General features: G+C 43.9%; 1 protein-coding gene and 1 long non-coding RNA gene across 32 annotated transcripts; one reads left to right on the forward strand and one right to left on the reverse strand.

Moving 5' to 3' along the window:
* The first annotated feature begins 3,906 nt into the window (after positions 1-3,906).
* On the forward strand, positions 3,907-117,282 carry ST6GAL1 (ST6 beta-galactoside alpha-2,6-sialyltransferase 1). Of its 31 annotated transcripts, none has more exons than XR_011529388.1 (10): positions 4,063-4,544; positions 5,997-6,193; positions 30,089-30,218; positions 90,182-90,317; positions 94,084-94,740; positions 97,662-97,759; positions 110,180-110,278; positions 111,482-111,656; positions 114,332-116,611; positions 116,681-117,282. XR_011529388.1 is itself a non-coding variant. In XM_070583384.1 (10 exons), exons 6-10 carry the CDS (start codon positions 94,134-94,136, stop codon positions 114,571-114,573), a joined length of 1,221 nt encoding a protein of 406 aa, XP_070439485.1. In that variant the 5' UTR covers positions 4,063-4,544; positions 5,997-6,193; positions 30,089-30,218; positions 47,448-47,557; positions 90,182-90,317; positions 94,084-94,133; the 3' UTR covers positions 114,574-117,282. The 31 variants fall into 31 exon arrangements, 20 of the variants coding, with proteins under 20 accessions (XP_070439476.1, XP_070439477.1, XP_070439490.1 ...); XM_070583384.1 differs by adding an exon at positions 47,448-47,557 and having other exon boundaries at positions 114,332-117,282; XR_011529395.1 differs by lacking the exons at positions 4,063-4,544; positions 5,997-6,193 and adding exons at positions 4,849-5,144; positions 47,448-47,557.
* Positions 20,770-48,673, reverse strand: LOC139077107 (uncharacterized). Its single transcript, XR_011529398.1, has 3 exons — positions 48,540-48,673; positions 44,486-44,649; positions 20,770-22,294 (listed from the first exon to the last, which is right to left on the reverse strand). It is a non-coding gene; the product is annotated as an uncharacterized lncRNA (long non-coding RNA).
* Positions 117,283-133,771: the final 16,489 nt, after the last annotated feature.

Raw genomic sequence — 133,771 nt, forward strand, 5'->3', positions numbered from 1 at the left:
AAAGCCTGACCCTTACTGCAGGTTATTCTGGCAGTCATCCTCAGGTCATAAATACTCAGGAGGCAGCTTCCACTTAGGTTCTGAAAGAAGTCTCTTAAAAGAATCCAATTTCCTGAATCTTTTTGAGAAAATTTATTACAAGGATCTTTGATTTCTCTGTATTGCCCCTGTATTTCCTGCCATTGCTGGTGCATCTGGTCTTCTGGACATAGCTTATGAGTCCTGCCCCCAGGCAGCAGGGCAGCAGTGGCCTGTGAAGTGTCACTGACAGTTTGATGGGCTTGTCCAGCCTTTTGCAGCCCTGGGTACAGACACTGTACAAAGGAAAGAGGCCTGGGTTTCAAGGCACAGCTCAACACTTACTAATAGACTTCAAGCAAGTCACTTTACCTCTGAGCCTCAGCGTTCTCGTCTGTCGATGGAGATGATAAAGAGTCATACCTACCTCACAGGTTATTGTGAGTCTGAAGAGGGCTCAGGTGGGATAAAGTCTGTGCCAGCTGTTTGTAAACGTAAAGATCTATAGTCATGTCAACTGTCTTTCTTTAATTTTTGTAGCTTCCCATTTTGTTTCTCACATCTTTTTGAGTTACTGACAGAGGCTAATTAAAATTACTTAAAATTAAAATTAATTAATGTTAAAATTAAGGGAGACATCTAGAGGAAGGACCTGGGACGGGGAGGGAGCTGGAGGAGCATCTCGGGAGGGCGAGGGATGTTGAGGAGGGAGTGTAGAAACGTGAGACAGTGACTGTCAGGAGCAGAACTTTGGAGAAAGGGGTGTTGTAAGCAGGGATCCAGGAAGCCTTGTCTCTGGGTGTTTGGTGTCACGCCATCTTGTCTCCTTGAGAAACTTTCTGTAGGGACCTCTCTCACTTTTTAACGTTCTTGGACTGAGATTTGTAGTCGAGCTCTTGCTCTGTATGCATTAATCTCACGCTGAGATGAGCGTTAAGGCAAGAACAGGAAGAGTAGCTAAGGATGATTTACTATGCTAGAGTTCCAGAATAATCCCCTTCCCCCAAGTGAGGATTATGCAAGAACATTCACATAGACTGCCTCGCACCCAGCAGATGTCCAGTGCACGGAAATTATTATTATTACTGAGAACCAAGCGATATTTTGCTAAACCATGGGTGATTGGAGAATGGAGACTCGGTTTCTCCTCGTATCTCCTAGGACAGGGCTGACAGTGAAGTTGATTGGGTGAAGTGCAGTCCAGCCACACATGTGCCCACACAGTATGTCCCTTCTCTGACCCACCCTGATCACACCACACCCATACTCTACTCTGAGGTCCTGGAGCCACCAGGCCACTGCTTGCTGTACTAGGGGCTGTGTGGCCAGCCATTTCCCCTGTCGTGTGGCTGTGGGCTTCCCATGAGGCCTCTTTAGTGTCTAGCCTCCGCCCTCTAGTGTTCCTCGGCCTCGCCCTCACTCCAGGCTCCACTGGCCCATCTGTGCAGGGACTGCAGGAGCAGTCCCTGGGTGCTTAACTTAGAGATGCTGTTACTCCATTTCTATTTTCTGTCTTGGGTTCTATACACTTAGCTGTCCATAAGTATCTTTATCCTTGAAGCTGGCAGCACTGAGGCCCAAGGTAGAGGGCACAGACAACCCACAGAGCAGTTCCTTTAACCCCCAGCCCACCCTTATATTGGACAACAGTGCTGACAGTAAGCAGAGAAGAACTGTGAGAGCTGGTTAAGGGTCTCGATGAGCATCTATAGTAGGGTGAGAAAGAAGGGTTTGGGAGGATATTTTCAACTGCCTGTGCCTCCTTTTCCCTCCACAAGACTTCATAATAACACCACCTCTAATTCAAGAATGTTATGAAAATATTGTTTGCGAGTGGATCACTGCAAATGTTATAAAGTAGGGCATTATTTGTATTAGCCAGTAAACTGCCTAAAATGATGACCAAGAAAGGCATTACCTAAAATATTATTCATGGACAAAGGCTGAGGTCATGGAGGATGGGGTCGGGCAGGGGGTTAAGACGGTGTCCAGAGGGAAATATGTATCTGGACTTCTAAGGAAAACAAACTGTCAAGGCAGGGGCCCAGAGACAATGGGTAGACAAGCCTCATAAACAGGTTGGGGAGGACGGGACTGTCCCCCACCTAATGGTCCAGGCTCCTGCCTCTCACTTACAGGTCAGAAGGCCCCAACTGGCGAGGGAGGAACAGCCCCCAACAAGAGTAACTCCACAGCTGGAAATTTGCCAGGGACACTCCTACTTGCCTGCTCATCTGCCCGGAGACCCAGAAACTTCTTGGGCTTATCATGTTGTCTGTGGTCATGTCAGTCCTGCAAGCTAAGAATACAGAGTGAATTTCTTCCCCTGTTTTCTCCATAATTTGGTTGGAGTTCTTCTGGTAAAGAGAACTGTGGAGTGGGGACTGGAGCACCTTCTAAGAAAGCCTCTCCTCTGTTTCTTGTTCTTGGTTCTTAAGCAGTGTTGACAGAAAAGTGATGCTGAGGAAGGAAATGATTAAGGCTTTTAATGAATGTGGAAATTCTGGCTCTTTCATTTCCAAGGTGACTTCAATTTCCTCATCCACACAATGTGGCTAAGGCCACCACCTATTTTATGACCAGGAGAGACGATATAATAAGCAAAGGGCTTTTGCTAGCATTATTTGGATGTCCTTTTTCATTCTCTCTGTCCTTGCCACAGCTCCTACTATATCTCCACTGACGGCAGCTTCCAAGCTGGTCTGTGCACTCCGTGCTTGCAGTCTCCGCACCCGCCATCCATTTCCCAGGAACCTGCCAGAGAAATCAGTGTAAAACGCAAAGACACATGTCATGCCCCTGCACAAAAATCTTTTAATAGCTTCCAATTTTTTGCAGAATAAAGTCTAAAATCTTCATCGTAGCATCCTCCCAGAAATAGTCTTCAGAGTTTGTCTGCTTCCACTCATTCACTCATATACTTTACTGTTACGAGCGCCTTCTAAATGCTGGACACTAAGCTAAGCACTTCACAGAGATCATTTCACACAATCCTGAAAACAGCACTATCTTTACTATCCATCATACAGAAGAGGAAAGGGAGGCTCAGAGAGGTTGAGGAACTCACACAAGAGCGCACAACTAGTTGGTCAGAGAGATTCGAATTCACTGTGTTTGGCATCCCCTCCAACTGGAGCTCTTTGTACTGAGCAATAATGCCTTCTCAGGGGCTGGGGAAGGCCAGCAGGACGGCAGGAGACATCCTGGGGGAGGATCTGGGGAGGGAGGAAACAGCACCTGGAAGAAGGGTGTTGGGGATGAGAGGGGGGTGCCATCTCCGCTTTCGCAGGTTGTTGGTAGGGAGCGGCCACCTCCATTTGGAGAGAGAGTTTTGGACCTGGGCTTCATGCCCTCTCAGTGTGCACCTGACCTTGTGTTTCGGGAGGACGCAGGCTACCTTCCACTCTCCAGGTCTCCTCTCCCCCGCCTCAACCCCTTCCCTTCAAACAGGGAGCCTGGTGCTAAGTGGGTGCTCAATAGACACGATCTTTGCCTCTGGCAGACACATCCTCTCTACAGGGACTGGAGCGGTGGCTTTCGGCCGCTTGTGACCCTCCTTTGGGGGATCTTCTGTCTTGGGGAAGTGGCCCGGGGCTACCAGGAGCGGTCAGTACGCGCTCAACAAGCAGTTTCCTCACCTTTCGCTGGAGCCCCGGGGAAAGGAAGGAATCTGCTCCCTTCACCACCCTCCCTGAGCTCTCCTGCCCCCGCCTGCAGACAGCCTGGGTGGAAGTCTCTGCGAGCAGGCTCGCCGACACTCCCTCTCTTCTGTGATTGCCCTTCGAGAGCACTTAGTACTGTCACGCCCGAGGTTGAGAGGTTCTTGCCAAACCCTGTGATGTTGTTTCACATTCTATAGAAGAATTCGAGGCTTCAGAGAGGTTAAGTGATTTGCTCAGAGTCATGCAGTCAGTAGCAGAGCCAGGATTTATGGTTCCCGCTTGTTAGGACAAAAAGCCCGAGAGTGCTGAATTCAACCCTCTGGGGTGTGGAGCAGGGCCAGCATTTGGGGATCCTTGCCCCGCCCCGCTGCCCCTCCCCCTCGTCCCTCGGTCAGCCTTCCTTGAGAGGAAGCAGGGTCCCAGCATCACGCTGTACTCTAACCAGGGACCCCTGTAGGCCCGAGGCCGGCTCGCTAGCAACCTCCACAGGGCCCGGCCGGTTTGGGGCGCGGTGTGCCGGGGACCCACCCCGTCTTCCCGACTATTTGCATAACGGAGGCGACTCGCTTCCCCCGTCCCGCCGCCGCGCTCTTATTCCTTCCTTCCCGGGTGTCCTCCACCCCTCGTCTCCTGTGCCCTGCTCCATCCCAGCAGACCCCTCCTCCCGGGACTCCCGCGCGGGGCTCCCAGCTCCTGGGCTCTCCGGAGCCCGGAGGCACCTGGGGGAGGGGAGTTCTGGGCAAGGCCGGGCTGAGGAAGACGCCGGGGGCACTGCCCGGCGCTAACAAAGGGAGCCGGCTGCCGGGCGGCTCGGGCGCGGAGCGGGCGGAGCAGCCGCAGCCTTGGCGGCCGAGAACGCGGCGAGTGAGTAGGGGAGCGGCGGGCGGCGGCGCGGCCCGGGCCCCCGGGAGGAGTGATGTGGAGGGGCGCAGGAGGGGAGCGGAGAGGCGGGGCCCGCGGCGCGCCTAGGGCGCAGGGAATCAGTGTCCAACGCCGCCTCAGCCGCCTTTGCCGCGAGGGCTGGCCACGTTTTGGCTGGAGATGGCTGTGTATTTGTCCCGGCCGAGGGGTCGCCCTGGCCTCTTCCGGGCTCCGCGAGCCTGAGGACCCACAACAAACCCACGTGCGCGCGGCCCTCCAGGACCCCCGCTTTCTCAATGGCACCGTCAGTATGGGGGGTGGGGGTGGTAGGGAGAGGGGAGGAAATTGCACAGTCCTGGTTGCTTCAGAGCCCGCCGGCTGGATTTACAGACCCGGAAACTGAGGCCCGCGGCGGGGGTGGGCACAGGCACCACAACAAACGCACAGGCACCACAACAAACGCACGTGCGCCCAGCCCTGGGAACTGGGCGCGCCGGAAGCCCTTTGGAGCAGCCCTGCGGAACTGGGCTTTTATCTCCGCGAGGGAGGGAGCGGCCCAGGGGGCGCCACTTGCTGGCGGAGGACGACAGAGACATCTAAAAGGTACCACTTGGGCATCAGACCAAACTGCCAGACTTAAAAAGACAAAAACGAAAAACGAAAGCAGCTACAAAAAGATTACCCAAGGCCGAGAGTCTGTCCCCGGCCAAGGTGCATTACTTGATGTAACCTGGACAACCCTTCACTTCCACTTCACGGAGATTTCTTGGAGATGGGAATTGAATTAAGGGTCTGTGGGTCTCCCTCCGGAAAGAGACTGCGCCTAGCGCACCATTGTCCCTGCACTCCGGCGCCGGCCTCTGTTGGCGGATTGTGAGCGCCTCCGCAGTCCGATTTAAACTGCGCCCTGCGCAGTCTTGGGTCTGGCTTGCGCTTTACCTTGTAGGTCCACACGCCTAGGCAGCCCGGGTGTCATTGGCCCCTTTTGGCTTGTTATGTATTTTTACAAGCAAGGCCAGCCGAGGCCTCTTGTTGTAGGTGGGGATGCTATTATTTTCAGTTTTATCAGAGTTTATTTGAGAGAAATGCCAAGGTCCAGAAAGGCCTCTTGTTTGTTTTGCTTTTTCTTTGCTTACATATGCTCAGCTCAGCTTTGCAGATTTTAGTTAATCAGACCTGTTCAGGCAGCCGTGAGATGGTTGGGGGATGATCTGGCCTCTTAGGTGACGGTGTTGGTGCAGGAGCGCGCCCCTAAGCTGGAGGCAGTGGGTGGGTGGTGTGCGCACGGAAGGAGGTGCCCCTGCCTGATGTGCTTGCTGAGCTGGGGCTGCGGCTTCACCTTGGTCAGCACCGCTGGAGATTAACCTGTCCCTGGGGAGAAATGGAGGGGCGCCAGCTCTATACCACTGACACTGAGAATCCAGAGGGCATACGGTGAACTCTCTTATTTTACAGGTGGGAAACCAAGGCCTGGAGAGTTCAGCCACTTGTCCAAGTTTAAACCGAGTGAAATCAGCAAGAGAGAGAGGACGTGAGCATGGGTCTCCCAACTCCCACGCTGCACCACCGTGCCAGCAGCTGAGGCAAAACCAGGGTTCTGTGGTTGGCTTGAAAGGCAGTGGCCTTAGGCAGAATAGAGTTAAACAAAGAAGGTAATTCAGATTGAAGGCTGCACCCTTCCATTATCCCTTTCAGGAGTTCTTTATTCATTTGAGAAAAGATAGATTTAATAATTCCTTACTCTCCTTCTAACCTTTCATAACTTTAGTTATTTTTCTCCCCTGACTGCGCCCTTCCCCTCAAATGGGAATAGGTCCAGCTGTGGAGCCGTAGATGTTTTGCCTCTCATTCCTGGGCTAGGAGGCCTTTGTTTGGGCATAAGCAGGGGCTGTTGACATCAGGCCAACTGAGAAGAAAGTGTCTCTTAGTGGGCTACTCCTGAGCCACTTGTGTGAGAACAAAGCATTGTTTTCATCGATTTTATTAATTTATTTTTAATGAGAGTTCCACAGAAGTACCTGCTTATTTTTGTATTTGGCAGAGGAAAAGTGGAAAAACCAAAAGAACACTTCAAGTCCTGGCTTCCCCAAAGCTGATGTGCTGTTTCACCCTGTGCTTATCTCCTCGCTACACTTGTTTCTTTTCTCAGAGTTTCTAGGGTGTTTCATCACCCTCCCCCCACCTCCCCCCCCCCCCCCAGGAAACTTAGCCCTGAGGTAACATCTGCTGCCAATCCTCTTCTTTTTGCTGAGGAAGATTGGCCCTGAGCTAACATCTGTTCCTGTCTTCCTCTGTTTTATACATGGGATGCCTGCCCCATCATGGCTTGATAAGTGGTGTTGGTCTGTGCCTGGGATCCAAACCAGGGAACCTGGGACACCGAAGCAGAGTGTGTGAACTTAACTGCTGTGCCACCTGGCGGGCCCCCAGGATGTTTCATTTTTGTGGTAATTCCGCGTGGCACTTGAGTATAGTTTTCTCATCAGGATGCTTGCCCTGTAAGGAACTTCAGAAATTGGCCACACTCTTTTATTTTTCCAGTTGGGAAAACTGAGGCCCAGAGAGAAGAAATTACTTGCCTAAGGACACACAGTGAGGTGTCTGCTCTTAGTGCCTGTTTTTGTGTGAAAGGGAAACTGTTGCATCAAGCCAGCTGTTGTTGGCACCCCAGAGTAAAGTCAAAGTTATGATGGTTGTTATAACAACACCCTTTAAGTCAGAGAATGAATTCCTTAAGGATTTAAATAGGTTTTGGTTATTAAACAAAGCTGTGGATCCCAATGGTAGATATGGTGAGGAGTATTATAGTTATCATGGGGGATCAGTTTTCTTTGGTATTTACGAAATGGTCCGCTTTCCACTTGCCCTGGGCTCCCACATATTCCTCTGCCTTGTGCTTCCCCAGTAAGGAGCTGCTTTGTATCATGATCAAGCGAAAGGCAGCGAGAAGTCAGAAGAGAGAGACTCCACTGAGCCCTTTATGCTACTTACTCTTGGGCTCCAGTTTCCTTCTGTGTACATCAAGGGTCCCTCCTGCCCGGTCTGTGCACAGGCTGTTCTAGTGGAGTGGAAGATGCTCAGGTCAGAGTCAGAGGAGCGGGTTTGGGTCCTCTCTCCTCTCTCTTGTGTTCCTTGAGAACCAGCTGTCTGTGTCCATGTTGTGTAATGTGAGGGGAAGAATGTGTATGTATCTCCTGGTGGTGTTGTGGGTTTTAAGTCACGTGATACATGCGGAGGACAGTTCAGACCTCTGGGCAAGCTTTGGGTGCTCACCAGCTTTTTAAGGGGTAGAGAAGGATGGTGGGAGAATAGCAACCCCACAGGGTAACCCTGTGCTCACATTAGGAGACCCTACCTGGCTACAAAGAGGTGTGTATGTCTCCCAAATTGTAAAGGGGGCCTTTGGATAGTTGTGAAGTGTGTGTGACTCTGAGGTAAACAAACCTATTAAAAAACAAGTCAAAAACAAAACCAGACCTTTCAAAGCCCAAGAGTGTGCAATCTAAAGTCGTTCCATTCATTCATTCCATGTTTACTGACAAGCAGGCAGGCTGGGAGTCGGGGGGAGCCTGTGCGTGGCCTGGAGTTACAAAGAACCAGACACATTCTTCGCCCCACTACCCTTGCTCAGAGCACATTTGGATCACCCCTTAGAAATTGCTGTCAGGAGCCCACAGAGAATAGATCTAATTTATCTCAATACTGACCTCTGGGGGGAGAGTCCCCTTTTCTTCATGAGTGAAGTCAAGAGCAGGTGGTAAATGAGAGAGTGGGAGAAGGAAGGCTTCAAAGAGAATGTGGCTCTCTACAGTGTGAGGATGTGGTTGTTTAAAAAAATGACAGGAATAGTTCATTAATGAAATTCACAGTACTCTTCTGGAACATCTGAGAATTTGCTCAGACCTGGTATCAGTGGTTTGTTCAGTAAGAACTGAATTGGGGAAAAATAACATTTTTCTGGCCTGTCTGCTTGTATGCTGAAACTACATGATGGCATTCTGGCTCCGATAGATGTAGTTTTTATAGGCTTATCTGTATGAGTAACATAGCAATGCAGTTTCATCACATTAAAATACTGGGGTGATTTTCTAAGTCGTTACTAAAAGGGTCAGGTTAGTCTTCAGAATCAATTTGGTGATTTAAATTTTATTTATCATTCTGATTATAAAAATACAGCATGCTCATTTAGAACAATTTGGAAAGTACAAAAAAGTACAGAGAAACAGAAAAAACTTCTGTTATTCAAAGGCAACCACTGTTAACATTTGGCATTTTTCCCTCTGACTTTTTTTTTTTAAATGGATTTATTTTCTCTGAATGGTTGAGAATAAACTGTATGTGCAGTTATCTCTATCCTTTCTTGTGTAAGATTCTCTTATATACATATCATAGTTGACATTCGAATTAAAGCTGCATCTTTTCATTCATCACCAATATCAGCCGCTCAGCATCTCCAAGGTCACGTGGTCCATGGGATCTGATCCCTTCAGTGATCATTTCGGATGAGGGCCTGTAGAGGAAGGAGCCTTCAACTTCCTCCCCCTTTCCCACTCCTGCTCAAGTGTTCCAACACCAGCCATTTTTATTTTATTTTAGAAGAAATCTAAAGTCTAAGGTGGAGGGAGAAGGGCCCTGCATGTGGCCTTGGGTTCTAATCCTGCCCGTGTGACCTCCAGCAACTTTACATTAACAGTTTCCGTCTGTATTAAATAAGCAACTCCAGGATCATTTATTAATCCAGTGCTCACATATTCGAGTGCCCACTCTAAACCAAAGATGCATAAGAAGAGTTCAGCTTTTAAGGAGCTCACAGTCCAGTGGAGGAGGCAAGGCTAACAAGAGACTAGTGCAGAATGTGGGACCACGGAGGAGGGCAGCCGCCCAGGACTGGAGCAGGGGGGATGTCTTCCTAGATGAGGGCCACCGTGGGAGACTCCAACCACTTCTGATTTTTCCCTATTGTAATCAACACCGTGATTAACACGTTTGTGAACAAATCTCTGCCCGTATTCCAGATAATTTCCATAGGAGAGCAAGTGACTTCTGAATTTCTTTGAGACCATTTATAAAAATTTGGCGAGTATCAAATGAGGTAATCCATGTGACAGCCCAAGCAGCTCAGCATTAGTTGGACCTGAATCAGGACTTGAATCCAGCCTTCCCTCCCCGAAAGGCAGAGTTTCCATGTGGAATTAAGGTCACAGACTGACAGCCCCACTGCGCCAGGATTCATTCAGGGAGTGTGGCCACCAGTCTCTCATTCCCAAGATGTGGTTATTGCTTAGAAGAACACCGAGTGCACAGAGCACCCCAAGCTTTGGATCTCTCCCTCTCCCCTCGCACTTAGTCCCTTCCCTCTGATTGATGGATGAGGGTGAGGAAGTCTGGAGAAGCGAGGGCCCTGCCAGCTGTGTCTGAGTAACAGGCCCTCTCTGAGGCCCCTTTTCTTCCTGGGAATAGGTGGATTTCCCTTTCCGCTTCTAATTTTGATGAGTCTTGGTCTCTTCTAACTACCTATTGCAGCCATGGAGAAATTTTTGACTCAACTACAAGGGGAAAGTTGATTTAATTAAGTTAAAGCCCTCTCTTTAATCCGCTGGAACTCCCATTATGCCAGAGCCTGCTCTGTGACTTGTGGTCTCAGGCTGTCACTAGCTAGCTGTGTGGCCTTGGGCAGGATGTATTCCACCCTGGATGTGCCACCTCAGGGACTCACTCAGCTCTCTAGGCCCCTTCTGGCTCTGAGATCATCAAGTTGCAAGGGGGAAAAGGTATATATAAGGTCAGGGGGCTTCTTCACCCAAATAAGAAATGGAATCTGTTTGGTTTTAGAGTATTCAAATAGGGTAAGAAATTGACCCCCTCACCTTTTGCTGTTTCCCTCAATCCCCCTTCTCTCCGGAGTACTGTTTGCAGTTTGTGGTGATCCTTCAGCCCCTTTTGTATGCATTTATGTATGTGTTCATGGTTATATGCGGATGCATTTTAAAAACTTAGTAAATGCATTACATTATAACTGCCACAAACCAGTCTTTTCCAGTTTACTATATTAGTTGGTGTTCTTTCCAATCAATATGTATCTTACTCTTTTTTCATAGCTGCATCGCATTCTATATTATGGATGTGTTTACTTACCCAGCCTTCTGTTGATGGATATTTATCTGTTTTCATAAAAATATATTTCTAAGTGTATTTAGAACTTGGATATATAGAGCAATGGTTGTAAAATGTCAGTGGTTAAATGCAGCCAGTCTATCAAGCTCTGGAAAGGGTGGTGAGAGAATGGGCCCAGGGACGGAGGACCACACCCTGGAAGGCTGGATTGAAGGGCTCCTGGGAAGCTACTAAGAGGCTGATTGTTTGGATGGAAGGTTATTTTTGCACAGAGCCTGCCTCGTTGGGTGCCCTCGGCTGCAGATGCTGCATCGTCACCGTCTCCTATTCCTTCCACCACCCCTGGCACTTCCAAGTTTGTTTCTGTTCCCAGGGTCAGTGGGGACCTAGTGGGAGGACTGGAACTTGAGTGATAGTGAGGGAGGAGAGAGAAGCAAAGGAGTATTTGATCTCAGGCTCCGGAGGAGGGAATGTGCCGGTCTGCTCCACTCTGTCTGGTTGTTCAGAACCATCTGGAGTGTTACATCGCCCTGGGTCTGATACTGATCATGATAAAATGAAGCAAAGCCAGAAATGAGCTACTTGGAAGACAGAGGTTTAGGGCACCGTATTGGAGGTGGAATAAATGTGGAAACTGGGGCTTTCTAGCCTACAGGAGATAAAATAAGAAGCCTCTTCTTCATGTGGAAGAAGGATTTGAGTCACACTGAGTGGCTGCTGTGGAGGGGGAGAACCAATTTAGGGTGGGGGAAATGTTGCAAGAGGGCAGTTAAGGAAGAACTTACTAAACAGAATCGTGTAACGAGCTATGGCAGGAGGCAGCAAACTCGCTGTCATGCAGGTATCTGAGCACAAGTTGCAAGTGGACTTCCTTGCCATCAGAGGCTTCCTGCTTTGCAGAGAGGTTGACCTAAATGCCTGCTAAGGCCCCTCCCAACTTTGAAAGCCTGTGACTGTAGGGCAAGAAGCAGAGAGATACAAAATAGGACTGAAAGGCTGGGACAAGTGACGGACGATGACTGGAGCAGTTTCACCTGCTCTGCAAAGGTGGAATAAAATGGAAACCTTCAAAGGAGGCCTAACCATTGTTTTCCCTGGATCTTGGCAACCCTCCTCCTGTTCTGTCCTTGGCTTCAGCTCTGCTTGACTTTATATTCATAAATTATTTCCACAAGAATAAATATATCACATACACTTTAGATGACCAGGAAGTCTGGCAACCAGAAAAGAACTACATGTCCCAGGAGGATGATTGTAAATTTTTTTCATTACAGTCTTTCTAAATTTGTATCCGTCTCCTGGTTTCCCTAGCACAGTGCTGAGACGTCACTCAGCTTTAATTTTAGGAACACTCTACCCTTTGCAGCCTGTGGAAGGTCCTGTGAGCTGGAGTTGACAGCGCCTGTGAGCTGGAGTTGACAGCGCGCACCATGTTTAATGCTTGTCCTTTTCTTTCCTCCGGATGAGGACTTAGTCACAACCAAGTCTTGGTGAGGGAAACATGGCAAGTTTACCGTCTTCTGGACTTTGACTGTGCACCTGGGCCTGATGAGGCACTACGTATGTTCTCTCCTCCAGTCCTCATGGCAACGCTTGGGGTCTTGGTTTCATTAGCTTCATTTTGCAGATGAGAAAACTGAGCTTCAGAGACGAGGAGAGACTCACCCAAAGATTCACGGCTGCTAAGTAGTGAAGCTGGCGTTGGGTGTGGCTCTTTCCCTACATCGTGTTACAGGTTTTCCCACTGCTAGTAATTCTCAGTCCTTTGGGTTTGAGAAGTGCTTCATCTTCGTGTTTCATTGGGGGCTTGGCTGAATTTCTCCTTACAGGGGCTGATGGAAACTTTCTACCATTCCCCTAAGAACATATGAATGAAAGACTCCTGGGACAGTCATGTGTGACTGGCTTGGCATTTGGATCCAGCTTGCGTTTGCTCATTGCCTTTTTAGTAAGAGTTGTTTGCATCAAGCCTGGAGTTGTTTACATCAAGCCTGGTTTTTTGTTTTTTTGTTTTTGCTTGCCCTTTAAAGCTATGATATCCACCTGTACTCGTTATCTGGTTATGGCTGGGAACAAGCACACTGGTAGTGAGCATGGCCACAGATTGGTGAGCACTACTGCTTGGCCACCGTAACTGCCTTTAGCTTATAAATGGAACTCACTATCGGCGTTGTTAAGGGCTTATCTTGCAGCTGTGCTTCTAGGCAATTAAACAGTTTCTTCTCTTATAAAGTTTATTCAATGTTAATTTGCTCATTAAATATTTGTTGAATGGCTATTATGTGCTAGGCGTTGGAAATATATACATAAAAAACACACATTGTAGATATGTACACACATATTCAGTGTGACTAGCGAGGCCTTGGAAGTAAGTGGCAGACAAACTTCCTCTGTCACCCTCTTCCTCTTTTCTGAGTCCTTGCTTTGTTCATGCATTCAACAAACATTGAGTGCTTGCTGTAGCCCAGGCACAATGCTCATATTTTTCTTTTTAAAGATTGGCGCCTGAGCTAACAACTGTTGCCAATCTTTTTTTTTTTTCCTTGCTTTTTTTCCCTAAATCCCCCCGGTACGTAGTTGTATATTTTAGATGTGGGTCCTTCTACTTGTAGCATGTGGGATGCTGCCTCAACATGGCCTGATGAGCGGTGCCATGTCAGCGCCCAGGATCCAAACTGGTGAAACCCTGGGCCGCCAAAGTGGAGCTTGTAAACTTAACCACTTGGCCACGGGGTCGGCCCCTCAGTTTTAGAACATAGACTTAACTATTCCTATAGTTCTGTTCCTTCAAGAACATAGCTGGAGGTGGACACGCAGGTATTAATTACAACATAGTGTGATGAATATTATGATTTGGCTGTACACAGAGGTTGGGAAGAAGGTACAGTGAATTTGGGAAAGCTTTCTGCAGGAGGTGATACCTAAGCTGGGTCCTAGAGGGCAGTAGCTGTTAGCCTCTGGGAAAAGGGCATTTGAAGGAGAAGGGGCTGTAGGAGCGAAGGTGTGGTGTGAAGAATGGCTCGCTGCGTGTACGAGGGAACCACTAGCAGGTTGATGTTCCCGGAGAAGAACACATAAGGCAGGAAGTAGTGGGAGATGGGGCTGGAACCATTACACACCTTATCTCATGTAATTGTCATAACGTCCCTATGTGGCATGTGCTGTTATCACCACCATTTGATAAATGAGGAAACCAAAGGCAGAAGGAGGTTTGGTGACTTATTCGCAGTCTGATGGCAAGTCAGTTGAGGTGCTTGGACTTGAATGTGGGCCTGCTCAGCCCCCACAACAGTACCTGCAGGGACAGGTTGGGAAGGTCTGGCTTGCTGGCTAAGGTGCTTGTTCCTTCTCTATTAATCTTTCAAGGGTAATACCCTGGCTGAATCCTCTTCCTTTCAGCTGACTCATGGCTTACATTGGGACCATGGATCTGGTGTTGAAGGCCTCTTCTGAGTCTTGGTTCTCGTTTTTGCCCTCCTTTTTATTCAGAAAATCAGTAGTCCAGAAATCTTCAAAGAAAACCTTTATGTGCCCAATCGTGTGTGACAAGGGAGAAGGAGAAGATTCATCCCCTTTCTCAAGAGTCCCAGGTTCCTTTAGTAGCTCAGGCATTACCTATGAATCCTTTAGTTCAGAGAAGCCCTTTGGGGAGTGGAGAGGGAGCTATCAGTGTGGGCTGGAAGAGTCTGGAGCAGGTGGGCCTGGAGCTGTCCCTTTGAGGATGAGTGGCATCGGGAAAGTAGAAGTCATGATATATGAGTAAAATTATTCTGTCCCACCCAATGATAAATGAGATACCTTTGATCTACTCTCCTCACACCCCTCCCCCCGCAAAGGGAATTTCTGGGTCAGAGTTCGTTCTTGGGTTGGAGAGGCAGTAAGGGTATCGTTCATTCACTCAAAATAAAGTTTGTTGAAAATCATCAATTGAGCGCTCAAAGACAAGATGATGAAACTACAGAATGAAATAAAAAGGGCAATTACAGAGCTAAGGAAAAAATTGAGGATACAAATATCATTAGAGAAAAAGTTAATAAAGGAACAAAGTAGAATCCATTGAAAATTAGATTACTAACAGAGAGGGAAGGCTCAAGGAAAATCACAGTACGTGCTGAGAAAAAAAGATAAAGAAATTAATCAGAGATCTAAAGGTCCTAGAAACATAATCCCTCAGAAGGGTAACTGGGGTATCTGTGGAGGCCCCAAGTCACTTCTCCTCATGCTCCGTTGACCGAAACTCAGTCACATGGACACACCTGGCTGCAAAGGAGGCTGGGAAGATGTCTCCAGCTGGGTGCCTGTGTGCCCTCTTACAACTCCGGTTTGGGGAAGGCCTTGTGTTACCAAAAGGAAGATGAAGAAAATGGATATTGGGAGCCATTCATCTCCAAATGGCATGGGAAAAGGTCATGTTGGCCTCAGACATCATCTGCAGCAGAAGAAAAACTTGAGAACATACAGAGTTTTGAGGGAAAGGCAGAGTGACTGGAGACTTTTATGCTCAGTTAAATCACTCTGCAAGGATAAGGCAGGTAGCCATTCTCATATGTGCAAGAACTCAGGGAATATAGCACATATGAGCCCTTCTGGAAAACTTGTTTGATGATGAAAAAGATTAATCAAAAGCACACTTAATGAGGCGTGGTTGAAGGTCATTTGGTGAGCCCTTGAGCCACTCAAATAGAGAAAAGCTAAGCAAGGGTGGGCAGTGAGGCTAAGGAATAGAATGTGATGAAGTGAAAAGAATGTATCGGGGATGGAGAGCTGATGGGAGAGGTGGGAGGAGCTTTCCCTCTCAGACTGTCTAAATGGTGTTAAAGTGAGGGCTTCAACCTTTCAATTAATTTTTTTCTTAAACTTGGTGGGATCTTTAAGGAAATAATATCTGTTTTGGTGGAAAACATTTATTCAAAGTTCATCTTTGTTTTACTTTTATGAGAAAGTAACATAAAATAAAATTTAAAAATAAAGAATACTTATTATATTAAACAATTCCATGCATCCTGCTTTCATGCTTTCTTTTATCCTCCACACTTGTATCCATACGTTAATGTAGAGACGTGAAGAAGGGAGGGATCTTGGGTGACTTTTAGCTCTATATAATTTTTTGCATTGATTGATCTTTTAAAAAAAATAATGAGCTGATCTTAGTGAACAAAACCAGTAAGGCTAATCTAGTAGGTGTTATTAGAGGCCTGCCTCGTGGCCGAGTGGTTAAGTTCGCGCGCTCCATTTTGGTGGCCCAGGGTTTCGCCGGTTCGGATGCTGGGCGTGGACGTGGCACTGCTCATCTAGGCCAAGCTGAGGCGGTGTCCCACATGCCACAACTGGAAGGACCCACAACTAAAAAAATATACAACTGTGTACTGGGGGGCTTTGGGGAGAAAAAGGAAAAATAAAATCTTTAAAAACAAAATAAAATAAAAGGTCTCATTAAATACTAATCCTCAGAGTGTGGAGAGCGAGATGGGAGATAGAAATAGATGAGCAAGACGTTGGTTTTTCATGGGGAAGTTGGTGAGTCAGTTATGTAAACACTGGACTCTAGGAGCAACAAAACACTTGTCAATCAGATGACCAATGGGGTGTTGGGGCCCAGAGGACAATGGGGAAGCTTTCACAGAGGAGACAAATTTGAACTGGATTTTGAAGGATGAGAAGAATTCTGATAGGTCAAGAAAGGACATTCCTGGCGTACGGGGCAGCGGGAACACAAACTTGGAGGAGTGAAAGTATGCGGCACATCTGGGTAACCGTGAGTCATTTGTTATGGTTGGACAACAAAGGATGAATGAAAGAGTAGCTAGAGTTCCTTAAGTGCCCATCGTGTTCCAGGGATGACACACACATATCCATAGGCTGCCCAACAACCCTGTAGAATGGGTAAAATGATCCCTTCTGGACAGATGGGGAAACTGAAGTTAAGAGAGAGATTTATCTGCCCAAATTCACACAGTGGTGAGACTATGATTTGAACCCCCCGAGCTGCTTGCACGCCAAAGCCCATGGTTTCTCTGCTGTGCTATGGTTTGCAGTGCACAGAAGACCTGAACTAGCCACCTTTGTGAAACGTAAAATATAAAAATACAAATAAATACAAAAATATTTTCATAGGTAAATGTTTTATATATTTACATATATATGGACCTATGAAATGTAAATATGTTTTACATGTAAATTTTATAGGTAAGCTTTTAGGGAAATACGAAAGGCTAAATTATGGTTCATACTCTGCTGTCCAGCAGCTGTGGGGCCCCGAGCTACTTAATCCTAATTTGAATTTCTTTATCCATGAAAGGGGATCATAATCGTGGGACTGGCTACCTTCAGATTTGTTTTTATGTTCAAATTAGATCATAGATGTGAAAAGATGAGAGAGTATAAAAGAGCCACACAGAAGGGTTTGTTGTTGCTGACAGAGCCCTTGCTCTTCTGAGAACTTACAGACATCTGTTAGAGCACCCACAGGTGTCTGTAAAAACTCCCACAGGCGTGGACGGGGTCCCTGCAGGCTTGCAACAAACAACTTGGTCAACAGGCAAGAAGCTGTGCTCTCCTGACTCAGATAACCAGCTGGGGGCTGTGGTGGGAGGCAGTGGAGTGGGAGGGAGGCAGGCACTCGGGCTGGCTTCATCACCGCCGGGCTAGAGAAGGCTCCTGCCTGCCTTCCTGGTTGCTGGGAAAGTCTGGGCCAGAGAGTTGAGTCGGGACAGCTGTCAACAGCTTGGTGAGTTATACTGGGCAGAGGAGGGTGTTCCAGACGTGCTAGGCTACAGGAAGGAATGTCGAGCTGCCAGGCGAGCAGGCCTCTGCCAGGTCTGTCTGGTACAGGCTCATGGTCTGGAAAAGGGACAGGAGAGACAGAGTTGTCAGGGACTCTGGAGCAGTCTTTATTCTCCAGGAGTACTGATGAGGACACGGCAGGGCCTGGCCTCTAAGGAAGTGGGCTCTGACACAGCACATCACCATGGGCTGGCAGCCAGACCTCAGCCCTGAGCTAGAGTGGCCTGGGGCGACTTACCTTGGCTCCAGGAAGGATCTGGATTGTTCTGGGTCTGGATAGGGCCTGATGTGCCACTAGGGATCCAAAAGCCCTGTGATGTGTGTGTGTGGTGTGTGTGGTGGATGAGTGGGGTTTTAGAGAGCCAAGCTTCTCCTTACTGCTGAAGAGATCAGTCATTCTTCATCCCGCTGGTCTCTGCTATGATGACACAGCCTTAGCTCAGCATCACTCGGGATGAGCCCCTCAAATTCATAGCACCTGGAGGAAAGAGAAGACCTTCTGTCTCTTACCCTGTGCTTACTATGTTATATGGAGTTAGCCATGTTCGACAGTAGCCTCCTGGATGGCAAGATGCTGACTGGCTTCTCTGCACAGCCGGGGCCCAGTGCAGTGCCCAGCCCTTCGGAGGCCTCATGGAGTGAGCTCAGCCTTCCCGATGCTCGCCATCTGCCCACTGAGACCAGGACGCATTCCACCACCAGTGAGCATGAGCACTGCTCTCCAGGGAGGGTCAAGGTGTGTGAGCACAGTGGGGGCTTCAGGAGCCTGTAGTGGGGAACACTCTGCCCTCCTGCCCCACTGGACAGTTCTTTTTCTACTTGTCACTTCCAGTCTTGGGAGTAAGAGCCAAGAAGAAGATGAAACAGGGAATATTCTCTCCACTGCTCCGTGGAGCTGAGCCCTGGCGGGGAGGCAGATTTGGCACTTGGCTCTTCTTTTCATTATCCTCTTGGGAACTAGGGTCATAGGGCTTTGTCCCAGGTAAGAGAGGGAGGACAGCCTTGAGGGAGCTCCCACAAAAGCAGTTAGGCTGAATCATCCTGTATCTGAGCTTTGTCAATTGTTTGGTGTTGGGAGGATGTTGGCCCAGGGCCTGGGCTGGGGGTGGTTAATGACAGTGTGAGGAATAATTCTCCAGAAGATGCTGCCTGCCAGAGGGCTTGTGGCAGTTCCTTTTATGCTCTACACAATGAACATCTTATTTTGGCCTGTAAATTTGGAGGACAGGAAAGAACAGGTAGGGAGGAGGTGGATGGAAGGCACCTCCCAGGGAAATGCTTCTGCACAAGTCCTATCCTTGTCTCCCTAGCCAGTCCAGGTGACTCACAGTGGAGGCAACTCTCTGCCTTCCCCGTCACCATCTACAGGGTCACCTTTCTCAGAGAGCGCTTGTCATATGGGAGAAAAAAGCCATACGCTTTGCAGCCAGACAGACTTGAGTTTCATTCCAGATGTGCCACTTCTCAGCTTTGAGAACTTGGGAACTTAACTTCTCGCACTCTCAGGTTCTCATCTGTCACCTGTATTAATCATTCCTATCTCACAGCATTAGTGTGAGGACCGTATAGTGCTTCTTCACCTGGTACTGGCGCAGAATTAGTGAGCAATACATGGTAGCTATTTTTAATATCATAGCACTTGTTAATGGTCATTCTCAGTTATGGGTCACCTAGTGGGCCAGCCACTCTGCTAGAAGATACGGGAGCTCCAGCCTCTCCCTGGAGGAGCCCCGTCCAGGAGGAGAGACGGGCGTGTGTGATCAGGGCCCAGATGAAGGGGAGCTGCATGAGTTGCTGCCCGGGCAAGAGGCAGGGGCAGTGCGGGGTCAGGGAAGAAGAAGTGAGACCCCTGAGGGAGGAGTTTTCCAGCCAGTTAGGGTGGGGAGGGGTGGGGAGAACAGCAGGGGCAGATAGAAAGAGGCTTACAACTGAGATATGGCATTAGATCCATCCATTAGTGGGGGGCAGGAGCTGACAGTAGGGGCTCCCGCAACAGGTGAGCCCACGGGGTTTACACCCTCTGCCGGCATTCAAGCCCACGCGGTTTAGCTCAGGATGGAGTCTGCAGTCTTTTTCCAGCAGGTGGGTGGACATGGACAGGAACCCCGCCAGGCTTGCTTGGGGAACAGGGTGTTGAGGTGGCACTTGTCATCACAGAGATCTCTCCAAGCTCAGGGCTAGGATCCGGGGTGGACCTCCCCAGAGGGAGTAGTACAGATTACCAGACAGGAATTACCTGGTAATTGTGGAACCTAATAAAATGCAGGCTCCAGGTAGTGTCGACTGGAGAAGCCTTCACAAAACACTGGCACAGAACGGTGGTTATTAAATTGAGACATGGGGAGAGTGGGTGGGAGGGGTGACCAGCGAATTCTGCAGTTGTTAGGAAGCCCAGTGATGCCATGTGCAGTGCTCAATGTCACAAAAGAAAGAACTAGACGAGACCTCCTTGATATTCAAAGATACACATTTGTGGTTTCAGTTGTCTGCAAACGACTTCAAAACCCTATGATGTACACAAATTGGATGAATCATCTGGATGAGATAAAAACAAAGTTATATTTTCTAGAAAGATGGTGTATGTCACTTAGCTGGTGATAAAAATAAATATAGCAGCTTTCATTTACTTAACTCTTACCACGTCCACACATGTTATGTGCTGCACAGGTGTCTCATTTAACTGTGGCTAAATCCAACTGTCTCTCTCCACCGTGCCTGCTCCACACAGCTGACTCTGGCCGTGGAAAAGCATGACCATCCTGACTGGTCCCGCCCTAGTTCAGGATCGTGATCCTTGTGTGGACTTTGGGGTTGTCCGTCAGATCATCTTTCTCCATTTCCTTGGTCCAGTGGTTCTCAGCTTTGGCTCCTGTTAGCATTACCAGGGGGACATTAAAAAAAGTTCTGCTGTCTGAATTCCACCCAAAACTAATGAAATCAGAGTCTTTGTGGAGTGGACCTGGGCATCAGTATCCTTTTTGAAAGCCCTGCAGTTGGTTCCAACGGGGCAGCCTTCATTGGGAACCCCTGCAGTTCTCTCTCATCTAGATGACTGTTCCACATCTTCTTTCTCTTCAAACCTTGAACTCCTCCTTTCCCATCCTGACTCTCGGTCAGAACCTTGTTTCTCACCTACCTGAAAAAATAATGGCAATCAGAGGAGAACTTTCACACCTTTCCACCACCAAATCTATGCCCATATATTCTGCTTTCTGCCTATTACTGTGGATGATGAATTGTGTCTACTCCTATTAAGACCAACCCCTCCACTTGTGCACTGTATCCTATTCCCTTACTTAATTTAGGGCACGACTCCAGCAATTCTCCCTTCTTTTTCCCATGTTTCTCTCTCTCTTCCCATCTATCTACAGCTGTTGTTTCTCCCATTGCTACCCATCCACACGCATATGCACCTGCACATCTTCTCCTGACCTCATCTACCCCTCCAGCTATTGACTCATTTCCCTGCTCTTTGAAAGAATCGTCTGCACTTGCTCCCTGCAGTTCCTCTCCTCTGATTGTTTAAACCCAGCCTAATTAGTGTTTTGCCTCCATCACTCCACAGAAACTACCCCTGTCTGGTTCACCAGTGACTTCTGTATTGTCAAATCCAATGGTCAAATCTCAGCCCTTGTCTTGATTTATCAGCAGCATTTGATGTAGTTGCTTCTTCCATTCCCCTTGAAAAAGTTTCTTCTATTGGCTTCTGGAATCTCTCTCTCTTTGGTTCTCTTCTTCTCTCACTGGCATGTCCTTCTCAGTTTATCTTGTCAGCTCCTCTTTATTTGTTCACGTTGGAGAGCCCCACGGAGTAGCCCTCGGCCTCGGCCTCTCTGTCTCCTCAATGCCTGGTGATCTCCTCATATGCTGACAACCCTCCATTGTATCTCCATCCCAGGCCTTTTGAATGCCGCTCCCACATCTCCAATCATCTACACAACAAGTTTCCTTAGTGTCTAACGACGTCTCAATGATGATGAAGTCAAGACTGAATGGCTGCTTCTCTCTCTCAAACAGCCATTGCTCTTTAGTAAACGACAACTTCTGTTTCCAGTTGCTAGGGCTTAAAACTCTAGCATCACTTTTGACTCTCATTCTCTCGTGCTGCAGCTGTTTGTCAGCAAACCATGTCAGCCGTCCTTGCAAAATAGATCAAGAAATGGACTTCTTGTTTGAACCACCAAATTCATGCTGGTCCAACTAGATCCATCTCTGCCTTTAATTTTTAGAACAGCTTCAAAACTGGGCCTCCTGCTTCCATTCTTGCTCCCAGGGTCTCTGCTCGGAACAGCAACTAGAGTGATCATTTTGGAAGATGTAGTATCATGTCATTTTTCTGCTCAAAAACCAACAAAGGCTTCCCATTTCACTCAAAGTCAAAGTTCTTAGAAAGGCCTACGAGGTTCTGCGTGATCTGGCCCTCAGGTCCTCACAGACTTTGTCTCCTAGTCTCCTCTGCCTCTTTCATTTTGTTTCATTTCACTAACCTGGCTCTGTAAACATACAGCACATTATTACCTCAGAGCCTTTGCATTTGCTGTTCCCTTCAGTTGGAACACATTTTCTTCATATATTCTCATTGTTTTCTCCTTCTCTTCCTTCAGGTTTCTATTTAAATGTCGCCTCCTGAGAAAGGCTATTGTGACCACTTCATGCGAGATAATAATCGGGCACCTGCCTGCTCCTGAGTCACACCTGGCTCTCTCTTTCCGTTTTATCTTGCTTTTTTGTTATTCAGTAGCACATGTGGCCATCTGACTTATTTACTCTGTGTCTCTTCTCACTAGGAAGTTATTTCCATAAGAGCAGGAATTTCATCTCTTTTGTTCATATTTTCCTAGGACCCAGAGCAATGCCTGAGGAATAAAAAACACAATACATAATTGTTGGCTGAATTTAACTAAATCCTCACAACACTTTAAAATTAGTTGGAATCACCCACGATTTATAGGTGAGGAAATTGAGGCTCAGAGAGGTTAAGTAACTTTTTCAACATATCACAGCTCACTGGCATAGAACTGGAAGTCAAACCTTCCAAGTGCCTATGCCAGTTCACTGTCTCCCTGTTGAGCTGGGCCTCCCGCCAGCACCCACATCTCGACCTGCCTCATTTTGTCCACATCTCATTGCAAGCAAGCGGCCCCAGAGTAACAAAATCCCTGTGAAAATGCCCCCAGTGTGACTGGAGGTGTGGGAGGTGCACGGGAAATGCATGCACACACTCCCTTATCTGCAATTTCCAAATCCAAGAATCTGTGAAAACCAAGGTTTATTCTTACCCTACTTGGTGGCAAGACCTGACCTGGATTGATGTGAGGCTATTTATAAATCTTTATTTAACCTACTTAGTATAAATATTTGTTTTGCTGCAGAAATATGAATTCCGATAATTATGAAGAGCCACCCTGACCGTGCTGCAGGCGTTACTTCATGTATAGTTTAGGCAATATATTACTTTTGTAAAATACAAAGAATTCCGAATTCTGATGCTTACCAGGCCCCTTAAATTCCTGATAAGCGATTGTGAACCTGTGTTAATGCTTTCCTAAATGTCTGGCATTTGAAACTATGGCTATAAAAAATTTTTTTTTTCCTGGTAGCTAAAATTTCTTTTAAAGGATCTTTCCAGGAACATGCTCAACTGTAAGATCTGATTAAGATCAGGCACAGTGGGCCAAGCTGAGGAAGGCATGCGTGAGATGCCTTTCTAAAACCAAGCGAATGAATTGAAGTCTGCATGCTGAACCGTGAGGCCACCCCTCCTCCACCTTCTTTTTCTGTTGGTTCCCACAGTGCCGGCAAGCTAGCCTTATATGCCCCTTTTCCCCAGTCATGAGATTAGAGGACTCTCTGCATGAATTTAGCAGCCCAAGAGAAAAGGCCTGTAGATGTTGACTTTAGAGTTCTTCAAATAAAATGGACACATTGCTCTCAGTCTGCCCCTGGTAAGATCCACCCATCCAGCACCTCTGCCAACGCATAGGGAGCTTCCACTCAGCCTTCAGTGTCTCACTTCAAAATTTAAAAAGACAGCTAAGTATCATCGGATATTTGAGAAAAGTTTAAAACGTGAATAACAAAACCCAACAGGGATGAACAATAACAACAACTTAAAAAGAAACTCACAAGAAATAGAGACAATGTAGGGAGCAGAAGAAAACTTCACAAAAACTGTAATTATTAGTGTCATAGAGACAAGAGAAGATATCACATTAATAAAATAAAGACCATGTGCAACAAAAGGAGTATTCAGAGAATAAGAAAGAGCTCCTGGACATTAAAAGTAGGATAGCAGAAATAAATGAATCAGTAAAGGGTTTGGAATATAAAGTTGAAAAAATCTTATAGAAAGTCAAACAATAAAAGGCTATAAAATGAAATATAAGAAAGGGTCATTCTAAGACATTCAACATCTGGATAGCAGGACTTATAGAAAAAGAAAATAGAGACAGTGGAGGGGAATAATTATCAAAGAAATAATACAAGAAAAATTGTGAGAACCAAAGGATGTAGGCTTCTAGATTGAAAAACTCACTTGAGTGTCTAGGGCTATAAGTGAAAAAAGACACACACAAAAGCATATCATTGTGGGGGCGGGGAAAAAAGAAACCTAGACGAAAAGCTTATAGACACAAGAAAAGAATCAAAACAAACCTCAAACTGATTACAAATAAGAATAGAAATCTGATTGTATGGCAACACCAGAAACTGGAAGACAGTGGAGCCATACCTTTAAAATTCTGAGAGGAATTTATTTCCAACTGAGAATTTATATCTAGACAAATTATTAATCAAATGTGAAGGTAGAATAATGTTGTTTTGGTGACGTAGTGGTTAAGTTCGTATGCTCTGCTTTGGTGGCCTGGGGTTCGCAGGTTTGGATCCTGGGCATGGACCTACATACCACTCATGAAGCCATGCTGTGGCAGCATCCCACATACAAAATACGGGAAGATTGGCACAGATGTTAGCTCAGGGCCAATCTTCCTCACCAAAAAAAAAAAGAAAGAATAATGTTTTCAGATATGAGAAGTCTCAGCTATTTTACCTCCCTTACATCCTTTCTGAGGAAGTTACTATAGACATGTTCTTCCAAAATTAGGGAGTAAATTAAGACAGAAGAAACAGGTTCTTCCCTTAAGCCCAGAGAACAACCAGCTCAGGTTGGAGTAGGAGGACAGAGGGTTCCAGGAGGGAGAGCTTCAAGAAATTAAAAAAAGGAACTAGAGGCCAGCCCCCTAGCCGAGTAGTTAAGTTCACGTGCTCCATTTTGGCGGCCCAGGGTTTCACCAGTTTGGATCCTTGGCGTGGACCTAGCACCGCTCATCAAGTTATGCTGAGGTGGAATCCCACATAGCACAACCAGAAGGACTTGCAATTAGAATATGCAACTACTTACTGGGGGGCTTTGGGGAGAAGAAGAAGAAGAAGAAGAAAAAAGAAGATTGGCAACAGATGTTAGCTCAGGTGCCAATCTTTGGGAAAAAAAAAGAACTATTGGAAAGTCGAAGGCTGAATTAGTGACAGGCACATAAAAAATTAAGCAAACAAACAAAAGAGGCAGTCACGGACTCCAGAAATGACAACTAAGGAATATATGTGAAAGGAATTAATCATAACACACTATATGGCTCAGCCGTGAGCAATCATTTATCTGGTCATAATAAAGTAATTTCTAGGGGCCGGCCCTGTGGCCGAGTGGTTAAGTTCCCGCGCTTTGCTTGGCGGCCCAGGGTTTCGCTGGTTCGGATCCTGGGTGCGGACATAGCACCACTCGTCAGGCCATGCTGAGGTGGCGTCGCACATGCCACAACTAGAAGGATGCAGAACTGAAATATACAACTATGTGCTGGGGGGATTTGGGGAGAAAAAGGAGGGGAAAAAAAAGATCGGCAAGTTAGTTCAGGTGCCAATCTTTAAAAAAAAAAAGAAAAGTAATTTCTAGTGTTGACTTAATAAGAAATGGTATAACTATATTAGGAGAATGTGGGAAGTAGAAGAGGTATGTCGGATGGTGGTAAAAGAGCCAAATCCTCATTTTCTGTAGTAGGAAGTCCTTGAAAAATATCGAACATTGAAGAAAAACAGCCATTTAAGCATGCTGTGTAGATACGCTCAAGTCACTCTAGAATTAGATGAGTTGCAAGTTATCGCATTGGGCAGCAGGGGGCAAGGAGGGGCAGGGCATATGGCAGTCACAGAAGAGCTTCTCTTACCTGGTTCTCTGAAAATAGATTCTTACATCATTTCTCTTGTTGTCAGAACTCGTGTGTTCAGTGCTCAATTCATCTTTAATTTCAGCTCTTTTATTGAAAGGGCTTGGCCTGGCTCTACCCTAACGCTGGAGGGAAGAAAGGCCTCAGGGAGACAGGCCACTGTGTGGAATTGTGGCTTGTCCCTTACCAGCTTTGTGCCTTAAGCTCGGTTTCCTTACCTGAAAATGGAGAAAACACTCCTTGCCTCATTGGATTGTGTGAGGAGTAAATAAATAACTTAGTACATAAAGTGCCCTGCACAAACTACTTGCTAAAAAAATTTAGAGAAAAATAATAATAAAGCAACACTGTGGTGTAGGACAGGAGCCCCATAATGTTGGGGCTGGACCCCACAGAGGAACCATCCAGAAGAGGGGAGAGTTCTGGGAGAGGAGGGGAGGGCAGAAGTAATCCAGGAAGTCTCCAGATTTTAGCAGAAGTTCTCATTGTATTTTGAGTGCAGCGTCTTCTGATCTGACTGCAGGGCTCAGCAAAGTTGTGGAGACCCAGATCCTGGGATGTTTTATGCACAAGGATCGATAAAAGCTCTTAGCTGATTTAGCTTCCATATCCAAAGACGATCAGCACAACTGCTCACACCCCAGATCATGTGGAATAATTGGTCGGGGTTATCTTTTACCCCAGGGCTCCTGTGTGCCTTGTGGTGATTGCTTATTTAAGCCAGGGACCTGGGGCCAGAGACTTACCCCTGTGACAGGCTAACCCATTCTCTTACTCACAACCAGCCCTTTAGTAATGGTCCGGGGGGTGCTGGGCCATGAAATTCTTAGGGTGTGTGTTCTTAGCTCATTTTATGGAACTTTTTGGGGTTCTTTGGTTCTTGGTGGGCTCTCTAAATCCTGGCTCTGGTCTGTGGTCCCTGCCTCACACATTATTCACCTGAAGGAAACTCTTGCTAGAGGTATGAGGGAGTTAATGAGGCCAAGGCAGCCTCTCATTTATCTGCTGTCTTCCTGATAATCATCTTCTGAAGCTTCTGGGTCTGACTGAGGGTGGAGGAGAAAGGGGATTAGCTGAGGAGCTGCCAGGTGGGGGACAATGCAGGCAGCAGTGAGGGCAGGAAGAGAGAAAGCAGAGAATAGGCTCCGAGCGCGAGGAAGGAGTTGAGCCAACCTTTGGCTGGTTAGGCCTGTGGAGAAAAGTAATGAAACTAAAATTTAGATGTCAAGCCAGTGACCCTTGTGGGATAGGAGGTAGGTCAGGGAGCAGGAGACACACAGATTACAGTGAGGTCATGAATTAAATGGGCACCGTATTAAAACTGCAAGAAAGCACGTGAGGATATAGGTGGCTCCGGAGCAAGGAGGATGCAAGGGGACCCTGTGATCAGCTGATTTGTAACACTGATAAGGTGATAGGAGGACTTAGTATGCATCTCTGTTATTATTTATTTCTCATGTTACTACAAAGTACAATTTATACTTGCAATCCAGGATTGGGACATTTAGTTGTCTTATCTGTCAAAAGCCCAGCCACAAACTTTGGAAGGAAGTTTAAAAAAAAAGGCTTTGAGCAGCCATCATGGATGTCCAGAGCCCTACCACGAAGCCGTCCTTGGGTGATGGGACAGACCCTCTGCTCTCACTCAGCTCCATTAGATTTCAGTGTGGCAGGGCTGGCTGGGACCCCAGAGCCTCGTTAATCAGGCTCTTCAGGGGTTTATTGGTGGGACTCCTGGGGAAGCTAACAGAAATAAAAAGTAGGAACTACAGATGAGCCTCACTGCCACTAGGAAGTCACCAAGTATCTGTTCTCTCTAGGGCTGCACAGTTTCCTGTCTGCCTCTCTCTGGGCCTCTGCTCTTCTCTTTGTAGGCCAACTTCCTCTCCTTCTGCAGGGCCCCACCATCCCGTCACTTGATCTTGTGCACGGCATTTGCTTCTCATGGTGCCCCTACTATTTTTCCTTAAAGCTCCTGGGTCTACCACCAGCTGACTTTAGTCTTTTTTCATAGTTGCATTTTAAAAGTGTTTGATTGTTCCAACTCCCTTATTTATGGGTGAGTTGCTTTTAAGTCAAAGTTCCACTCTTTGTCCATCAGGGGAGTCCCAAGCGTGTGAGTGGGTGGGGAACAGGGTAGGCAGGTAGAATGACTTGCCTATTTTAGTAATGTTGGAAGTCTGCAAGCCATCTTCCAAAGGATTTAAAAAGCACTAATGGAACCCCACATTCCCATACTGGTCTGCAGATTGCCGTGGCTGGAGTGCAGGGTGCCTGGGGTGGAGTGGCAAGGGTCCTCAGGGTCTTTGCCTGGGTCACAGGGCCACAGAAATCTATTAAGTCTGTTTAGACAGATTTCTTGGTGAATTATCCATCTCCCACTGAAGGTTTGGCCTGACTAAAAGGAGGGATATGAGAGGCTGGCTAGAGAGAGATGGATAGTGGGGGCCTCCTTCCTGTTAAGGAGGCAGGTGAGTCTGCAGTCCGGTAGTCTTTCTACCCCCGGAGTACCTTGCTCCTGTTCCCTCGGGAATGCTCCTTACTGGCAGGCTCCCAGGCGGCCACCAGTTCAGCTGTGTTTACAGCTAGACATCTCTTCCTGGATTGGCCCACTTTCCCCACAGTGACTCTGGTTCCTGGTGTTTTGTTGGCATTAATTATAAAAAGCAGCAAAGTGCCCAGTTGCCGCAAGTGACTTTTTATTTTTCCATCTCACCTGACGCCTTTGTCATTTGCACTGTTCTGCCCTGAATCTTTGTGAGACCTTGACATTTCCACCCCTTCCACCTTCAGCTTCAGTTTCATCTGATGTTAGTTCCTATCAGCATCTGCCCTCTCACGGGATGACTCTTGTTTGTCTTAGGATCTCAGAGTCTTTTCCTCCTGGACACCGTCCTTGTGTATTACCACTCCTTCTTTGTTCCACAGTGGATTTATCACTTTTTTCCTCACCAATTCTTACTCATGCACCCCCTAACCCCATGCTTGATTAGGGGACCTCATTTTATCATCATAGATCTGATCTTAGACTTGGGCTGAGCTGAAGGGGAGTGAGAAATGAAAACCCAGATTCCTGGAACTCCACACTCATTTCCACTAGAAATGTTACACATGGTGACCAAGGATGTGGGTGAGGGAGGGACTAGGGGGCTGGGGAGAGGAGTGTTGGAGGAACGGGCACATTTCTCCATTGCTGGGAGGAGTTTAGATGGTACAGTAATCCTGGAGGCAGCCTGCCAAGACGGTTCAAAAGCCTGAGAAATTTGGAATCTCTTTGACCCAGCAGTTTGTCTTCTAAGACTGTGCATTAAGGAAATAACCAGGGATTTCACCAAAGATTTAGTTTTAAGCACTATTTGTAACTAGCAAAAAAAGTTGGAAATGATTTAAATGTCCAGTCTTTGGGGGCAGGGTACAATTTATGCTACAGTCACGTAAGGACATCTTATGTAGCCATTAAAATGATGCTGCAGATGACTGCCGATGACACAGCCCTAAACCATGCCCAGCTTTATTTAATCTCTGTAAAATATCCAGATAATAAAATAAAACCAGGAAGGGTGTGTAATCTGTAGTTATCTTGGGTGGAGAAAAAACAGTTAACATTTTTCCTTCTTTTGACTTAATTATATTTTCTTAAATTTCTTTGGCACTAGGAAAAACAATAACTACTTTAAAAACAAATACTACCCACCCAGGCAGCTATAATAACTTTATGGGCTGGAAATTTAGGCTCAGTTAAAAATGCTCCCCAAATGAATTAGAAATTGAATTCACATTTGTAACATTATTATTATTATTTTTTTGCTGAGGAAGATTTGTGCTGAACTAACATCCATGCCAGTCTTCCTCTATTTTTTAGTATGTGGGTTGCCAGAACAGCATGGCTGCTAACAGCAGTGTAGGTCTGTGCCCGGGAACCGAACCCAGACCACTGAAGCAGAGCATGCTGAACTTAACCACTAGGCTACCGGGGCTGACCCCACATTTGTAGCATTATAAATGACATCCTGTAGATCAAAGGGAGACTGTGAGCAAGTTTGATGTATTTGTTGATGGAAATCAGTGGTCCACAAGCCTTATCTAAACAGAAGACTTGGGGCTGGAATGGTAGTTTTCTTATTCCTGCTTTTATTATGAGCAAAAGCAAGTGGCACAAGGATTCAGTGACTACAGTAGTTTGCTTTGCTTAATCCACAGCTCACTCTGAAATTGCCCAGGAGTAGGTCTGGGTGAACAGACGGCTAGGTTGAGCCCTGGGAAGGAGGCTGGCTCCTTCAGGTGAGGGGTGTAGTTCCAGAGGCTCTGAAGTGGCAGGAGTGACCGGGGCTGGGAGTGGGAGGAGCAAGGGTGCACAGCCTCCTGCCTGGATCGACATTTGTGTCTCTGGTGCTCAACCCGTAACTTTGCTTTGTTTTTTTTTTACCCCTGCAGGCAGGGTAGAGCCCGCTGTGCAGAGCTCTGTGGTGAGCAGCCCAGAGAAGAAGCAGGGTAGCCATGGAGCCCAGCTGAAATGAACTGGCCTCCCTGAGCCTTCTCAAGCCCTGGTCTGTCCAGCGCTGAGGTAAGACCCCTGGAATCACAGCTTGGGGACAGAGAGAGCAGAATGCCTCGTGTGGTGAGGTGGTGTACACCTCCTCTAAGGCTTAGGAAAGAAGGAGCAGTTGTTTCTGGTTCAACGCACCGGGAGACAAGGCCATTTGGTGGCCAAAGAGGCTTTGAGTTTTCTGAGCTGGTCTGTTGGAATCTTAATTGGGAGTTGTATTTTCTTAGTTGCTTGTGAAATGTGATCTCCAAAGGGAATAAGTTTCTCCTCCAGGTAAGACTGCACCAGATTCAGGTGAATGCATAACTTAGGTGTGCCTGCTCTGTTCTGCAAGGGAAGTCGAGCTGTTGGGAAACACACTCTCTCTCCCTCTCTCCCTTCAACCAAAGGAGACAGTGACAGAAATTATGTGACGAGGTTATTGCAAAACATTCCACTAAGCTCACTAAAAAGACTTTCCTTACCTAGATATGTTCTGATTTTAAAGGTAGTATGTGTTCCTACGACATTTGAGATAATATTGATGTGGAAGAAAACAAAACATGTTTGAAATCCTACCCCTGTTAACAATCGTTCAGGTAGTTCTCATTAACATTGCTCTTGAATCTTCCACAGCACATGGACTTCTCTAGCATGCGACGAGAGAGGTGAGGCAGAAAGAGCACTCAAATAGGAGCCACGAGAACTTGCCTCTAGTCTGGAGGTTTTTCAGAGCCGGTTTTCAAATAGGAATTTTGCAAACTGGCTTTTAAAGATTGTTGGCAGCTTGAAATTGGCCATGGTGGGAAAATTTGCACTATGGAAATTAACCATTGCTGCAAACCAGGGCTTGTTTATTTGGAAGGATCAGATTACCAGCACACCACCTGTCCAGGTGCTTGCTCCACCACCAACAGGCTGGGGGGGTTGGGGTAAGTCACTTCACTTGTGCATCCTTCTGCTTCCTCTTCTGTGATCAGTATGTGCTCTATAAGCATTAGTTGAATGAATGAATGAATGAGATTTCCGTCCTTATCTTACATAACATGGTTGTAAGGGTCCTGTAAGACAGTGACGACGAAATGTTTTGCATACTGTGAGGCTTCCTGCCCCCGTAGGAGGTTTAGTTGATTGGGAAACCTTTGGTTTATTGACAGAGAGAAGTCAGCTGGCTTCTTGGGGAGTCTGTGAATTACTGACACCCTTTGATAAAGGCAGATGAAAACTCTCCATTTACAGACTGACATCTGGGGCAAATTTCCTTCCTGGAATAATCAAGAAGTTAGAGCAGTGTGAAAAGAAAGCCCCAGTGCTGCTAGATGTAAGAGCCAGGACTGAAATGAGAGCTTTTGACTCATGAGCTTTAAGGGGTGGTGATGGTGGGGCGGGTGTCGAGGGGTGAGAGAGGGGAGGAGGAGGAGAAGGGGCACTTCCTGCCAAATGTGAAATTTAAACAAAAGCCTTTTTCTTCAAGGCCCTGCTGTCAGCAGATTAGAGCTAATTAAATTAGCGGAATGGAGCTGCAGCCTCTGCCCTTCACCCTCTACTTTCTGAACCTCTTGGCCCCCTCTCCGCACCTCCTTCCTGTATCCTGAAGGAGGGGATGGGCGCAGGTGGGGCATCAGTTAAGCACCAGTTTATCTTTGTAGAATTGTAGTTCAGAAAATTATAAAGGTGGCGAGGACTATAGAAGCCATCTGGTCTCACACCCTTATCTTAAGAAGTCAGGTCGCATAGCTGATTATCGCTGTCTGAAGTGTATTATGTGCTCCTAGGGAGGCTGGCAACCAGGCTAGGGGCCATAGAACACTGCTCCTGAGCCCACCTGATCACTGAGCCCTTGCGTGGGACTGGCAAGGGGACTTGGTAGATGGTTCCCAGGTGCTAGCCCTGCCTATACCCATCTCAGCCGCTCCCCTGTATCTGCTGCCGCAGCCCCAGGACTCTTCATGAGTACACTTCATGAGTGCTTCTGTGGTGTGCTTGGAATTAAGCCCTCTTGCTCCTCTGGGGTTTGGCCTTCCAGGTAAGTGAAACCAGCTGAGAAGTTCTTCCCTGAGGACCTTTATGTGTATGTATGAGGAAGGGAAGGGAAGGGTGTTGACTGAGCTCAGGAGGGCTCCAGACACTATGCTTTGTGCTCTATTTGTATGAGCTCATTTAATTCTGCCACGACCTAACAACGTAGGTATTTCTATCCCCATGTGGCAGATGTGGAAATTGAGTCTCGCAGAGGTTCAGAGACTTGCCCAAGATTTCACAGCTCACAAGCAACAGGGATGTAAGCTACGCTTGCCTGTGACTGCCACAGCTTCTGAAAGTTAGTGAATGCTCTTTACAGCAGTACTTGCCTACGTGGGCAGGAGTTCCCAAATCCAGTTCCGACAAGCAGGGTCCCTTCCCTCGGGGAACATCTTTCCAACTCTGAAGCTATGCGAACAGCTGCAGCTCAAAGTGCTTGGAGTTTTACAAAAGACCGCACTGTTCCTTGCAAATCACAAGGGCTCTTCCTTGTATAGTAAGATAGCATCAGAGCTGGGAGCATCCATTAAAGTTCTTTAACGTCGTCCCCTCATTCATGTGACACCCCAGGAGGCGAAGTGGCGTGCTGGTGGCTCCCGGTCTCTCAGCCAGAGCTGGGGTCTTCCCAGTCTCTTGACTCTCAGAGCTCCTTCCAGGGGGACATACTGAGAGGGATGTTTGGTTTTCCTTCCTGTTTGGGTAAGAGATTATTTCTCTGGCAAGAGGGATTTAATTCAATCCCAAAGATATGCACTGAAAGCCTACTGTGTGCCCACCCAAATATCCTGGCTTGTTTGGACAAGAGATTCTGGCCCAGCCTTGGGCATACAGGTGTGACAACGGACACAGGGAGGAGCTCCTCTACGTCAAGACTGTATATGACATACATTTGCCTGCAACCACTCATCTCCAGCCTTTCCTGCAAGAATTCTAAAGGGTGAAATTATGTCTCAAATTGCCCTGTGTGTCTCAGGGTTCTCAGACTTTTCGAAATAGAGTTTTAAGTGCTCAACCTGCCAACTGGGGAACAAAGAAACAAATAGTGGGTCAGAGGAAGATCCTTGTAGAGGCTGGGGCTGAGGAGAGGAGGCAGAGTGGCAGAGGGAGCAATTTGAGTTGGTGCTGCCAGGTGGGGGAGGTGTCCTTGCCTGCAGAGTTGGAGTCGATGGGGGAGCTGAGTGTCCAGGTTCATGGATAATCAACAGTCCCTTTCATCTGTGGCAGCTTCTTAATGAGAAAAATCTCACTTCAGGGGGCTCAGAATGTGAATCAGGGCTGAAAGAGTTCCTTGGAGAGCTTGTTGGTTGGCTTTCACATCCTGCATCTGAGGAAATGGAAGCTCAGAAAAGGGTAAGGTCTTGCTTATGACACAAGTGGAACTGGAGTCTCTTTCCTAAATGTCTAGTCAGTGTCCTTCACATCAAACCCTCTGGCTGCAGAGGGAAGAATGTCCTGGGGAGCAGGTACAGCCCTCTTCCTGCCTGAGCCTGTCTGGTCTAGTACCTGGGATGGGCTGGGTTTGACTGTTGGAGGAATTTATGGTCTTGGCACCCTGGAAGGGAGAGGTCCAGAGGTCCCTTGGCTTCTCAATGATGCCAGCCTCTCACCCTCCTTTCAGATACTTCCTAGAGGTCTGGCTCAGGCCAGGGGCTATCACCTGTGACTTCATGCTGGGAATTTGCCATTGTTGGAAGGCATCACAATACAGAGAAAGTGCCCCAGCTTTGGAGATACTTGACCTGGGCTTAAGCTTGGCTTGACCATAGCTGCTTGACTGCCTGGCCTTTCTGACCCAGTTCCCTTATCTGTAAAATGGGTTGAATAATATTTACCTTGAGCGAAGATTAATAATTATTTATATAACATTCCTCCCATAAAGTAGATGTCTGTTAAGTGGTACCCACTATTATTATTTTTTTTTGCTCCTGAAACATTATGTATATTTATTATTTGAAATGAATTTTGATCTTTCTAGTCTACCTTTTTCATTAACTTTTAAAACTTTTTGTTGAGTTCATAATAGTTTAGATCATTGTGAAATTTTAGTTGTATATTATTTCTTGTCCGTCACCATGTAAGTTCTCCCCTTTCCCCCTGTGCCCACCCCTCATCCCCTTCCCCTGGTAACCACTGAACTGTTTTCTTTGTCCATGTGTTTGTTTATATTCTACATATGAGTGAAATCATATTGTGTTTGTCTTTCTCAGTCTGGCTTATTTCGCTTAGCATAGTTCCCATCAGGTCCTTCCATGTTGTTGGAAATGGGATGAATTTGTCTTTTTTATGGCTGAGTAGTATTCCATTGAATATATACACCACATCTTCTTTATCTAATCATCAGTCGACAGGCACTTGGATTGCTTCCATGTCTTGGCTATTGTGAATAGTGCTGATATGAACATAGGGGTGCATATGTTACTTTGGATTGTTGATTTCAACTTGTTTCGGTAGACACCCAGTAGTGCGATAGCTGGGTCATATGATAGTTCCATTTTTAGTTTTTTGAGGAATCTCCATACTGTTTTCCATAGTGGCTGCACCAGTTTGCATTCCCACCAGCATTGTATGAGGGTTCCCTTTTCTCCAACCTCTCCAACATTTGTTGTTTTCAGTCTTAGCGATTATAGCCATTTTAACAAGCGTAAGGTGGTATCTTAGTGTAGTTTTGATTTGCATTTCCATGATGATTAGTGATGTTGAACATCTTTTCATGTGCTTATTGGCCATCTGTATCTTCTTTGGAAAAATGTGTGTTCATATCCTCCACCTATTTTTTGGTTAGGCCATTTGTTCTTTTGTTGTTCAGTTGTGAGTTCCTTATATATTATGGAGATTAATCCCTTGTCAGATATATGATTTGCAAATATTTTCTCTCACTTGGTGGGTTGTCTTTTTGTTTTGAGCCTAGTTTCTTTTGCCTTGCAGAAGCTCTTTGGTCTGATGAACTCCCACTTGTTTATTTTTTCTTTTGTTTCCCTTTTCTGAGAAGACATGATATTTGAAAAGATTCTTTTAAATTCGATGTCAGAGTGTACTACCCATGTTATCTTCCAGGAGTTTTATGGTTTCAGGACTTATCTTCAAGTCTTTGATCCATTTTGAGTTTATTTTTGTGTATGGCATGAGATAATGGTCTACTTTCATTCTTTTGCATGAGGTTGTCCAGATTTCTCAACGCCATTTTTTGAAGAGACTATCTTTTCTCCATTGTATGTTCTTGGCACCTTTATCAAAGATTAGCTGTCTGTAGATGTGCAGTTTTATTTCTGGGCTTTCAGTTCTGTTCCACTGATCTTTGTGCCTGTTTTTGTATCAGTACCATGCTGTTTTGATCACTATGGCTTTGTAGTTCATTTTGAAGTCAGGGATTGTGATGCCTCCAGCTTAGTTCTTTTTTCTCACTATTGCTTTAGCAGTTCAGGGTCTTTGGTTGCCCCATATGAATTTTAGGGTTCTTTGTTCTATTTCCGTGAAGAATGTCATTGGGATTCTGATTGGGATTGCATTGAATCTGTAGATTGCTTTGGGTAGTATGGACATTTTAACTGTGTTTATTCTTCCAATCCATGTTCTTGGAATCTCTTTCCATCTCTTTATGTCATCATCTATTTCTTTCAATAATGTCTTATAGTTTTCATTGTATAAGTCTTTGACCTCCTTGGTTAAATTTATTCCTAGATATTTTATTCTTTTTGTTGTGATTGTAAATGGAATTGTGTCCTTGAGTTCTCTTTCTGTAAGTTTGTTATTAGAGTATAGAAGTGCAACTGATTTTTGTTAGTTAATTTTGTACCCTGCAAGTTTACTGTAGTTGTTAATTATTTCTAATAGTTTTCTGATGGTTTCTTTAGGGTTTTGTATATGTAAGATCATGTTGTCTGCAAACAGCAAGAGTTTCACTTCTTCACTCCCTATTTGCATTCCTTTTATTCCTTTCTCTTGCCTAATTGCTCTGGCCAAAACCTCCAGTACTATGTTGAATAAGAGAGGTAATAGTGGGCATCCTTGTCTTGTTCCTGTTCTCAGAGGGATGGCATTCAGTTTTTCCCCATTGAGTATGATGTTTACTGTGGGTTTGTCATATATGGCCTTTATTATGTTGAGGTAATTTCCTTCTATCCCCATTTTGTTAAGAATTTTTACCCTAAATGGCTGTTGGATCTTGTCAAATGCTTTCTCTGTGTCTATTGAGATGATCATGTGGTTTTTATTCCTCATTTTGTTATTGTGGTGTGTCACAGTGATTGATTTGCAGATGTTGAACCATGCTGGTGTCCCTGGTAGAAATCCCACTTGATTATGATGTATGATTTTTTTGATGTTTTGCTATATTCAGGTTGCCAATATTTTGTTGAGGATTTTTGCATCTATGTTTGTTTGTTTGTTTTTGTTTTTAGTAATGATATTTTTGTTATAGAATAATTTTGCAAGAATGTCTTATTTTTCTAACTTTACACTTCATATATCTTTGAATTAATATTAAAAGACTCAATTTGAGATTATTAAAAAAATAGCCAAGTATTGTCTCATAGTAACATTCTTTTGTTCTTTGAATGGTGGAGAGGTTGAAGCAGTAAGTGATTTATACATACTTAGAACAGTGCCTCCCAAACTTTGATATGCATATGAATCACTTGGGAATTTTGTTAAAAGGCAGTATGTGATTCTTTCTGTTTGGGGTGGGGCCTGAGAGTCTGCATTTCTTTCTTTTTTATTGCAGTAACATTGGATTATAACATTATATAGCTTTCAGATGTGCATCATAATATATTTCGAATTCTGTGTAGATTACATCATGTTCACCACCCAAAAACTAATTATAGTGCATCCCCTCACATGTGAGCCTAATCACCCCTTTTGCCCTCCCTCCTCACCCTTCCCCTCTGGTAACCACCAATCCAATCTCCATTGCTATGTGTTTGTTTGTTGTTGTTTTTATCTTCTACTTATGAGTGAGATCATATGGTATTTGACTTTCTCCCTCTGACTTATTTCACTTAGCATAATACCCCCAAGGTCCATCCATGTTGTCACAAATGGTCGGATTTCATCATTTCTTATGGCTGAGTAGTATTCCATTATGTGTATATACCACATCTTCTTTATCTGTTCGTCCCTTGGTGGGCACCTAGGTTGCTTCCAAGTCTTGGCTATTGTGAATAATGCTGCAGTGAACATAGGGGTGCATGTATCTTTATGCATTTGTGTTTTCAAGTTCTTTGGATAAATACCCAGCAGTGGAATACCTGGATCATTTGGTAGATCTATTCTTAATTTTCTGAGGATACTCCATACTGCTTTCCATAGTGGTTGCACCAGTTTGCACTGCCACCAGCAGTATATGAGGGCTCCCTTCTCTCCACATCCTCTCCAACACTTGTTGTTTCCTGTCTTGTTAATTATAGCCATTCTGACTGGAGTGAGGTGATACCTCATTGTAGTTTTGATTTGCATTTCCCTGATAGCTAATGATGTTGAGCATCTTTTCATATGCCTGTTGGCCATTTGTATATCTTCTTTGGAGAAATCTCTGTTCAGATCCTTTGCCCATTTTTTAATTGTGTTGTTGGTGTTTTTGTTGTTGAGCTGTATGAGTTCTTTGTATATTTTGGATATTAACCCCTTATCTGATATACGGTTTGCAAATATCTTTTCCCATTTTGTTGATAGTTTCCTTTGCTGTGCAGAAGCTTTTTAGTTTGATGTCATTTGTTCATTTTTTCTTTTGTTTCCCTTGCCCAGTCAGACATGGTACTTGAAAATATGCTGCTAAGACTGATGTCAAGCAGCGTACTGGCTATGTTTTCTTCTAGAAGTTTCATGGTTTTGGGTCTAACATTCAAGTCTTTAATCCATTTTGAGTTGATTTTTGTACATGGTGTAAGGTCATGGCCTACTTTCATTCTTTTGCATGTGGCTGTCCAGTTTTCCCAACACCATTTATTGAAGAGACTCTCCTTTCTCCATTGTATACTCTTGGCTCCCTTGTCAAATATTAGCTGTCCATAGATGTGTAGGTTTATTTCTGGGCTCTCAATTCTGTTCCATTGGTCTGTGTGTCTGTTTTTGTCACCGTACCATGCTGTTTTGTTTACCATGGCTTTGTAGTATATTTTGAAATCAGGGAGTATGATACCTCCAGCTTTGTTCTTTTTTCTCAGGAATCCTTTGGCTATTTGGGGACTTTTGTTGTTCCATATGCATCTATGTTCATCAGCAATATTGGCCTATAGTTTTCCTTTTTTGTGTGGCCCTTGTCAGACTTTGGTATCAGAGTGATGTTGGCCTCATAGGATGTGTGGATGTGTTAGGAAGCATTCCATGTTCCCTAATTTTTTGGAATAGCTTGAGAAGGATAGATATTAAACCCTCTCTGAAAGGTTGGCAGAATTCTCCAGGGAAGCCGTCTGGTCCTGGGCTTTTATTTTTTGGGGTGCTTTTGATTACTGTTTCAATCTCTTTCCTTGTGATTGGTTTATTCAGATTATCTGTTTCTTCTTGATTCAGCTTTGGGAGATTGTAAGAGTCTAAGAATTTAACCATTTCCTCTAGATTGTCCATTTTGTTGGCATATAGCTTTCGTAGTATTCTCTTATAATCCTTTGTATTTCTGTGATATCTGTTGTTATTTCTCCTCTTTCACTTCTAATTTTATTTATCTGAGCTTTCTCTTTTTTTTTCTTTGTAAGTCTGTCTAGGGGTCTGTCAATTTTGTTTATCCTCTCAAAGAATCAGCTCTTTGTTTTGCTGATCCTTTCTACTACCTTTTTTTGTTTCAATTGCATTTATTTCTGCTCTGCTTTTTATTATTTCTCTCCTGCTGACTTTGGGCTTCATTTGTTCTTCTTTTTCTAATTCACCTAGGTGTAGTTTGAGATCACCTATTTGGGATTTTTCTTGTTAAGGTGAGCCTGTATTGCAATGAATTTCCCTCTTAGTACTGCTTTTGCTGCATTCCATATGAGTTGGTATGGTACATTTTCATTTTCATTTGTCTCTAGATGTTTTTTGATTTCTCCTTTAATTTCTTCAATGATCCATTTGTTGTTCACAAGCATGTCGTTTAGTCTCCACATCTTTGTCCCTTTCTCAGCTTTTTTCTTGTAATTAATTTCTAGCTTTATAGCATTGTGATTGGAAAAGATGCTTGTTTTATCATTTCAATCTTTAATTTATTGAAGCTTGCCTTGTTTCCCAACATATGGTCTATCTTTGACAATGTTCCATGTGCACTTGGGAAGAACGTATATTCTGCTGTTTTTGGATGGAGTGTTCTGTATATGTCTATTGGGTCCAACTAGTCTGGCTTTTCATTTAATTACACTGTTTCCTTGTTGATTTTCTGTCTGGGTGATTTACCCATTGATGTGAGTGGAGTGTTGAGGTCCCCTACTATTACTGTGTTATTTTGAATATCTCCTTTTAGGTTTGTTAATAGTTGCTTTATGTACTTTGGTGCTCCTGTGTTGGATGCCTAGATATTTATAAGTGTTACATCTTCTTGCCAGAGTGTCCCTTTGATCATTATATACTGCCCCTCTTTGTCTCTCTTGTCTTATCTTGAAGTCTACTTTGTCTGATATAAGTATTGTGACACCTGCTTTCTTTTGTTTGCCATTAGTATCATCTTCCATCCCTTCACTCTGAGCCTGTGTTTGTCGTTGGAGCTGAGATGGGTTTCCTGGAGGCAGGATATTGTTGGGTCTTGTTCTTTAATCTATCTCACCACTCTGTGTCTTTTTATTGGAGAATTCAATCCATTTACATTTAGGGTGATTATCAATATATGAGGGTTTAACGCTGCCATTTTATCACTTGTTTTCTAGTTCTCCTGCATTTCCTTTGTTTCTTGTCCCATGTGTTTTGGTCTACCAATTGAGTTACGTAGTTTTTTATGTTGGTTTCTTTGTTTTCTCCTTATTTATTATGTGTGTCTTCATTTTTTTTTTGTTTAATGGTTACCATGGGGTTTGTATGCAAAATCTTGTAGATAAGATAGTACACTTTCTGATGGCCTCTTATTTCCTTAGACTAACTGATTTAGACCCTTTCCTCTTCCCCTCCTTTGTTGTTTTGGTCACATCTCATTCCATCCTGTGTTGTGAGTTTGTGGTTAAAAGGACAAGATTATCTTTGTTTTTGTTGTTTTCCTTCCCTTTATCTTTAATGTTATACTTGAGTATTTGCTAACTTGTTCTACTGTATAGCTACAATTTTCTGATTTTTCTACCTCTTTATCACCTTACTCCATGCTTTGTAACCCCTTACTCCCTTTTTTTACCCCCCAGGTATGAGGGCTTTCTTGAGGATTTCTTGTAGGGTGTGTCTCATGGATATGAACTCCCTTAGCTTTTGTTTATCTGGGAAAGCTTTTAGTTTTCCATCATATCTGAAGGATATTTTGAATGGATAGAGTATTCTTGGCTGAAAGTTTTTGTCCTTCAAATATTTGAATATGTAACTCCAGTCTCTCCTAGCCTGTAAGGTTTCTGCAGAGAAATCTGCTGAAAGCCTGATAGGGGTTCCTTTGTAAGTTATTTTCTTCTGCCTTGCTGCCTTTAGTATTTTTTCTTTGTCGTTTACTTTTGCCAGTTTCACTACTATATGCTTTGCAGTAGGTCTTTCTACATTGACATTCTTAGGAGATCTGGTAGCTTCTTTCACATTGATTTCCATCTCTTTCCCCAGGTTTGGGAAGTTCTCTGCTATTATTTCTTTGAACAAGCTTTCTGCTCCATTCTCCTCTTCTTCCTCTTGAATACCTATAATTTCTACGTTGCATTTCCTAATTGAGTCAGATATTTCTCAGAGACTTTCTTCATTTCTTTTTAGTCTTACTTCTTTCTCCTCCTCTATCTGGAGTGTTTCAATATGTCTGTCCTTGCTTATGCTGATTTACTCCTCTATTCAAGCATTCAGGGAATCCATATTTTGTTTTGTCTCATCCACTGTGTCTTTCATCTCTAATATTTCCAATTGGTTCTTCTTTGTAGTTTCAATCTCTTTTGTGAAGTAGCTCCTGATCTCATTGAATTGTTTCTCTACATTCTCTTTTAACTTGTTGAGATTTTTGATGATACCTATTTTAAATTCTCTGTCATTTAGATTACATATTTCTCTGTCTTCAGGACTGATTTCTAGGTACTTGTCATTTCTCTCTGGTCTGGAGATTTAATATAATTTTTGATACTGCTAGAGGGCATGGCTCTGTTTTTCTGCATTCTTTTATTATTGATTGCTGTTACTACCTATCACCACTGGGTGGGGGAAAGAGCTGCATATTCTGAGCCCCTGTGTTCCACCAAGATCCTAGGTGCTGGAGCTAGCGCTGACGAGTGGGGGAAAAGGGCACTTTCTTCTGCATGCTCTGATGGGCTGGCTCGCTCTGCCCTCGCTGTCTGTTCTCTTGGAGTGTTGGCTTGATGAAGTCACCCCCACAATAGTTTCTACCTCAGTAGGGGGCTTCCCCCTAGGCTGTGAGGGACCCTGGGGATCGTTGATGTTCCTGCTAATGGGGGGTCCCTCCCCACTTCCTCCCCTCTTGGAGGCCACGTGCAGTCCCAGATTGCAATCTTTTGAGTGGGGAGTGAAGTTTTCTCTTACCCTATCCCACCTTCTCCGAGGGGGGCTCCCGCCTCTCCACCCTCTAATGTATGGCTGCGTGGGTCTCTCAGATGTTTTTTCTGTTGCATAGATGTCCTCTCTTGGAGTATGAATGTCTTTTTCATTGTATCATGGAGGGGAGAGATCACTGGTAGAGCTCACTCCGCCATATCTTCCAACTTTGAGGTATAATTGACAGACAAAAATCTGCACGTATTTAAATTGCACAATTTGATGAGTTTTGACTTATTTATACGCTCATGGAATGCCCCCCCGCTGTCAAGTTAATGAACATAATTATTACACTCCAAAGTTTCCTCCTTTACCTTATCCCTCTCTCCTGCTTCTCTCTATGCCCTTCCCCCATTCCCAGGCAACCACTAATCTGCTTTCTATCACTATAGCTTAGTTTGCATTTTCTAGAACTTTCCATAAATAATATGATACAGCATGTGCTCTTCTTACATTAGCGTAATTATTTTGGTATTTGTGTGTATCAATAGTTCATTCCTTTATTGCTGAATAGTGTCCCATTGTATGGAAAGACCACAATTTATTTATCCATTCATCTGTAGCCAGACGTTTGGATTATTTCCAATTTTTGGCTATTAAAATAAAGCCACTATAAGCATTTGTGAAAAAATGTTTGTGGGGACATATGCATTCTTTTCTCTTGGGTAAATCCCTAGGAGTAGAATGACTGGGTTATATAGTAGGTATATGTGTAACTTGTTAAGCTACCACCTGTTTTCTAGAGTGATTGTACCATTTTCCATTGCCACCAGCAGTGTGTGAGAGTTCCAGGTGCCCCACTTCTTTGCCAACACTTGATACGCTTGGTCTTTATAATTCTAGCTATTATAATAGGTGTGTGGTGATATCCTGTTGCTTTATTTGCATTTCCCTAAAGATTAATGATGTTAATCATCTTTTCATGAGCTTACTTGCCATCTGCATATCTCCTTTGGTGAAATGTCTGTTCAGATATTTTGCCCATTTTATAAAAATTTGGGATTGTCTTCTTATGACTGAGTTGTAAGAGTTCTTTATATATTCTACAAACTAATCCTTTATTGTAGATGTTTGCAAATATATTTTCCAATTCTGTGGCTTGCATGTGGAGATAGTACCAAGTAAACTGATAGTTAAATTCAGTTGAATAAGTGTTATGCACAGGAAGTACAAAGGAAGATCAGTAATCTTAGGATAGGAAGTTAGGGAAGCTTCTTGGAAGAGAACATATGTGAATTGAGTCTTAAAGAAAATTAAAAGCTAGCTAGGTAGTGGAAGGGCAATCTAGGTAGAAGTTTGTGCAAAGGCACCGAGATATAGAATGTCATTGTTCATGCAAAATTGGAAGTAATTTGATTGGAATGCTGGGATTTTGGAGTAGAAGGATGTGGACTGGAATCCCAGCTGCCCTGCTTACTGGCTGTGCAGCTCTCATTTTTTTTTAACCTTTTTATTTTGAAACAATTATAGATTCTCTGGTAGTTGCAAAGATAGTACAGAGGTGTCCAGTGCATCTGTCATTTAGTTTCTTCCACTGGTTTCATCTTACATAATTATAGTACAATATCAAAACCAGGAATAGGAGACTGGTACGATGTATATATAGTTCTTTGTAATTTTCTCACATGTGTAGATTAGTGGAGCCACCACTGCAATCAAGATATAGAACTGTCCCCATCACCACAAAGATCTCCATTATGCCACCCCTTCATTATTACACCAGCCCGGCCCCTCCCCTGTTTTTCATCTCTATAATTTTGTCATTTTGAGAATGTTCTATAAACAGAATCATACAATATGCAACCTTCTGAGAGTGGCTTGTTTTCACTCATCATAATGTATTTTGGGTCTACCCAGGTCGCTGAGAGTGTCGGCAGTTTGCTCTTTTTTATTGCTGAGTGGTATTCCATGGTATGGATGTACCACATTTTCACTATGGACCTATTGAAGGACATTTTGGTGGTTTTCAGTTTTTGACTATTACAAATAAAGCTGCTATGAACAACTGTGTACAGGTTTTTGTGTAGACATAAATTCTTGTTTTTATGGGATAAATTCCCAGGGCTGTAATTGCTGAGTTGTATGGAAAGTATGTTAATTTTTTAAGAAACTGCAAAACTATTTTCTAGAGTGGCTGTACCATTTTCCACTCCCACCAGCGAAGTAGGAGAGATCCACTTTCTCCACTTCCTTGTCAGCATTTGGTGGTGTCATATTTTTATTTTAGCCCTTGTAATAGGTGGGCAGTGGTATCTCATTATGGTCTTAAATTGCTTTTCTCTAGTAGCTAATTGTGTGACTGTTAACCATTTCTGCTCCTTAAGTCTGGCTCTGTGAATCTAGACCCCAGCCTGTACTTTTTAAGTGTGAGAAGCAAGGGGACATAGTGCTGTCGGTCTCCTGCCCCTGTTTCTGGAGCTGCCCCAGAAGTCTGACTTCTTTTGTCCTTTGGCCCAGCTGGCCAGTTTCAGGAGATCCTTCTTCATTGTCCTGGGTGACTCCTGGAAAGTGATATTTTGTAGATCTGCATAATTTTCCAGGGAGGATTTTTTTTTTCCCTATAGATGAGCAAAGAACCTGTAAATGTTGATTTTTTTACTGTGCTGTGGGGTAAGTTCTCTCTCTACCCTGTCCCTCCCTGGTGTCAGTGTGCCAGCATCTGTACTTACTGGCAGTTGAGATGAAGAAACCTCTGGAGCTGGCCCAGGAGGACTGTTTTCTCAATGTTTGGAAGTCCAAAGTGCCAAGGGAAGCTGCCATGGCCTCAGGCTCTCTCTACACTCAGCATCTTCTTATTCTTTCTGCTTTTAGGTAGAGAGGCAAATTTAATGCTCTGGAAAAAATAATAATAGTAGCTAACAATTGTATAGGACTTATTATATACCAGGTACTAAGTACTTTATATATATTAACTCATTTAATCCCCACAACAACCCTAAGAATTAAGTAGTATTAATATTTCCATTTTATAAAAAAGGAAACTGAGGCCCAGAGAGGTCTCATAGCTAGTAAGTGGCTAAGTTGGGATTGGCACCCAGACAGTCTGACACCCAAGTCCATCCTCTTAGTCATTACGCTATACCGTCTGTGTGCCAGGGTAGATAGAAGCTTGTGTGGTATGCACCTTGCTATGTGAACCTGAAGGGCCTCAGGCTCTCCCCTGAGAAGCATGTGGGAGGAGGAGGAGGGCTTGCCATGGGTGTTCCCTGGGGCATCAGCACTTTGTGATGTTGAAATGGGAAACAGAGTAGGTGAGAGGTGCTTTCCCAGCAGGAATGGGCGTTCTTTGGAAGCCTGCACTGGGCATGGGCTGTCCAGGTGTGAGTGGGGCTCAGCCTCTGAAGACACAGATCTGTTCCCTGAGCCTGCTGTGCACTCAGGACTGGCTCACACACACTATGGGAAGAGGCTAGAGGAGGATGACATGGAGGCCCTGACCTTGGGGGACAGGACAGCACATGACCACACTGGCCCCCAGACTCTGAACCACCTGCCTGTGCAATAGTAACCTTGTCCTTGCACTGTAGGGACCCCCGCCTCACTCCCACCCATCAGGGATAACTGGGAAGGAGTGTTGGCTTTCTAGCCTGACAGATCTGGGTTCCAGTTGCAAAGCCTGAGTTTCCTCACCTGTAAACAGGGCAATAACAATACCTGGCCTATAGACTGTTGTGGGGGCTGAGTGTGGGTGGTGTAGTGAATTGCCCTAAAGAACTGTAGTTCCCTCTACTTTCCACGGGGCTCTTTACAATCATCAATACCCAGCTGCATGGCAGTGCTGCACTGCAAGGAAGCAGGGTGTCTCTGTACCTTGCCCCAATTCAATCAGTGAACAGTGTCCATTCACTCATTCAGCATTCAACCAACTTTTAAAATGAGCACCTGCTGTGTGTTTGCTTCTGTACCAGTCATGATGAACACAAGAGTCATGGGTCTTGACTCAAGTAGCATATGGTACACAGAGGTAAATATTAGTTAAATAGTAACACAACCAAGTAATAAAATCATGAGTTGTAGGATGCTGTGAAGGAAGTTCCGGGGTGCCATGTGAGCGAACCACAGTCTGAGGCCAACGATGCCACCTCAGGGAGATGATTCTGACCTGAGTTCTGATTCCTCAGCCTTGAACTGCTTAAGAGGCCCATGTGGAACATTCTGTAGGATCAGTTCACTTTATAGACTGGCCTGATGCCTGGCCACCCCAGAGCTCTCCCCAACCCAACAACCCAGACTATTCTGTGAGATTACCCGTATTCAACCGTTCACAGCTGCTGCTGATCTCATGGGGACTGAGACTTAGCTCAGAGCCACACATTACAGGGCTGGGTCATCTTTTTTTGCTGTTTGTTTGTTTTGAGTTGTGCTCATGACTTAGTCAACTTATGACCCAACTGGACACAGTGCACCATTGTGGTAGTTATGATCATCACACAGATGTTTTTTAAAACAACTTTACTGAGGTAGAGTCTATATCCTATGAAATTAACTTGCTTTAAGTGTAAATTCCATGATTTTTTTTTAGTAAATTGAGTTGTGCAACCATTCCCACAACCTAGTTTTAGAATATTTCCATCATTGGTAGGGTCATCTTTACATGGAAAAGGCCAGAAAATTATTTTTCATGGAAATACTTCCATAATTATTTTTTCTGGAATTAGTTCTGTGATCCCAACAGGAGGATCTTATTAATTAATTCAGTTAGTATTTACTGAGAGCCTGCTGGAGCCCACAGCTGGGCTAGGGGCAAAAGGGAATAAAGAGAGAAGCAAGTGGAGATTTTTGCTTCCCTGCAGCTGACAAGCTTCCTACTGAACATACTGTCAAATGGAAGGACTCGCATGAATGGGTCTCCTGGCAGCTGCAGGGCAGGTGTTTATTGTCTACCCTGTGGTTCTTAATTGAGGGAAAGGCAAGCACCTTTCTTTTGTAATACCTGGTATTGCATTGAAATTGTTGGCCAAGCAGAAAGAGGGAAGTGTACTCACCAACATCTGCAAACAGCTCCAGGCTTCGGCAAGCCTGGATGCAGGATCTGGGAAGACGGGAGAGTGGGTGTATTGTTTACAGTGCAATCGACAGGGGGAATTGGGGTGAGGGTGTGCCGACGGAAGAAAGGAGCACGAGCATTTGCACACGCATTTGCGTGTGGTGGGGTGTTGCTTGGACGCTTTGGGGGTATGGTTGGGAGTGCAATCTTGTATGCTAGACTGAGGAATTTGGACTTAGTGGAGCAAACACAGAAGACACCATTTTAAGTCTCCAAGGAGGGGTGTGATCATTCAGAGCTGGACTTGGGAGAGTAATCTTGCATGAGGAGAGAGAGGGGAAGTGGGCCTGGGTTAGGAGGCTTTGGTGAGCATCCTAATATTAGGTGATATGGACATGATATGGGCAGGACAGTAGGGCAAAGGAGGAAGAACTGGGTGGGAGAGAAGATTCTGCCAGGAGACAGGAGAAAATCTCTCTGTCCCAACTTTCCTGGGTCCATACCTGCCTGCCCACCTGCCTATTGCACTTCAACCATCCCCTCAAACTTGGCCTGTCCAAAGCCAGACTCAGGTGGCCTCCCCACACCATGGTTTCCCCTTGCCTGACAGGCTTTTCTCTCCCCATCCCACTCCTCGTGCCCAGGAGGAAAGGGGGAAGCCAGAGAGAAGCAGAACATGGTGCCCATGGAAGGCTGTGCCAGAGGAGGTAGTGGAGAGAGATTTCCAGAGAGGGAGGTGCCAGATGCTGAAGAGGTGAGTGAGGATGGGCACTGAAGCAGGGCTGGCGTCTCAGGGCTGGTACTAGTGGGAGGCAAGCGAGGTGCCTGGGGTGCAAAATTGAAGGAGGCCCTCACATTCAGGTGCCAACCCAGTGCTTGCACAATCCTGAGAGTGAGGGCCTCCTCCAGTTTTGCACCCCAGGGGCCTCCCTGGCCTTGCCTAGTCCCGGGCTAGGTTCCTGGAGAGAACTGGGAGGTTGCTGGTGACCTTGGAGAAAGCAATAGCTTTCAAAGGGTTAAGGACCGAGGGTGGGGCTGTTTCTTCAGAAGAAAGCTTTCCATAGGAAGCTTCCTGGAGGTGCTGGCAGCCCACTTGTCTCCCTCCTCCCCACCCCAAGACAGCCCCTTAGAGTTTCCACACACTCTCTAGGATTCCTGGAGCACAGTTTGAAGACCACCAATCAAATCCGACCTCCCCTCTTCCCGCAGAGAATTCTGAGACCCAGAGAAGTACATGACTTGTCCAGTGTGACCTTAGAGGTCTTCCTTTAATTTCCCTTGATTGATCATCTTCAATTGTTTTACATTCTGTTTTTAGTCTTCCTCCAGTCTTCCCCCCACCGTAACTATGAGAAATGGAAGCCAAGTTGATCCTCAGGGTCTCATCTGTATTTGAAGACAGAGATCTAACTCTGAGAAGTCCATTTATTGAGTGCCTGCTATGTCCGAGCATTATTTTAGTTGCCTTTTTAGGTATATAGATTATTTAATTTTAATAAGAATTTTCCAAAGTATATGTCATTACTACATTTTCCTGATGGGGAGACTGAGGCTCAGAGAGAACAAATGGCTTGCTTAAATTTGCATGGCTACTAACTGGTGCTGCTGGATCTGATGCCTGTGTTCTCCCTCCACACCACATATTTCTCTGTCTCTCCTATTGACTGAGTGCCTTGGGGCCAGGCCCTATTTTTGGTGCTGATACAGATAAACACAAAAATCCTGCTGAGACCTACCCCGCTTGTCCTCCTGCTTGTGAGGGGAGATCAGCTTGCTCCTCATAAGGTCTCCTGTCGCAGGTGGCTCTGGGCTGCCTGTGGTGCTGCTGTGTTTTTTGGCTTTTGCTGAGATGAAATCCGTGGCCCAGTTCACTCCTCAGCCAACAGGTCACGTGGACTCCTTTCTCTCTGCCTCTGGGTCTCCGAAACATTCCACTGAAACTACCCATAGGCAATATAGGCAGTTTATTCTACAAAGAGCTTGACCATCCTCCCTGCCAACACACACATGGTTTTTCCTGCCTTTCTTAGCTTTTATCACCAGCAGTTTCCGTCAGCCATCACCCCCTAGCAGAACTCTATTTCAGTTCCATGATTTAGCCCTGATAAAGGCAAGTTATCTTGGCCTCCTCTGCCCTAAGCTCCAGTGAGAATTTGGACCCAGTGTTTTCACTTGTCACTTTAGGCTGTTTGCCAGAGTTTGTGGAAAAAGGCCTGTATTATTAATGCCCTTGCTGGGAACAGCTGCGCCCTGCCAGCTTGTCATGCGAGCCCTCTGAAAAGCCCCGGGCTACAAGACCCACAGCTCTCTGGGGCCCACAGCTCTCCAGTGGGAAATATGATCCTATCCTACAGAAACTGCCAACTCGGAAGGCACTGGTCAGGTCTCACCTAGGAATTCACAGCAGCCCAGTGAGTATCTTGTTGGGCTGATTCCATCCTGGTGTCGTAGTGGGACCCGCTATTTATGGAGGTCTTTTAGTCTGATGTCCCCCTCCCCCAGAAGACAAAAATGAGGATATTAATAATCAGTTTAATATTGAGAGACCCATTATTCCTTGTGTGGACACTATGCTGGCCACTTGAAATAAATTAATCCTCAGAACTAGTCTTTGGGGTGGGGCTTATCTCTATTTGATAGATGAGAAAATAGCCCCCAAGAGATCAAGTGAATTACCCAAGGTCATGCAGGGAGCAAAGGGTGGGGGTGGGATTTGAACTCAGGTTGATCTCACGCTCCTTTCGTGACATTGTGAGCCACTAGACACAAAATATTTCCCCGGCTCCCCTTCAGGTTGTCCTTGCAGCTGGTCCCAACTCCTCCATCTTTCATCTTTGTCTCTTTCCAGCACTCTGAAAACATTTCCTGGAGCTTGGTATTCCAGTGGGTACTTGACTAGAGTTCAATATCAGCCAGACCAGAGGTTGGGGAGTAAGATGGTGGGGCTGCAGGCCAGACCTGGGATGAGGAAAAATGGTCTCTGGCACCTTCTCCATCAACTGACATGTCTCCTTTTCACCTCTTCATGCCTCATCAAAGCTCCTTTTTGGTGCCAGGAGCTCAACAATGAGTTTAGAGAAAATAATCCAATAACGTCCGTTGCATGCTTAGCAAACCTCCACCAGTCCCAGTTTCTTGCAGGACAAACTGGAACTAGAAACACTTATGTCTGGAGCAGATAATCCAGTTGAACCCCGTTTCCCATCGCTGCAGCCCTTATAGCCTCACAGCTTCCCATGGCTCATGGTTGGCCCTCAATAACTATTAGTGGTAAGTATTATGGTATGAATTGATTGAAAGGATATCTTATTATGCAACCATTTTCATCTTTTGAAAGTTCATTAGTCTTAGAACTAGATCTTCAAGATAGAAGTCAAGAGAAGTAGATTCTGGGTCAGTGAATCTATATTCTAAAACTCTACATTTAGAACAATCTGCAAATGGAATGAGTTGCCCTCAAAGGTCCCTGTTGCTTGTAGTCAACAGTAGGTGACACCACATATCAGGTGTGCTGGTGGAGGGGTCGGTTCTTCAAGGACCCAGTGCTGGATCAGAGTCTGCCTTATGCATGCACTGAGAAGGCCCTCGGCATGTTAAGGTTCCAGCAGAGGTGGAGTGGAGCAGCTATGCAAAGTCGGGAAGGATCCCAACCTGGGGAGGGAAAGCAGGAAGGAGGGATGGCAGGGGCCGAAGTGAGTAGATATTTTGGGGCCACCGCTCCCTGCTTTGTGTCCTGGGCAACCTGTACTGCAGTCTCCTCAGTAGCTTCTGAGCCTCTAGACTTCCAGTTCTGTCACCAGGGTGCTGAGCACTTTGTGTTCCTCAGGGACTGATGATGGGCAGATGTCTTTCTATCTCTTATCAGTATCCCTTGGTCTTCCTTGTCTTTGTTTTTAAGTTCTCAAGGTGCATCCTGTGAGCATGGAAATTATAGAATGTATTCGGGGAATTTTGTCCCATTGGAACCCAGAGAAAGGGTTGACTGCTACCCTGGTCCATTAACCTTGTGTTTCCAACCTCAGCCTGGATGACAAAACTCAGCACAAGCTTTCTTATAGACTGAGAGCAATCCATCTATAAGACCCTGATAGAAGCTGAAGGAAACCTACTGAATGATTGCCTTGGCTACTTCCATTCTAAGACCCATGATAATCACTGCCACTTTGAACACTGATTGTGTGCTGGGTGTTTTACATATCTTGTTTAATCCTCCTAATAACCCTATGATGTAGTTAACACTATCCCTGTTTTACAGATTAATAAACTGAAGCCTAGAGAATTCAACTAAGTCGCCCTAGGTGACAGAGCTAACAAGCAATGGAGTTGGACTTCAAACCTAGATCTACGTGACTCACAAATTAAAACTTAATGTGCCCATATTATTTTGCCTCATTGGAATAATAGGAAGTTTTGCTTCCCTGGATGAGGAAGAAACTTAAGGATTGGTCACTCTGACTGGTGGTAGAAAGCCAAGCTATGTATAGAGTGTATCAAAGGGATGGCAGCTCCTACATTCACATTTGAAGTCATCCCTAACCCTTATTAATGTGAATAACCGTGACCTTCCTCAAGTCATCTTTTGGTGATTGCAGCAGAGACGGATTTCTGCTTACTGCTGACTCTCACTGAGGCTCCAATAATGCTAAGAATGGTGGCTGACTATGTTGGGGAACATATGTTTACAACAGGCTGGGGCTCTGTGGCCAGGATGTTGAGGGCGAGGAATTTGACTGGTCTTGAGGAGTGATGACAGCTGGGAAGATGAAGTGAGAGGAAAGGAGTGTGAGCTGCGCACCACTTAATCAACCTTGAGCTTGAGATCAAAGAGTACCTGTGTGTATTAACCTGGATAAGGAGACCCTCTGAGGCCCCATCTCTGTCTGCCAACACAAGGAGATTGCATCTTCTGGTATATAGATCTGATGTGTTAGGGAAACAAAAATCCTCCAAGACTGGCAGAGGGATTTGAGGGCTTTCTCCAACTCAAGCTTTATGTTCTGTAACCATGAATAGACCTTAGTTTTTGGTTTTATATCACTTGCATACTCATGTTAAGATGGAGGGTCCTCCCCTTTTTGATTGCCTGTCTGTCGTCTCTTCTTCCAGCAGCTCCTCTGGGCTTCAGTTTGAGCTGCACCTCTCACATGCTGCCATTTCTCTCCTCTGTTATCCCTGACCGCTGACAAAGCCCCAGTGGCCTGCCTCACTTCTCCACCTTCTGTTCAAAAACCCTGCTCACATCTCCTTTCCTTTTTGAAGGCTTCTGGCTGTAGCCAGCCATTCCCCTAACAGTCCCCATCTTCATTTCTAACTCTAGCCAAGATGCTGGTCTTTTTCTTGGAGCTCCTTGTGTAAATGTGGTCAATATTATGTAGCTTGCTCTTTCGTTATAGAGATCTCCTTAGATTTATGAAGCTAATTTGTTTTCTGCCTCAGGTGTACTGTTTGTTTCTCAAAACTCCTTGAGGGCATGGACTGTAGTTTATGTGGAGGTAGTGATGATTATATTTTAATTTCAGTGTCTAGCAGGTAATAGGTAGCCAATAAAATTGTTTTTTTCATTTCTTCAAATGATGTTTGTTAGATACTGACCAGGGTCTGGGCACTGGACACAGGCATTAGGTATACGGAGCTAATTATTACTTGGTGGTTGAAATGTTTACAGTTTTAAGGGAAGACAGACAGGTAGCAAATTAAACTTAGATTTTAATTTCATTTGAGCTATAGTTGAGGCTTAAGTAAAATTTATTGAGAGCTCAGATGAGAAATAATGGGAAAAGAGAAATGGAGACAGATAAAAGAAATGTTTTGAGCGTAGAAATAGTAGAACTTTGTTTCCTATTTAGTTTGATTCAAAACCTTTTAAGGGCTTGTTCTAGGGGCAATGAGGTGCCCGGATGAACAAGTAATCCAGAGCTCTCAGGGTGAAGGATGAGTTAAATATGGGGCAAGAAAGAAGGAAAAGTTGAAGATACCAAGCTTTGCAAGACAGTAGGAGACGGAGAGGGTGCGGGAGAGGATAATAGTTATTAACACACATAGGCTGCTTGTTACTACGTACAGGGTCATTCACATGAATTGCCTCATTTTTTCCTCCTTATAACCCTAAGGGGTAGGTCCTGTTATTTTCTCCATTTTCCAGGTGAAGAAACATGCTCAGAGCGGTGGAGTAACTAGTTTAAGATCACATAGCTGGGAATTGGTGGAGTCAGGTTTAAACCCAGGAGCTCTTGCTCCACAGTAAACACCCATGCAGCTGGGTGGAGAAAAACTCAAGCAGCTGATCAAGAACTTCCAAAGGGCCCTCGGTGCTGATAACTCCCCCATGTATACCTCCAGCCTGGACCTTTCTCCTGACCTCTATGATTTCCTACCAGGCTACCTATTTAACACTCCACTCAACAGTCTAATCTCAAACTCAGAATACCCAAAACTAGACTCCTGATCTCTTCCCCTCCAGATCTCTCTTCTCTCATCTTCCCCTTTCTGTTGAAAGCAGCATCATCCTTTCAGCTGCCTGGGCCCCAAACTTTGGAATCATCCTTGACCCTTTCTTTCACACCCACAGCCAATCATCAAGCTTGATTTTCGAAGGATGTGTAAAATATATCCACTTCTCACCACCTCTCCTGCAACTACCTGGTCCAAGCCATGAGCATCTTTCACTGGGATCACTCCAGTGACCTCCTGATGGTCTGCCTGCTTCTACCCTTGACCCCTATTCCCGTCCCCCCAGGGCACCCTGAGCAGTCCTAGTGACATTGAATTGGATCAGGTTGCTCCTTTGCTTAAACCCTTGCAGTAGCTCCCATTTTACTCAGAGTAAGAGCCAAAGTCCTTACCGTGACCTGTAAGGCCCCACCTGATCTCCATCCTCTGTAACCCATTGTCTCTGTTCCTCTCCAAGCCCCTCTCCTTGTACCCTCCTCTTGGTCCTTTCCTTCCAGCCAGCTCACACCAGCGCACTCCCGTCTTGGGTCTTTGCACAGAGTATTGCAGGTCTCACTCCTTCACCACCTTTTATTCTTTGCTCAAATGTCTCCTCCTCAATGAGGCTGATTCTGACTGGCCTTGTAAAAATGGAAACCTGCCTCCACCCAGCACTTCTGATCCTCCCCGTCCAGTACTCTGCTCTGCTCTGTTTCCCATCACACTTAGCATCTTTTAAGATGCTAAGTAATTTACTTACTGCATTTACTCATTGTGTCTCACTCTGCTACAATGTAAAGCTCTAAGGGTAGTGATTCTCCTCTGATTTACTGTTGTATTCCAAGTACTAAGACTTATGCTGAGCACATAGTGGTTTTGTGTTATGTAGTGGGAATGAGTAGAGTGTAAAGTTTCCATATAGGTGTCCAGTTAAAAAAATTCTTTTTGAAAATGAGGTAGTCTAGAGTCTGGGGGAGATGCCAGAGGGGACTGGACATGTGGATGCAGGAATTGTCTGCATGGAAGGGGGCACAGAATTGAGGGGAGCCTACTGCTGCGGCTGAACTGGGAATGTGGACATTTCAGGCAGGAAGCTGGCCACCAGAGGAAGCTGAGATGGGGAGGGAGGAGGGGAACTGGGAGGACACCTCTCAGACATTAGAAGGAGGAAAGCCAGAGAGGCCACCCTGAGGTAGGGACTAGAGAGGAGTCTTTAGATGTTGCAACTAGAAATTCAATTTCAGTGGAATGATGTGGGCTGACTTCAATTATTTGAGGAACAAGTGGAAAGTGGGAAGTGTAAGCAACTTAATAGGCCCTGCCATAAAGAAAGAGAGGTCAGGTTGTTATTTGAGGAAGTGACTTATTTGGGGGATTTTTTTTAGCTATAAAAAATCTCCCGGGTGTGGGCGGGTGGGTGGAGGTGGGGAAGTGCACAGTAAGTGAATACCACGCAGACTGGCAAATGGAACTTGTGCAAATTATATCTGGTCCCTGGCAAAGAGTTGTTACTGAGTCTAAGCCCCTTGCACGGTGCCTGACACACAGTAGGTCCACAATGAATGTTTATTGAATACGACATAAAATACATAGAATTTAGTGACAGGTCACTGTATCAACAGCAACAAAAGAACAAAAATGTCTAATGTAGAGAGACTACTTTTTGAACACTGACTATTGCCTAGTGGCATTTCTTCCCCACTTGTGGTTTTGAGCAGCTGTATGTGGCTGTATTTTGGTTTCCTCTTTATGGCACAGTGGTTTTAACAGGTAAATTTTCAAGTGACTGGAGTGACTAGAATGACCTTTTACTCTCGAGTTCTGTACAGATGTAAGGGACATGATGGTATCTTGGTCCGTTTGGGCTGCTATAACAAAATACCAGACTGGGTAGCCTATAAACAACAGAAATGTATTTCTCACAGTTCTGGAGCCTGGAAAGGCTGAGATCAAGGTGCCAGCATGGTGGCCCTCTGGTGAGGGCCCACTTCCTCCTTCATAGCTGGCACCTTCTTGCTGTGTCCTCACTTGGTGGAAGGGTCAGTAGAGCTCTGTGGCATCTCTTTTATAAGAGCACTAATCCCATTCATGAGGGCTCCACCCTCATGATCTAATCATCCCAAAGGCCCCCCCCCCCCCGCCCCCCACCGCCAATCCCTTCACCTCTGCGGATTAGGATTTCAAGCACAAACATTCAGACCATAGCAGATGGTAAGTCCAGGGAAACAAGGCGAACAAAAGAGTTGGCCAGGGGAGCAGAAAGACCACTCTCCATCAGAGCCTGCTGTTGAACCAGCTCCATCTCACACCAAGTCATGCCACCTCCCTGGGAACTGGATTTAAAATGATCTTAGTTTTCTTTCAGTTTTATAAATAGAATCATGTCAGGAAAGGAAGAAATAAAAAACCCATGACTTGCAAAATATATCAAGAACCAAAGTCTTTGTTCTTTTTCTTTTTAAAACAAGTGATATGTGAAGAATGCAGGCAGAATTTCCTGATTCTGGCAAATGACATAAAGTTCATGGAGGCCCTGGGAGAAAGCAGAATGGTTCGACTCCTATTTTGCTCCTTCCTGCTCTGAAAAGAGGCAGATTTGCAGACTGCATAGGAAAGAATGAAATAAAAAATCCCTAATATTTATTAAGTATCCTGTGTGCCTGGAACTATGCTGGGCATATGTGTACCCTACACCCATCCTTCTTAGGTAAAAGGTATTAGATCACTGTTTAATGGAACCTACCCAGGGCCACACAGCCAACAAATGGGAGAGAGGAGCCCATGGCTAGAGAGGAATGAATAGAAGAAATGTAGCTGCTTGAAGTCAGCCCGAGTCCCTAGCATCCAGCACAGTGTCTTATTCTCAGGAAAATCTTGAGAAATATTTATCAAAAGGAGTTGGTTGGTTGAGTGAATTACCAGGGCCCTGAGGAAACTTGCAAATATTTTTGCTGAAGTGCTACTGGAGGTCTTCAGTGCCTTCTGGAGGATGGGAGAAACCCAGGGAGAGAGAGATATTTAAATTTTAGGGAGAGATAATTACAAACCTTCAGCACGAGGCCAAAACTGAGATGAGCTATGTAAAATGCACAGCACATGGTAGTACTCAATAAGTGAGAACTGTGATACTTAAGGGAGTTATTAATTATTGTTAAATAAATCCCCGCTGCTTCTCCTCGCCCTGGGACACGAGACACGGAGTTCTACGAGCTGAGTCTTTCAATTTGAGGCTCCTATGGAAAGCACTGGAGCTTTTCTACATCCATAATGTCTTATTACATAAGATAAGATCTTTCCCAGTTGGCAGACCTACCCAGCCTCTGGTACCTCAGTTTAGCTGCTCTTTGTGATGTCTGCACAATGAAACGCACATGGCCCCATAACCTGTATTTTACCATCCCAAGTATCCCCTCAAGGGCTAGACATTTTTGGGTGATCCTAAAACAGAGAGGAACTTTAATTTATGTCGATGATGATGATAATGAACTTAGAACTCTTCTATCAGGCAGTGAACATCTCTATCCCCAATAACTGAGGATTTATAATCTTATAAACAAATGGAAAATGCAGACTGGGTGGTAGTTCAGTTGGTTTAAACGTAGTGCTTCTGTAACTGTCCCTAAAGAATGCTAACTTGTGTCACTCCACAGCATAGTGCCTATTCTCAGCTCTAACCTGTGATTTAGAGGGGTACGTAGAGAGGGCTTGCTGATCACGTTTACGGATGCTGTAAAGCCAGGAGGGGTAGCAAATGTTGTACGTGCCACGGTCAAGGCTCTCCATAAGTTCCACAGGCTAGCAGAGGGACTGAGTGTAGAAAGATAGAACACAGCAGGATATATAGAAGATAAAATGTGAGCTCCAAATACCAATGGCTCCAGTAAGGCAGCCGGGAGGTATGGCTAGAGAGTAGGACTCAAAAGGCTACGGGAGCTTGATTTCGCTGCATGCTCCACTAAGTGAGAGTCAGTATGAGGCTGAAAAGAACTAACCAGAAACTGAACTTTTGCATTGTAGCGGTGTCGTCAGTTTCCTCTTCCACCCTAGTTGGCCACACCCGGAAACTGTGTTTAGTTCTTTTAAGAGTGATGTGGACAAATGAGAGTAGGCTAGGAGGCAAGTGAACAGAGAGGTTAGGGGGTTCAGAAACTGTTACCTGAGGAATGGTTCAAAGACTGAGAATGTTTAGTTTGAAAAAAAAGAAGGTTTAGGAGGGTATGACAAACTTAAAGGATTATTTTATGGAAAAAAGAACAGACATTTGTTTATCCCTGGAGCGTAGAATTAGAACCTGCAGGTGGAAGCTGAGGGGTGTGGGGATGAGTTCAGTCCAATGTCAGGAAAAAGTTTGTCGTAATTAACATCTGGCTGTCTGGGGACAGGCCGCCTCAGAAGAGGAGGATCATGATTACATGTGTGAAAGTAGGTGCTGGCTGGCCAGCCCCTTTTTGTTGCTATTGAATGGGGAATTTGTTCATCAGGTGGTGGGTTGATCACCTGACTGTCCACTAAGGTCTTTTCCAGCTGGGAGGGTGTGTTGCGAGGCCTCGGAGAGCATTTAGGCCCCACACATCGTGCACAAGGGAACCCGGATAACAACGTTGGTGATCTGATGGGAGGCCGCAGTGTAGATGGCTTGAGCTTTGGACAAAGAGCTAATGATTCAAATCTTCCTGTATTTGACTTTCTCTGCAATTAATAGAAAATTAGAGTCCCAAAGTGCCTACGAGGTAGCATGTACTATTTGAAAAATAACAGCATAACTACTGGGCCCTTGAATTTGAGTGTCTTCTCCCACAGGATCCCAGGGACCTTGAGGACCTGCTGATGTCCTCCTAGCACTGTTCCAGCTGTCCAAATCCTACACATCCTTCCACGTCCAGGTCCAACCTTATTTCTTCACAGGAAGCCTTCCCTTACCCACCCTTATCTGTAGGGGCGGTCTTGCCTCCATGTGCGGTAGGCATGGGCTTTGGGGTTAGATGAGTTGGGTTTGAATCCCAGCTCTGTACTAGGTGCACAACCTTGGGCAAGGGGCTTAGCTCTTCATGTAAAGATACTCACCTTTATCTACAAAATGCAGGTGCATCTACCTTGCAGTGTTGTTATGATAATTGGAGAGAGACAAACTGCCAACATGGTACGAGGCACAAGGTTCATGGTCAGTCAATGGTGTTGATATTTATGATGGTTATTGATAGGCATCAGGCTCGAGAGCTGTATTCAGTCTACTCCAAGGATGGTTACCTGGAATGAAGAATTCCCTGGCCAGGGACTGTTGCAAGTGGAGTGAGGTTTACCAGCATCACCTTCTCCAGTCATTCTCTCTTAAACCATTGTTGTCCTTTCCTACAGCTTGGTCTTTTCTGATTTCCTCTAAAAAAATTTAAATAAATAATATAAACCAGATCCTGGCTTTATCTGGATCCGGCTCACTCAGATACTAGTTCCAGAGAGTTCTGCATCACTGCCTGTCATGGTTGCCTGTTTCCCACCTTCTCCATCCCTGCTTCTAGGTCACCTGCAAATAGCTGGGCAGGGTTCACAGTATTGACATGAATCACCTCGCCAGGCTCCTACCCCGTTAACCTAGTGGTAACTAATTGACTAGTTCTTTCTTTTTCTCATGTGGTCAAGACCTTTCGATTGAATTAATTTATAATAAAGGATAGGCAGGTAGGACCTAGCCAGTTGCCCTCTCCTGGACTTGCTATGATTTGACTTTGCAGTCAGGCCAGGCATTTGTACTCTGGGTGAGTGTGATTCTCCTTATAGGCACCTCGTTCATGATGCATTCATTCAGGGCACGCAGAAGTCATTGCTTAGGACCCAGCCTGTACCTAGCAGTGTGGTAGGTTCATGGGCCTCAGAGTGACTCAGAGGACTAGAGTGTTCCTGAGCTCTGGAAGATCACGCCCTCGTAGAGGAGATAGACATAGAAACTGTGAGGGGGTGCTGGGATTGCGTCTGTACAGGGAGCTGGGGGAGATGGGGGCCCTAATCAGACTGGGGGTCAGGGAGACTTTGGCTCCTTCACTAAGTTACCTTATAGTCAACACCTTCTTTATGTCAGATCAACTGGCTCTTCCCACACATATTATGTCAAAGGATGCCTGTGGCTCCTCCCTGGATGGCCTGACCTTTCACAGCGTTCCCACCCTAGGACTGTCTCCTTTGGCCTCCCCACTATCACTGATAAAGTGAATGCTCTTGTGACCTGGTTCCGTGGAAGCATGAATTAGTCACCTGATGGCCTCATCCCATACTGGACAGGGTGTGAGCTGCCCTGGTGCCTTCTGTGATGATCTGTATTCATTTCACTTCCTTTGCTCCTATCAAGGCAGGGGTTAGGGAGTTAGGGGTTAGCATTGAGCTTGTGGGCAGAAGTGAGTTCCACTGAGTCACAGAGCTTGGCCTCTTCTCATTTTCCTGCAGTAGAAGCTAGAGTGGGCTTCCATTCCCCAGCCGCCTCCCTTCCCTTCTGAGGACAGAGAGTGATCTGCCCATAATCCTTTGAGATATCAGTGGATCCCACCTATAAGCGGCCTTTTAGGTATCACTCTACCATCTCCCTCACCTGCACCTGACCTCCCATATGGCCGGATCGATTCTGAGGACAGGAACTCAGTTCCTCAAACTAAGTGCTTCAGTTTCTGCTGTGGCACCTGAGAACAGTTTCAGTATTTAGCCATAAATATCTTTTAAAACTGTAAACATAGTACATGACCATGATTTAGAACACCCACAACAAATGTTTGAGGACTACTTTCTTGAAATATAGGCAAATTTTGAATAGAAAGGCAAGTTAGACACGGTCCTTGCCCTTAAGGGGCTTACAGTCCACTATCTATCTAGGTCAGGTGGTTCCCACTGCTGGTCAGCACTTGTGAGGAGAACCCTTCCCTAAGGCCCTCCAAAACCACGCATCCCCTCTAACCCTTCCAAGGAGGATAGAGGATAGCTTCCTGTGACAGAGGATGGCTGTTTTCCTCCTTACCTGCTCCTCATGATTCCTGAAGCTGCCTATGGGCTGGGACTTGAATGTCTGTGTCCCCCACAGCATCTAGCTTGGGGTGGGGGCTCCCTTTACAGGCATTTGATAAACACCTGCATGAGGAATTGAAGTAGCAAGTTCATAAAGGCATCTATTCCAAGGTCAGTCTCCCTCTGGGGTCCCTGTGGTCCCTGCTTGACTGGCCCTTGGGCAGAGCATATCCTTTGTCAGTTCACTTTCATGAACAGCCAATCTGACTCAGCTATTAAGTTGCCATAATAAGCCAGTAGACTTGAGATCGAAAGAAAAAACACCGTCTTACAGGACCTTTTTTTTTCGGGGGGGCGGGGTGGTATGGGGTCACCTGCACTTCATTCCAAACAAAAAAGTCACTTCCTTTTCTGTTCTCTCAAGCATGTCAGATGCATCAAAGGGAAGATGAAATGATGGCTAGAGAAACTCAAAGTGAAACTAAACAGGGCTACAAACTTGCAGAAGTCATCCTACAAGATCACAGAGTGGGGATTTTTCTCTGCTTTTCACTTAGACAACTCAACAATTTTTTTTAATGTTTTAGTAATAAAGGATCTCATTCAATAACTGTGTCTTAAAGGCCTCATTTGCATGCAGGGATGGAGCATGCTAGAAAGGGTCATGGGGGGAGTGAGATTTGAATCTTTGTTCTGTCCCTTTCTAGCTGTGTGGCCTTTGGGAAATCATGCAGTTACTCTGAGCTTCAGCTTCCTCCTCTGTAAAATAATCAACCCACACTGTTATTCAGAAGATTTAAGATGAAATAGAGAAGAGCATCTAGCACAGAATAGGGGCTCAGTAAGTGACCTAATAAGAATGATGATAATGATACCAACAATTGAATACTACAGACTCTCTGCCCTCCATGTTGCTGATGGAGGTAGACATGGTTGTGCTTCCTCATCAGAGGTTGTCTTTGTGACCTGGACCACTCTGCATGCTCCTTATGGTCCACATCCTTCTATGTGTTAAGATGTGGTCATCTTCTTCCCCTAAATAGCAGCCCTAATACTGGAAGCCCAGGGAAGGTCACCTCAGGGAAGCAGCATCTGAGCACAGAGTGGCATGTCAATTCAGGTCTACAAACTCAGCACATTTTTAAAAAGGGAGAGATTGAGAAGGAAAGAGAATAACTGAAACAGTGCCCACAGGTCTGACGGCTACTCAGCTTAATTTTTATTTTATTTTATTTTTATTTATTTATTTTTTTGAGGGAGATTAGCCCTGAGCTAACATCTGCTGCCAATCCTCCTCTTTTTGCTGAGGAAGACTGGCCCTGAGCTAACATCCATGCCCATCTTCCTCTACTTTATATGTGGGACGCCTACCACAGCATGGCGTGCCAAGTGGTGCCATGTCTCCACCCGGGATCCGAACTGGTGAACCCCAGGCCACTGAAGCAGAACGTGTGCACGTAACCGCTGCACCCCTGGGCTGGCCCCCAACTCAGCTTAATTTAAGGCTTGCACAAGTTCAGGTGGAGAGACATGAAGCAGGAGTTCCTTCCGTCTCAGTGGGCTGAGTATGCTGGAAATGATCCCAGTGTTGAAATATTTGCCTTTTTCCTGCTACATGGTACTAAACTCAAGATAATGATTTCTTCTGGTACCCTGAAGAAAGAATCGTCATCTCCTCCAGGGCCGGAGGGTGACCCAGCTGTGCTGGAGTCACTGAGTGAACTTTTGCATGGTGTTCAGGGTTGTATAAACAGACTGTGTATTCTGTGTTTTATGAGTGATTCAAGGTAGGAGGACTTTCTGTGTAACTTTCATGTACTGCACGTGAATATCTGTACAAAATAAGATCTCATTTTGACTGACTTGTAATTCAGCTGTTCGTTTTTTTTTTATTTTACTGGTAAATGTTTCAATGGATATGTTTAAAAGATAGAGACTCTTTAAAAATAAAATCAATTACAATGTACTGTTATCATATTTAAATAATGAACAATTCCTTCATCATATGACGGATTTCCCCACTTGTCATATGTATGTATGTATGTGGATGTGTGTATAGATATGCATACACATATATGTATGTGCATGTATGATGTGTGTGTGTGTGTATATATATGTATATATAATTTTTAAAACTGCTCAAATCAGGATCTAAATAAAATCCCTGTAGTTCAATAGATTGGTATGACTTTTAAAATTCTGAAAATGCTTTTAATCAGTAGTTTCCTAAAGGAGGGGGACTTTTGACCCTGGTGCTGATTTTGTAACTAACCCTTGGGTAAGGTGTAGCTCCACTGTCCATTTATGCAGAGGTGGCCACAGGCCCACAGATGCCACCTCTACATAGATTCTGATCTATTCCCATCGCTCAACTGTCCCTCTCAGAAACACCCGTCTCGCAATCTTCTGTCTAGTCATTCTTAAATGAAAATATGAACTTTTGAGATTCTTCACTTCTTTAAATATTTGAATAACAATCGGAAGGACAAGTTCAGCTGCAGAAATCTCAACTTCAGATCTTCACCCAAGAGGCTTTGTGTGTTTGCTTTTCCTGCGTCATGAGGGTAGAACATTGTGTTTTTGATAAAGTGAGAGTTTGCATCTTAGCTTAAGTGGAAATAATCTGCATCTTATTTTGGAATTAAGAAGAAACACGTTATGACATAGAGGAACGCACTCTGCCACCCACCTCATGATGCAGCTTTATGATTTTCATGCTCGTTGGCCTTGGGAGGAGGTAGATAGAGCATAGATGGTAAGAGGCTATTTCCTGGCTAAAAATAGGAACAGGATGTTTTGAGACGGGGCTCCTCCCCCCTCGCGCCTCCCCCAGCCTTTCTGTGCAAATGGCTGAGGTTTACGCACTTGCCGTGGTTAGCGCTTAAGCTCCTGAGAGCTTGTTGCACACATCCCTGAGTGGACTGAGGGCTGAGCTGGGAGAACCTGAGGTGACAAGGGCAGGAAGGCAATGGTGCTCCATCTGCAGGAAGGACCTCTCAACCAGGGCCTCTCATGGTAAGATGCATGTGGTTAGGTGGCCCATTGTACATCGTATGCTGATGTTTACCTTGAATTAAATGCCATAGCATTCCATACTCGTTCATACCTTTACACCCTTCTGTTTTGCAGATGCCTCCAAGAGTCCCTCCTGTTGGCCATTTTATGCATCTCCCCCACTGCCACCATTCTCTGCTTCTCCTGAATAAGATGCACCCTCCTCTTGGTCCCTGGTGCACTTACAGCTACTTGATTCCTCCATTATAAGCGCATTCTGTGTTTTATTGTCAGTTTTTTTGCAAGGCCATCTCCACCACTGTGCTTTGAGCTCCCTAAGCTTGACGCCTGGTACGCGGGGTGCGCCCAGTTTGTGTAGTGGTTTGAGGGGTCTGCCTGCAGCGCTCTGCTTTGGCTATGTTGGGGGGCATGTGAGAAGCAAGAGGTGTGCTCGGGAAACTTGTTTTTGGAGACATGAGACATAGAAAATAGTTAAATAACAGTACAAAATGGAAGGCAGAGGCTATCAGAGGAGGCAGGCAGGACGGCCCAGCCTCCTCACTGCGCACATTATACTACCTAATCCTGGCCTATGCATTTCCTTACAGTTTATCAAACTCTTTCACACGCCTTCTCTCGTGCCCACATCCGTGGAGGGGATATCATTACCCCCTCTTTTGTAAATGACAGAAGTATGGCTCAGAGTAGTGAAATGACATGCTAAGGGTTACCCACTTTGTAATGGGAGAACCAGGACTGGAGCTCAGTCTTCTGATTTCTAAATTTAGTTTCCTTTCAACTCTTTGTTATCTGTCTCAGGCTGGTATCCTGGGGCCTGGAAAGGAGGAGGGACTCACTTGGAACAGCAGACGTGACAGAACACTTTAGACGATGCTGACAATGCCGAGCACTCTATGTGGCCCGTGAATGAGGAGGGAAAAATAGAGAAAGAACTAACGTGGAGCAGTGTTTATGTTCAACAGAAACAGAAAGCAAGCCACAAATATGGGCTGTGTATGTAATTTTAAATTTTACGATAGTCTCATTAAAAAGGTAAAAATAAACAGATGAAATTAATTTTAATAATATATTTTATTTAACTCAATATATCCAAAATATTATTTATTTTATTATGTAATCAATATAAAAATTATTAATCCAACATCTTACATTCTTTTTTTCCATATGAAATCTTCAAATTCTGGTGTGTGTTTTATATTTACAGCACACTCTATATGAATTAGCCCCATTTCTAGGGCTGGACAGCCACATGTGGGCAGCACAGTTCTAAGCATTTTACATATTTCACATATTTCACCAATATTGCAGTACTACCTAAGAGCTGAGGAAATGAAGACCAGAGAGGTTAGGTAATTTGCCTAAGGTCACAAAGCTAGAAAGTGACCAAGCTGGATTCTGACCCAGGTCTGTCCCGCCTCTTCCGGAATCTGGTGGAAAGGAGGAAAGCAGAGCTGTGTGATCTGGCCTGGAAGGGTGGTTGAATTGAATAGGTGGAAATGAGCAGCGGCCTTGATGTTGTGATGTTACCCTGAGGGTTTGAGCTGCTGCTGGTGTTGATGGTGTTGTGTGTGTGTTGGGGAAGGAGGCCCAGGGCCAAAGTAGGGGTAGCCAATTTCCAAACTGTTGATAAATTTGCCTTTGGGGACAGTGGCTCAGAGATCCTAGGGAAATACTGTAGAGGGAACCATTGTCTTCAAATGCACATGCCAAAGTGAAGGGGGTCCTTTCACTCTGTGAGCCTCTCTGGGCCGTTCACAATACTTTCCTTTTAGAAGTTGCGTGAAGATTTAGATTATAATACGCAGAGAGAGCTCAGCTAGCCCGGCCAGTCTGTGTTCGTCCTCCCCTCGGCTAAGGCAGGAGATCCTGTGGACTCGGCCCAGTTTTATCCCTTCCCAGGAAGACTAGATATTCTAGTGGGGGAGAAACTGGACTCGAAGGGCCATGTGCCTGCCCTGTGGGCAACCAAACTGGTTCTAAGTTTATTTTTCTTGTTTTATCCACAAACATTTCAATAGCAGTAAAGATACACCTTTAAAATCTTGGCATCCTGACATGTTACTGTTCATTTTACAATGTTCCCTTGTAATCATTGTCTGTTGGTGGGGAAAAAAGTTTTTAATATAATTATAATTTTCGTGTGGATGGAATTTATTTTGTTTCTCTCCTTATCATAAGCATTTTTCCATCTTTATAGTGCATGTAGTATGTCCGTGGCTTCAGAGGATATTGCTGAATTCTGTATCATAATTTGTTTATTCCTATGGCTAGATATTTAGGTTGTTTCAAAATTTCTTGACATTATATTTGGTGCTATAGCCTGTAACCTCATGTTTGTTTCTTTTCTGTTATAATTAGATTACAAACGATAAATTTATCGTTTGTAATTATAATTCTATCAATTATAATGTTATCAATTATAATTATAAATTTAAAACTATTTCTTTATAAGAAATACGCCAGCCTTTGAATTCTAGGCCAATGTCAACCTACAAAAACAGAAACCAGTTTAAGAGACAAAGCGTTTATTTGGGATCCAAGAGTTGCAATTTGGGGAGCACAGATTCAGGTAGAAACCCAAATAGTGTCTTGATTACAGGAGAGGGGCTCAGGGATTTCATGGGAAAAAGGGAAGAAGATGAAGTAAGTTGTATTAAAGAAGAGTTCATGGGTGCTAGATGAGGTCAGGCTAGGATTGAACTTCATAGATTGGCTTGAGACCCAGTTTTCAGGCAAAAGGCTAGACTTGTCCTTCATTGATTGGTTGGCAATTCAGTCTTCAGCAAAGTCCGATTTCATCAGTCCTTACAAACAGGATATTCTTGTCCTTACTGACTTCTTGGAATGTTGGTGGTTTGGTCCAGTTTGGAAGATAAAGAAAACAAGCTGTGCAAGGCAGTTCCTCTGAAATGGCTGCTCTGGCTATACATACATTTATTTTTTTCGTGAGGAAGATTGGCCCTGAGCGAACATCTGTTGCCAATTTTCCTCTCTTTGCTTGAGGAAGATTGTCACTGAGCTAACACCTGTGCCAGTCTTCCTCCGCTTTATGTGGGATGCTGTCACAGAGTGGCTTGATAAACAGTGCTAGGTCCGCGCCCGCGATCCGGGCCTGCGGGCTGCCAAGGCGAAATGCACAAACTTAACCACTACACCACTGCGCAGGCCCTGCTCTGGCTCTATTTTAATACAGCTCCACCCATGTCATCTTTCACACCAGAAAGCTAGAAACATTTTAAAATGTATTGGTTGCTCTGAGGTACTGCTTTCATTTTCCCAGCAATGAATATATGAGCTCACCAGTTTTGCTACAAAATCACCAGTTTTGGGTATGAAGATGTCCTCAAAGTTTTGTGAAATTTAACAAAGGTAAAAATGTGCCAGGCCTTTGTGTGGACTTCCCCATGTGCCTCTTAGAACCCCACTGATGTCATTGACCAGTGGGACAGGCGAGGCCACCGCCGGTGCAGGGGCGCCTTCCTCCCAGGAGGATGGGTTAAACGGTTTTCCTTTGCAGGCTGATGGTGAGAGGGAGGCCCGAATACCCACAACCTTCAAGTCTGGATGTGGCATTTCCCTGAAGCTTAGTCTCCGCTTCCTACAGCGACGCACGCAGGACAGAGCTCCATTCTGAACTGCACGCAGCCTGCAAAAAGGCTGTTTCCTTCCTGTTTCCTTCCACAACCCTGATTGCACCTGGATCTGTCACAGGCTTTGAAGTCAGAGAGATGTGTGGCGCTGGGCACACTGTTTAGTCTCTCTTTGCCTTGTGTCTTTATCTAAAATGGATATGGCAGCAGTGTCTTCCTATAAGGTTACTGGGAGGATTAAATGTGTTTCTATTGGGAAAGGACTAAGCACAGTGCCCGGCACATAATTAGTACTCAATAAATGTTAGAAATGTGGGTTTGAATCTCCGTTCTAACACTTTCTGGGTGTCTACTTTGGGCAAATTACTTCACCTTTCTGGCTTTGAGCTTCCTTACCTGTAAAAGGGGATTCTAGCACCTGCTCACAGAAGTGTTGGGGGTTTTACTGAGATAATGTATGGAGGGCATTTAGCACAGAACCCTCACATGAAAGGCCCTCCATTAACGTAACCAAGAGAAAAACATTGTTTTTTAGTGTTATTTTCTGCTCGAGGAAAGGGAGAGCTTTGTCCCCTTACACTGATCAAGCGGCAGTTCTGTTGTAGTAGTTCTTAGATTCTGACCATATTTGTTATTTTCGTGTATTTTTAAGTCTGTGATGTGGGTGTGGAGCCATCCTGAAATCAATGAGAGGCAAATCAACATTTTCATGTCCCTGAAGCTTTTAACAGGTTTTAATGAAGTCTTGTTTTTGAGGTTAATGTGTGCATAATGTAACAGAGAGAAGGCGAACTTCACATACTTGATAATTCCGTGACATCCCTACCATGGTTCAAAAGAAACTGTCAAGTTGATGGAAGGTATCAACGGTTTCTTTGTGCTCAGCAACACAGATCAAATTTCCTGAGTGATAAGGTAAAAAAACACATCCTGTAGGAAATACAAAGAAATGACCAAAGTGGCATTTGAACACAGCTCGTCCCATTTCCCCTCCTGTCTGGCTAACTCCTTCTCATCCTCATGTTTGAGCTCAGATGGGGTTCCCCCGGCAGCCTTCCCAAACCATCCAGACTGGTGGCTGGACTCTCCTCATGGTGACACTCTCTGCGAATGCAACCCTCTCTTACCTGTCTCTCTTCTTCTGGAGGCACAGCCCTGCTTAGTGACCCCTGTGTCCTTGCTGCCTAGCACCAGGCCTGAACAGTAAAGCACTCCATAAGTATTTGCTGGCTGAATGGATGAACTTGCAAAAATCTGTCTGTGATTCTAGAAGGTGTGTGTATAATAATGATGGGTGGATCTGCAAAGTGAGGCAAGTAGAAGCTAAGTGCCATTTTCTGTTTGGGCTGAGGAATAACGGACGGAATAATATTTATGTTTGGAAAATGCATAGCATGTTCCTTTGCTTATACAGCCTTGTACTCTGTAAGGCATCAATTGTTTCCTCATCTCAGCTTTTTCTCACCCGTAAGCAGCTTCTCTCTTTCAACATCTTGCCATCTCCCATCTGTGCCATCCACCCTTGCCAAGGATTTGGGGTGAGGATAATTCTGTGGTATGTACATACCTAATTTGTAGCTTTCTGATTTTCTGGGAAAAATCTGGGCCCCAGTCATATCAGCAGAAATGATGAATGTTTCCTTCTTCAATCCTCATGCCCTGTGGGTTAGAGAAGGGCCAGGGCCCCACTGGCTTTCCTTGGATGGCAGTAACTGGTAGAGTGGGGCACTGGGCAGGTGTAGGAATCATCTTTGTGTGAAATGAGGTTTGCTATTCAAATATTGGCTTTGGGGCCTTCTGCTTTGTCACTGCTCGTCTAGGAAGTCCAATATAACCTAATAATAGTATTCTTTGCTGAGAACTTGTTGTTTGCTCGACAATGTACTGGGAGCCTCACAAACAGTGTCTCAAGTACTCGCATTTTCAGGACCAATGTGACCCCTCTATATCTTCTAAGAAGCCTGGCCAGATGCTAAAGCCAGTAGCATGACACAGTGCTGATAGAAGGAGAATTTGAGAGGGAGCCAAGAAATCTGAGTTCCACTTTGGCCCTGTCATAAACCAATGATGTGGCCTTCTCTGTGGCAGGGGGCAGCAGTTTTCTCATCGATGAAAATGGGATGGGGAGAGTTTGATCAGATGCTTTTTAAAATTCCCTTCTGTTTCATACCATCATTGTGCCTACTCCAGTCCAGCCTGCTCTCTTCTTTGCCTGAATTACTTTTGGATTGCAGGTCAGAGTGGTAGAGTTTAGTAGCACTGTCTGTTCTGAGTCTCATCTCCTAGTGATACTCTGATCTCCCAGTGACAAAAACCTTATCTTGTTCCCTTAACTTCTTCCTAACCCTGGGCCTACCATGTTGGTGAGAGATGAGACTGTGAACCTTGCGTAAGGTCCTGAAACATCTTGAGTACATGTATTTATTCTGGCACAGTTGTTGCCAGGTCTGGATCTTGTCTTTCTCACACTAAAAACTGAAATTAGTTGTCTGGGTCACTTTCAAATAACTTGGATTTTAAATGTGATGAAGTTCTACTTATTCATTATTTTCCCTTTTACCATTAGTGCCTTTTGTGTCCTGTCTAAGGAATCTTTGCCTACCCCAAGTTCATGAAGATATTCTCCTGTATTTTCTTCTAGAAGCTTTATAGTTTGAACTTTCACATATAGCTCTCTAGGATCCACCTCAAATTAATTATATGGATGGAGTGAGGTAGAGGTCAAGTTTCATTTTTTTCTTTCTCTGTAGAGGTATCCAGACATTCCAGAATAATTTATTAAGAAGATTTTCCTGGGCCAGCACTGGTGGCCTTGTGGTTTGGCATGCTCCACTTTGGTGGCCTAGGTTTGGTTCCCAGACGCAGACCTACACCATTCCTCTGTTAGTGGCCATGCTGTGGTGGTTGGTGGCTCACATACAAAACTAGGAAGATTGACAGTGGATGTTAGCTCAGGGCAAATCTTCCTCAGCAAACAAAAAAAAAAAGAAAAGAAAAAAGATTTTCCTTTCTCTACTGCTTTGCATTGTACCACTGTAAAAAAATTAAGTGACTGTATATCTGTGGGCCTATTTCTGGATTCTGTTCTCTTTCATTGACTCTTTATCTGTCTTCCACCAGTGACACGTTGTCTCTATTACTGTGATTTTATAATAAGTCTGGTAATGTAAATCCTTTAACGTTGTTCTTCTCTTTTAAGATTGCCTTTGCTATTCTAGGCCCTTTGTATTTTCTAATCAATTTTAGAGTTAACTTGCTAATTTTTACAAAATAGCCACTGGAATTTTGACGAAAAATGCATTGAAAGCTTTAGAGCAATGTATTAGTCAGGGTTCTCCAGAAAAACAGATCCAGTAGGATGTATATGTGTGTATATACACATATGCACGGATACACATATGTACAGAGAGAGAGGCTGAGAGAGATTTATTATAAGGAACTGGCTCACGTAATTATGGAGGCTGACGAGTCCCAAGATCTGTAGTCGGCAGGGAGACCCAGGAGAGCCAACGGTATAGTTGCAGTTCGAGTCTGAAGGCCTGAGAACCAGGAGAATCAATGGTATAGTTTTAGTCCAAATGCTGACAGGCTTGAGACCCAGGGAGAGTTGATGTTTTAGTTTGAGTCCAGAGGTAGGAAAAATCCCCGATGTCCCACCTCAAGGCAGTCAGGCAGGAGGAGTTCCCCTTTGCTCCTGGGAGGGTCAGCCTTTTTGTTCTGTCCAGGCCTTCAACTGTTTGCATGAGGCCCATCCACATTAGGGAGAATAATCTGCTTTACTCAGCCCACCAATTCAAATGTTAATCTAATCCATTACACCCTTATAGACGTACCCAGAATAACATTTGAGCAAATATCTGGCCACCCTGTGGCCCAGTCAAGTTGACATATAAAATTTACCTTCACAATCAATTTGGGGAAAAATTGGCATTTTAACAAAATTGAAGCTTCCAATTCATGAACACGGTGTATGACCCCATTTGTTAGGTCTTCTTCAATTGCTCTCAGTAGAGTTTTATAGTTTTCAGTAAAAAGTCTTGCCTATCTTTAATTAAATTTGTTTCTTGGCATTTGATGTTTTGTTATTGTAAATTATATATAAGATATATTTGCCATTTATTTGTGAACTTGTACTTTGAAAGAATACAGAACTTTTAGGAGGAGGACAATTCTGAATCCATCAGACAGCAGTGAAATTAGGAACTATCATTTTGGACATAACCATAAATCATTACTAAAATAGCCTTTACATCTGGATGTTTTTTGTTGCCAAAGTATTTCCTTCCTTCAGTCCTCACAAGGGCTCTCAGAAAGGGACAAGGGAACTATTATGATTCCTGCTTTCATATAAGAAAATTTGCTTCAAGTATGTTATCTAAAAGCCCCATGACTGGCAAGTGGCAGAGTCAACATCAGAATTGAGGACTTTTCCTAAGAGAGAGGTCCTGGTCCTTATACCAAAGTCATTCTATATAAAGATGACCTTTTATGGCTGTTACTGAGATCATCCCTCAAAGGGGCCTGGCTTTATGCAGAACCTTCTGCCTGTGGCCTTTGTAGACAGTGTAGAAGGAAGGGAAGAAGTTAGCAGAGGGAGAAAGTAGACCGAGATGACTATCCAGAAGACACTAGAGTCGGGAGGGAGAGCAGGGTCACTGTTAGCCCTTCGAGCTCTTTGGTGTCTATTAGGAAGGATGCCATTCCACCAGGGCCAAATGCCTGTGTGCCATGAACAACTGGCACAATCGTGTGTGGCATCCCAGAGGGAAGACAACAAACACAGAAACCTTAATTATTCAGGAAGTAGTTAAGGATAGAGAACCTACATTATTATTTTGTTTCTTTCCTTTTGAGAAATTCATCAAAAGTACTTTCAGATGATTCAAAGCTACAAGGGAAGAAGGGACTCTCTTCCTTTTTTTCCCCCTTTTATAACCTTCCCACCATCTATCCTTTCTCTTTCCTCCTCTTCTTCCCTCCGTTACTCAGCTGTCACTTACTGAGTACCAGGCCCTGAGTGTGCAGAGATCAATGGAGTGGCATCTCTCCCTAGGAGCCTGTAAGTCTTACAAACTTTTTGACTGCCACCAACAGTAAGTAATACATTTTATGGGATGGTAGTTACTTTTTTAAAAAAAGTATGTTTTTAGAGACACATACTGAAATATTTATGAATGAAATGACAGGCTATTTGGGATTTGTTTCAAAATAATCTAGGGAGTACAGGAGTGGGTTGGAAAATAAACAAAATAAGATTGGCTGTAGTTGGTAAGTATTGAATCTGGGTTATGGGTCAGTGGGAGTTCACTATCTGTCATCCATCTGTATCTATCTTTCTAATTATCTATTTGAGACAAATTTTCATGAAACACTACTGACTGTTATTACATGCAATAAATTCTAATATTTTGGATCTAGTTTGTCTATTTTTAAAAATCTGATGGTGATGCTCTAAGTTGATGTTGAGACTCACCAATGTACCAGAAAGTGCTTTTGGGTATGCACAGAGAGCTGGAGGACACAAGGGTGAGAAGGGCTGACCAAACAAGGTCAAGGGACAGAAGTCCTTGAGCAGTTTACATGGAAGAGGAGGCATTTACGTATTTGACAAACAGTAGGGAGAGAGATTTGAGCTCAAGGATGACGGGCAGTGGTGCAAGTGGGGAATGGTGAGGTGGGATGAGTGAACCTTAGTTAGGTCAGTACAGCTGTAACATGAAGGCTGGGGAGGAGTGGCAGGAGAAGAGGTTACAGATAGCAGAGCAGTAGCAAAAATCACAAAAGGTCTTAGGGGACAGCCTAAGGAATTTGGATTTTATTCTGTGTGTGTCAGGAAGACATTGGAAGGTAAACTGAGGAATGATCCAATTCCATTTGCCTTTTACAATGTCAGCTATGGGTAGGTAAACCAGTCCACCCTAGGCAGTCATGATTTAGAACAGAAAAATCCAGACCCAAAGGAGAACCAGTCCTGGAAGCCAGATCTTCAACCCACCTGAGGCAAATTATCATCCCACTCTGCCACATGGCTCTTCACCACACAGACACACAAATGGGGTCTTCCAAGTATTCACTGAAACAAAAATTATAGTCACCTTTGGGGCATAGTAAGAGGTGGGAATTGAGCCAACTGTCTGTCTGCTTTTTCCTGTTTCCTCTGTGGGGTGCCCTCATTTGCAGAGTAAAGTTATGGTAACCTGTGAGAGATTGCTAATAATCACTAAGACTTAGAATATGGCATTTTTCTAGGTGCTTTACAACTATTAGCACATTTCATCTTCACAGCAATTCTATGTGGTAATTGTTATTATTATTTCCATTTCATAGTTGAGGGAACTGAGGTATGTAGAAGTAAGTGGATTGCCTAAGGTTACACATCCAGCAATTAGTAAAGCTGGGATTTAGGCAAAGTCCTCTCTGTTAACTACCCTGATGCTTCTTGCTTAGGCTTGATTTCGTTCCAGCCATGTCTGTGAACCCAGAGGTTTGCACAAGGATAGTCAGGAAAAGATTTGGCTTTAAGCTTGATTCTCAGTGTTGCCAAATCTGAATTTTCCCTAATTCAGAGGAAGAAGAAAGTTTTTCTAGCTGGGAGAAGAAGGATGGCTTTCTAGAAGGAAGTGGTATTTTAATGGAGCTTTGATAAATGGGTGAAATTTGAGAAGTAAAACTTGCTGAGAAGGAGGGGTGGCAGTGTGAGCTAAGATGAAGTCATCCAAGTATACCCCCTAACACTGTGTACAGCTAAAAACTGGACGGAATGCAAAAAAGCAGTTACATGAGAACTCTGAAAAGTAATAGCAGGTAGATAGGATACTGAAGTCAAAACTTGTCCCATAAAGGCCTTTGTCACATGGAATTGCATGATTGTGCTGAAAGTTAAAACTCTGAGAGAAGCCCGTATCCCCAGCCAAAGGAACCAGGAGCCACTGGCAGCCAGAGAGTGTGAGAAAATTCCTGAGAAGAGAGAGCTGGAAAAGGGGGCCCACTAACTCTGTGAATGGACTGATGTAAGTCCTGGGCATGCTACAAGGTATGCATTCATAGAGCAGACCCCAAGAAGCACAGCAAATGTTTTAAGAATTAACTCTGCTATTAACCACCGCCCAAGTCCAAGATATACCCTTAAGTTGCCCATGTGACAGGCAGATCCAGACAACATAGCAAAGGCTTTGAAAACAGAACTGACATGGAAGCTACCAGTCACAAAAGGTGAGACAGAACTTTCTATCTGAACCTAAGTGGGTTAATTATCTGCTAAAACAAATAAACAAAAATATCAACATTCTCCAGAGGAATTTAACAAGATCCAGAGTCTCACAACATAATATTCAAAAGTCCAGGATACAACCTAAATTTACTGAATGTAAAAAGAACCAGGAAAATTTGAACGATACTCAAAAGAAAAGACATTTAATAGGTGCTAACCCTGAGATGTCTCAGATGGTAGAATTATCAGACAAAGATTTAAAGTAGCTTTTTTAACCATTCTCCACCCTTGAAATGAATGAAATGATAGAATTTCTCAGCAGAAACTATGTAAAATAACTAGATGAAAATTTTAGAACTGAAAAGACAACATCTGAAGTAATAAATTCACTGGATGAGCTCAGTGGCAGAATAGAGATGACAGAAAAAAGTCAGTAAACTTGAAGATAGATCAATAGGAATTATACAATATTTTTTATAGTATATTCGTAAATATGTTTTTTATTGGAGAAACAAGGAACAGTGTCTTAGGATACTGTGGGACGACATCAGAAAGTTGAAAATTCAGGGGCTGGCCCTGTGGCATAGTGGTTAGGTTTGGCATGCTCTGCTTTGGCAGCCCAGGTTCACGGGTTAGGTTCCCAGGCACAGATCTACACAACTCATCAGTCATGCTGTGGTGGTGACCCACATAGAAAGTGGAGGAAGATTGGCACAGATGTTAGCTCAGGGCTAATCTTCCTCAAGCAAAAATAAGAGGAAGTTTGGCAACAGATGTTAGCTCAGGGCTAACATTCCTCAGCAAGAAAAAAAAAAAAGGAAAAGAAAGATATTGTTGCAGAAAAAGATATTTAAAGACAGAATGGCTGAAAGTGTCCCAAATTTGGTGAAAGACATAAATTTACAAAATTAAGAATCTCAGTGAGTCTGAAACAGGGTAAACTTAAGGAAAACTGCTCAGCCACATCATAAACCACTGAAAACCAAAGATAAAAAAATATTGAGAGCAGCCAGAGAAATATGACACATTATGTATAAGGGAAACTTATACAAATAGTTGCAAACTTTGCATCCCAAACCATGTAGGCCCAAGACAGTGGAACAACATCTTTAAAGTGCTGGAGGAAAAGAATTGTCAACCTAGAATTTTGTATCCAGAAAAGATATCATTCAGGAGGGAAGGCAAAAGAAACATATTCTCAGATGAAAGAAAACCAAGAGACTTTGTTTCCACCAGACCTGCTCTTAAAGGAATTCCGGAGGAAGTTTTTCAAGCTTCAAGGAAATGATACCAGAGGGAAACTTTGAACATGAGGAATAACAAAAGAGCAAGAGAAATGATAAATATCAAACACAGTAGGTTCCTCATTAGTGAAAACACACATAAAAATACAAAAATAAATGAAAATAATTTAATTCCATGACACAGGGGTAACTACAGACTACTGGCAATATTTTGGATATATTTACTTCAAGTCCTTTTTCTCTGTGAGTAAGCATTTCTTTCTTTCTTCCCTCCCTCTGTTTCTTTCAACAAAGATTATACCGTATATAGTTTTCTAATATTTTTATCATCACATATTATGAAAACTTTCCTATTTTGTTAAGAAATCTTAATTATTTAAAAAAATTTTGATTTTTAAAAAATGATATTTTGGTTACATTTTTGAAAAGAGCACCTTTTAGAGATACATAGTGACATATTTATGGATGCATTGATATGATGTCTGGAATTTGCTTGAAATACTCAAGATAGGGGGCTGGATGGGTATTGATGAAACAAAATTGGCCATAAGTTGATGATTGTTGATGCTGAGTAATGGGCACATGATGGTTCATTGTACTACTTTCTATAGTTTTCTATATGTATGCAATTCTATATGTATGCAATGAAAAAACTTTAAGAAATCTTCATAAATGTGATTTTTAATTGTTTAATCATATCCCACCCTGTGGACATTCCATGACATTTGACTGCTCCTCTATTGTGAATTGAGGTTGTTTCAGGTTATACGTGGGCTGAGATAGAACTGCAGTCTTTGACAGCTTCTCTGATTATTTCCTTTTTAGACATGTAATTACTGAGTTAAAAGAGAATGGGCATTTTTAACGTTTTGATACATTTTGCCAAATTACCCTTCTGAAGAGATGTTCCACGTTATTTTTGCTCAAGAGGTATATCACAGTGCCCTTGTCAGCTCTATATCATGTATATTTTTATCCTCTATTAATTTGATCCAGGGGGAAGGTAGTATCTTGTTATTTTAATGTTTTTTTCTTTGATTTCCAAGTGACATTGAATCCCCAGCCTGCCATTGAATTGGTCCCCCACCTTTTAGGAAGAAAGTAGGGGAGAAGAGTAGAAGAAAAGACATTGATTGTCCCCTCTCCATTCTCCATTTTGAAGATGAGAGGCAAACGCAGACACGGGGAGCCCTGGGTTCAAATCCTGGCTCTGCCACTTACTCCTGACTTTGTGCAACCTTAACTTCTCTGAGCCTCAGATGTTTTCATTGATGAAACAGAGCAGTCCTACTGGCCTCCATGAGTGTGAAGTAAGAGAGATTTATGGGAAAAAATCCTGGTGCACAGTGGTCAATGAAGTGGTCAGTGGCACAGTGGTCAGTGAAGACTGTAGCCTTTGTTGTCCTTGGTAACCTGAGGCTTAGGATATAAAAGCTGCTGTCCTGCGTAGAGGCATCAAGGAGCGCAGAGCTGGGTCCCACCGGCCTCATCCCCTGCACAGGGAAGGCCCCCTGCAGGAATTGCTGCTCATGTTTGGGTGGCTGCCTCCTTACCGTCATCCTTCATGAGACCCCCTGTTGGGCAGTCTTTCAGTCACTGCTGGGCCATGGAGGCAGCTATCATAAGCCAGGAAATGCATCTTGGGGAATTGGGTGATCTTGGGGGAATGGATTCTGACTGCTAATAGTATTTATCTATTTTTTTTAATTTTTATTTTTTATTGCAGTAACATTGGATTATAACGTTATATAGCTTTCAGATGCACATCATAATATATTTAGAATTCTGTGTAGATTACATCGTGCTCACCACCCAAAAACTAATTGTAGTCTATCACCACTCATGTGAGCCTAATCACCCCTTTTACCCTCCCCCCTCCCCCCTTCCCCTGTGGTAACCACCAATCCAACCTCTGTTGCCATGTGTGTGTTTGTCGTCGTTTTTATCTTCTACTATCTAATTCAGTGGAAATGCACCTTGCCGTGCTTGGCTCAGAGGACCGGGGTGAACTTCAGGTGGTTTTGTTTGGCAGTGTCTCACCTTAATCTTTGGAGCAGAACTCAGACCTAAACATGATCTTTCCAGGGCAGCTCAGCCAAGCTGAGGCCTCTGCCTCAACTCATGGCCCCTCCCTCGGCCCCCCATCTTCCTCCCTTCCTCTGTGCCCAGGCCCAGAACCCCTAAGTTGGACATGTTCTTGCTACACACACACCCCCCTTCCAGAAGGCTAACAACAGCTGAAACAGAAAAGGAAGCTGTGGCTCTGAATAACCTGTTTTTCCCTACCAAGACAGAGACCACAGTATTTTTTTCCCTATTTACTGCAGCTGAATGGGCAGAGAATTATTCTCCTGAAATCAAGATTGGGTCCCCAGGTCTCAGTGCTATCAGCCTGCCCTGGTTTCGCTCTGGGACCACTTCACTGATCTCCTGTTTTCTTCTCTGGGCACCTTCCAGTTGCAGGAGACCTCAGAGTGGTGCTGGGAGGTGGAGTGAGTGTGGCCTGTTTTCTAAGTTGAGGGAAAATCCAGAGAAAAGTCAGCAGGCTTTATTGTGAGAATTTGGGTCTACTGACTTCCTTCTCTCAGGGTGTGAACCCTCTGAGGGCAGCACTTCTCCCTGAGCATCTGCAGAAGGCTGTCAGGAGTGTGTATAAGCTCTGAGAGAATTCAACGATTTTGTGTTTTCATCTTGATGATCATAGAGAAATGATTCTTATACAGGCTCAATTCATTATTGAATGACAATGACACTAGTAGAAGAAACCTTTAGTGTCTTAAGTAAAAGTTTGTCAAAGTGTTTCCTTTTCCTCTTTCAAATGGGAGGGTACTTCATCCACAAGCTCTATTTCCTATGGCTTTATAGGGGTGATGAAGTCATACCACTGTCTTGGAGAAATTTAAAATAACAAATGTTTCATCTGCATAGCTTTCAAGCTCCTTCTCATGGATTATTTCCTTGTGCTTCACCACACCCCTGTGAAGTAAGGACTATTAAGCCCTTTTTACTGTGAGGACACAGAGGCTCACAGAGGAGAATTGACTTCCCAGGACACACAGTGATCTGGCTGGAGAGCTGGGGCACCTCGCATCTGTGCACTGGTTTCAGGCTTTGCTGTGAGTTCAGCCTTCCCAGTAACACCCTTTCGTTTCTGAGTCACGTGAGGGTCCCAAATTCAGGCTCTCTTTGCCGTGGAGCAGTGTTTGAAATAGTTAACACTGAAAGCGGCAGATACTGGTTTTGTTGAGACGAACTTCAAGGTCTCATGTTTAACCAAAGACAAATATTGACTTGTGACACTCCCGGAAAGGTCATCTCCCACTCTCAGAAATGAAGACTTCCTCCACCCACAGCCAGGCCCCATCCTCCTGTCCCTCCTTCCCTCCTGCCAGGTGCAGGTTTACAAGTCACCATATAAAAGTCCCCGCCATGTGCCAGGCACTGCACGCTCCTTACATCCAACCTTTACAGCAATCCTGTGAGGTAGGTGGTTTTGCACACGTTTTACAGATGAGGAAACTGAAGTCCGGCGCACTCATGTCATTTGCCTAAGATCACACAGTGATGAGTAATGAAACTGGGATCTAAATCTAGATTCATCTGACTCCAAAGCTGGGTTCTCATGAAACTAGCCCTTCTTTTCCAGACTGGGCCTTGTCTGAGGGTCTTCCTCATCTCAGTCTTAGCCCTCGTCTCGTCAGCACTGGGGGGCTGCATTTAGGTTTTCTTGGCCTGTTGGCCTTGAGTCAAATCTGAGTTGAGATCCTGGCTCTGCCTCTTAACAGTGGGGTGCTTGTGGGTGAATCCTATAACCTCCCTGAGCCTCCAAGGGATTGAACATAAAAGACTTTTTTGAGAGAATTGGCAGAAATTTGAAAGTGGCTTGGTGATAATGGCATTGTGGTCGTGTATATATATATTCTCATATATTCTCTGGCAGAACTCAATATTTGTGTTTGTGTGTGTGTGTGTGTGTGTGTGTGTGTGGGGGTGTATTATAGAGATTTAAGCTCCATAGAAAATGATTTGAGGGTTTCTGTTCTCAGCCCTGCCAAGGATGGTCCCCAGCTAATACCATTCCAGATGCCAAGGAGCTAGGTTAATTTATTCCATAAATTGATGTTTTAGGACCTTAGGGCTTAATTTTCTTCTGGGACCCCAGTTGAGAAGAGTTAGTCGGGGGACCTGATGGGAAGTCTGGCCTTTGCTTTAAATTACTCCTGGAGAAAAAAGGGGGTGAGGGATAGATAAAACGAGGTAGGCAAATGTTGATAATCTTTGAAGCTGGGTTATGAAAACGTGGAGGTTCATTATGTTATTCCTATACCTTTCCGTATGTGTAAAAACTTCCATAGTAAATACTTGATTCTTTTTTATTTTTATTTATTTTTTTAAGGAAGATGAGCCGTGGGCTAACATCTGCTGCCGATCCTCCTCTTTTTGCTGAGGAAGACTGGCCCTGAGCTAACATCCATGCCCATCTTCCTCTACTTTATATGTGGGACACCTGCCACAGCATGGCTTGATGAGCTGTGCATATGTCCACACCCGGGATCCAAACCGGCGAACCCCGGGCTGCGAAGCAGAGTGCTCTTTTTCAAAGATTAGGAGGAGGTGAGATAGTTCCTCTTCCTGAGGAAGAGAGAGGGCTATTGCTTTTCTCTCTACTTCTCTGTTGGGGTTGCAGTGTGGAGGAAAGAGGGGCGTGCCTGTTGTTTGGGAGGGGTGCAGTGTTTATTCAACCCTCCTTAGAAGCCCTTTTTGCTCCTTCCTCCTCTGCTCACCCCTGACTGATGGAGTGGCGTGCAGAGTGGTCTTTAGTGTGGTAAGATTGGGGGAGATGCCGGCTGGGGCTTCTACTGCTTGTACTGGGAGTGGGCATTGTACAGAAAGGGAGCTGATGGGGTGTGAAGTGCCTACCTTCTGCCAGGTGCCCATCAAATAGGAAGGCAAATATTTCTACAAATATGTATCCACTGAAGGTGCAAGGTTGAAGACAGTGGCAGATGGCCTGTGATTTCCCTTGCCATGGCTCCGTGAATCCTGAGTTCAGAGCAGCTGGCTCTGGTCAGGGACCACAGAGCAGCTGCCCTGTCTGTGGTAGAGCCTCAGCGCTGCACCCCCCCACCCCCATCCTGTTCTCCATGCTTTTAGAAAACCTCAGGGAAATGTACTCAGGCGTTTCCGAGGACTTCATAATCTTCTCCATCAGTGCCTGTCTAGCTGGGAAAAGATCTAATCTCTGTTAAGAGACCCTTTTTGCAGCCTGGACTGGAATAGTTGGGGCAGGCAGGAATGAAAGTCCCTTTATCTTCAGGGCTTTGATTTGGGCAGGATTCCCCCTCCCCACCATCAGGCTGTCAGCTGGGCTTGTCCTCGGGTAAACACTTGCAAATACAGCAGCTTTTTGGGAGCTTAAATCTAGCATGGCTTTCTATCACTTGCTTCTTACGTTCATCAACTACAAGTTGGTTTCCTGTTGCTTATCACGTTTCTGATTTTTGCTGCCCTTTTAAGCAAATCATAACTTGTCAGAAATGTTTTGACGTAACTATTAACATTTTGACCTATGCTGGCGCCCACTGATAGAGCTCAGAGTCTAGGAGCTGGGATGCTGAGTCAGACAGCAGCCTGAACCAGCTCCACCTGGGACTGTAGGAGGTGGCTGGTAGCCGGACTTGCCTCTGGCACTATTGTTGCTCTGGGAATTAAATGAACTTTACTGAATTACGGGAGCTTTACCCTGTATAAAGTACCTAGCACATGGTAAAAGCTCAATAATTATTAGCCAAAACAAAGTGATAAAGTTTATCATTAAATTGTCACCACACCCCTGTGGAGGCAAATGTTAAAAATATTATTATCCATACTTTACAGATGAAGACACAGAGCTCACAGAAGTTGACCAACTGGCCTAACATCATATCACTGATAGAAAAGCCAGGATTTGAATCTGGGCTTTTGTGATGACACACCCTGAACTTTTTCTCCAAAGCCAGGGTTTCTTGAACAATTGGTGGTGAAATCAGGCTTTTTTCCAACCTCTCACACATCAATAGCTTTTAAAATACAATAAAAATAGATTATTAGAATAATGAAATGAAAAAAAGGACATTCAAAATACAAGCCCCATTTTACAAGTTATTAGATTCCACAGGCATAAAATTACTCTTTCAAATTACTGTAACTGTTGCTTACACTAAATTTCTCTACTTTTCTCCTCCTGAACCTCGATAAAGCTTCCTCAGACCAACACTTGTCTGCAAATCTCACTTTGATGCGGGGTCGGTGAGCCGAGGAGTCGAAAGAAAGATTTCTTGGACTCTCAAGGTCTGGCAGTAGTCCTCTTTTATTTAGAGAGTAGTGTGGAATAGCAGGGGGACAGGACCCATGGGCAGGAAGAGCTGCCGCTGCCACCACTGCTGCTGTGAACATGGGTGGAGAGTAAGGCTAAATTTAAGGCATAGGTATGTGAGTTATCTCTTTACAAGACAAAGGAAAGAATATGTAAAAAGAGTTGTTAAAATGATATCAGTGCCTGTAGGTTCTGGTTATTGGGGGGTCCTATAACTTTTAGATAAGAATCAAACCGATTGAGTAAATGGCAGAAGTCACCTCTTAAATGTTATCTTCAGCTAAAGACAAAGGAGGATGTTGAGGGGGGAGCTCAGTTACATGAGGTTGCCAGACAGTAAACAACTTAAGTTCTTGCCTTTGGCATTGATTAAGAGTTTCTAGAGATAAGGTCATCCCCCTTCTTCCTGACACAGAGAGTGAGGCATCTTTACGGATGGAGATTTCCCTTTCAAATGTAAATGTTTCCCAACAAAGGGCAAGCAAACTCCACTCCTCAGAGTTGCTTTTATTAAAAGTAACCAGCCCCCTTCTCATCTGCAGTTTTAAAAGTAACCAGCCTAAAATAATCCTCATCAACTTGAGTGGTAGTGTCCTAAGCTAACTGTTTCTCAGGCATGGTATATAGATGGGGCCACTTGCATCAAAATTACTTATGGTGCTTGCTAAATGCAGATTTCTGAGCCCCAATCCAGACTACTAGGATTGGAATGATTGAGGTAGAATTCAAGAATCTGCATTTTAACAAGTAATTGTAATAATTCTGATGTGCTCTAAGTCTGATCATCATTGCTCCCTGCAATTCTGCCTCCCTTCTGTAGATAACAGATGACAGGGTGAATAGTGAAGTGAGTGCAGTGTTTTGTTCTATACACTTCCATCCCACCCTATGTTGGTTGGTTTGTTTGTAAATTATTGAGGACTTCCTTTCCATAGAAATTCACTGAGAGAACCTGCTTTCTGAACTGATTTTAGTGCACTTCAACAAAGATATGTTGAGGGCAGACTCCAGGCTGGGTAGAGGAGGAACAGACCACAAGGTGCTCACAACCAATAGAGAGTGAGTGTAGACAGAACAAGGTACAGAACCTAGGGGCACTTCAGTATATAGAGGTGGGGAGATAGGGTGGCACCAGCAACGGAGACTACTGAGAAGGAGTGACCAGTAAGGTGGAGGAAAACCAGGTGGTGGAAGCCAGGAGGAGGAAGTGACCCACTGCGTAAAATCCTGCTGAAGGGCTGAAGAAGATGAAGACTGCGTACTGACCATTTGATTGGCAACTTGGAGGACAAGGAGGTCTTTGGTGACATAGACAAGAGCCATTTCACAGAGATGGGGGAGGCAGGCCTGATGGAGTAGGTTCAAGTGAGAATGGGAAGAGGGACATTGGAAACAGTGACTATAGACAGTTCTTTCAAGGAGTTTTACGGTCAAGGAAGGAAAAGCAGGAGCTGGAAGGTGAAATGAGGTCAGGAGGTTTTGCAGGAGGGACAGGGACATGCAGTTTATTTAGAATTCATGCAATGGTTAAATATGTGACTTTTGTAAAGTCATATATCGTTTTCAGTTAATTCCTTCAGTAAAACAGAAACGATTGTCTACTGTAACTTTTCTCCAGCTCTTCCATGCTCTCCCCACTCCCAAACAATATTGTCTAAGGAGCATCTGCGAATCTGTCTTGTTCCTTACATAGCTTAATATGAATATATTTGAAAAAATGACATTGCGTCTTTTCATATTTGCTTTATCTATTTTTTGGCTAACGTATTTTAAAGTAGATTTCATCTGTAACTACTTCACATGCATAGGACTTTTTTTTTAAACATAACTGCATATATAATCAGAATAATACTATTATTATACCTAACAAAGTTAACAATGACTCTTAATATCACATAAAACCCAATCTGTATTCAGATATCTCCATTTGTCTCCAATGATGTTTTCTTCAAACCAAGATTCAAGCAAGGTCTACATATCGGATATGATTGTGATGTCTTTTAAGCCATTTGTTTTTCATGCCCATTGACTTGTTGATTAAACTAGTTCACTTGTCCTGTAGAATGGCCTGCTTTCTGGATTTATCTGGTAACTTCTATATGGTGTCATTTAACCTGATCTTCTTATTCCTGTATTTCCTAAAAACTGAAATTGCATATAAAGGCTTGATCACACACAGGTTAAACATTTTGGGAAAGAATTTTTCATAAGGTGTACTGTGTGCTTCATATTGCCTCACATCAGAAGGCACACACTGTCTAGGTGTCCTGCTATTAGTGATGCTAAGACCGATCAGGGTCAAGTGGGGGTTGCCTCAATCAAGAAAGTTTTTTTTAAGGTAGGGGAACTACTAGCGTGTCTGTATGCTGATGGGCATGATCTTTGAGAGAGGGATACCTATTGATACAGAAGAAAAAGGAGAGATTTTCTAGATGAATGTCCTTAAGTGGATAAGAGTGCGTGGGATCCAGGGGACAAATGTTGGATATTCCAAGTGTTGGATGTAGCCAATTCATCCACAGGAACAAGAGATCATTTGGGTGTAAATGGAGGTACGGTGGGTAGCTGTGGTAGGTGGCATGTGTGCGGAAGTTCTATTCTGGTAGCTTCCTTTTTTTCTGTGAATAAGTAGCAAGTTCATCAGGGAAGGGTGAGGATGAGGGGGGTTCTCATGGAGAGGAAGTCAGATAGTCCTCTAGGAGAGTGGCAGATGAATTGACTGGAAAAGTAGCATATGATTGTTGGGAAGCATTAAGGAGATACTTGCAGTTAGTGATCATGAACTTGAAGTGAAATCAGTAAGCATCGTTGTGTGATTTTTCTCTAGCCATGTTCTACTGCATGCTTACAGGTGTGGAGTAAGGCAGAGAGTTGGATTTAACCAGGCTTGTGGTTTATCCAACCAAGTGTAATGAGAGAGGTCAATTTAACGATTGCCCATGGAATTTAAGCTGGGTAGAAAGGGAAGTGAGGAAATGAAAGAAGTGAGAGACAGTGAGTATGTGATAGGCTCAACCACAGAAGATTGTTGGAGTTGGGTACGAATTGGATTAAGCTGCAAAGATAGGAGTGGTGATTAGAGAGGGGATGCCTGAAATCAAGACTACGGAGGGGGTATATTTTTTGGAAATGACAAAATCAGAGATAGGACCTTGGGAGTGAGTGGCTGTGGTCACAATCATTGGAGTAGAGGAGATCAAAGAACTGAGAGACCAGGGGACCAGAATGGTTCTGTAGATGGATGTTAATATCACCAAGAGTTATGACAAAATAGTGTTGAAGAGAATTATAGTGAGCCAGGAGCTAAACTATTCAAGGAATGAAGAAGAATGTTCTGGGTGGAGGAGAAGATGACAGCAACAAGGAGGGTATTAGGTACTAGTCTACACAGGGTTGCTATGAAGACGAAAGGAGTCAATGAATCACAGCCCTGATTATAGGCTCAAGACATCTTAGTGGTTCTCATTCTGAGTCTTTGTGGCTCCACAGAGCAGAACCTAAACCACTGGGTTTATTTTTACGGGGAGGTTGACTTCTCTTCATTTTAAGACCTTTCTAAGAAGCAGAGCTGCTCATACTGCTGTGCGTGACCTAGCGAGGTGGTGGATTTCCTGTCACTGAGTGTGTCTCGCAGACAAAATGAACTTCTGCAATGACAGTGCTGCAAAAGGGATTCTAGCAATTGAAGGTGATGGGTGAGTAGGGGTGATTCTAACAGTTGAAGAACACGGGGAGTGGGGAGGGGGATGTCAGAGCTAGCTTTATTCTTTCATTCAAACATGACTGAGCTCTTGACTGTCAGTTAGTACCCAGAGCTTGGCTAGATGCAAGGGATCATGAAACTTAAAGGGACTCTCAGGTTGGTTGGGACAGACCTGCAAACAGATGAATGTCATGCAGTCTGATGAGAGCTGGAACAGGCACTATGGAGTCGTGTCGATCTGTGTGGGGTCAAGAAAGGCTTTAGAGACCAGGGGTACTTGAGCTGGTGGGGGAGGCTGAGTGGGTGTGGCCCTGTGTGAGCAGGGTTGGAAAGGATATTTCATGCAGTAGGAACTTTACATGCAGGGCTACACAGGCAAGAAAGAGCATGGGACATTTGAAGTGCCACAACTGAGTTACTCTGGGCAAATTCTCATCTTTCCTGTTTGTAAAATGGTGATAGGAGTGGTATCCACAGAGTAGGGGCTGGTGAAGAGTAAATGAAGTGATGTGGATAATATTTGTCGTAGGCCCTATTGCAATCCCTTTGGGTATGTTATCTTACTTGATTATTTAAACAATACTACTCTCAGATAGGCTCTGTTATTATTCCCATTTTACAGATGAAGAGGCTGAGTCTTAGTGGGTTGAGGAAATTGCTCATGGTCCTGTCACTGGGGAGAGGCAGAGTTTGGACTCTTGCCCAGATCAGTCTAATTCCAGAGCTCTTCTCTTAACCCCTAAACTATAGTAAGTGCTTAGCAATTAGCTAGTACTAAATAAATGGTAGCTTTTATTGTCGTGATGGCTGAAGTTTCTCACCCAGAGAGTTGAGAATTCTGTTATCACTTCTGCAGCTGGTTGCAGATCACCACTGCTGTTATCTCCTGAGCAGCAATGACTTCTTTTGTTTTTTTCTTTTTTTGAGGAAGATTAGCCCTGAGCTAACATCCACCACCAATCCTCCTCTTTTTTTGCTGAGGAAGATTGGCCCTGAGCTAACATCCATGCCCATCTTCCTCCACTCTATATGTGCGATGCCTGCCACAGCATGGCTTGATAAGCAGTGCATAGATCCGCACCTGGGATCTGAACTGGCGAACCCTAGGCTGCTGAAGCAGAGCATGTGAACTTAACCACTGTGCCAATGGGCCGGCCCTGCAATGACTGTTTTTGGAAGGCCCTCACCACCTACAATAGATCCAGATCGACACTTGTACCACTTTTGTTTAAACTGGTTGATGTTCGGAAAGCAAGAGTGGGAGTGATTTTTCTCTTCTTAGAGGGCAAGTTATTCCAGGCAGATGCAGTTGATGTGAGGGAGGAAGATCTGGGTTTGCTGCATTCCTCTGATGTATGTGCACTGGACCCAAACAAGAGTCTCATGCCCTAGCAGCTCATCCCTTGGGTGGATAGCAGCGAACCAGCATTCACAGGCAAGAGGCATCATCCAAAGGTTAGGTGACTGTCCACATTGTTCCCTGTGAGGATGCTGAGAAAGACCCTTTTCCATCTATGATGCCTAAGGTCAGCATAGACCTCTTCAAAGCTGGCAACCCTCCTCCTCATTCATTCATTCAACAAATAGAGCGCCTACTACGTGCTGAACACCTATCTAGGCACTGAAGATAGTAGTGAAGAAGGCTGACAAAGTGCCCACGTATGGAGTTTAGGTTTTCAGCAGGAGACAGATGGTAATCAAATAATAATATGAATGCATGCATAACTACAAACTCTCCTGCCACCAGGGGAACTTACAGGACATGAAAAGAGGGACGGCTATCAGAGACATTTTCTGACTCTACCAGGAGGCTGCCAGGGAGCCAGTTCTTCTCTGAATTGAGAAGGCAAGCTCTGCATTTTTTGACAAAGTACAGATGGCACTTCTCACTTTTGTCCTGTCAGTCAGGCCCAGAGCCTGCCTGCATGCCAGCCTCCCAGTCGTGAAAAGCTGGGATTCCCCCAACCTGAACCTTGGGTCTGTATTGGAGGATTTCTTCCTAATTCATGGGATGAAGCCAGTTTCTGGCCATTATGGCCTCCTCTTAGTTCTGTTAATGCTGCATCTCCTAGGACAGGCTTCGAGGCCAGCCCAATATTGTGTGTCAAGTGGATACACGAGGTTGAAATGTATTTTCAATACTGTCCCCAACAATTTTGCCTTAATTACTCAACTAACATATGAAGAATAATAAAGGAAGTCAAACTGAAGGGTGAGAATTCATCTCTTATCAGTTTGCTCATCAGGAAACATCAGTTTTGAGGTCTCAACCGTGTACATTTTTTTCCTAGGTATTTGGACATGCATAACTATTAGTCACAATGATCTATGCACAGATAACATTTTCTGTTTCACTTTTTTTGGTATAATATTTTAAGCATTTTCTTCCCTATTGCTACTTAAATTCATACAAACTATATATATATATATTCTATCTGGTGAATGTCCCATAGTTTAACTATTTCCCTATTGCTGGAAGCTTAGTTGTTAACCTTAGATTTGTCACCATTATAAATAATTTTGAAATTGAAAACTATTTTTCTTTTTTCAGGTACACATTGTTTTATGAAACTCATTCTTTATCCCATTAGTCCTCTTTCAATCCTTACCACAACTGTGTAAGGTAGGGAAGCATTTCACGTGTGAGGAAATGGAAACATCGAATCTTTTTTCCCTTTGAATTATTTATTCAGTTTTATTTCCTGGAAGTACAATAACTTGATTAATAGTCATTAGCTCTTAATTCTATGGCCTGATTACTTTCCAAATAGGTCAATTTAATTTCTAACATAATAAGAAATATTATACCCTTGAAATATACCAATTTTATTATAGTCTGTCCAGCAATGAAGTATTATCATTTTGAAAACTGCTGGCTAATGTAAATTGTATAAATTTAGTATCTTAATATTCCAGTTACCTCTTTTGGGTTTCTCTCAAGATTATTCATAATTTCATATGCTTGTTAATTGTAATTTCTATTTTGTGATTTGTCCATTCATGTTGATTGCCTGTTTATTTTGGGAGGCTTTTACTGTATTAACCCTTTCCATACCTTTTAATACAGTATTTTTCATTGTACAGAAGTTGTTTAATTTTCATGCAACTGACTCTATTAAACTTTTCCTTTGTTATTTTTCTACATTCCATCAGAAAGAAGAGCCGACAAATATAGAATTCTATTTGTAGCTTTGTAAAGTTATATTTTTATAATATTTTTCTAACTCTGAGTAATGCATGTACATTTTAGAAATTTTGGAATATACAAAAAATTATGAAAAATGAAAACACATTATTCTACCATCGAGTGTATTTCTTTTTAAATTCTTTCTCGTTCTCACTTGTACGTTTTTAAAAATGTATTTTTTTCTACATCAGACTAAAAAGCTTCTACAAGCCAAAGGAAACCACAAACAATATGAAAAGACAACCCACTGACTTAGAGAAAATATTTGGAAATCATATATCCAACAAGGAGTTAATTTCCAAAATATATAAAGAACCCATACAACTCAACAACAAATAAATGAACAACCCGATCAAAAAATGGACAGAGGATATGAACAGGCATTTTTCCAAAGATATACAGATGGCCAACAGACACATGAAAATATGTTCAACATCACTAATCACAAGAAAACGCAAATCAAAACTAAAATCTCTGACAGTACACCTGTCAGAATGGCTATAAGTAACAAGACAAAAAATAATAAATGTTGAAGAGGATGCAGAGAAAAGAGAACCATCATATACTGCTGGTGGGAATGAAAACTGGTGCCGCCAGTATGCAAAACAGTATGGAGATTTCTCAAAAAATTAAAAATAGAAATTCCATACAATCCAGGTATCCCACTACTGGGTAGTTATCCAAAGAACTTGAAATCAACAATTCAAAGAGATTTATGCGCCCCTATGTTCATTGCAGCATTATTCCCAATAGCCAAGACATGGAAGCAACCCAAATGCCCATCGATGGATGAGTGGATAAAGAAGATGTGGTATATAGATACAATGGAATACTACTCAGCCATAAATAAGACAAAATCGTTCCATTTGCAACAGCATGGATGGACTTGAGGGTATTATGTTAAGTGAAATAAGCCAGACAGAGAAAGACAAACACCATATGATTTCACTCATATGTGGAAGATAAACAAACACATGGATAAAGAGAACAGATTAGTGGTTACCAGAGGGGAAGGGGGTTGGAGGGTGGGCAAAAGGGGTAAAGGGACACATATGTATGGTGATGGATGAAAACTAGACTGTTGGTGGTGAGCATGATGCAGTCTATACAGAAACTGAAATATAATAATGTATACCTGAAATTACACAATGTTGTAAACCAATATGACATCAATAAAATTTTTAAAAAAGTATTTTTTCTGGATTTGGATAGTATATTATATACAGTTTTATAACCTATTTTTTTCAGTTAACCTTATACTGATTGAACTTTCACATATCATTAAATATTCTTTGATAATAGATAATTTTTAAAAATCTGTTTAAAGTTTATTTTGGAATGAACCAAATTCTCTCTCCCCAAACCGGTGACTCAACCATCCTTTCTTCCCAGATTGGTCTCTGGTGCCTGCTTTCTCTCTCTAGCGTGTTCTTTTCTAGTCTCAGTCTATTTCCAGGTTCCTTGTGCTGTTTGTGGACCCAGAGCACTACACCTCTTTCTCCCAGCCCTTGGCGCTTCCTGGACTGAGCCGCAGCCCATGCCAGGGCCCACGGGGAGACTAGCGGAAGTATCTATCCATCCTGTTAATCTTTAACGCTGTCCCTGCTGGAAAACACCTCTTACCTCCCCTCTTTTTCTCTCTCTTTTTTTGTTTTTTGCAGATGTTTTTTGATTATCCTGAGGAAAGTGAGCCTTGGCCTCCAGACCCAATAAAGCAAACATCCCTCCCATGGAGAAGAGTGCTGGTTCCTGAGGACCTGGAGAGCCTGCAGCCCCAGGGGGATTAGCCAGAAGCAGGTAAGGAACACCTGGAGGCGTGAGCTCTATGGAGGCAACAAAGGGATGAAAAATGCGTGTGGTGTGGAGGAGTGTGCTGGTAAAAGTCACAGGGTCTCGGTGTCTAGCTACAGCTTTGCTGTTTTCTTCATGTGTTTTTTAGTCCTAATTCAGTGAGTGGTGGAGGTAGGTGATTTGCCTGTTTCTTTAAACTACAAATATAAGATTTGAAGTTATTCTGTAACTCAGTCCTGCTTTTTTGGGTGCCTGCTATGTGCCAAGCCCTGCATTTGGTGCTGGGCATGTAGCGATGGGTAGACCAGGGCAGAGGCCTTCCTTTGACTGAGATTTTCTTTCTCTTGGTTCAGTGTTGGCTTGCTCTCTGTAGGTGATAATGTGAGTTGTTACTTCATTCTTCTAGAAGCCTCATGGGGTTGTAAGGATTCATTGATACAGTGCCATCAATTCAATAATCCTTCATTGAGTACCCACTCTGGCCCAGACACTGTGCTAGGCGCTGGAATTTCAGAAATGAGCCAGGAGGAGTTCCCCTCCAGCAGGAGTCAGCATGAAAAGCCAGCTTTACTAAACGCTAGATGGGAGCAGCAGGGAGCAAGAATAGTGCTGAAGGGGAGGTGGGCTTCACGGGAGGCCAGAAGCAGAAAGGTGATGCTGTTTGGTTGCCGGGCACATGGATGAGAGGAGAGATCGCAACAGTGCAAAGGCTTGGAGGCTTAAGAAGTCAGACTGGGATGTGACTGGAAAATTCAAAACTTTGTGTGTTTTCCCGAAGAATTTGGGGAGAAAAATTTGCTACTTCTTTCCCTCAGTTGGGCTGCTTACATGAAACTCCTTCAGTCCCTGTCTCTTTAGAGCAGCTTGAGAGATGAGAAAGGGTCTTAAAGCTCTAAGTGTCTATGATCAGAAGCTCCAGTGAGCTGGTAGGACTTGAAGCCTCAACAGAGGGTGGTGTCAAGAGACCTGGGAACCCTGGTTGAAACCTGATGTGAGGTTTCAAATGAGCGCCCTGAGACCATGACAGGGCACAGGCCCAGAAGGCTGAGGCTGTCTGAAGGTTGCAGGACTGTGGTTGTACCTGGCTGTTTGGGGTAGCACTTGTTTCCTGAGAAACTCAACCTTGAAGAGTAGATGCTGGCAGGAAGCTGAACACCAGACCCTTCTGAGCCTCAGCTCATGAGACGTGAAGCAGGTCCCAACTCCTGTCTTCTTTCACTCATACACATAAAAGTGAAGCTCCAACTCCACCATTTCTAAATCACTTGTGCAACTTTGAAAATTATATACATTTCCTGAAGTTTTCCTCAGTTTCTTCAGCTATAAATGGAGCTAGTAAAATTTGTTCCACTTATCTCATGGGATTATACTGGCTCTTGTAAACCTAAGTACCGTGAACTAGCTACCTGAGGGTAGAGGAGTGCACACGGGTGATGGCTGGTGCAGCGCTGACGGTGAGGGCCGTTTTCTGTGATTGTCAGGCAGATTGACTTGTCTCTCTAGGGCTCTGATTTCTGAGTCCTGTTTGGTCAACACTGACTTTTCACTGTCCCTTGTCACAGATGCCTGTCCTCTAGTGCAAAGACCATGAACTTTGAGAGTCAGAAAGACCTGGGTTGGAATGCTGGCTCTAGCATTGATTAGCCATGGACTTCAGAGAAGCCCTGGAATCTTGCTAAGCCTCAGTTTCTTCATTTTCTCAAATGGGGTTGTTACTATCTATCCCATAGTGTTGTAGTAAAGATTAAGTGAGATATTTCAGGTAAACTGGCCACCATATAGTGGGCACTTCTCAAATGCTGCTTTCCATTCTTCTCTAGTTCTTCCTCAGCTGTCTTTGAGTCATGTGTGTAGCTGTGTGGGTAGCTGCAGAAGTTGAATTTCTTGGTTTTCTGATGATGCAGCGAGCCCCCTCCCCCATTTCATGATCTCATGTGTGAACGCTCCCTCTGTACATTTCATCACTTCCAAAACATGAGCAGCCCAAGGTAGGAACCTATCCTCCCAGAGCCAGTGGTTCCTGAGGTCTGAGAAGCACTGTTTGGTTGGTACTGCAAGTGTATTCTAAGAACAACCTGGACGTCACTTAAAGAGTCTCAGATGAAGGACCTGAAGCTCAGGTTGATGAGTCTTGGCCAGTGCTCCACTCTGCCATTGTTCACTGCCCCACATCACCTCCACAGGGCCCTCATGCTGAGGACTGCTCTTTGGTCTCTGTTCAGAATACCTCCTGGGCCTTTACAATTACCTCGTTCAAATCCTATTAACACCATTCTTGTTTTGTCCTCCTAGCACTCTGTGAATGAGACAGGGCAGAGATGATTACTCTACAGAAACTTAGGCGCAGAGAGGTTAAGTGACTTGCCAAGGTCACCACAAATGGGGATCCAGGTTTCGTGACTACTCCTGCCCCCTTATCCCTGATATCCTTAGCAGCAGTTTCCATGGGAAAGGACTGTAGATCCCTAGTGGGCTAGCAAACTCTGGGGTGATTGCTTAGATTCATTATGTAAATAAACCCAGTTATTTAGCAAAGAATTGAATGTTTAATGTTTTCCAAAAGATACAGACATTGTTTGAGTTCAAAGTACTTCCACCTTCTGTTCAGTTACACAATAAATTCTGAGAAAACAAAGTAGGTCTTTACCAAGATGTTAAAGGGACTATTCAGGTTCTATTTCCTTAGTGAAATCCATTTTCCAGAACTTTCTAGTTCTGTGCATGAAAAGGACATGGATTATGGAATCAAGTACACTTGGATTTGAACCTCAGCACTACCATTTACTCGGCTTTGTGATCCTAGGCACTTCTCTTAACCTCTCAGAGCCTCAGGTTGCTAATCTATAAAGTGGAGATTATAACACTTTCATGGCTAGTGATGGTCAGGGCCTCTTTGGGCAGCTCAGGAGATGCCCTTCATATTAGGCTATGATAAACATGGTGCTCACTGGAGTTGTGCTTCACAGTGGCCCTGATTATGGTGAAATTAAATGAAATAACATCTTGTGTGCTTAATGCATCTTTTTTTTCCATTTCCTTACTTGGTCACATGTCTGCTATCTTATCAAGATTTCTTATCTTTACCATGAGGTGAATCACCTTCGTGCCACTTCATGGAATTCTTACTAGGCACTCCATAAAACCAAATGTGATGTTGTGAAGCTAACCGTTGGTTTTCTTCTCACACAGGAGTCCAGCACCACAGCCCTTAGAGAGATGCATCACAAATCTATGGCATTGTGTATGGCAAGAGGTCTTTTTCTGGCAATTTTAAAATGATGCTGGGCCCCTTAGGATTTTAGGGAGTTTGGGTTCTTGTGATTTAGACCAGCCAGCCTGCTCTTCCTATTCTTCTAGTTTTTCAAGCATGCATATCTTCATTTAACAGATAGTATATGGCCCTAAGAACCAAATGATGTTGCAAGATGTGGTTCCTCACCTCAAAAAGCTCAGCATGCAGTCGGGGAGCTAGACAAGACAACACAAAACTTAGATTCAGGGTATAAAAAGAAATGGTGGAGAATGCATCAAGTGTTCATGGCTCAGAGAGGAATAAGGGAGCGTCTGAGGACTGCTCTCTGAAGACATTCAAAGCCCAAACAGAGGGTGAATTTGTCTGAGACTTGCTGAAGTTTGCAGACCTGGTGGGAAGTAGACCAGGGCTGGAATTCAAGTTTCCTCACTCTAAATCCATTCCTCCCCCCACCTTTTGCCAATCACGACTTTTAGATTTTCTTTACATCGTTTTTTTGCCTTGTCTCACTTTTTTTAGGCTCGTTTTCCGCTCAGAACAGAGTGGCTTCCTTGAAAACATCTTTCATTATGATTCACTCCAGCTTGAAGAAAAAATTCAGCTTCTGTGTGCTGGTCTTTCTCCTGTTTGCGGTCATCTGTGTGTGGAAGGAAAAGAAGAAAGGAAGTTACTATGAATCCCTTAAATTGCAAACCAAGGAATTACAGATGCCGAGGAGTCCAGAGAAACGGGCCATTGGGTCTGGTTCCAAGTTTGCATCTTCAAGCAGCACCCAAGACCCCCACAGGAACACCCAGGGCCTCAGCAATCCCAGGAGTCCAGCCAAGGCCAAACCAGAGGGCTCTTTCCAGGTGTGGAACAAGGACAGCTCTTCCAAAAACCTCATCCCCAGGCTGCAGAAGATCTGGAAAAATTATCTGAGCATGAATAAGTACAAAGTGTCCTACAAGGGGCCAGGGCCGGGTGTCAAGTTCAGTGCAGACGTCCTGCGCTGCCGCCTCCGGGACGAAGTGAATGTATCCATGGTAGAGGCCACAGATTTTCCCTTCAACACCTCTGAGTGGGAGGGTTACCTGCCCATGGAGGACATTAGGACCAAGGCTGGGCCATGGGGCAAGTGTGCTGTCGTCTCATCAGCGGGATCTCTGAAGTCCTCCCAACTGGGCCAAGAAATAGGTGGGTTCTGGTGTATTAAGGTTGTTATCTGAACAGCCAGTGCTCATTTGGAGTAGCTAGGCATACGAAGAGGACTGGAGCCAAGGGAACCCAGGATGGCTCCGTGGACTAGTGGATCAATGTTTTTCAACTTTCCTTCATGCGTCAGAGGTGCTACAGGGCCAGCTGAAAGGATGGGGATCCAGCTTCCCAGCATCTTTATCAGTTAGAATAGCTTTATTTTTATCTGTCTTAGATATTGGTGTTCTGTAAGATTTCATTAGAAAAGAGAGTTCCACTGCTACCAATAAGCAAAACACTATAATTGACATTTAAAAATGATTGAAGCACAGATCTCTACTTTATCTTCAGATCCTGAAATTTTGTAATTTTACTGAATAATTGGGGACTAATTATCTTTTTTGGCCTCAACGATCTGGGTAATTTTCAGCTTTTCTGTTTCAAAAGAATTCATTAGAGCAGGAATTCTTAACTTGGGGACTGTGGACCAAGTCCAGGGGTTCAAGGATCCCTAAAATCACATACAAAAATATCTGTGGATCAGATGTGTATAATGTGTGCGTGTAATATGTGTATAATGTGTAAGTGTGTAAATCAGTCCACATTTTTCCAGAGAGCCCATGGCTTTTGGTTGATTCTCTGAGGAGTCGGTGACCCAAAAAATTAAAAGTCCCCTGGTTAGAATATATCAATTTGCTTTTCTTGAAATTCTTCGTAGGTTATAACGATAGAAAATCTATCTATATTTGTAAACACATGTACAACACAGAGCTGTGGATTTGCTTAAGACTCCTTCATTCCCTTATTTTGAGAGAATGTGTTTTCCATGGTGAAATGAATCAGAATAAAGAAAGCAGAGCACAGGAAGCCTTGCTCTTCTGTCAGGCTCTGGAAGGTACTGGAGCAGGTGAGGTCATATGTCTCCTTTTTTATTTCCTTCATATGACTGCCAGGAAAAATGGCCTGAAACTAAGCACAGGCTCTCAAAAGAAGAAACATAGACCCAAATTGGCTTCTCTAGAGCAGAAAGAAGTGGTGAGGTCACAGTTTGTCCCTTGCTGAATAGGCAGCACTTATTAATAAACGCTGCCAAGATAACCAGACCACTCCAACTTTTGCTTTTTCTTTTTTCATTTCTTTTGGACTTCGTTTTCTAGAAACTGAATGTGATTGGTTTTTGTTCATCTATAATGGCACTACATTTCTTTCTTTCTTCCCTACTTTTGCTCTGTAATGGTGATGTTTAGAATATCCCAGGTGTTAGCTGAGCCTCTTCCCCATGTCGAGTTATCATTGTCTGCCTGGCGGGACTTGCATTGAAGTTTGAATCAGAACCTGATACTTCTATGAATTCGAACTCTAATCTTCATTTCTATGGCCTCCATAAAAACTTAGAGTGATTTAAATAAACATTAATTAAGACAATATTTTTTTATAGACTGCAGTTATAATTTCAAATGTGTATTTCCACGAAAGGACTTTGATCCTGAGATGTAACAAAAATTGTATCTTAGACCTCAAATGTTCTGCCTTTTATAGTGTATTTCCTCTGGGCAATTAGTCTAACGGGCATTTTAAGGCATTCATTTATTTGTTCTTTTATTCACTCATCGATTCATCAACAATACAAAACAGGAACATAGAATACAAGGAGGAAAGGGAAAGGAGAGGCCGTTTGTTGAAGGCCTCTGAGCATCGGCAGCATGCCAGGCCCAGAGCCTTTTCAGGACATCTGGAATTTGTCCAGCCTCTTCCCAGCTATTGAATGTATCACATGATTTCAAAGTGTTTGCTCTTACAAATAGTATTGCTAACAGTATTTTTGTGTAAATAACAAGTGACTACCACTGCCCTCCAAAAGGAGAAATATCCTCAGGAGTAGGGCTAGAAGACCAAAGTGAGATCAGTTTTATGGCTCTTTTTTTGTCTATTGCAAAATGGTCTCCAGCAGCCCCGCAAACTAGTCAATGGTGGGCTCAGTCATTTTCAATGATTTTTGATATGTATACATGTAAAGTATCTCAGATGTGTTTGAATTTTCATTTCAAACAATGGCATAATTGTAAAACAGTATAACCAATAGGAGGCACGCTCATTGTGCACCCGCTGTCTGCCTAGCAGGCTTTGCCCTTTTAATCCTGCAGCAATCCTGTGAGGTGGGTACCATGATTGTTCCCCCTTTACGGATAAGCTAAGTGTTGAGGCTCAAAGAGGTTACACAGCTGGTTAATAGCAAACTGGGACTTGAAACCAGGTCCTTTGACTCAAAGGCCCCCACACTTAGCCCCTCTGCTCTCGCGCTTCATAGTGATTGTAGCTTTTTAATAAAATTTGGTATGATGAATTCCTTGTCAGTTTAAAAATCTCTTGATATTCTTCCTTACTTGCTCTCCTAGAGGAAAGGAGAAGAACATTCTGAGTTGAGGCAAAAGCAAGAAGCAAAGGTCTCATGGGAAAAATTGCAGAGTGGCCACAGAGTGCTACAGGGTACTTTGCACTTGTGGGTTAGATCGAGCTTATGGTGGTGTCTTCATTTTTCTAACAGGGATAGAAATGTGCCCTGCTGGTGATACCAAGAGAATATTTGGTTTGCTCCTTTGGTAACCAGAATAGCAATTCCACTGGCCCTGTTCACTTTTATGCAGTGCCCAGGCACACGATGTCACTGAATGGATTTCTGGAATGCCATGATATTGACCTCATTAGCCCTTGCAGTGGCTGGGCAGACAGGTGGTCATCTCTGTCTAGGAGCTTTACCTGGTTGTAGCATTCAAATATGATCATTTTCCCCTGTGTACCATGATGGCATAAAGGTTAGGAAGCATTATTCTCTTGCCCCTCCCCTTCCTCCTCCAGACCTTCTCTCTTTCTGCATATTGCTGGTGCTCATCACCTCTTTTCTGTTTCCTTGTGGTTTATAGATGATCATGATGCAGTCATGAGGTTTAACGGGGCACCCACAGCCAGCTTCCAACAAGACGTGGGCACGAAAACCACCATTCGCCTGATGAACTCTCAGGTAAAATTTCTTCTGTTCAGATGTGGAGAGAAGGGCCACACTGGGGGCTCTAAAGTAGAATGTTGCTACTAGGAGCACATCAAAGCTCCCGGCGTAATTCAGTCCCCTGACCTTCCTGAGTCTCGGATTCCTCACTGAGGAAGGAGAAGACCGTGATTCCATGATACAACTGGTGATGTGTCCACAAGAAAGCCCTGGTGGGGTTGGTCTGCACTAGAGGTGCCCAGTGTCCGGAGAAAGCAGAATTCTGCTGTCCCTGTAGCTGCCAGGTCATATTCAGAGTGTTGCATGAGGGACAACAGAACAGAGAATATCCAGGGGGGAGTGAGGAGTGTTATGAAAAGCAAGTGAAGCAATACATGTGGGAGTGCTTTATAAGCTGTACAGTGTTATACAAGTATTATAAGACATCATCATCATTATGATTTTGTGTAATGTGGCATTAGAATTCGTGTGTGACCTCATGAATTCCCCTAGATAGTCTCCTGAAGTATTTCCAGGCAGCGTATGCTGATTTCTCACTACTAACAGAAACTTGAGAAATACTCCTGCCACAAAGTTCTGTTCGTAGATTTAATTAGTGGAAAAAAAATGGATTAGCCATATATCAAAAATAGCATGAGAGGACTGCAAACCCCGTCACCTCACTCACAACCACTGATGTTTGTCTTTTCTGAGTAAAGGTGTGAGCCTTGGCTGCTTTTATGTCAGTGTTTAGTCTCTACACCTCCCCAGGGTTCCTGGGCATGGAATGAATCCTGGAGGGGGATCGTAGGTGCCCTTCCCGCACTGTCCCAGGAGAATACACATTTCTCCTCTTCTCTGCCAGGCCTCCATGTCTCTGTTTCTCTCAGACAGTGATCTCTGCCCTGCCTGACCTTCAGGAACTTACTGGCTGGGCAGAAGCTGCTTCCTGCATGGACTACTTTCCACTTGAGGCCCACAGTCATGGGAACCTTTTTATGACAAGGACAGGGATTGAGGAACTTAATTTTTTGTAAGCGGCCACCATCTTGTTTTCTATTCTTCTTCTAATACTATTATTATTATTAGAAAGTCACTTTCTGTCACTGTAATATCCTCCAGTAGCCTCTAGGTGCTTCCAATATCTGTTTATTGTTCAACCTTATATTTTGTGTTTTTATGTTACTTTTATTATAAATTATGAGGGAAGGTTAAAAGAAATAGATTAGTCAGTGAGAGACTCTCTGGAGCAAGTGGTACTTGAGCTGGACTTTGAAAGATAGGCAGGGTTTGGAGAAATAGTAGTAGGGAGGCATTCTAGAAAGTGGGATCAGAGCTGGATCAAAGCAGGACAGAGATGCATAGGAAATGAGGGAGACATTCAAGCAGGCCGGGCTGGTGTGGGAGTAGGGGCGTGGATTCTTATTGCCCTCTAAAAGGAGATGAAGCTGGACCCTCTAGCTGCTCAGACTCTGGAAAAGCTAGAAAATCAGGCAGAGGAGTTGGGACAAACTTTCTCTTCTTTCTCCTTTCCTTTCTCATGCCCCAGTCACACAAATCCTGAAGCTGGCGGGCACTTGAGGGGATATGAATGCTTAACCTCTACTTCTGTGTAACATGGTCCCTAAATATCCTGGAGAGAGGTTTATTTACCCTTCCTTCCTTCCTTCCACAAATAGGGACAGTACTGAGGAGAGCATAGTAGTCGGTACATAGACTTGGTGGTTAGCCTACCTAGGGTTGAAACCCAGCTCTGCTCCTTATTAGCTAAATGATCATGCATCTGTTACTTGTACCTCAATTTACTTGTCTGTAGAGAAGGGAGAATAATAGTACCTACCCCACAGCATCGTTGTGAGGAATCAATGAGAAAATCTACGCAAAGCACTTAGTACCTGGCACTTATGTTGGCTACTTTTATATCTATGTGTGCAAACACTGAGCTGCGTGTGGAGGCTACCAATGGACTCAGCCCCTGTTCTCGTGTTGCCTACTGGTACCATCAATAGTCACACAAGGAAATATGAAGTTGTGACAGAGAACTCAAGGGAGAGGGTCAAGTTGCTACCAGAGCCCATAAAAGGGAAATTCTCCCTAGTCAAGGAAGTCGGCAAAAGCAAGGAGGTGATACTTAGCTGCGTAGGAGGAGTAGGAGTAGACGATGAGAAGAATGGCATAAAGCTTTTTAAGAAGAGGCAATAGCGTAGGTAAGGCCACGTGTGGAAGGGAGCAGGGGAGCACAAGGACCAAGGAAGAGGTGAGTGTATGTATGGGGGTCATGGTGAGAGATGAGGCTGAAGGTAAGAAGGAACAAGTCATGGGGCTGGTTAAGTTTTCTTCTTTGTGGCGTGACCAGAGTTGCATTTTGTAAACCTCCTGGCTTCTGTCTGATTAGAGGCACATAGTGGATGAGACACACAGTTAGGAGTCTTTGCAGTAGTCTGGACTAGAAACGCTGGTGGTTGCACCAGCGTGGAAATGAAGGTGAACGTGAGAAATGGATTTGGGAGCTAATTGGTATGTGCGGTCAATGGCTTTATGTTGGATTAGATGTGAAAAGTGAAGGGAGAGGGGCCAAAGGTGCAGCTGGATTTCTCTGTAACTGGCCAACTAGAAGTCACTGAGGTTGGAAGTACTTGGAGATGTTTTGCATTGTGAGGCCTAAGGTTAGAGGGCAGGGAAGAGATAAAAAACATGGTTCTGGATATGGTGGAATCTGAGTGCCTTTTAGACATCTAGGAAGAGATGTCAAGGAGGCAGTTGTACCAGTGGGGCTGGAGCTGAGTGGAAAGGTCTGGGCTGGAGATGAGGATTTATGAATTGTGTATATCCACATGGCAATGAAACACTGGGACTGAATGAGAACACTAGAGAGAGAGTGTGTAGAGAGGAGAGAAGACCAATGCAGGAGCTTTGGGTAACCAAAACAGAGAGAAAGAGGGAGCAGTCGGCACTGTCAGATTCTGCTAAGAGGCCATTTTAGATGAAGACTGAAAAGCATGGTCTCATTAACAAAATGGAGGCCACTGGTGACCTTGGCAACAGCTGTCTGGGAGAAGCCAGACTGGAGTGTATGGAGGAGTGAGTAGGGAACGCAGCTGTGGATGGTTCTTTCAAGACGTCTGGCTCTGAAGGGCAGGAGAGAAATCGGGTAATAACTATAAAGATTTGAGGGTTCCAGGGCCAGTTTTTGTTCTTTTCATTTTTTAGATTGGAAAGAATTGAGTGTGTTTAAAAGTCAATGGGAAGACAGTCAGAAAAGGGCAAATAGTGTATGATTCCACTTCTATAAGGTCCCTAGAGTAGTCAAACTCATAGAGACAGAAAGTAGAATGATGGTTGCCAGGAGCTGGGAGAAGGGAAGAATTATTGTTTAATGAGTATAGGGTTTCAGCTGGGGAAGATGAAAAAGTTCTGGAGATGGATGGTGGTGATGGTTGTACAACAGCGTGAATGTACTTAATGCCGCTGAGCCATACACTTAAAAATGGTGAAAATGGTCAATTTTATGTTATGTATATTTTATCACAATAAAATTTTTTTTAAGTCAATGAGGAGAAATCAGTTGATAGAGGGAGAAACTCAATATAGGAAAAAGAGGAAATAATAAGTAGGTGATGGGGGTGGGGTGATCCAAAGCCCAGCTGAGGTTTAACCTCAGCAGGAGGGAGTCAGAAAGAAGAAGGACGGGAGGGGTGTAGCTGGAGGCAGTTAGTAGTGCTTCTGTTTTCTCTGCAAAGTAGGATGCAAGGCTGTGTTGGAGGGAGGTCGAGAGGGAGAGAGGTTTAGGCAAAGATGGTTTGAAACTGTCATTGAGGAGAGTGGAGGACGGAGTAAACCAGAGGAATGGAGTAGGATTTCCCGGCCACGCTGGCCACTTGGAGGTTGGAGAGCATGAATTGAGAGAAATCAAGCTCCGTTTGATCAGGGGATGCTGTGATCAGCAGAGCAGTAGGCAGCAGCAATAAAGAAGGGAGCATGGAGGAGCCCTGAAAATTGTCTTGGACTGGGGAGGCCACTCCCTCCTTGGGCATCTCTTTGTGGTGTTTAGTGAGGAAGTACATCCCAATCCTGCAAAGATTCTGGAACTTTATTTAAAACCAAGGTAAGGTTGCCTGGGAATGAATAGACAGATTTTGATCAAATTCCTCCATGAGCACTTCCTACATGAGTGACTTAAGTTGCTTTATCTTTCTGAGCCTCAATTCTCTTATTTGTAAAAGAGGAATAAGAAAAGTTACCATGCAGGGCCTTTGTAGGAGCAAGTGAGATTACTAAGTGTGGAGCATTTCGCCCAGAGCCTGGTAGGCAGCAACGGCTCTGTAAGTGTTGGCGATGGTCACTGATGCTTGAAGGCCTGCCTCTGTCTGTTGGGGAATCACTGTGCTTTCCCAGAGCTCAGGCAAATGGACCACTTGTCTCCCTGCAGGGATGGCCACCTGGCTTGGGGCCAGTGGGGAGGTGCCTAGCAGAAGGGAGGTAAGACTTCTGTTAAAGGATAATTTTCAGAAAAAAGTAAGATCATGACTCTCATACAGATATAAAAATGAACACGTGTTAAAGAGTCTATTTTATTCATATGAGGGAAGCAGGCAGATGTTATAACCTGTTCAGAGGAAAAGTCAAAATAGCACAAATTTTGAATAAAGGAATGAAACTGGTTTTTCCGTGAGGTGGGCGGGAGGAGGAGGGCAGTCAATCGAAACTCTGCTGGGTCAGATTGAGTAAGCCGGTCTGCAGTCAGCTATAATTTACAGAGTCGTAGAACAGCCCCCATAGAATCACAATCTGATAAAGAGAAAGGAAGTGCTGTAGGCAATGCATAGTTTTCCACTGAAGCACAACATTTTTCCCTCCACTTCCAGATTCCTGTGCTCCCTCTGCCAGGGCTGAAAGGAGGGTGGCCCACTTCCCGGGGTACACTATCTACTCTCAAGAGAGCCTTTTCCAGTCCTCCTCGAGCACACTGACCCTCCTTCCTCTCTTTCCATAAGTGGCACTACACATCTGGGCTGTTCCTTGACCACTCTGATTGTGGGCAGCTCCATGACAATGCTGCTTGTGATACTGAGCTGTGACTGACACCGTTTGTTCCATCATTGCCCTTTTGCATCTTGATATCCTAGGAAGCTGGCAGTCCGTCTTCTCTATCTTTTGTCCTGGTCGGTTATCTGCTATTTTGTGTCTGTTTCTGTGGATGAGCAAACTGAGTCCCCACCTGGCACCCAGCAGTCTCTGAGGGAATAGTTGCTGAGGCTTTGCTAGAAATCTGCCTTTTGCAGCTCATTCTCTTCCTAGATGGAGAGCTCCTCCTGACGGCTGCTGTCTTGTGAGGGTAGCTGGGCTCGTGTTTGTTCAGCTCCCCTCGACACGTGCCACAGGACAGCTGTGACAAAGCCATAAAAATCAAAAAGGGGGTTTTCTTATTGAGAAGATGGCCTTTTATAGGAACTGTGTCACACCGTGAAGTTTCAGCTCAGCAGATCTATTTGGGCGTGCATGTGCCAGGTGTTGTTATGAGATTCAACAGGAAAACCATATAGCTAAATATGAGTCTTTAATTCTGACTCTGAGTGTCAGAAAGTTTCGTGATAGTCAGCTGAGTTTCTCCTGTGTTCAGGGGGCCTGAGGGAGGAGACAATGGGCCAAGAAGGCCCGGTAGCTTCCTTAGAAGCTCTTGTACAGGCTGGGGAGAGAAAATCTACGTCCTGTGCATAGTGACAGAATGTGCTGACTGGACTTCAAGCAGGATTTTCCCAGATTACTTGGCGGGGCTTATCCTGAGATAATGGCTGGTGTCACTGATTAAATACTTCTACTCTCTTAGGGCCTTACATTTCTTATCTCATTTGATCTATATGACAACGCTGTGAGGTGTCATCATCAACTATAACTTTATGTGAAGATACTTAAGCTCAGAGTTTAAGTGAGTTGCTCAGGGTGGTGCAGAAAGTAAGGTGAGATTTGGATCTCAGTTTGTTTGCCAGTAGCATTTAAAACCCCTATGCTTTCTTTAAGCTCCAATTTTTTTCTCAAGATGCTGACAGACAGGTGTCTAGAGGGATGGGGGCACTTTCCATTAACAGCAGATCTAAAAATTGCTAAGGTGAGCTGGGTGATTTTGATGAAACCCTTTCCATGCAGGATTTCAGCATCATGACTGGTGGCTGAAATTTAGACACCATGGGTATCCTGAGATCCGGGACTTCTTGATTTTGGCCAGCAGACACAATTTAGGTCACTGATGTTTTCCAGAGCCAGAGAAGGAGCTGTGACTCGATATTGGACTCAGCTGGCCTTCTTATTCCAAAGCTCTGGGTCTAAGTGATTTTTAACATGTTGGAGCTGCTGTCAGTCTTTTTTCCCTTGGGTGGCCTGCCCCTCTGGTGTGCAGCCAGCTGCCCAGATTCCACTCAGCCAAGCAAATAAGCTCCCGCAAGAGCTGGTTTGGGGGAAGAGCAGAATAATGCAATGTTCTCCTCTCTGGACCAGCTTCAGCTGAGTTGAAGAGAAGAGACTCCCGTCCCCTCAACAAAGGCAGTTTACATCCCCCTAACTTGATACGCTGAAGCCCTAATCTCCAGTGTGATGGTACCTGGAGGTGGGGCCTTTGGGAAATAGTTAGGTTTAGATGAGGTTTTTGAGGGCGGGGTCCCCATGATGAAGGGATTAGGATCCTCATAAGAAGAGGAAGGGTGGAGAGAGACCAGAGCCTTCTCTTTTTCCACCAGTGCGGACATAGGGAGAAGGCAGCCATATGCAAGCTGGGAAGTGAGCCCTCACTGGGGAACCGAATCTGTTGGTACATTGGTCTTGGACTTCCCAGCCTCTAGAACTGTGAGGAATAAATGTCTGTTGTTTAGGCCACCCAGTCTGTGGTATTTTGTTATAGCAGCCTGAACTGACTAAGTAATACTTGAGTGTGTATTTCCTAAGAATATTGTTTCTTATGTAGCCAAAGTAAAGTTATCAATTTCATACATTTACTTTGATACAGTAGTTTAATCTGTCTGCTTTCTAGTTTTAATTGATCTGGTTTTTATGGCTTGTTTTTTTTTAATCCTAACAGAAAAGCCAGTTCAGCAGCAGGTATCACATTTAGTTTTTATGCCTCTTTAGTCTCTAACCTGGAATATTTCCATAGCCTTTGTGTTTTAAGGCACTGACATTTTTGAAGAATAAAGTTCTTCTTTAAAAAAAAAATATTTGGGGTTTGTCTGATGCTTGCTTAATATTAAATTCAGTTTATGCATTTTTGGCTGGAAAACTGCATAAATGATGCTGTGTCTTCCTAAGGGCATCACATCAGGAGGCAGCCACTGTCCATCTGCCCCTCAGCTGATTTTAATTTTCCTCACCTATAGGGGCTGTTATCCGATTTCTCCAATAGTATAATTACTATTTTCCCCCTGTGGTCTCTGGGTGAACACTTGAATACTGTGCCATTATTCTGCTCCTCATCAAAATTTCCTCCTATGTTTAACATTCATTGATCACTTTTGCCTGAACCATCTTTACTATGATGGTTGCAAAATGATAGTCTTTTAATGCCAGCTTTCCCTCCTCTGCATCATCCAGTTGGCACTCAGAATTCTCCTATAAGCAAGAGCCCTCCCTTCTCCTCCTCCATTTATTTCTTCCCTCCCTCCCTCCTCTCTTTCTTCCTTCCTGCTTCCCTCCATTTCTTTATTTCTTATTGGTAAGAACTCATGGATTCCTATTTTTCCAATGGTTTATCATTCATTACTGTTCTGAATTACTTTGGTGTTCAAATTGTCCCAGAGTTGGCCAGTGGGAGATCGTTCAAGCTGGCTTTTGTTTCCCCATAGCATGCGTGCCCTCATTGTTTGTTCTTTTTTAGCACCTATACTTTCTGGCATAACGAGATGTTCCAGTTCATTTTGTACCTATTTGTTGGGCTTTTTACTTTTCATCTTTATTGATTTAATTCTGAATGTACACACAAAGTATTCCGGATCAGAGACAGATTTCTTATTTAAATACCCTACAGTAAATAACGAATGCATTAGTCCCTGTTTACTCAAGTCCTGACTCCTGAGGCAGTGCAGTGAGAGCCAGGTCAGTTATCCTCCATGAGTAGCCAGATACCCCATAGGCAACGGACAAGAAATAAGTGACTCCTCCCCACTGCTTAGGAAAGGCAGGAGGTAAGCTGTCCTCTTCCCTTCCCGAAAAGGGCCCTTCTTACTCCAGCCCTTTGGTATATAAATAAACTCACCTAGAGATGTCTCTAAGTTCTGGGCCTCTTTCCTCCTGCTCCAGTCTTCCTGGCCTCCTGGAATATCTCCCTATTAAACTACAGATACAGTAGTCTGGGCTATAATCATTGGCTTCTTGGGAAGATTTGAAAAGTTTTATTATGTTTTGACTCAGAGCAGAGGAGTTAACTAGACAAATAGCTACAGATTTTATTCTCATGATCTCTGAAGCATCTCAGGAGTCTAGGGCCTTTTGCAGGGGCACTGAGAGATCCAGGGAAGTTTTATTTCCTCATACCCTCCTACCCTAGCTCTAGGATACATCATTTGTTCCAAGGAGTAAAAAATGGCATTAGAAACCATGATCTGGGCACTAGGTGTGTTCATGCCTGTTGAGGTGTCTTAGTTTCTTGGCCCTTTCAGCAGGTAGAGCTAGGATATGTACACATGTACACACACACACACATCCACCTATACATACACAATACATGAACACATGTATTCATTTGTTTACACATATAAATACATATACCTGTGTGTATGTCTGTACACATCTACATAGACATGCAAATATCCCAATTTTAGAAGTGGTAGACTTTAACTGATACCTTCAAATTCAGTCTATCCACATAGACGTCTTCCTTGACTTGCCCATTTGTATTCCTCTTCTTTCACGGTGAGAATCCTGCTTCTAAAAACATCAGTACATTTATTTGCCCAAATCTGTAGTACATCTAAAATAATTTGAAAATTGCTTTGCATATCGCTATATGAAACAAACCTACTGAAGGGAGTTCAGGATTTTTTTGGCAGTTCTCCTACCCCACGCAAGATGGAGCTTATAAAGTCAAATAATGTGTACCTAAATTACCTGGATTAGTCCTTTGGTTTCTCTTTACTGAGATTATTGAATTCATTTGAAATTCAATTATAATTATTTTGTTTCAGTTTTAGGTTTTTCTTTCCCTTTCTCTTTTTAAAATATACAGAATATTATTATGCTTCCAAAACTCAAAACATCCAAAAAGGTATACTTGAGAAGTATTACTCACTCCTAAATTCCTTCCACTCTGTTCCACCATCCCCTTTTGTAGATAGCCAGCTTTATTGTTTACTGACTTATTCTTCTATGTTTCTGTCTGTAAAGATGAATAGATGTATATATGTTTTCTTAATTCCCTTTGTTTCTTACACAAATGTAGGGGATTATGAATCAATATTGTCTAGTGGGAAAACATTAGACAGACCTTGATTTGCATCCCAGCTCCATCCCTTCTTTAGTTGTGTGATCTTTGGCCAATTACCTAATTTCTTGGAGCTTCATTTTCATGCCCTGTCTGGGGCTTGGAAATATTGTGAGGAATAAATGAGAAGACGTTGTCCTGGATTGTTCTGTGAGTTTAACAAAACCACTAAGTCTTAACTCTATAGTTAAGATATGTCAGTGTCTACACACACACACACACACACACACACACACACACAGAGGGTATACTAGTTTCCTAGGCCTGCCATAACAAAACATCAGAGATGGGGTGGCTTAAACAACAGAGATATATTTTCTCATAGTTCTGGAGGCCAGAAGTCTAAGATCAAAGTGTCATCAATGTTGGTTTCTTATAAGGGCTCTCTTCCTGGCTTGTGGATGGCTGCCTCTCTGTGTCTTCGCATGGCCTTTCCTCTGTGCACATGTGGAGAGAGAGAGAGATCTCTGGTGTCTCTTCCTTTTCTTATAAGGACATGAGTCTTACCAGATTAGGGTCCCATCTTTATGGCCTCATTTAACCTTAATTACTTCCCTGAAGGTCCTATCCCCAATATAATCACATTGAGGGGTTAGGGCCTCAACATATGAATTTGGGCGGGGGACACAATTCAGTCCATACCAGAGGGAAAAGAGATTTGGGAAGAAAAAAGATCAACAGATTCACAGTGTAATAACTGAAGAATGCAATTATGGTTATTATTTTCTTTTTTTTTTTTTACTATATATAGATGTGTGTATTCTTTCCTTACATTTTCCAAGTTTATGCAGTGAGCATTTCTTACTTTATGACTAGAAAGGTTACTTTAAACAGGTTTCTAAAACAGTAACATTCCATTTCCCTGGGGTAGCCTTTTCCTGGCAGGTGTTCCTCAGGGCTCTGTTGCTCTGGCAATGACTTAACGCTCTTCATCATGAGGCCCCTGGGATCACTGAACTCAGGTCGGACTCGGCACATGGTCATGAATACAGGAGCATTTGAGAACAGCTTTATTCTCTCCCAGGTCCCTTCTGCTGCAGTTGGAAGAATGGCAGACTGAGATGTTGTCCAGGCATGGCTAGTCGCCTGCTGGTGATGTCCTGTGAATAAGGCACCTGAGGCCTGGAGAGGGGAAGTGACCGACCTGAGACCACAGAGTGAGGTGGATGCAGAGCAGGCCCCAATTCCCTGAGCAGTTTTGAGGCATTCTTTTTTTTTTGAGGAAATCTTTGAATCTCACATAAAGGGCCACTAGAATTACCGTGGTAAGTTCAGAGCCAAGTCCATTTAAGGTTGAGGTGTGCTTTGCTGTCTTTCCCCTGTTACCCCACCAGATCCCAGCTGCAGCCACTTTGTGTTCCTCCTCTCTGGGTAAAACCAGCATTTATCTTCCCCTCTTCCCAGTTTCATGGATTCTTCTTTATAGCCTCAAGTAGCTCCAGTGAATGACCATTTCCCCACTGTGTACGGTGAGAACTGAGGATGGCCCAGATCCTGATAGTGGGCTGGCTTATTGAAATTTCTCATTTAATGAATTTGAATGCAGCCCTGTGGGAACAGAAAGAACATTCTGGTAGGAGCTGATCTGTGGACTCTGGTCCTGGCTCTGCCTCAAACTCAACCTTGAAGCCATAGACAAGTCTGTCTTCTCTCTGGACCTCAGTTTACCCATCTGAAAATAATGGATTTGGATTCAGTCCCTTGAGGATCTTCCAGCTGTGACATGCTACAACTCAGACAAGAAGCAAAATTCTCATGACACTTCCATATGCCTCATCCAGTGCTTTCTTTGACATCTTTCTCCCAAGAGCCGTGGGTGTCCCACCTTACACTCTTTGTGTGAGGCAGTGCAGTGTGTAGATTAGAAGTGTGGACTCTGGAGCCAGGCAAAAGGGCTCCAATTCAGACTCCCCAACTTACTAGGCATATGGCTTGAGCAAGTTACTTGGCATCTCTGAATCTATATCCTTGTTTATAAAATGGACATATTAATATCTACCTCCTAGGGCTGTTGTGAAGATGAACTGAGATAATATACGAGAGCAGCTGGGTTGTAGTCAACATCAATAAATGACATCTGTTGTTACTATTGTTCTCCTTTATTGTAAAGGAGAAAACTTTGATCTCTCTTGGGATTTCTGAGGACAGTGAAGCCACAGATCCTGGGAAAGTCTCAGGGTGCCAGAAGTTGCTGCCACTGGCCTCCTGCTTCGTATACTGAGAAAATTGCTGAAGAGGGGCTGTGGCAAGGGGAGATATTTTTAAAAATCTCAGTTCTCTCTCATGAGTATGTAGAAATCATAATAAATGAGTATGGGCAGGCCAGCCTGGCAGCCAGGACTGCGGGGAGGAGAGGAGCTGTGGCTGGTTCCCCAGCAGGTCACATGTGAGCATCTCCCCAGCCTGATGAGGGCCTTGTGTTTAAAGATGCATGTTTTTGTGTATACCACGGCCTCTCCATGCAAACCGACTGCTTTATATGGTGCTCAACCACAGACACAGCCACCTGTTCCAATGCTGCAGAAACCACTGGCTGTGTTGGACTCATGAGAGGTCGCATGTCTGTCTCCATCATGGCGTGTAAATACTGCATACCGGACTTCGTAGGTGATTGAAGGGATTTCCAGAGATCCTTTTCATTATATGAGATTCTGACTTTAAACTTCACTCTCCTGACCCCCCCACATGGTGTGACTACAAGAAACTAGATGCGGAGCCATTTTCACTGTACCCTCGGCCCAGTAATCTCAAAGTCTGGGTAGAACCCCTTCTGCTCTATGACTGATCGATTGTGACAGAATGGCCTTTCAGGTCCACACAGTTCTGGCTGGCATCTTTGCCACCTTCTCACTGAAGTTAAGGGCGGCCCCCAAACTCAGAAGCCTTGTGGGCCTCTGGGGCCTTGGGTGGTACCTGTGATGTGTCAGTTATTACCACAAGCCAGTGTTTACATGGAAATGTCCAAGTGACAGCTTGTCTGTTTCTCCCTGCAGTTGGTCACCACAGAAGGGCGCTTCCTCAAAGACAGTTTGTACAATGAAGGCATCCTAATTGTGTGGGACCCATCGGTTTACCATTCAGATATCCCAAAGGTAAGTGGGTGTCTGTGGGGAAAAAGGGATTGAGTTTCCTGTTTGCCTACAGGTTTTCCTGAGTTCCTGGGTTTTAAAGTCCTGGCTGACCTGGGCCATCCCTGAGGACTGGCTATTTCAGTTTTAGAGCACCCACTTTGTCTGGACTATCAGTACAGAAGTGTTCCTGTCCTATACCAGTGCCCTCCATGCCCCACCCCACACTGCTGTGCATCGTCTCCTAATTGTGGTATGTTTCAGGAGTAATAGTGGCTGGATTTCTCACCATCTGGGATGGACTGTGTTCATTTAATACAATTATTCCTGATGAGCATCAGCAGGAACAGACAGTGGTGACTACTATTCCTATAAATAATATTACCACACTTGGCCCACACTTCCAGTTTCCAGAATTCTTCTCATTTCAGTCATACCATGAGGAAGTAGATAGAAGCATGGTTGTTCCCATTTTACAGATGAGGAAACTGGAATGTGGAGAGGGCGAGTCACCTGTCCCAGGACTTGATTTACTGAGCAGAGGGCCAGGTCTGCACTAGCTGCTCTTTCAGGGAAGGAGTCTCGGGCCTGCTGGATCCCCGGCCTCTCTGGAATGGCCCTCTCACTGTTTGTCATGCATGTCACTTGGCCTCTCCCTGATATGGGCTGCAGTGACCACCGGAGAATGGCTTTAGGGAGGAAGGACAGAGAGCACTGTTCTTGGGACACTTAATTATTAAGTTGGACACACCGATAGCTGACAGGCTCTGGTGATCCCTCGCACCCTCACTACCTCAGTTTCCATAGTTTTCCCTGACCCCACTTAGAACTGAAATTTGTCCGGATCAGGCTAAGTACTCTGAGCCCACAGCCGTGCCCTAGTTCTCACCCCTTGAAAAGTGACAGGTGGGGTTAGATGGTGCAGGGGCGCCTTTCAGCTCTGACACCATTCCCGCACTCTATGATCATGAAGTCTGAGCTGTTCCAGGGACATCAAGCCCAAAATTCCCTGTGAGCACAGGCTACATGCTGGGTCCCCTCTGCCACCAAGTGAGAGCTGTGATATGGAAGAGAGGCCTGAAATCTGCTCCAAGGAAGAGGCTGCTCCTTAGGATCCTGCCTTGGTCCTCCCCCACCCCCAGGTCTTCAGACTAGGATGGCTGCCTGGGGGCAGCAGTGGCGCTGGCTCATTTCTCTCCTTGAGGAGACCGTTTCCTTCTTTTTCAGTGGTACAAGAATCCCGACTACAGTTTCTTTGATAACTACAAGAGCTATCGTAAGCTGCATCCTGATCAGCCCTTTTACATCCTCAAGCCCCAGATGCCTTGGGAGCTGTGGGACATCATTCAAGAAATCTCCCCAGAGGAGATTCAGCCCAACCCCCCATCCTCCGGGATGCTTGGTGAGTCCATGTCTGGGAAAAGACCTCTGGTGTTTGTTTCTAGAAGAGATTAGCTTTCTTCTGGGGTCTCCATTCATTTGTTCACCAAACAATAGCTAGGTTTTTCCCTGTGTTTGTACACTGTGCCAAGTTCTAGCTAAGATTCAGAGATCAATAAGATAGAATTCTCGCGGCTGGCCTGGTGGCGCATGTTAAGTAGCGGTTAAGTGCGCACGTTCCGCTTCTCGGCAGCCCGGGGTTTGCCGGCCCGGATCCCAGGTGTGGACGTGGCACCGCTTGGCAAAAAGCCATGCTGTGGTAGGCGTCCCACATATAAAGCAGAGGAAGATGGGCACGGATGTTAGCTCAGGGCCAATCTTCCTCAGAAAAAAGGGGAGGATTGGCAGTAGTTAGTTCAGAGCTACTCTTCCTCAAAAAAAAAAAAAAAAAAAAAGAATTCTCCTTTAGGGTGTGCAGTGGGGGAGTTTAGTCAGGTGTCTAAGGTAACATTCAATTTGTGCCAGGAGGGAGTGACCACCCGGTGCCACAGGAGAGAGGACCCCTTCTAGGTGGACAGTCTGAGAGCTTCATGGAGGAGTAGCATGGGGGAGGGGCAGATCTGATGGGTGGAGATGGAGTAAAGGGAAGCAGAGACAGGAGAGGAGGTGGGCAACCAGGAGGAGCAGGGCTGGGATGCAGATGAGGCCAGCGAGGCACTTGCCTCAGGTGCACAATTTGAGGGGATGCCAAAAAATTCAGTAACAGGATAAATAATATCTTAATACACTATCTTTTAAAAAAATCACAATTAATTCAAAATTTTGTGATGAATGAAATAGCAAAATTTTAAATAAAGATAGAGTCAGTAATAACATCATGCTGAGCCATGTTGGAATCTGAGGAAAAAGGAAGAATTAATAATACTTTGCTCAAAATTTCAAAAATTTGTTTAACCTAGTGAACAGCCTGGTGGCAGCTCTGAGAGAAGGATGGGGGGTGAAGCTTTACAGGGTGTGGGGGTCATGAATGGAGCTGTGGGAGCTGATGTGGGGTGGGCTGGGGTCAGAGTGCAGAGGGTCCCGAATGTTGGCTACAGAGTCTTCTTGGACTTTCTCCACACTTCTTGGCCCTCACAGTCTGTCTGCCCTTACCTCCCTTTCACTTTGAGTTTGGCTGGACCCTGGGCAATTTCCACGAGACTCCAGGCTCCTTATGTGCATGAGAAGGGCAGTGCCTTCCTCTGGGCCCCTGCAGGGCACCACCTGCCCACTGGATGGTCCCAGCCACTCACCGTTGTGTAACTTGCCTGCTCCGCTGCTAGACCGCCGGCTCCTTCAGGGTGGGGACTATGCTGGATGACTCCTTGTGGGTCTGGCACAGGATAGCCCTGTGCTTAAGTGTTCCTTGAGTCAATGAACAGACAAGTGTTTAATATCAGAGGCACTCCTTATAGAAAGAGGCAGGGGCTCTTCCAATATCACATCTTCTTTGTACCTTTCTCTTCAGTTTTTGGATGGGTGCGTTTGGGGCTCTTTCTGGTGCCCTTCGGAACAGAGGTAGATGGGAGAACATCCTGGGTAACACTCTCCCATTGCTCTATTGCCCGCCTTGCCCATGCTCTTCCCTCCACCACCAATCCTCCCCACTTGCCCATCCCTCATGGCCACAGCCCCTGCCAGGCCCACACCAGTGCTTCCGGGAGGTTTACCTGAGCCCGCTCCCTCCCACAATTTCTGGAAGCACTTCTGATAGCCTTCATCAGTTAGTTGCAGAGGTGTCTTTTCTCCCCCATTGGACCAGGGGCAGCCAGAGGGCAGAGGCAGGGCTTTTCCCATATCCGATTCTTCTGGAACAAAGTTGCTGCTAGCAGTTTACAGTGTTGCTGTCAGAGAGAAGTGCTCGTTCATAAAGATTCCCTATATTTATGGTTGATAAAAGGGGTGTTAGAGCCGTGATCTTATTGCATCCTAACAGTGGCCTATGAGGTAGGAGGAGTGGGCACATCACCTCTTGGGGCATATGAAGAACCTGAGGCCCAGAGAGGGATGTGTCCTGCACAAAATGACTGAGCCAATTGGGGACGAGTGTGGGTGGTGGCAGGAGTCTTCTGTGCTGCCTCCCCGAGAGCACCAACCTGGCCACACCATTGGTGACTGAAATTGTTGTCTCTTGCCTGAATGAGCAGTATCCATCAATACAGACTATGGTATCTCCTGTTCCAACCTTCCCTCCTCCCAGCTGAAGGAAGAGCAGTCTTCCCTCCCCACAGCTTAGCGCCATCTGAGAGCCTCCTCCAGCGTATAAAAGTGCTGGAAAGTACTATCTACATGTGATGGTTCTGTCTCTTCAGTCACCTTGGCCTCTCTCGTCATATAGCTTATTGACATTGATAAATTCATTGACTGTTTGATGGAGCCCTTTAGTCTGCTGGTGTCAGGGAGGACCTGCCGTGCACCAGGCCCTGGCCTACATGCTGGGGATACAAAAGTGTGTAGCTTGCAATGGCCCTGCACCCTGAGGACCAGCCTGCTAGATTGGCTTACCCGAAGAACTCAGAGTGGGAGTCACAGTAATAAATAGGAACTCCAGATAGACATCTCCCCAAACTGGAGGTCATGCGCTGTGGCTCACTAGGCAGAACTGTGGAGTCCTGGGGTGGGTTATTGGGCAGGACTCACCTCTGCTCCTCTCTCCAGGCATCATCATCATGATGACGCTGTGTGACCAGGTGGATATTTACGAGTTCCTCCCATCCAAGCGCAAGACTGACGTGTGCTACTACTACCAGAAGTACTTTGACACCGCCTGCACAATGGGTGCCTACCACCCACTCCTCTTTGAGAAGAATATGGTGAAGCACCTCAACCAGGGCACAGATGAGGACATTTACCTGTTTGGAAAAGCCACACTGCCTGGCTTCCGGAGTATTCGTTGCTGAGCAGGGGCTCCCTGGCCAGGTCCCCTCACCCTTCTCCACTGAGCGTTTTACAGCCGGTCTCTTGGCCACGCTAGACCTGGGAAGACCATATTCCTACACAATTTCAGCCTGTACTTTAGGCCTTGTGTCAGCAAGAGCCTAGGGGCTTCAGGAGCCAGGGGTCAAGGGACCAGGTCCAGCCTGCCCTGTAGCTGCAGTACGTGAGCCCAAAGCCTCCTGCACACACATGTACACACACACCTAGTCCTCCCCTCTGCCCACACAGGTAAACGCAAGATCCACCTTTCGCACCAGGGCTTCCAAAGCTGAGCTGCTTTCCCCACCTGAATGATGTTATCCTCGCACACCAGCACCCTATACTGCTTGAAATCTGCCCTAGACATTGATTTCATATTTTAAAGAAATTCTCCCAGATTATGATCGTGCCTGGTACAGGGTGGCTCTGGGGAGCAAGTAAGTGGTATGGGGCATAGGAAGCATGCTTGATTTCTCCAGAACACAGTTGCTCCCCAGGTCCATGCCCTGGGAGAGGCGATGTTTCTCTCACTCTGGCTGTTTTGGTTGGTCCCTAGCCTGTGTGCTAAGGAGCAAAGAGTCTTGATGAACTCTGAACGCTCCCCGTATGGAGATGAGAGGTACAGAAAGGTACAGGCTCCATCCTCAAGTTGTACACAGTTCAGTGGGAGAGACAGCGAGGTAAGCTTTGGTGTGCTCAGGGCGCTGGGGACTTGTAGAGAGACTGACTGGCTGTGCTGTCTGTCTGCACTCTCAGGATGGGCCACACACTTACTGTCTCTGTGGGTCGTAGAGGGCTTCACAGAGCTAGGGGCAGTGGAGTGGAGTTTAGAGGAAGCGGAGAAACATGTCAAGCAGATTTTGTCTCTGTCATTTGAGTTGTGTTTTTCTTTCTGCCTTTATTACCCATATATATTCTCGAAGATCTGCTTAAACTTACAGCCCCAACTTAATTTTTGAGGAAAACCCCTATGCGTGTCTGAGGTAGCAAGTGCAGCCCCATGACAGACACCAGGCAGACCAGATGCCAGCAGCCTGATTTCTCCAGGCTTGGCCTGGCCTGACCCTGTCCTTCCAGCTGGGTTTACACTCTGTGTCCACCTCTTCCTTTTTAATGTCCACCCCCAAAACTCCTCCTGCCATCTTGTTTTTTTTCCCCCTTTAGAGAGCAGTCGGCTCCCTCCCAAATTACTTTTAAGCATTTTCTACTGTAAAAGTATCCTGACCCCATTTCTTGGACCTTCGTGGGCCTTCTCTGGAAAGTCTCTCAGGGAGTAGGCATGTGGTTCCCTAGAACTTAAAGTTGGTCCCGCAGGTCAGAACCTTACAGATGCTAACTGATTCTCACAGGTGCATCAGATTGCCACGCCCTCCACCCCCTCACAGCAGAGGCCCTCCCACTGCGTCTGCAAGCAGGCCTCCTGGATGGTTTGCCAAGCTCTTCCCCCTGTAAAGAATGCACTGGACTGGTCAAGCCCCTGGTGTGGAGAGGGTAAAGGACTTGCTCAAGTCCCAGAGTAATGCTGGAGGGCCAGGGCTCCTAGATGCAGGCTTCTGGACTCCTGAAGCTAACCCATGTGCTCAAGGGCCTCCAATGTTTGCGCTCCAGACCAGCCGTCTGCAAGCTGGACTTCTCATTTGCTGCCAAACCCTTGGCTTACATATGCAGTAGAAAGAGCCCTGGAGTTAGAAGCCCTGGGTTTTCAAGTTGATGTTCCTCTACTTACTAGATTTGGCACCGTGGGCAAGTTCGCCTCTCTGAGCCTCTGTTTCCACATCTGTAAAATGGGAGTGATGAGTCTACCTCTCAGGGCTGTCATGAGGGTTCCGTGCAACAGCCATCCTGGTTCTGCACCTGGCTCATGGCAGGTGCTCAGTACATGGTGGTGTCCTTCCTTCGTTCACTAAGGACCTGCTCTGAGCTCACACAGGGCAGGACTCTCCTTTGTGGGAGGCCAGAGAGGGGGCCCCGTCCTCAGGGAATTAACTGTCTTATTGGGAGACAACAACTACCCTGCCTGGGGCACCCAGGAAACCATCCGAGGCAGTGGAGGGTGCAGAATGGGCCCCTTTACCTCCTCCCTGCCTGCAGCTCAGGCCCGATCTGCTTGGGAATGGGCTGAGCACTCGCGCCGCTTACTGCTGCGTGAACTAATCTTTTCCACCTCTCTGGGCCCATGAATTCCTGGCTCTCTTTATGTTCTGATTTGACACATTCATTGCAATCTTTGAATCATGAACATGAGTGCAGAGGAAGGTGGCATTCCATCAGCAGAAGAGAGATGTTGGTGTGGGACCCTGAGACTACACTGGGTAGATGCTAGCTTTTAATTATGATTAATATAAGGGATCAAGTTCATTTGTGTGATTTTAATTCTGTGCTCTCTCTATATGGAAGCTCCAGTAAAATAAGAGGGGTATTGATGGGCTGGTGAGCTGTTTAATATTTGTGACAGATAATTTAAAAATTATGACTGAGAATTGCAGGAAAGCCCATCTCTCTGAAGGGATTTATCTTTAGTAGCCATCTATTCAGCCTATATCATGATATCCTCTAATCCTTCCAACAATCAAATAAGCTATCGATATTGTTTTGGAGTTGGACATCAATCTCAGAAAATTCTAAGATTCTAAGCTAATTCTGAATTACCCAAAGATTATAAACGATTTTAAAATAAATGTGTTTTTTAAAAAGCTTGTCTCTCTCTCCTTACTTGCTAATGGAATGACTGCTGATTGGCAACTCTTGTCTCCAAAGAGGACACAACTGGAATCCTGAATCCCCAGATCCTCCCCACTGGCTCCTCTGGCCTTAGCCCCGCTTCAGTTCTCATGGAGAAGGCATGCTCGCTTATATGTCAGGATAGCATCTTTGAGATATTGACTGGTTTATTGAATTTTCTCCCTTTTGCTCTTGCTTGGACCCCAATAGCTAAGCTGCTGTGCATCCAACACCTCAGGGAAGGGATGCAGTAGGGCAGAAAGCAGAATGAAAGGAAGGTCCTTACTTTGGTTGCCAAAAGCCTAAAACCCTCAAAGGAATGATGTCCCAAGGGAATAGCCAAAATTTTTGGATAAAAATCCTGAGAAGAAGCAAATAAGGAAAGAAAGGATAATTCCTTTTCCCCATGAACTGCTCCCCTCCTGTTAGAGGTTGAATGTGTCTCCCTAGAATTCAGCTGTTGGAGTCCTAACCCCTAGTACCTCCGAGTGGGAACTTATTCGGAAATAGGGTCACTGCAGAGGTAGTTAGTTAAGATGAGGTCATACTGGAATAGGGTGCGTCCCTAATCCCATGTGATTGATGTCCTTATAAAAAGGGGAAATTTGGAGATAGACACACACAAAGGGAGCACTCCATGTGAAGATGAAGGGAGCGATCAGAGTGATGCTTCTCCAAGCCGAGGAGCACCAAAGACTGCCAGCAAACCACCAGAAGCTAGGGGGGAGAGGCAAGGAAGACTCTCCTGCACAGCCTTCAGAAGGAGCCAACCCTGCTGACACCTTGATGTCAGATTTCTAGCTTCCAGCATTGTGAGACAATACATTTCTGTTGTTGAAGCCACCCAGTTTTGGTACTTTGTTATGGCAGTGCTAGCAAACGAATATTTCCCCACCCCTGCTTGTAACTCCCCACCTACAACAGAGTGCGCTGGACTGGGGCTGGGATGATCAGAGGTGTGTGGCTGGCTGAGGACCTGGAGAAAGGGCCCTGTGCCCTGCTCTCTGGCCAAAGCTCTGGCAAGGACCTGCAAGTCCTTAGAGGGTGAGGCTTATGATTCGACTCCAGGCAGATGGGACGTCAGGCTGCCTTGAAGAGATCCCATGCCTGGAGAGGCACGGAAGCAGCTGAGTGAACATCCCTCCCAGACGAGATCGTGAATGAGCGAAGCTTGAGTAGTGCTGAGTGGCCAGACTAACACCTGACCCCTGCACCCAAGGCCTCAGCGTTGTAAGTTTCCTGGAACTCAGACGTAACTCCTTATGGACTGAGATTGGGTTTCTGGGAGCTCAAAATAGACGTGCCAGAAAAATAGATTTCCATTAGTTTGGGAACTGAGATTTGTGCTTGCCATACTTACAGTGGCCTTGAATCTCTGTAAGGTCCTTTCAGCAGGTGAGCTGGGTGGGTGGCCTTGGGTGGCACTGCGGCCCTGGGTCTGGGTCTGGAGAGGAGCTTCTGCGACCTCCCCAGGCTGCCTTTCCCCTTGTTCCTACTTTGGTATTTGCTTTTTTAAGGTATATATATTAGGGGTGAGGGAGAAAAAAGGGGGGCCGGGCTCCTTTTTACCTCACCATCCCTTTGGGAGAGGAAAGACACAAGCCACAAAGGGCAAGACCAATAAAGAGAAACTCACTTACTACCTCTCTTCCCCCTTGCCCGCCCCCCCACCCCCACACCCCCACATCCAGTAGCTCTCCTCACTGATGGAAGCCCAACCCTCAGCCTCTTTGTTCTCACAGAATGCACCCCACCCTGGCCCTGTGCTGAGCCTGCCCCAGTACTGGCTCTACAGCCATGAGCAGGAGGGGGAGAAGGGGCACACTGGGACTCTGGGACTGCCACTCCCACCCTATTCCCAGCACCTTACCCCCTGCGTGGACTTTCCACTTCCCTTGTGACCCTCAGGGCAGCCTTCCAGGATGTGCTGTGATGTGATGGGGAGTACCTGGTCACTCCAGGGCCACTTTCCACTCTGGCTGGGTGCAGGAACACTCAAACCCAGCAAATTCATCCCTATGGGCTGGGATAATGGCATCAGTTCCAGGAGAAAGGAAAAGGCCTTATCAGCACCCATGACATCTCCCCATATGATGCATTTATGCCTCCACCTGGTCCTTCTCAGGGTTGATTGGAAACAAGTTTATAATGGGAAGAGGAATTCTATTCAGTCCAGCGAGTCCACGGTGAGCACTTACTGTGAGTGGCACTGGGAGACAGAGACGATGACTCACAGCGCATACCCTACAGGAAACGGGAGCCTGGGAGCAAAGGCCTGCCCTGCCTGTGTGTAGTGTTATGGTGCTCAGGTGAGAGAACAGCAATGCTATTTTCTGGAAAGCTAAACCTGAATAGTACAGTTATTGCTCTGAGGCCTGCATTCATAACTGCATAGAAGTAAAACACTCTGTAATGCCAAATATGAAGAAATATGATCATAGAAGGAAAAGCACGATAATGAAGTTATAGAGGAAAGAGATTCACCTTGACGGGATTTGGGGAGCCTTAATGGGTGACAGTCTTGAGGGATGGGCAGGATTCCCTCATCTTTCTGTAAGTGAAATGCTTCTTCTGGTTATAGAAAGTAATACATATTGTCAAAAGAGCGCAAAATTACAAAGGGGGAAAAGTCATCTCCTACACCCTATCATCTAAAGATAATCCCTACTAGCAGTTCCCAATTCTATTTTAAAATACTATATATTTTTTATCCAATTAGATTATATTCTTTTTTTTAATTTAAAAATACATTATAAAAATGCCTCCAGATCATTAAGGACCTCTTTGGACATATGCTTTTTAATGGTTGCGCAATATTCTATCATGAGGATGTGTTACAATTTCTACAGTTTTCTCCAGAGTTGGACATAGAGTTTCTTTATGCTCGTTTTGCCCCAAATAATCATCTCTGATTGCATTCTGAGGTGGGAGGTGGGTAGGATGGTAATCTTCTCCTTCTCATTGTGGCTGGAAGACTCAGAATCACCTTAGAGGAACTTCTGGGACAGTCTTAGAGGATCAGAAAAGACAGACGAGCAAATAAACCAAAGGCAGGATTATAAGATTGCTAGAAACTTTGTGACTTTTTCTGGTTTATTATTTTGTTATTCCTTCCTGTTTCTCCATAGAAATTAGAAGTAAAAACCTAGAAAAAGAAGAATCTGTATTAGTTATATATAACTATCTAACAAATGGTCTCAAAACTTAGCAGCTCAAAACAACAGTAAACATTTATTATTTCACAGTGTCTATGAGTCAGGAATCGGGGAGTAGCTTAGCTGGGTGCTTCCAGCTTGGGGTCTCTCAGAGACTGCAGTCAAGACGGCAGCCAGGGCCACAGCCTTGTGAGAGCTTGACTGGGGCTGGGTGGTCTACTTTCAAGATGGCTCTCTGACATGGCTGGCTAGTTCCTGCCAGCTTATGGCAGGAAGCCTCAGTTCTTTGCCACATGAACCTTTCCATAGGACTCCTGAAGGGTCCTCATGAAATGGTGGCTGGCTTCCCCTAAAGGAAGTGATCCAAGTGAGAGCAAAGTGGAAGCTACAAGTTCTTTGTGACCTAAGCTCAGCAGTCATACACTGGCATTTTTTCAGTATTCTGTTGGTTACACAGATCAGCATTGTTCAGTGTGGGAAGGGATTACATTAGGACATGAGCACCAGGAGGTGGGATCACTGGGGGTCATTTTGAAGGCCGGCTACTACAATCTGCTCTGTTGACCCAATGGTACGCATCCCTGACACATGCAAAATATACTCACTGCCTCCCAATCCCATCCCCCCAGCTCCCCACCCCCTACAAGTTTCATTCCTTTAAAATATCAGCTTGAAGTCCAGAATTTCATCATCTAAGTCGGATAGAGGTATGGAGAAGGCTCCTCAGGTATAGAGTCTGAGATAAAACTTCTCTCTGTCTGAGGACGTGTGAGCTAAAGAGACAAGTCATCTGCCTTCCACATACCCAACTTATCATTGTGGTGCAGGCCCAGAATAACTACTGCAGACACTCCAGTTCGAAAAGGCGGAAAACAGAAGGCAACACAGAGATGTCCATGGCGATTCTGAAGTTCCAGCAGAACACACATTGGCAGTTCCTTGATTAGGACTCAAGGCCTGGGAATAATCCTCTATGTCTCTTTGCTTTGTCTTTTGGGTTATTGATTCTACCTTGAGTTTTCTTTCTTTTCCATGAAAAAGCCACGTGTCTGCAGCCACAATCTAACTGTAGATTGATGTCAATTCTTCTTTGAATGTTTGGTAGAATTCACCAGTGAAACCATCTGGTCCTGGGCTTTTCTTTGTTGAGAGGTTTTTGATTACTGATTCAATCTCCTTACTCATTATTGATCTGTTCAGATTTTCTATTTCTTCATGATTCTGTCTTGGTAGTTGTCTGTTTCTAGGAATTTATCTATTTCTTCTAGGTTATTCAATTTGTTGGCATATAATTGTTCATAGCTGTCTCTTACAATCTTTTATATTTCTGTGGTATCAGTTGTAGCGTCTCCTCTTTCACTTATAATTTTATTTATTTGGATCCTGTCTTTTTTTCTTGGTTAGTCTAGCTGAAGATTTGTCAATTTTGTTTATCTTTTCAAAGAACCAACTTACTTTTGTTAATATTTTCTGTTCTCTTTCTACTCTCTATTACATTTATTTCTGTTCTAATCTTTATTATTTCCTTCCTTCTGATAATTTGGGGCTTAGTTTGTTCTTCTTCTTTTCCTAGTTCCTTTAGGTGTTGAGATTTTTCATTTGAGATCTTTCTTTTTTCTTGATTTATGCATTTATCACTATAAAATTCCCTATTAGAACTGATTTTGCTGCATCCCATAAGTTTTGGGGTATTGTGTTTCCATTTTCATTTGTCTCGAGATTTTTTTAATTTTTGTTTTGATTTCTTCTTTGATCCATTGGTTGTTCAGGAGTGTATTATTTAATTTCCATATATTTGTGAATTTTCCAGCTTTCCTCCTTTACTGATTTCTAGTTTCATACCACTGTGTTCAAAAAAGTTACTCGATAACATTTCTATTTTCTTGAATTTTTTGAGACTTGTTTTGTGGCTTAAATATAAGCAGTCCTAGAAAATGTGCCATGTGCTCTTGAGAAGAATGTATTTTGTTGCTGTTGGGTGGAATGTTCTGTATATGTCTGTTACGTCCATTTGGTCTATATTATTGTTCAAATCCAATGTTTCAATATATTTAATTCTCTGTCTGGATGATCTATCAATCATTGTTGAGAATGGGGTATTAAAGCTCTCAACTAATATTATATTGCTGTTTATGTCTCCTTTTAGTTCTCTTAGTATTTGCTTTATATGTTTAGGAATTCTGATGTTGGGTACATAAATATTTACAATTGTTATATCTTCTTGATAAATTGACCCCTTTATCATTATATAATGACCTTCTTTGTCTCTTTCGACCATTTTTAGCTTAAAATCTATTTTCGTTGATATAAGTATAGCTACCTCTGCTTTCTTTTGGTTACCATTTGTTTGAAATATCTTTTTCCATCCCTTCACTGTCAGTCTGTGTGTGTCCTTAAAGCTAAAGTTAGTGTCTGCAGCCAGCATATCATTGGATCCTGTTTTTTTAATCTCTTCAGCCATTTTATGTCTTTTAATTGGAGAATTTAATCCATTTATGTTTAAAATAATTATTGATATGTAAGGGCTTACTATTGCCATTTTGTTGTTTTCTGACTTTTGTATATGCTTTTTTCCTTGCTTCCTCTTTTGCTTCCTCCCTCTGTGATTTGATGAATTTTTGTGGTGGTACACTTTGACTCCTTTATCACAATCTTTTGCATATCTACTACAGGTTCCTTTGTGGTTACTATGAGGCTTACATAAAATATCTTATATTTAAAACATCCTATTTGAAGCTGCTAACAACTTAGTTTCAATAGCATAAAAAATTTTATACTTCTCCCTCCACCACATTTTAGGTTATTGATGTTACAATTTACATCTTTTTTTATATTGGTTATCCAATAACAAATTATTGTGGTTGTGGTTATTTTTAACACATTGGTTTTTTAACTTTTAGACTACAATTGTTAAGTAAATTACACACCACCGTTACAATATTAGAGAATTTGACTTTGACTATATATTTACATTAATAGTGAGTTTTACACATTCATGTTTTTCTGATGTTAATTAGCATTCTTTTATTTCAGCTTGAAGAACACTCGTTAGCATTTCTTATAAGGCAGGTCTAATGGTGATAAACTCCTTCAACTTTTGTTTGTTGAAGGTGATAAACTCCTTCAATTTTTATTTCATTTCTGAAGGACAGCTTTGCTGGGTTCAGCATTATTAGTTGACAGGTTTTTTTCTTCCAATGTTTTGACTGTATCATCCCACTATTTTCTTTTGGAAAGTTTCTGTTGAGGAACATGCTTATCATCTTATGGGGGGGCTCCCCTGTGTGTGATAAGTTGCTTTTCTCTGGCTGCTTTAAAAATTCTCTCTTTATCTTTGACTTTTGACAATTTAATTACAATATGTCTCAGGGTAGTCATATTTTAAAAATGGAGAGGAATCTGTCTTTCTACGCTGATCATGCTCTTAGCAAAGACTGCCAAGGAAAGTTAACTAAGACTAGTATCATTTTTTGGAAGCCTTGAGTCCACATAAAAAAGAACTCAGTGAAAAAGAGAAATACATCCAGAAAATGTGCCATATTTTACTTTTATTTCAGTAACACAATTATTACATGTTCACAGTAGAAAAATACAAAAATACAGATAATAGAAAAAGAAAAACATGTTTTGTTTTATTTCCTTCTAGATCAAAATTTGCCACATCTTTATTAAGGGTGAGCTAAATCAGCTCCTGTTATTAAATGTTATCTTTTCTATCACTTCCTCTGCACAGTGAAAGTAGCACAACAAAATCCACAATACTCCTAGAATTTTACTTTTATGCAGCTTGGACTAGGAAATTAGTGTTGGGGGTACATCGACTCTTTCTCGCATTCCAAAAAATTAACAGCTTTATTGAGGTAGAATTGACATAAAATGAACTGCACATATTTAAAGTGACAATTTGACAGGTTTTGACTCATGTATACACCTGTGACCCTGTCACCACAACCAAGATAATGAACATATCTATCACCTCCTAAAGTTGTTTCTTCATTTCCCTTCATAGTTCCTTCCTTCCGTCTCTCCCTGATCGTCCCCGTCCCCAGGTACTTTGAGTTTCCTACATTATAGATTAGCTCACATTGTCTAGAATTTTATATAAATTGAACTATATAGTTTGGGCCCTGTATCTATATCAGTTAGGATTCAAACAAAAAGCAGAACCAGTGGAGATGGGGGTGGAAACACACACACACACACACACACATTTTAAAGATATTTGTTAAAGGGAATTGCTTTATGCAATTGTGTGGGCTGATGAAGCAGTGTCTTTAAGGCTATGTCTCCACAACTGATGATGGAGCTTGAAGTCCACAGGGCAGGAAATCAGGAAGGGAAGATCACAAGCAGGCTGGAACCAAAAAGCATGGGCTGAAACTCACAAGCATGACCTAGAACCCCAGGACTATGAGCTGGAACCCTACAAAGACAGATTGAAACTCTTTTCCCTTCTTGTTGCCTCTGATCTTGGTAATGAAGGTATCCTGCAGAAGTCAGGGCCCTTTGTCTGAAGCCAAACACATACCTTGCCCCAAAGTCAGGAAAACCGGAGGATCTGGGGAAGGTAGAGGAATTACAGGCCCAGATGCTGCTTCACACCAACACAGAGTCAGCAGATCAGCAATAATGTGTGTCAGCTACAAAATGGCTGCTGCCTCCCTGTAACCCTCCAAAATTTAAAAATAATCTCCCTGGTGGCCCACCCTAACCAGAAACATGCAGGAAAGAAAAATTCTTGGACATATAGTTCAGACTAGCCAAGTTAACACATTACAAAAGCTGTTGCATGCTCTTTTTTGTCTGGCTTCTTTTACTTGGCATAATTATTTTGAGATTCATCCATGCTGTTATATGTATTAATGGTTTATTCTTTTTTACTTCATTCCATTTTATGAATATTAGCATTTCATTGTATAAATATGCCATAATTTGTATAACAATTATCTCTGTTGATGAATATTTGGATTGTTTCCAGTTTGGGGCTATTATAAATAAAGATGCTATGACCATGCACATACAAATCTTTCATTTCTCTAAGGTAAATATATAGAGTAAAATATGACCTAGATCATATGATAGGTATATATTTAGCTTTTTAAGAACTACCATATTGTTTCCTAAAGTGGTTGTACTATTTTACATTCCAAGCAACAGGGTATGAAAGTCTTAGTTCCTCTGCATCCTTGCCAACATTTGGTAGAATGAGTAATTTTAGACATTATAATAGGAGTATAGTGTTATTTCGATTTTAATTTGCATTTCCCAGATGACAAATAATGTTCATTGTCTTTTTGTGTGCTTATTTACCATCTGCTTATTTTCCTTGGTGAAGAATCTTTTCAAATAATTTGTCCATTTTGGACAAATTGTTTGTTATATTATTGAGTTTTAAGCGTTCTTTATATATTCTGAATACAAGTCTTTTATCAGTACTTGTGATTTAGAAATATTTTTTCCCAATCCGTGGTCTGTTTTTGTTTTTTTTTTTTTTGTGAGTATGATTCGCCCTGAGCTAACATCTGTTGCCAAGCTTTCTCTCTTTGCTTGAGGAAGATTAGCCCTGAACTAACATCTGTGCCAATCTTCCTCTATTTTATGTGGGATGCCACCACAGTGTGGCTTGACAAGTAGTGTTAGGTCCATGCCTGGGATCCAAACCTGTGAATCCCAGGCTACTGAAGCAGCATGTGGGAACTTAACCACTACACCACCAGGCCAGCTTCTGTGGTCTGTGTTTTTCATTCTCTTAACAGTGTCTCCTGAAGAGCAGACATTTTAAATTTTGATGAAGTCCAATATATCAATTTATTCTTTTATGGATCATGTTTTTGGTCTTATAGCTAAGCTATTTTTGCATAATCCAAGGTTATAAAGCTTTTGTGTTTTCTTCTAAAAGTTTTACAGTTTCAGGTTTTACATTTAGGTCAATGGTCCATTTTAGGTTAATTTTTTACATTGGTGCAATGTATAGATAAAAGTTCATGTTTTGCATATGGATATCAATTGTTCCAGCATGATTTGTTGAAAGGAACATTTTCCACCGAATAATCTTTGCACCTTTGCCAAAAAAATCAGTTGACCATACATGTGTGAATCTATTTCTAGACTATTTTGTTCCATTGGTCTATTTGTGTATCTGGATCCCAATTCCATACTGTCATGATTACTGTATTTTTAATTTGTAGTTTTTTTCAAAATTGTTTTGAGTATCTTAAATCCTTTGTATTTCCGTATAAATTTTAAAACGAGCTTGTCAATATTTACAAAAAAGCCTGCTAGATTTGGACTGAGATTGCAGTGAATTTATAGATCATTTTTGGGAGAACTGACATCTCAACAATATCAAGTCTTCCAATCCATGAACACAATGTATTTCTCCACTTATTTAAGTCTTCTGTAATTTCTCTCATTAATGTTTTGTAGTTTGCAGGGCATAAGTCTTACAAATCTTTTGTCAGATTTATCCCTAAAGATTTAATATTTTTATGCTCTTATAAATTTTTAAAATTTCAATTTCTGAATCTTTGTTGCTAATATGTAGAAATAAATCATATTTTGTATATTGCATTCTGTGATCCTGATAAATTTACTTGCAGGAGCTTTATTGTAGATTCTTTGGGATTTTTTACAAAGGAATTATGTCATCTGTGAAAAAAAGACAGTTTCTTCTTGCAGTTTTTTGGTGAGAAATCTGCTGTCATCATTTTCTTTGTTCCTCTGTGTGTAATGTGTCTTTTTTTCTTTTACTGTTTTTAAGATTTTTCTCTTTATCACTAATTTTGAATAATTTGATTATGATATGCCTTAGTGGAATTTTATGTTTCTTATGCTTGGGGTTATTTGAGCCTCTTGGATATGTGTGTTTATAGTTTTAATCAAGTCTAGAAAATTTTTGGCCAGTATTTCCTCAAAGATATTTTTCTCCTCTTCTCTCTTTTCTGCTTTGGAGATGCTAATGACATGAATGGTAGGTTGCTTAATGCTGTTACATAGCTGCCTGATGCTCTTTTAAATTTTTTTAAAATTCTTTTTTGTTGTTTTATTTTGGATAGTTTCTAGTGTTACATCTTCAAGTCACTAATCTTTTCTTCTGTAATGTCAAATCTGCCATTAATCCTATCCAGAGTATTTTTCGTCTGAGACATTGCAGTTTTCATCTTTCCTCTACCTTCTCAAATATATAAAATACAGTCGTGGCAATTGCTTTAATATTCTTGTTTGCTAATAATATCAACTGTGTTATTTCTGGGTCAGTTTTGGTTGATTTTCCTCTTCATTATGGGTAGCAATTTACTGCCTCTTTGCATGCCTGGTAATTTTTGATTGGATGCCAGGTCTTATAAATATTTTCTTTTTGGGTCCTAGATATTTTTCTAGTCTGATAAGTATTCTTGAGCTTTGCTCTGGAATGCAATTAAGCTTCCTAGTAACCATTTGTTTTTAGGTACTGCTTCTAAGCTTTTTATTTCTTATTCCTCAAGGATCACTGTTCTTTGTTATCTGATTTCCAATGTCTTCAAATCTATTATTTCACATTTTTTTTCTAGTTCTTTCATTGTTTCATGCAAGAAGGTAAATTGAGTCTCTTTTACTCTATCTTGGCCAGAAATTGAAGTATCTCCTTATTAAAAGCTGAAGTGAATGAACATGTTACAGGAGTTTTGCTTAAGCTAACTCTGGGTTCATTCAACCACTAGGCTCTGTCTCAGAGACTGGAGAACGGATCTGATGGGCCTCTATTTGCCTCATTGATAGAGAGTCTCCAGAAAAGGGCATCAGCTGAAGGGGAGGGGACAGAGCTGAGGTGAGCCTGCCAGGCTCAAGTTCAAGGAGCCACAGCAGGAGGGGATGGGGATGCTGATTGTTCCATGGCCCTGTCCTATGGACTAGGAAGAAAGGACTATAGTGAAAGTATGGGGAAATCCTATAAGTTCAGGTCCCCTGAAATAGGTATGGGATATTGAAAACTCAGTGTGGTGTGAGCAGTCTGCAGTTCCAGTAATAGCGAATGTGGTGGTAAGGAGAGGCAGTAAGAATGGCTGGTGCCTGGCATTGGTGCTTATACAAGAAAAAAAAGAGGAGGAGGAAAGTGATCTTGTCATGAAGACAGGATCACTGCAGACCAATGTGTCTCTCAGTCTCATTTGGGTAGAGATTTGATGGGGCTGGAGCTTCAATTAAAGAGCCAAGGTCAAAGCATGAAGCAAGAGTTGGGGAAGAAAAATGGCTTCTGACATAGAAGTCCCATATGTGGTGTGTGTGCACACATATACACACAGGGCAGCAAGGAGGTGGATCAGGGAGCAACATGACAGTGGGAGCTCCCAAGTTGCTTTGAGCAACTGAATTTTTAAAGTCTTTAGGCTACAAAAGTGACCCAGTCTTCCCAGACATGAGATCTGGTCTGTCTGTGGTGATGAGGTCTCTCTTTGCCTCTAATGACAACATCTCTGTTCTGGGACTCTGTTCTGGACAGGTGGGCCTGTCCAGCTGAATAAACAGGGAGGACGGAAGGCTCAGGTCCTGGCATCGCCCAAAGCTCTAACTGTGCTTCCTCAGATGTTTGTTTTTATCTCTTGCCAAAGAAAGATTGAAAGAACCTTTAAAATAAATGGGGGAAAGTTACATAAAGTTCTTTATCAGGAAGCTCTGAAAACCACTTGCCAAAGATCTATCCAGAGGCACGATTAGATGAATGGAAAAGCCTAGTTGTAGGCACAGACATGAAAATGGTTGAAAGTCTGTTAAACTCTGCAGCTCAGGTCAAGACAAAGGCTGTGAGCCTTCATTAATCTCTGTGAAAGTAGATCAAAAGGGAAATATCTGCTGGGTCTTTACATGAATACCTCTTTTCCAAATGGGAAATATCCCATTCTTGGAACATATTGCATAGGGAAAGTGTGTGGCCCTGGGCAGCACTGAGTAATAAAGTACTGAGTAATAAAGTAATGTTTAACTGATAGTTCTAGGTGAAAGCAAAAACACAGAGTAGCCCTGAATAGCCAATTTTGCAATAAAATAATCCAACTGTAGTAGATTATAATGCTCCAGGCAGTGCTTACCCAGAGAGAGAGTTAGAGGCTTGGCATGTGGTGACCATGCTGATCTCACTGTCTGATATACTTGGCCAGCAGTTAGTAATCTCAGCTTTTTTCCCTTTAGTTTCTCTCATGTGAGTTATTTCTCATCAGACCATGGTAGATTCCATCAGAAGCCACACACAGCAGTATGGAAAGACAGCTGGAAGGACGCCAGCACTGCCAGCCCACTACTCAAGAGTGGTAACACTTTCTAAATTTATCATTACATTGAAGTTTCTACTATTGCCTAACTCAGCAATCTTCACTTAGGACACATTCTCTAGTCTAGACCTAAACTTAATTTTAAACTCTTGGAATCTAGTGCCTACTAATCCTGCCAACTATCTCTTTCCATCCTCTTCTTTCAGCACTTTTAAAAAATATTAAATTAGTCCTTTTCTCCATCTATATCCATTCACCCATTCACTCATTCATTCAACTGATAAATGTTGGTGTACAGATATTGTGCCCAGTTCTGGTGTCACATGACAGAGTTACAAAGATAATAATGACAACAATAATGACAAGGAGAGTGATGTCACCAAATGGAGACATAGGAAATCCCGGCCTCAGTCCTCACACAAAGACCAATAACTAGACAGCTAGCTATGAACAAAAATAGCTCTTGGAGAGCTCTGGAGTCCACTTAAGAAATTTTAGCAACATAGTGGAACAAAAAACCTGAGAATAACTGAAAAAGAAGAGAAGAACATAGCTTCATTTTGCCTACATCATCCCATCCCTCAAGCTGGCATTGCTTAGTGCCAAGAGGGAACTTCACAGCTAGAAATAGTTCCCCCAGCCATGGAGGAAGAGTGGGGTGAGAAACCAGCTTCTCCAGATGTTTGGGATAGCACACGAAGGATCTGCTGCAGTTTCACTCCACCTAGACAGGAAGCTGAAACATACGGAGATGGGCTATGAACAAAAAGAAAAGCAGGGACTACTAATAATAGCCATGCAGCAAGAGTGATTGTGATTCACAGTGACCTGCTCTAGAGAGAAACTCAGCAGCTTTCACCCCTGAAGAAGGAACCAATGGCTAGCGCAGCTGCCACAGATCCTTTGCATATTTCACCAGCTCTCATCCTACAGGTTCACTGATGCCAGCCACCTGAGTCCCTCCCTGCTCCATTGCCCCTGCCCCGTGCTCTGCCAGAGCCTGGGAACCACACTGGCAGCCAGCTCAGGGCTCTGAGGCTGAACCAGTGCAAAACACCAGCCTAGACCCCTGCAGCTGACTCCCACTGCTGTGCATGGGCTCAGAGCTAGCACCTCCAGCTGTTCACTTGTACACTGCTGGCCTGACATCTATTATGGCCCTCACTGCAGTGGACACACCAGAGGGAGATTGTGCAGCCACGGGAGAACATGCCAACAGCCAGGGCCCCCACAGCTGCATGTGGGCCTAGATCAGGCCCTGTCTTCTGCCACTGGCCTGGACCACTGTAGCAAGGCCCTCCAGCTGTGTATCTGCATACCCCCAACCCAACCCCAATCACTGGCCTCCACTGCAGTACACAACCCAGGGGGAGATTGTGAAATGGCCCAGTTAGGGGAGCAAAAAGAGAAAAGAATGAAAAGACCCTATGAGACTTATGGGACACCATCAAGAGAAATAATGTATGCATCATTGGAATCCCAGAAGGAGAAGAAGGGAAAAAAGGGTAGAAAGCTTATTTTCAGAAATAATGTCTGAGAATTTCTGAAACCTGGGAAGAGATTTGGACATCCAAGTTCATGAAGCTAATAGATCACCTCCAAATTTCAATCCAAAGAGAGCTTCTTCAAGACACATTATAATAAAACTGTATAAAATCAAAGACAAGGAGAGAATTTTCAAAGAAACAAGAGAAAAAAATTTCTCTCATACAAGAGTACCCCCATAAGGCTATCAGCGGATTTCTCAGTAGAGAGCTTTCAGGCCAGAAGAGAATGGGATGATATATTCAAAGAGCTGAAAGAAAGAAACTGCCAACCAAGAATATTTTACCCCACAAAATTGTCCTTCAGAAATGGAGAGATAATGACTTTCCCTAATGAACAAAAGCTAAATGAATTCATCACCGCTTAAACTACTTTACAAGAAATCCTGAAAGGAGTTCTTCAAACTGAAGTGAAAGAAAGCTAATTAGTAACATGAAAACATACAACACACTGGTAAAGACAAACATACAGTCAGATTCAGAATACTCTAATACTGTAATATGGTGGTGTGTTGACGAAACTCTAGTATAAGGGTTAAAGAACAAAAGTACTGAAAATAGCTATAGCTACAACAATTTGTTAATGAATATACAAGATAAATAAATGTAAATCGTGATTAAAAACATAAAAGCAGGGAGTAAAAGGGTAGTGTTTCTGTATGTGATTGAAGTTAAAGTTCTTATCAGCGTAAAATAGACTGTTATACATATAAAATGTTTTATATAAGCCACAGGAACCATAAAGCAATAACTTACAGTAGAATCACAAAAGATAAAGAGAAGGGAATCAAAGCATACTATAAAAGAAAGTCATCAATTCATAAAGGCAGATAGCAAGAGAGGAACAAAGGACAGAGAACTATAAAACAGCCAGAAAACAATAAGATGGCATTAGTAAGTTGTAACCTATCAGTAATTGCTCTAAATGTAAATGATTGAATTCTTCAGTCAAAAGACATCAAGTGGCTGGATGGGTTAAAAAGACAAGAACCAACTGTATGCTGCCTGTACTCAATGGGAAAAGTTTAGTCTCTTCAGTAAAAGGTCTTAGGAAAACTGTATAAACACATGCAGACGAATGAAATTGTGCCCCTATCTCATACCACTCACAAAAATTAACTCAAAATAGATTACAGACTTAAACATAAGAACTAAAACCATAAAACCCTAGAAGAAAACAGATGGAAAAATCTCCTTCACATTGGTCTTGGCAACAAATTTTTGGAGGTGACACCAAAAGCACAAGCAACAAAAGCAAAAATTAATAAGTGGGACTACATCAAACTAAAAAGCTCCTGCATAGCAAAAGAAGCAACACAATGAAAAGGCAATGTACAGAATGGGAGAAAATATTTGCAAATCATATATCTGATAAGGGATTAATATTCCAAAATACATAAAGAAGTCATACAACTCAATGGCAAAAAACCTAACAGTTCAATTAAAAAATGGGCAGAAGAAAGAGGAACTGAATAGACATTTTCCCAAAGAAAACATACAAATGGCCAACTGGTACATGAAAAGATGCTTGACATCACTAATTATCAGGGAAATGCAAATCTAAACCACAAAGAGATTATCATCCTACACTTGTTAGAGTGTCTATCATCAAAAAGACAAGAGATAAGTGTCAGTGAGGATGCAGAGAAAATGGAACGCTTGCGCACTGTTGATGGGAATGTAAATTGTGCAATCACTAAGGAAAACAGTATGAAGTTTCCTCAAAAAATTAAAATGAGACCTACCATATGATACAGCAATCAGACTTCTGGGAATGAAAGGGAATGAAAACAGGATCTTGAAGAGACATCTTCACTCCCATGTTCATTGCAACATTATTCACAATAGCCAAGACACGAAAACAACCCAAGTGTCCTTCAAAAGATGAATGGTTAAAGATGTGGTATATATATAGAATGTGATATTATTCAGCCATGAGAAAGAAGGAAATCCTGCCATTTGAGACAAGATGGATGAACCTTGAGGGCACTATGCTAAGTGAAATAAGTCAGATCCAGAAAGATAAATACTGTATGATATCACTTATATGTGGAATTTTAAAAACCTGAACTCATAGAAGCAGAGAGTACAGAGGTGGTTGCCAGGGGCTGGGAGGTGTGAGAAATGGGCAGGTGTTTGTGAAGGGGTATACACTTCTAGTTATAAGAAGAAGTTCTGGGGATCTAATGTACAGCATAGTGATTACAGTTAATAATACTGTGTTATATACTTGAAAGTTGCTAAGAGAGTAGATCTTAAATGTTCTCACCACAAAAAAAGAAATGGTAATTAGAAGTGATGAAAGTTTTAGCTAATGCTATGCTCTTAATCATTTTGCAATATGTAAGTGTATCAAATCGACACGTTGTACAGCTTAAACTTACACAATGTATGTGTCAATTACATCTCAATAAAGCTGGGGAAAAGACCCAACAATGACAAACCCTTGTACAACACTTGCCACATCCCAGGAACATTTCTATGTATTTAACACATTAAATGTTAATCCTTACAATA

Source organism: Equus przewalskii, chromosome 18 (assembly GCF_037783145.1).
Source record: "Equus przewalskii isolate Varuska chromosome 18, EquPr2, whole genome shotgun sequence".
Lineage (NCBI taxonomy): Eukaryota > Metazoa > Chordata > Mammalia > Perissodactyla > Equidae > Equus > Equus przewalskii.

What these genes read in the sequence shown, in the direction of transcription:
- ST6GAL1 (XM_070583375.1), top strand. Translation starts at nt 94,134, where the DNA reads ATGATTCACTCCAGCTTGAAGAAAAAATTCAGCTTCTGTGTGCTGGTC. An exon ending in CCAACTGGGCCAAGAAATAG is followed by an intron (nt 94,741 to 97,661) that starts GTGGGTTCTGGT and finishes TGTGGTTTATAG; the next exon opens with ATGATCATGATGCAGTCATG. An exon ending in TTCGCCTGATGAACTCTCAG is followed by an intron (nt 97,760 to 110,179) that starts GTAAAATTTCTT and finishes TTCTCCCTGCAG; the next exon opens with TTGGTCACCACAGAAGGGCG.